This window comes from Periplaneta americana, chromosome 15, assembly GCF_040183065.1.
Source record: "Periplaneta americana isolate PAMFEO1 chromosome 15, P.americana_PAMFEO1_priV1, whole genome shotgun sequence".
NCBI lineage: Eukaryota > Metazoa > Arthropoda > Insecta > Blattodea > Blattidae > Periplaneta > Periplaneta americana.
In genome coordinates this window covers 61,694,006-61,796,913 of record NC_091131.1, presented here as the reverse complement: position 1 = coordinate 61,796,913, position 102,908 = coordinate 61,694,006, and the positions used below count along the sequence as shown (strand labels likewise).

The following is a 102,908-nucleotide window of genomic DNA, read 5'->3' as shown; positions in this document are numbered from 1 at the left end:
GCAAGGCAGAAGCGCAGTGGACTCAATCTGAAGCGCACTCGCAAGCAAGATAGAAGCGCAGTGGACTCAATCTGAAGCGCACTCGCAAACATGACAGAAGCGCAGTGGACTCAATCTGAAGCGCACTCGCAAACAAGACAGAAGCGCAGTGGACTCAATCTGAAGCGCATTCGCAAGCAAGATAGAAGCGCAGTGGACTCAATCTGAAGCGCACTCGCAAGCAAGGCAGAAGCGCAGTGGACTCAATCTGAAGCGCACTCGCAAGCAAGGCAGAAGCGCAGTGGACTCAATCTGAAGCGCACTCGCAAGCAAGGCAGAAGCGCAGTGGACTCAATCTGAAGCGCACTCGCAAGCAAGGCAGAAGCGCAGTGGACTCAATCTGAAGCGCACTCGCAAGCAAGGCAGAAGCGCAGTGGACTCAATCTGAAGCGCACTCGCAAGCAAGGCAGAAGCGCAGTGGACTCAATCTGAAGCGCACTCGCAAGCAAGACAGAAGCGCAGTGGACTCAATCTGAAGCGCACTCGCAAACATGACAGAAGCGCAGTGGACTCAATCTGAAGCGCACTCGCAAGCAAGGCAGAAGCGCAGTGGACTCAATCTGAAGCGCACTCGCAAGCAAGGCAGAAGCGCAGTGGACTCAATCTGAAGCGCACTCGCAAACATGACAGAAGCGCAGTGGACTCAATCTGAAGCGCACTCGCAAACAAGACAGAAGCGCAGTGGACTCAATCTGAAGCGCACTCGCAAGCAAGGCAGAAGCGCAGTGGACTCAATCTGAAGCGCACTCGCAAGCAAGGCAGAAGCGCAGTGGACTCAATCTGAAGCGCACTCGCAAGCAAGGCAGAAGCGCAGTGGACTCAATCTGAAGCGCACTCGCAAGCAAGGCAGAAGCGCAGTGGACTCAATCTGAAGCGCACTCGCAAGCAAGGCAGAAGCGCAGTGGACTCAATCTGAAGCGCACTCGCAAGCAAGGCAGAAGCGCAGTGGACTCAATCTGAAGCGCACTCGCCAGCAAGGCAGAAGCGCAGTGGACTCAATCTGAAGCGCACTCGCAAGCAAGACAGAAGCGCAGTGGACTCAATCTGAAGCGCACTCGCAAACATGACAGAAGCGCAGTGGACTCAATCTGAAGCGCACTCGCAAACATGACAGAAGCGCAGTGGACTCAATCTGAAGCGCACTCGCAAACAAGACAGAAGCGCAGTGGACTCAATCTGAAGCGCACTCGCCAGCAAGGCAGAAGCGCAGTGGACTCAATCTGAAGCGCACTCGCAAGCAAGACAGAAGCGCAGTGGACTCAATCTGAAGCGCACTCGCAAACATGACAGAAGCGCAGTGGACTCAATCTGAAGCGCACTCGCAAACATGACAGAAGCGCAGTGGACTCAATCTGAAGCGCACTCGCAAACAAGACAGAAGCGCAGTGGACTCAATCTGAAGCGCATTCGCAAGCAAGATAGAAGCGCAGTGGACTCAATCTGAAGCGCACTCGCAAACATGACAGAAGCGCAGTGGACTCAATCTGAAGCGCACTCGCAAACATGACAGAATCCCAGTGGACTCAATCTGAAGCGCACTCGCAAACATGACAGAATCCCAGTGGACTCAATCTGAAGCGCACTCGCAAACAAGGCAGAAGCGCAGTGGACTCAATCTGAAGCGCACTCGCAAACATGACAGAATCCCAGTGGACTCAATCTGAAGCGCACTCGCAAGCAAGATAGAAGCGCAGTGGACTCAATCTGAAGCGCACTCGCAAACATGACAGAAGCGCGGTGGACTCAATCTGAAGCGCACTCGCAAACAAGACAGAAGCGCGGTGGACTCAATCTGAAGCGCACTCGCAAACAAGACAGAATCCCAGTGGACTCAATCTGAAGCGCACTCGCAAACATGACAGAATCCCAGTGGACTCAATCTGAAGCGCACTCGCAAGCAAGGCAGAAGTGCAGTGGACTCAATCTGAAGCGCACTCGCAAACAAGGCAGAAGCGAAGTGGACTCAATCTGAAGCGCACTCGCAAACATGACAGAATCCCAGTGGACTCAATCTGAAGCGCACTCGCATGCAAGATAGAAGCGCAGTGGACTCAATCTGAAGCGCACTCGCAAACATGACAGAAGCGCGGTGGACTCAATCTGAAGCGCACTCGCAAACATGACAGAAGCGCGGTGGACTCAATCTGAAGCGCACTCGCAAACATGACAGAAGCGCGGTGGACTCAATCTGAAGCGCACTCGCAAACATTACAGAAGCGCGGTGGACTCAATCTGAAGCGCACTCGCAAACATGACAGAAGCGCGGTGGACTCAATCTGAAGCGCACTCGCAAACATGACAGAAGCGCGGTGGACTCAATCTGAAGCGCACTCGCAAACATGACAGAAGCGCGGTGGACTCAATCTGAAGCGCACTCGCAAACATGACAGAAGCGCGGTGGACTCAATCTGAAGCGCACTCGCAAACATGACAGAAGCGCGGTGGACTCAATCTGAAGCGCACTCGCAAACATGACAGAAGCGCGGTGGACTCAATCTGAAGCGCACTCGCAAACATGACAGAAGCGCGGTGGACTCAATCTGAAGCGCACTCGCAAACATGACAGAAGCGCGGTGGACTCAATCTGAAGCGCACTCGCAAACATGACAGAAGCGCGGTGGACTCAATCTGAAGCGCACTCGCAAACATGACAGAAGCGCAGTGGACTCAATCTGAAGCGCACTCGCAAACATGACAGAAGCGCGGTGGACTCAATCTGAAGCGCACTCGCAAACATGACAGAAGCGCGGTGGACTCAATCTGAAGCGCACTCGCAAACATGACAGAAGCGCGGTGGACTCAATCTGAAGCGCACTCGCAAACATGACAGAAGCGCGGTGGACTCAATCTGAAGCGCACTCGCAAACATGACAGAAGCGCGGTGGACTCAATCTGAAGCGCACTCGCAAACATGACAGAAGCGCGGTGGACTCAATCTGAAGCGCACTCGCAAACATTACAGAAGCGCAGTGGACTCAATCTGAAGCGCACTCAGGTTATTATTTTCATGGAATGACCCCCTACAGGAAATCGATCATTTTTTGTGTTTAAAGCTGTACATCTGTTATAAGACTTTAGTCTGTATCCACTTCATGTGTAATCATGTGCATCTGAAGTCTCATTAGTGTAGTATGTTACAGACAGTGATATTTGCAATGGAGGGGGAAAGGAATCGGCCACTCTACTCCGTTATCTCCTGACTTAATTGCTTAATGAGTGATGCCTTGCTGATGTATTATAAGGTTTAAACCTGTCTTCGGACGGTTCACTAAACAACGTAAACAATAATAATAATAATAATCTTCCCTATACATCCTGTGGTTTCTAAATTAGTAGGCCTACTACGGTGGAGGTAAAAGAACATAATAACCATAATGTATATAATCTATACTAATAATAAATCTGTAGCCGAAATGTTTCTGGTAATTTTCGATTTTCCAAAAATAATTGGCACTAACATATATAATTAACCACCCTGAAACCGGAAATCCCTCTTTTGTAATTTTGTTTGTCTGTCTGTCTGTATGTTTGTTACCTTTTCACGCGATAATGGATGAACGGATTTCGATGAAAATTGGAATATAAATTATGTTCGTTGTAACTTAGATTTTAGGCTATATGGCATTCAAAATACGTTATTTAAAAGGGGGGGGGGGTTATAAGGGGTCCTGAATTAAATAAATCGAAATATCTCGCTTATTATTGATATTTATGAAAAATATTACACAACAAAAGTTTCTTTAAACATAATTTTCGATAAGTTTTATTCCTTGAAAAATTTTGATAGGACCGATATTTAATGAGATAAATGAGTTTTAAAATTAAAATAACTGCCATCTAAGGCCGTATAACTTAATGAAATAAAAACAAATGGCTTCGTATATAAGGGTCCTTGGACAGCAACAATTGAAAGCTATGAAAGATAGCCTACAGAGAATGTTTCTGTGTTTGTATGAAGTAATATCGGAAGCTAAATTAACCGATTTGTATAATTAATTATTATTTCACCATTGGAAAGTGTAGTTTCTCTAGATGGACATAATACTATAATGTTATTACAGTAACTTCTGATATAATATAAAGTAATGTAATATAATATAATATAATATAATATAATATAATATAATATAATATAATATAATATAATATAATATAATATAATATAATATAATATAATATAATATAATATAATACAGTATAATATGTAATGTAATATTATATAATATAATTAAATTTATTTGAAGGGTTCAGAACCATAGTGGGCCAAACACCATTTACTGAATACGTAGAAAAGAAGGGTTAAAATTAAGTTATTACCATAATTCAATGGAAACATATAGCAAGTAAAATAAAGTATAGACATTAAATCTAAATGATGTCAATTTTCATTAAACTATGGTTGCATGTAATAACAATTAAGAAACATGTTAAAGGAATTATCATTGCACCAAATGAGTGCTCTCTGGACCGAAATGATTGCATTTTCATTATTTAAACACAATTTAAATTAAGTAACATATTAAACGATTTATCCTTCTATCAAACACGAATGTTCCCTGGACCAAATGTCCTATTTTAATTATGTAATTACTTTATATTTATTTCTAACGGGTGCAGCGGAGCGCACGGGTACGGCTAGTATTATAATATAATAGTGATAACACAATGCATGCATTTTATCTTACCCCATTTCCGGATGTAGACCGGACACGGCAGTGCATAGCGCATCTGCACACATGCGAGTGAGGAAAGATAAAATGTTGAATGTATACTATGTAGTAACATTTGAAATGGTCCACCATTGTGGAGTAACTGTTAGCATGTTTGAACGTGAAACGAGTGAGCCTGAGTTCAAATCCTGGTTGGGACAAGTTACCTGATTCAGGTTTCTTCCGAGGTTTTCCGCTCAACGAATCGAAGCAGATTTGCAGGATAACATTCGGCGTTGGCCGGATTCATTTCGTTATCATAATTACACTTTCCCTCTTCATCATCATCTCCATTTCTTTCCTAGGTTTCGGGCTTCCTCCGATGCGGACCGCGCCGATCATGGACGCTGTGGATATGTGGTTATTCGTTGCAGATGGTAGCGCTAAGCATAGTGGCCTCTCCATGGACGCTGAGCAATCTGATGGCATCACGGTGTTCCGAATTTCAACGATGACGTCACCGATGCTCCACCGGTGTCGCACCGGTTCCATCAGCTTGCAGAGGTTTTGGCAGTATCCATCAGCCTCCATCAGTGAATCTGATTGGTTCTTGTATAGGGCGGGAATTAGCAGACGAATCACATCGTGCACTGTTGTGTCATGGCGGTGTGTTCTGCTTTGGTTCTGCTGTATTGTTTGTAATGAACACAACGTAAAAACAATATGTTAATGGCTTATGAGAGAACATGTCAACGGACCAGTGTTATTACTACTGGTTCAAGAAATAAATTATTTATGCTCTCTTTTCTTTGAACGAGATGACAGTACGGAAATTTCGCAAAATCTTGCTAGCGTAGCACAGACAACAATTTGTACAGCCGCCATGATAGCCATCGAACCTTCCAGCAGTTTTGTTCTTATTTCGCTGCAGAGCACAGTCAAATATATTGTATTAGACCAGAGGTCTCCAAAAAGCGTATCGTCATTCGTGCTCTCGATACTGCCCGCCGAACACAGGGTGCTGTAAGACTAGAGAAGGGGGAGAGACTCGTACCTCAACAGATGGGAGCGATCAGTGGGGGATCGCGGCAACGGTCTGCTTATGTTTACAAATAATAACATCAAAAGAATAAGAAATAGCATACGTTTGTATATTATTTTGACATACTATGAAGCTGGAGCCCCGTCTGTTGCTATTGACACAAGCCATTGCAAATTCAACCTCTTCTGTTCTATGGTGCCTTTCAGTGCCTGGAAAAGATCTTCTCCATTTGTATTTTGTAATTACATCTTGAAGACATTCAGACACAGTAAAATGTTCATTAACTCCTCGGATGAAAATGGCTAGGTGAGCTTTGTCATTTCTATCTGTGCTTTCGTCCAATGCAAGTGAGTAAGCCACAAACTGGTTAATTGTGGTTTCAGCTTTAGATTCAATTGCATTTACAATCTTGAAATTCCTTCTCTGAACTGTAATTGGAAACAATTTAATTTTCTTAAACTTTGACTTTGTTCTCGACATGGTATTTTAGTAACGTCCTGTATGCACGATTTTATAAATGATGCTTCTGTGAAGGGCTTCATTGATTTTCCAATATTCCAAGCTAGAACATAGATAGCAAGAAGCTGTTTTTGTTTAATATTGAGGACACGTGTGTGATTTGTGTTTGTATTTTCTTGTTTTACATTTATCAAAGTATTTGTAGGCCTACGCATTTCACCTAAAATTAAACGAAAAACTATATGTTTGTCATGCGGAGCTGAGTGTAAATGTATTGTAATATACTGATTATTATGTATAACCAACAGTTATACAGATAGCCACAAAATAAATCATTTTCACATGTTCAACATGCCTGTAATTGTATGAAATTCTTCGTGAAGAGTCCAGTATTGTCGTCGCATGTTGATTTTCAACACACCCTTAAGAATTTTCGAACAAATTAAGCATTTGACATTCTCCCCACTAACACAAAAAAAAATCTCTTCCTATTCATCCTTGAATGTACTACGTCCATGATTAGAAGACATTGTGAAACGGTGGAACGCTCCGACCAACACAATGATAATGGCAGTCTGCCACTGCTTTTAGTTTGTGCATAAAGATTGAGTACAGTACAGGTGGGGATGGGTGAGGCGGAGCGCGCTCATTACGTACTGGCTTCAGTTCCGTTCAGGGGCTTACTCGCGAGTACGCTTTTGAAGACGTTTGTATTAAACTGTGCTGCAGCGTGACGTCATTGTTGTCCACCGGTCGGGTGAAATTCGGAATACGCTGATGTTAACTAATGGGACCGGGGTTGAGGGACCGCGAAAAAATAGGGGGATCATGTGGGTTAGTTCGGATGAGGCGCGCAGGAAGATCTAAAGCGCGGAGGGCCTAGGGCATGCATAGCATTCCAACCAGGGTAATACAATGGACCCACCCGAGCGCCTTCCGTGCGAAAACAGTGTCAGTCCGTGCCCTCCTTTGAAGAGGGACTAATAGAATAGAATAAAACACTTGAAATCGTCAGGGAAAGAACAAAAATTGTAGCATTATGGTGATACATTTTTTTCGCACGCAACTTTAGCAAACATGTTATTTTTCCGAGAAATTTTTCTAATTATTTTTCCTCACCATTACGTAAAGACTAAAAAACGTGTATATAAATACATACAAAGTTCCTCGTCGCAACATTGCATGTCTCCTCAACAATCATGTTCCAAGTAAAGGTACGTCTATATTGGTTTCGTTTGTATGACTATAGTATGTAAGCTTCTTGACAATATTGAGTTTTTGTTTCCATATGTATGAATGTACGTATGTATGTATGTATTCATTAAACACTACAATTGGGTATACACCCGGTGGCAATGATATATAATATACAATAATAACATTACAATAAATATTAATAAAATTTACAATAACTCCAGGAATAAAAAATAAAAAATAAAATAAACGTAAATCTAATTCTAACTATAATTGAATAGATGCAATAAACCTAGGACTATAAATAAAAACTATGCTATAATAAGCCTACAATAAGCAAAAGTAAACCTAACTCATAAGTATTTCTATTAAACTCAACTATTATCAACTTAAGTAATTACATATCACATTAATTAATTACATATCATCTTAATTAATTACATATCAACTTAATTAATTACATGACACAACTTAGATAATTACATTGCACCTACAATTACATTTTCAGTCTAACCTTTCCTTAAATGTATTGATTTTGAGAGGACCACCCTGAAAGACTGCCGCAAGTAAGCTGTTCCAGTCTACTATTGTGCGGATAACAAAGGAAAATTTTGCCACGTCCGTTTTTTTTTCTGCATTTAAACTTCCTAACATGTTCAAACCTGCCTAAGTATGATGGTGTCACTAATCTAGCACTGATGTCGGTCCATGCTTTGTGTCCAATTTGTGTCTTAAACAATGCGGTCAGTCTGGTTTTTCGTCGCCTTAATATGAGAAATTCCCACCCTAAGTCTTTTGCTATCTCTTCACCATGTCCCCTTCCCATTTTGACATAATTTGCAGCCCTGCGTTGAACCTTTTCTATTGAATCGGTTTGGTTTTGTCTGTACGGATCCTAACCTACTGCTCCATATTCCATAACTGGGCGAACAAGGGTTTTGTACGCTAATTCTTTTGATCTTCGGTTAGATTTCTTGAGAATATGCATAGAAAAATGTAGTACTTTCCAGGCGTTCCTTGTGGTATAAGCTTAATTTAAAAATTCTGCTTCAGGAATTAATTATAACTATAGATAGACCTGTTTTTGAAGAAATTGTATGACGAATCTGTGTAAGATCATTTCACTATGAAGAATGTATAAAGTCATATACAGAAAAATCATTATTCCGCACTGTTATTTCAACACAATTTAATTATCACATACTTGCTATAATAATTACTTTTAACACCGGTACCAAACAATGTCCATATTCAATTTGTTTAACGTTTCAGAGCTACGTATCTTTAGCTGTATTTATTTATAGACTAATAATTTCGAAGGAAAAATTGTTCCGGGGCCGGGTATCGAACCCGGGACCTTTGGTTAAACGTACCAACGCTCTACTACCACTGAGCTACCCGGGAACTCTACCAGACACCGATCCAATGTTTCCCTCTACAGCCACAGACCTCAAAGTGGGCTGACAACCGTCAAGCAACCAACATTGAGTGCACACTAACTCTGTGTGACTTAAATTGTGGTTTTCTGTTAACGAACAGTGACGTGTATTATGCAAATCGAGCTTTCAGGTATAACTCCCTGTAAAGTTGATTCGAATAATTTCGAGGGAAAAATTGTTCCGGGCCGGGTATCGAACCCGGGACCTTTGGTTAAACGTACCAACGCTCTCCCAACTGAGCTACCCGGGAACTCTACCAGACACCGATCCAATTTTTCCCTCTATATCCACAGACCTCAAAGTGGGCTGACAACCGTCAAGCAACCAACATTGAGTGCACACTAACTCTGTGTGACTTAAATTGTGGTTTTCTGTTAACGAACAGTGACGTGTATTATGCAAATCAAGCTTTCAGGTATAACTCCCTGTAAAGTTGATTCGAATAATTTCGAGGGAAAAATTGTTCCGGGGCCGGGTATCGAACCCGGGACCTTTGGTTAAACGTACGTACCGGGTTCGATACCTGGACGCGGAACAATTTTTCCCTCGAAATTATTCGAATCAACTTTACAGGGAGTTATACCTGAAAGCTTGATTTGCATTATTTATAGACGCTTTAATTCCGAGGTCATACCACGACAGTCTGTAGCTTTATTGTTGGGAATGCTTATTGCTTTTGTACTGTGGCTACTTTTTCTTTGTAATTGGGGTTTAATCCGGCATTTCTTTATATTTAAACGAAAAAAGTTTATGCTTATATCGAGGAAAACCAGAAAAAAATCCTCGACAGATTGTTTGACACTGAGGACTAAACCCGGGACCGACCTCGCGGATGCGAGTCCACTGAGACTTATTTTTCTTTTTATTCATTTTTATTCAGTTTCAAGTTTTACTGTCCCACGCGGTTCCGTCGTGGTCTCAGGCATCATGACAAGGGCTCGCGTTACGGCATGTCCACTGGTTAGAGTCCTCAAGAGGAAGGAATATACTCATGAATATGAAATTTCGGCCACTATATGATGAATTTGAGGAGCTAAGTTATGGAGCAAAATCCGGTTCCTCGAGGCAGCTGTAACGGCTGGAGAGTGGAGGGATCATCGTATTAAACCCAAGATACTGTACCTACCTCCGCTCTGACTAGATAATCGTTCACCTCTGCTGTGGTATGTGAACATGAGGCGAGCAGCCAGCAGATCTGACATGGTGTTTCAAGGGCTGTCGCCCCGCGGATTTATTTATTCCATTTTTAAGTTTCGCTATTGCTGTAAGACTACAGAAGAAACACGGAAAATATTAAATATTATAAAAATATTCAGTGACTCCAATTAAAAATAGTAATATGCGTTACAAGAGCGGTATGTTGAAGTTTTCATGTTCGAGGAAAAGTTTGAAAAAGCGAAACGTAGTTGAGCTTTTTTAATTTCCGAGAATTGAAAGAAAACATACCGCTCGTGTATCGTACATTATTTTGTGCGAAGATCGTTTATTACATACCTGAAAGAGAAATTTCTAATTAGTCGCAATGAAATCTCCATCTTGGTTTCTGTTCAATGACGGCAAATTTGCAAAACAAAAATATCTATCTTCAACATCGTTGCTTTAAAATGTTTTCTGTGTTTACTATACTCCATCAGGCCGTGATATATGTCTGTCTTCCCCCCCCCCCAGTATATGATGAGTCTGGAATCTTGTTGATTTTTTCACGCCTTCCTTAATGTTACTTGCATCACGAATGCAGTAACTTTAGTGGAGTTGTAGAGTTTACTTAATTTTTGTAAATATTTAAAAACAATAATTGACAGTGCAATTTAGGTGAAATTGCACTGGTAAGTTTCCAATTTATAATTATTACTATATTGAACGTCTCTAAAAATAATATGTTAAAAGCCTAAAGCAGTAAAATCAATATGTAACTTAAGCGGTAAGAAGAGGGAAATTGTTATGTGTGTTAGGTTGGGAATACTGAATGTGGAATTTTAGACTTTCCGCGGATTGATTTTGTGCGGAAACCAAGCAAATACGCACGATCTCGCACAAAAGCAATTCGTGATAATGTATTGTATTCTAAATTACAGTCTCGTAGGATGAAGTATTATGATAGATGACAAAAATTGGCAATAGGTGCACTACATGTAACTATATACAATTCTTCATTAATCTTTCTCTAACACGTTAGTTCCTTATACCAATTCATTTTCTATCACGATGTACTCCATATCGTATATCAAAGTCCAACAGTATGTGAATTTACCTTTCAACGCTATTCATTCTAAGCTAGGCAAGCACACAATGGTACAGTACCAGGAAAGTCAGAGTCACTACCTGCCAACGTAAATGAGGAGTTTGATTAATTTATTTATCTTTGTCAGTTATCGCATTAACAACGCCAAGAGCTTTAATAAGAGAAACTGAATCCCTTCCTCTTGAGAAACACCAGACATCACTTAGACGTCAGGATTTTTAACCCTACGGCTCAACTGGAAAGTTCTTTAAAATTCGTATATCTCATTTTTTTTTTTTTTTTCAGAAAATAAACTTTACTTTTAACCACTGAGATGGAACCATGCTTCGCCACTATAAAAATTAAAATGGGGTCAATTTGAAAGAACACTATTAGCATACTATTTGACCCCCTCACTTCTTGTTCAATGGCTGAACTGATTTATATGAGCATTATAATATCGGCAACAATATACCCTGGACTCACGTATGAAGTAAGGTGTAAGCAAGTACATATAACTCATCAAGTGGTCCCCTACCTCATGCATTATGATGGCACTGAGCTTTGTATAGGGACATCATTTTATTTTTATTTCAATTTTGTATTGTACCTGAATTTTTTAATGTATTTCACTCCTACCCCCTCTACTAGTAAACTTCCAACTGTCTTCCACACAGAACCAAGGCCGTGTATGCAGTGAAAGTCGCTTTACAGTCATAATAAACAGTACTGACTTAGTGAGTGTAGTACGTTCCAGAAATATGTTCGCGTTTTCCAGTGACGAAAGAGCTTTCAATATTGAATCATATTTTCGCACAGATACTGTCGTCCGTTTGCCTACGTCGCATCTCGGTTTTCTCCACCTGCTTCTGCTCGCCCGTCTGTAAAGGCTAGTGGCTAGGCTGTCTTAGCTCTTTTATGAAAACATTGATTTGTTAGGAATTGGACGTTTACGTAATATTATACAACTTTTTAAATAACTTAAATAAAAGGGTCTCGTTAAGTAATTAACTGTCACGTGATTTCCCCAGTTTCTAAGACCCTGCGACAAAACCATTTGGACGGACAGTAGATAGCATGTCTGAGTAATTTTATCTTTTCGGATCGGGCAGAAGTGAAGACTGAATTTACAGTACTAAGGTACTCTATTATAGAGTAGGTACAGAATTATGTCAACAAGAGTTACTAGTACGAAGGACGAAACTGGTAATTGGAATTAAATGCAATAGTCTATAGTGCGATAATATGCACATTAGAACTGAAGCCTGTGTTGAAATTGACGACCACCATTTAAAAAAAAAATGTGTTTAAATATCCATATTATGATTATTTTTCAATTTAACTTCATTCTCTATATTGTACGCTAATGTGCTGTAGACAGTACAATATACACTGCATAATGAATACGTCCTAATGAGTAACTAAGTTCGTGAGTAAAAACACCTATTGTTAATACAGTACTGTATTTTGATTAAAGAAAAACCTAATGAAAATTATCAAACTCAAAATCGCGATATTTCCTAGTTTATGTAATTGGATGAACTACTTTTTTTCCCTCCTATTCCTAGTAAAGTGATTTGTTTGTATTTTACGCCATCTAACTCCAGTCGTGGAAGGGGGGGGGGGGTAGCAAACTGTGTTTCCAGTTCTCAAACGTTAATCAAAAAGTATAGCCAGATTAATATTAAAAATGTTAGTAAAAATAAAATGATGTCCCTGTATGTTTGAACAGAAGGGAATACACTCATCAATTTAACATAAATCAATAACAGATGGTTGGTCTTCCTCAAAAAATACACTTGAATATTTTAGCGACAGAAAAAACAATTTGTATAAATATTACTAAGAAGCATCCCACTCCTTCCATAGGAAATCACACGTTACACGTTGAAAAATCTGGGTTAATGTTACGTTAATGAAATTTGCACTCGTGCTATGATTCCTGTTCTAGAAACAGCCTCATGGCAACCTGAGATGCCTGCGGATGCTGCTATTGGTCGTCGCGGTTTCAGGTACGTCAAACAGATCGAATGGCGTACACCGAAGAAGCTCTACTGAATTCGAAAATAACGTAAATTAATGTTAGAAGGAGATCCATATTTTGCGTGGTATTGTTTACATCTAAAGGAAATGGTTGGCTCAGGATTCATTTATTATATGTGGTATAAAACGTAATAAATATTTAGCTTTTACTCTGCGGCTTTAATATAAAAGTGGAATAAGACGACTTATATCAGTCCTCAATATCCAGTCAGAGGGCCAGTTTACAATTTTACAACGTTATATCCTAGTCAGTTAACGGAGCTGACTCCCAGGACAGTTTTATGGTATTATTTGGTCTGAAAATACAGTGCGACCAGTTATGTTTTCCCCCGCGGCGTAGTGTTATTCCTATGAGCGAGCCCCCACTCTTTGCCGGGCACTGGAGGGAGTAGGAAGCCTGCTTGCTTATTAATCAGCTCGTGAAGTTCGAAGACGGTTTCAATAAAGATTCTCGGATGTAGATGCTCCAGATCGTAAAACAGTCCATAATCTTTATCATAAATTTCAGGAAACTGGAAGTGTCCAGCCTAAGAAAACAAAAAAAGCAGCGTAGGGTCCTCACAGAAGAAAGATTACATGACATTCGTAATCGTTTAGAAAATTCTCCTTGAAAGTCTCTTCGTCGTCTTGCACAACAAGTGGGACTTTCATTATTGGTCTGTGCAAAAGGCTACTAAATTATTGCACTTCAAGTCGTATAAAATAACTGTGGCACATACTCTTCAGCCAGGTTACCTCGTAAGATGTCGCACATTTTTTAGTGGATTTTGGAAATCGTGTACAATGGACAAATAGACCCACATTTAATATTCATTTCGGACAAGGTTTGGTTCCCCCTCCATGGTTACGTGTGTACTCAAAACAATCGTTACTGGAGTACCTACTGATAAACCTGACTTCGTACATGAAGTGCCCGTGCATGATGACAAAATCGGTGTATGGTGCGTCATCAGTGATGAAAGAATCAATAGGAACTTTTTTTTTTTTTTTTTTAGAATACAGTTGCTTCTGTTACTTATGTGAATACCATTCTAACCACTTTTTTTCAGAGAATTAACTTATAAGGAGCGTGATCATGCATTTTTTCAAAGGACTCTGCCACTGCTCACACTGCGAATATTTCCATGGGAGGAATTCACAATGTGTTTCCACAAGAGAGAGTTATTAGTAGGGATTTGTGACCCTCTAGTTCCCCCGATCTAACATCCTGCGATTATCATCTCTAGGGTAAATAAAAAAAAAATACCGTGTACAAGACGAACCCGCATACCATACTCGAGCTTAACATGCTAGACACTGAGTCCAATTTAAAAAGCGAGATAAATTTTGATCCTGGCTCTCTCTGGAAGGGAAGTAAAGATGTGCGTCTCTTGTTGTAGGCGGAAGTACACAGTAGAGCACTATCCCTTAGAGAAAGTTCCGGGTAAAAATGTCACTTATTTCTTGCTCACATGAATTTCGACAATGAATAAATTCTGAAGATAATAGAGTATTTAAATGAAACGGTACAACTACAACAACTAAAATAACAATAACGACTACTACAACTCCCGTAGAACCTCTATTATCCTGGTAATGAAGAGGGTAGACTGAACGGTTAATCGAAAAAATCGGATAATCCGTACCATAAAATATTTTATGCTCGACCATGCCGAAATGTAGTAATTACACACCTGGTAGCAGTCCTTTAATGCATGTCATTAAAGTACACCTATTCATTAAAGTTCAGGTTTTCGATTATTCTCGGATATGCAATCGAAAGACGAGGGAAACGTCACGGAGGTTGGAAATCCAATACTGTCGCAGAAGGTTATGTTCTGTTACTATAATAATTAGCGTTAATTGTAAGTAATATTAAAATAAATTCAATTTGTCATCTCGTTTTTCAATTCTAATTCAATTTCCAGGTTATATATTCTCTGCATTACATCAAGGTCAATGACATTATTGTTCCTCGGAAAAAATCAATACTTTCGCGTCTGCGCACATCTCACAATTCAAGAGCTATGAACAAGGTCACTTCCGATCTTCTGTCAGATACAAATAAAATGTACACTTCTGAATAATTTAAAGTTAGAAATATGGTCGAGCATAAAAAGTCGTATTAAACTTGCCTATAATGGTAATTAAGATACTCGTATGAAAATCAAGAAACTCGCTTGCGCTCGTTTCATAAACAAACATACTTGCGTCTTAATTACTATCATTATAGGCTCGTTGCATAATGTACTATTCATAAATTAGGTGCATAATACTTTGGCCTACAATTTCGTAATTTCCTTCGTGGTCTTGTGTTTAACGAGCTATGTGAGTCCACAAGAGTCAACTTTCAACGAAAGTGGCACAACTCAACATTCAGTAAATAGAGTGTAATGTGTGAGCGGCAGAGAAGAGAATGACTGACGCACAGCCAGAGTTGCCAGGTCAGTAAAGTTAGAATATCGTACCAATATTGTATTGAGCTGAATTTTAATTTAGGGGAGGGGCACTACGACCCATCGCTGCGACCTTATTGAATCTATTGCGCTGTCACTCAAACTTGGCGCATACCCAACCCACATCGGTTGACCGCGGTAAGGTTCGCTGCGTAACCAGGTTTCGAGGAAGAAACACTTGTCCCTATGCCAGCCCCCTTCATGCGTCGCCAGCCAGCGTTCGGGGAATACTAAATACTACGGAATGATGGTGGAATGGAGAAATGTTGAAGAAATATAGATACATTACATGGGGAAACGGGAGAACCCAGAGAAAACCTCTATTGCAACCTTGTCCGCCACGAGTGTCGCTATGGACCAATGCTAAAAATATATAGTATTTCACATGTTATTTTACTAAAAATCCCCCCTCCATAGGGGGGAACCACTCGTTCGGATTATGTGAGTGTCCCGCGAGATTTTAAATTACAACTTTGGTGTGCCACATGCTGTAAAACAGGGCTTGCCAAAGTTTTCATAGCGAGGGCCACATTAACCATTCGAGAAAGAATCGCGGGCAAATCACGTAAGTTTAAATTAAGTCTAATAAACAAAGCTCATAAATAACATTAGTGTTCAAATTTTGTATTTTATTAACCTAAAATCTAAACTTTCAAACTGATTTATTTTTTCATTCAACTGGCAAATTACGTTTTTGGCAATATTTCCATCTACGAGCAACTGTATGTACTGAAAGACTAATATTCTTAAATAAATCTATTTTCTCCGGACAAATCTCCTTTGCCGCCATTACGATTTAATAAGTTCACCATCACTGAGATATTTTGCCCTTTTCGCCAGTTCATGCGAAACTAGCCACTGTTGCTGCTTCATTGTCTGATCTCTGTTTCTTGAAAGTATTCTGTTGAGGTGATAGTCCACTTTTCATTGCTTCAAATTTATCATCCCGTAACTTCCCCGTAAATTGTGAAAATTTTGAAAAATGTTTGATTTCATAATGCCTGCGAATATTATATTCTTTAAAGACAGCAACTGATTCGTTACAAATCAGGCATAGTTACTTTATTTCCAGTTTGAATCATTAAGGGCCGATTGTATAAACCATTTAATCTTAGATTAGAGGTTAAATTGATTCTCGTTCTAGCTGAACTTGGAATTTTGTGTTGTATAAAGTCTAATCTGAGATTTATTTGTCTTAAACTAAAGTCAACTTTGACTGAAGAAATTTCTCCGATTAAGTTAGATGATCCAAGTTCAGTTATTTCTTTTCTGTTTGAAGTATACGAGTGGCAGATTGTGCAAAAAAGAATAACCGTTATTATTAATATTAATAGATATGGTACGTACATTTATATTTATTTTGTCAATTTCTTGCCTTAATATACAAACATTCTTATATTTTATAAGGCTTTATCGTGTTCAGCAGTATCAAATAACATAACCTATAATTATCTTATGTTTATAACAATCATTAATTATTCATGGATATGATAGGTACATTCATAAATTTTCAATTAACTCTAGTACTAAACGAAAATTGTCGATTTATAAAGCTATATTATGTTTAGCAGTATCAAACACCATAACATAACAATTTGGAGAACGGTAAATCTTCTTATTGTCCGCCATTATTTACAACGAACAAAACAAACCAGTGTCTCCAACAGAATGTGCGGAAACTCTCCAAAAATAGCTGGAAAGTCGCTAGATTTCTTATTATCAACAAAGAAAGATTAAATTTTGTCACTATGAGGTGCTAAAAAGGTCGCTAAATCCCTATTTAAGCATTATAAAAGTTAAAGGAAATTGTCGTCGAAAAAGAGTTAAAGTCGCTAAATTGGCTACACTGAACAAACCTTTACAACATGGCTCGCGCATCACATACTTCACTTGTTTATTCGATGCTGCCAAGTCCTTTTCACGTGAACTTAGACTGCATTTCAACCTAGGTAATTTTTTTGCAGAAAAGTGTTATACAATAGAAGAAGTGTCTGAACTCGGTTCACTTTCCGATCTTCAATCAAAATTGATCTTTAGTCAGGGAGTTTTATACAATTGGGCCTAAATAGCCCAAACTCCATTGTTGTTTAAACAACACACAACATTCACCGTCCATTTTCTCTTTTTCTCTTTTCCTGCCATAATTGAAGTTAAGATACGCTGTAAGAACTACTAGTAAATGCTTGTGGGTTACTCAAAGTGCTAATACTATTATTAACTGGATAATATCTACCACTTCACATTTCCACTGCTCTATTATGTGCGAACGTGTACCGAAAGAAGTCGCTGTTGTCAGCTTACAGCGGTGCAATCTCTGGTTGCTCTGTTGCCACACTTCGCGCTTGGGCTGGACCTACCCACGGTCGTCTGGCGACTGAACGCTTGCGACCAGTAGCCTATATTGTAGCAACATCAATGTTACCACAGTATATGAGCAATTTGTTTAAGAATCTGAGCTTCTGATTTGATTTCATCGATCGAAATTCGTGAATAAATTAATCTTCTTTTATTGACTTTTATTTTTTTTTTCAAGTTAGTAAATGAGCCGAACAAAAGTAGCTCGCTGGCCGGATAGTTTGGCAAGCTCTGGTGTAAAAGGTTGAAAAACACTGCACTAGACCCTATGTGTAAATGAGGAGAGAAATAATGAAGTCGAGATAGTATTCTTTTTGCAATGTGAGAAGTGTTTTATACGTCACTTAATTGATCTTCACCATGTTCGCAGGTGCACATGTCGAAACATCAAACGGCAATAATGATAGTAGAATTGTGGGCGGTAGTGACACAAGGATAGAAGATCATCCTTACCAGGTATGCAGCTCTATAATATAATAAACAGCAGCTTGAAGAATTTGGTGTAATATAGGGAGGGACAGCAGCTAGAAGTGGCTAAAAGGGAGTAATTCATGAGTAACGTCAATAGCTTCAAGGGATTCAGAATATTATTCTGATAAAAACAGTTCATATATGAAGGGTTCAGAACCATAGTGGGCCAAGCGCCATTTACTAAAACCGTAGAAAACAAGGGTTAAAATGAAGTTATCACCATAATTCAATGGAAACATATAGGAAGTAATATGTAGTATACACATTCAAACTAAATGATATGTCAATCTTCATTAAACTATGGTATTCACTTAACTTTAACCCTTTCTTTCTCCGTTTCTAATGAATGGCGCTTAGACCACTATAACTCTGAACTCTTCATGGGTACAGTAGAGGAGGCAAGACCTGCCCTGTGACCTATCATGTGTCGTGGCTATATCACCAATGGGCATGGAGTGGGAAGATAGGTTTTAGTCTAAGATGAACTTGAGTGCAGTAGATAATATTAACTATCATGAAACAAACCCTCTTTCTGATTGCTCCTTCCTTCCTCTTTCGCACAGCTCACAGGCCAGATCTCGCCTCCTCAGTTATACAAGTTGTAATGGCATCATGATAATCGTTGATTGTATATTGATGAAACGGTACTTGCATCATTGAAATTTACACAAAATATACTACGAGTAGGCTTCGTATTTCAGCTACCAAAAGACAAGTTAAAGACTCATTGGGTATATAGTACGCCGAACACAGGTACTGCAAAGGATAAAGATATAAACAAACAGGTCGTCACTGTGTGTTCGTGGACTACAGTCAACTCCCGACATTCTGAAGCTATACTAGTAAACACATGCTTGAGCCGTGATGTTCATTTTCGTCGTGATCTTTACAGTGGATAATAACGTGCATTCGTAAGTTACGGAACTTGAACATATGCGGATGTCACTTGAAATTATTTTATATTGCAAGAAATTATTTCAATAGCACATGACGTTATTGGTGTATAATGTAGTACAAGATATTCCTATTTTCTGATATTTTTTCGTGTTTCATTAGGATACCTATTGCATATGTCGCTCATCACTGAAAACCCACAAATTTACTATGTACTTTTTTTAGAAATTCCCTAAAATATAGATTATCTAATTTATTAATTGAGGTGTTGGCACTGAACATCGTGTAGGTTACACAAATCCATGCTAAACATCGAGTTAATGCCTTCATCATTTTCATATTTTGATCATACTGTTTTTTTTTTCGGTTACGTTCAACACACTTTCTGGGCCCTTGGTATTGCAGTGCCCTTCAGTGCACTGTTTTTGTCACTTTTATGTTTATTTTACACAATTTATATGTAGCCTAATGTTGTCTAATATTAACAGTTGAAAATATAGGTTCAAATATCTCAACTATGCCCTGCAGTATTACACGCTCGATCGTCTTACCTAAGGCATTTTACCTCTGCAATGAACCTTCAATCAGCCACAAAGATGTAGTTATTTAAATAATACGACTAGTAAGAGCAGTGATCGATAATACTCACTATTACTGCGTCCCGGCTTTGATTTTCTAGAGGAAGAGGGCAGAAGATGCGTAACTATTTTGTATACGAATGTACCTGTACCTGCGCTATGACGTCACATATAGTACGAATCAGGCAACTTCATTCTACGATGAAAGAGTAATGGAACGGAGAAAAATTCTCTCCGGCGCCGGGATTTGAACCCGGGTTTTCAGCTCTACGTGCTGACGCTTTATCCACTAAGCCACACCGGATTCCACCCCGGCGTCGGAAGAATCGTCTCAGTTTTAAGTTCCAACTCTTGGGTTCCTCCTCGAGTGCACCTCAGCACATGTGTGGACTTCGGTCCTAGGTTCATAGATATCTATGACGTAGTGCAGAGGGCGGCCACTAGAGGAACCCAAGAGTTGGAACTTAAAACTGAGACGATTCTTCCGACGCCGGGGTGGAATCCGGTGTGGCTTAGTGGATAAAGCGTCAGCACGTAGAGCTGAAAACCCGGGTTCAAATCCCGGCGCCGGAGAGAATTTTTCTCCGTTACATTACTCTTTCATCGTATGATGACGCAGAATATCTGCATGGAAATATCATATGTACTTCGGTACATTGCAATAATAAACCTCATTCTAGTTTATAGGTAGCTTGAATACGAAGCTTAGGCTAACTATTAGATACAAAGACTGAATTAAATTTTGTAAAGAGTGAGATATCACAATCATTAGTTTGAACTCTAAGTTGTAGACCTATTAATAGGGGGTTTCAAATTTGCAACCAACAGCTAACTTAGAATTTTCACTCATGGTTGAACTGCACGCTAGCATTTATTATGAGTGCCTGATTCCTACGAGATACCAGCTGTCGTAACGTGTCATTAACATATGAGGGGTCCACGGAAAGAATATGCCAAGTTACTTTTCTTAAATTTTACAGGGGAGCATTTGTTAACTTCAATAGACTGATAAAACATAATTAGTTTACATCTCATTTACCTACGCAGTTTAAGTTACCATGTTACAGTTCAGGCTTTTTAATATTCTGATTAAAGATAGTTCACACATGCACTAGCAGTTAGGGCCAATAAGCAAAAATAAACAAAAAAAGACAGCCTGTTCTTTTCGTTGATCCTTCATATGCGAGTTAGTGGAGTGATAGATTACTTCGGCGGACGACCCATAGAGTGTGTTAATTGATATGGAGACAATATTCAATCTAGCAACTGAGTAGTTTGAGATACAAGAATAAAACTAAATTGTACAGTTTTTCTATAATGCAATCATTAACTATTACATTCCGCACAAACTCATACCGTATTTAATTCTATTTTTTGTTAATTTATTTTAAAAAATCATACCAGTGGCAAGTATGAATGAGCAGCTTACAGCAAATTTTCCAATCTCCCATTCTCGGCATGAAAAAAAGTATGACATCATTAATGAAAGTTAAAAAAATTTCACAAGATGTTTTCACCTTATATCACGGTGCTGGGAATCTCTATATAGCAATGTTGTATCTAGCTATTTGGGATGTAATTTCGTTGATTTTTTTTTTTGCAGTTGTCGTTTCAATACCAAAGAAGACACAATTGCGGCGCGTCCATCATCGGCAAAAACTGGGCAATCTCGGCAGCGCACTGCACCTATGGGTGAGTAAATACCACGCAACAACGCGGATATAAGACAATGGAAGCCAGTCGGCATGTTTGAAATATATATTATTTTAATGTACTAAGTACATATAATATTCCCATGCAGATATTCGCGTCATCATACGATGTAAGAGTAATGGAACGGAGAAAAATTCTCTCCGGCGCCGGGATTTGAACCCGGGTTTTCAGCTCTACGTGCTGATGATTTATCCACTAAGCCACACCGGATACCACCCCGGCTTCGGACAGAATCGTCTCAGTGGTATCCGATGTGGCTTAGTGGATAAAGCATCAGCACGAAGAGCTGAAAACCCGGGTTCAAATCCCGGCGCCGGAGAGAATTTTTCTCCGTTCAATTACTCTTACATCGCATGTTTGAAATAGTTTACATAATCTGAATGCAAGCAGTGAAGTCTAGAGTACGTTTCATTGACAATAGATAAGAAAGCATAACGCAATGCGATGAAAAGAATGACGGAAGTTTATTAATAATTTCAGGATATTAGTTTTTTTTAACAAATGCCACATTTACAATCTGTCTACAAGAGATAAAAATTAACTATTATAAAAGAATATGACATGAGTGGAGATGTTATCCCATGACAACACTCCAAAAGAAAAATAACAATGTTTCAAATAGCTGTATTTAAAATGAATGGAAGGTCAAGAGCATTGGTCCTTTTAAGACTTCTTATTGTTTGACTATTATCCAGCAAATTTAGTGCATGATGATTGGGATGTTGATTTAATCGGTGCAGGTATTTTTTACTGAATTTAGAGATTTCTTCTTTCACAGTTGAAATGTTGAGGTCGCGATGAATGTCATCATTACGGACATACCATGGTGCAGTGACAATGGAACGTAAAGTTTTAGACTGATACCTCTGCAGTATTTCAATGTTTGAGTTGCTAGCAGTTCCCCACAGTTGAATGCCGTATGTCCAGATTAGTTTTAGTATGACTTTATAAACAAGAAGATTATTTTCTAATGACAGTTTTGATTTAGATCCCAATAACCAACAGATTTTTTATGTTTTAAAATTTAATTCTTTACGTTTAGTTTCAATATGTTTACACCATGTTAATCGGCGATCTAAATGCATACCTAAATATTTAACATCGTCTGCTTCGGTAAGCTCTTCGTAGTAAAGTGTTACAGGAGGACAGTTTTCAATTCTGGTTCCGAAAGTAACATGAACAGATTTGTTTTCACTCGCTTGTCTCCATTTAGTTAGCCAGTCTTCTGTTTCTTTCAATACATTCTGCAGGCTTTCAGATGCTGTTGATGGATCTTCATGTGAAGCGAGAATAGCAGCGTCATCAGCGAAAGTAGCCACCAATGCTTTATTAGAAATTGGGAAATCAGCTGTATAAATTGTATATAGTATAGGGCCTAAGACTGAACCTTGAAGTACGCCTGAATTTATATCATAGAATGAGGAGAAATGTTCTCCGAACTGGATATTAGTTTCCTGAACTATTTCAAAAAGTGTGTTATTTACCAACTTTATTTATGGAGGTTCTGAAACGGCTCCCTTAGTTATTCACACATTTTTGCACTTCTTTATGAAATGTGCCATAACTCGCTGTCGATTAATGCTGTTAATTTCGTGACAAATATTGCGTTTCAGTTCTTCCAGGGTGAGTGGGGTACTTCGTCACAGAGGAGTACTTCATGAACGATATCTGGTTTTTCAGCACTCGAATAACGATCGTTTGTGAACACACATAACCAGGGAGGTGGAACCATGGCTCGTCTGAGAAAAATATTAAGTGTGCGTCTGTTAGTACGTTAGAATATTATTCAGCACCCACACAAAATACGCGCCTACGTGCAGGATCACCCGGTTGAAGAGCATGTGTCTTAGTTATTTTATACGGTTGCAACTTTAATAATTCAGTATTTTTTTGCACAGACTCATAACAAATTCGTACTTGTGAAAGGCGTCTAAGTGATTTTCTAGAATAGCTACTGTTCCAATCGATGACCAATGTCCTCTAATGTTTCTTCTGTGAGAACCCTGCGCTGACTGTTTTGTTTCTTAGACTGAAAACTTTCCGTTGCCTGAAATTTATTATAAAGATTATGGACTGCTGTACAGCTGTCAAAAGAAAAAAGTGACCGCACTCGTGAACAGCGAATATATTCTAAGTCCACTTCGGATTACGGTGATGTTACACGATGCACGCGTTTGTAGAATCGCACTTGAATCAGTTTCGGAACTATGGTGTTTAAGCAGGAGGCATTCGATATCTGCGTCTCGTAGGGCAGCCGTAGAGTGCTAGCTAAGTGATTCAAAGGTTATGAGTTCGAGCCTTGTTCAAATTATCATTTTATTTTGTTATCGTTCGTTAGCGATATAAATAATATTCAACTTATAATTTATATTCTATTATAGTTCTTTAGCGATATAAATAATATTAAAGTTATCATTTATAATCTATTATCTTCCTTTCGCGATATACTGTAAATAATTTTCAAGTTATCATTTATATTCTGTTATCGTTCTTTAGCGATAATATTCAAGTTCTCAATTTTTCTGTTATCGTTATTTAGTGCTTTATTACGCATGAGTGACCAATTAAATCAAGATTTAGGCGCTTAGTGTGAAGTGATATGCTACTCATATATTTTCACGTTTACATTGCTTTAAAAGCCAATTTTCGTAAATGAAAACTAATATTGGGAAACAATGCAATATGTGTGTGTGTTTTTTGGTAAACCACTAAAACATTGGATATTATTTAAGTGATACAATTTAAATGTGACGTCAAATGGTTGATTTTTTTGAGACTGTAAATAATGTGCTTTTTTGTGTTCACTTTAGATAAAATATAGTTCACTTTTTCATTTGCGTCGACAGTAAATGATTTCAAATACATTTACTAAATACTAATTCAAAAATAAATAAATTATAAATAGTAAATTCATTAGCTACACGATGTGAGAAATATATTATAACAAATTCATGTAACGAAGGAATGTTTTTCTCTTGCTTTAATTCTTTATCTTAATATTAGTAACTATCTCGACTGCCTTCCGTACAAACATACTTCAAAATTTGACTCGAAATATGCATAATGTTTTGCTTTTTCGAACTATGTATGATTTTGGTATGTTTTAATATCCCTTCAAACAATTGAAGGGGTGAGAATGATATAGTACTAAGTCACAGATACAAAACTTTACAGGATAGAGTACTGAAAGTTAGAGTCCAATGCTATTAGGTGCAGTATCATAATTTCTTCAGCGTATACTTACGTCATTTATTGAGTAATTTGTATAATATTTTACTCATATGTATGAGAAAAAATTCGAACAAAAAAAAAACATTTTTGTTAAAATGTTGCTTTGGACCATCTCATTCTCACCCCTTCAACTGTCTGCAGCGGTCACTTTGCTGCAGACCAGAAATATAGAAACGACTGACGCCGCGAGATGTGGACGAATATAATTATTGTTTATATATATATATATATATATATATATATATATATAATTCGCAGGAGTCCCAATAGTCATTAACCCATTTATACCCAAGAAATGGAAATTAATTATTGTGCTGCAGGCTCCATTGATTCTTCTAGTATACACAGCAATGAAATAAAAGTTAATTTTGTAATTTATTCCTTTGCATTTTTGCAGAAAAATAACTAATGCAGACTGTTGCGAAAATGCAACACTAGGCAGATATGGGTAAAGCTTTTGTTGACTTCGTGATGCAATAAGGAACACTGTATCATATATCCAGTAGCGCCAACTTTTGGAAAACATTTGGTGGGCTCAAGCACTTGAGTTACAAATTAAAATACAAAAAGCTCATTACTGGAGGGGGAAAGAAACTGGCCACCTTACCCCATTATCTCTTAGCCTAGTTGCCTCATAAGCGTTGACTTCTTGGTATCACTTGCGAGATTCAGACCTGTCTTCGGACAGTTGACTCAACAACAACAACAATAATAATAATAATAATAATAATAATAATAATAATAATAACAATAATAATAATAATAATAATAATAATAATAACACGACAACTTATTGCGTGAGTTTGGGCCCCATGGGCCCATTTAAGTTAAGATTTGCTCCAGTTACGTCTTGCAACGCAGAACGAACATTTTCAGGCTACATATATTATTTTTCTGAACATAGAAAAGTACTCAAAATGTAAATTATTATTAATTGTAACAAGACTAAATATAAAATATTACATATTTTGTTTATTATTATTGTTATCAATGTAGGCCTAAGGATAAAATATTTTATATTGTAAATTACGAAGAATATAATTGCCGATTATTGTTTTTTTTTACACAATGTTAATTGTTCACATTGTTTCACTTTCTTTCTGATTCTAAGGACACGGATCACTGTTACTATAATTGCTATTCCCTTAATGTTTACAGATTCCCAAAAGAAAATATTAAGCTGCTCCGTTGCTTTTTATTGTGCATGTCAGAATAAACCTGTCATTACACTTACGGCTGTAAGAATTATGAGGGACTTGCATTATATTATAATTTTGTTTAAAGTCGGATGAATGATTGTGCGGCAATAATTTTTGAAATTACAATAGCAGAAGAAAACTAAATACTTAAGACATAACCTATCCGGAGTCATTTCGTCATGTGATAAGGTTGTGTTTGTGTTTTCTGCAGAATACCTTTAGAAGATCTGTCACTGCGCGCGGGCTCGACCTACACCTCAAAGGGCGGTACTGTGCACCTGGTGAAAGATGTTATTTATGACCATTACAACGTAAAAAACTATCAAAATGACGTCGCCCTCATCAAGGTCAGTTACTTCTTTTAAGATCTTTTCTAAATATACCGGACGATTCACGAGGAGTTGAATCACTTACGCTGCATTTTCCTGAACTATTCAGAATATAGATTTCTTTTTTTTAATTTTTAACTGCAAAAGTATATTTTTCTTACACATTTATCACAACATTGTTACAAATCACGTCATTCTTGTAAACTCTTTAAGACTGTACATTAGGATTCAAAATTGAACTGTAAAGAATCAAGTTGCTACAAGTCGTGTGATATGTAACAATTGTTGTGACGAGTGTGTAAGAATGTAACTTTTATAGTCGCGACGCTGTTATTCCCGGCGTGACTACTCCTCTTTGCTTACGTCTAAGGAAGTCAGGCTCTATAAAGTCTAGGTAGGTAGTATCGTTCGCCATTTTTGTTCTTTCGTTGCCAAGCTACCAGACGAGGGATCTATTTGCCACAACGTTAAACATTATCATGTCGTAGCTCCTATGATAATAAATCAAACGAACTGTAATTCAGCAAATAATTGAGCGGTAAATAACGTCCTCGTGTGCTTTTTGCGAACGCCAACGACAGAGCCAAAATGGCGGGCGATTATATATAAGTATTTATCCAGCCTTTGGAAATGCTTAACATCTTGATCAACGAATCACAAGACGCATACGTTTAAATGTAGCCGGCCTGCAACGTGATTGGCTGCCGGAAATTAGGGACTATAGTTAAAATTGGAAATAAAAAAAAATCTGTACAAAGCAACAAAGGCGTAGCTCTATCGGCTAAGGCGGTTGCCTGCCGATCAGGAATTGCTCTCGAGAGCGGGTTCGATTCCCGCTTGGGTTGATTACCTCTTTGCGTTTTTTCTGAGTTTTCCCCAACCGTAAGACAAATGTCAGGTAAGTGTTCGCATAGGCTTCCGCGGCTGGTGTACATGGCGTGTGGATAAGCTTCAGGGCTTCTACCGCGTTGTCTTGGTGTTAGTGGCTGACGTTTCGACCGCTGTGTTGTGGTCATCTTCAGAGCAGTTGTAGTCATCGAGACTACTATATATATATATATATATATATATATATATATATATATATATACGAACTGGCAGACTATTTCCTTATCCAACAACTGCTCTGAAGATGACCACAACACAGCGGTCGAAACGTCAGCCACTAACACCAAGACAACGCGGTAGAAGCCCTGAAGCTTATCCACACACCAGATGTCAGGTAATCTATATCGAATCATGGGCCTCATTTCGCGAAATACCATCTCGCTATTACCAATTCCGTCGATGCTAAATAACCTAGTAATTGATACAGCATCGTTAATTATCCAAGTTAAAAAATATTTTCTACCAAAAAAAGTCTGTCTTCTTTTTTCACAGAAAAACATATAATCATAATCACATCGGTCGTTTTAATTATGCCTTTTTTAAGTATTTTTGAAACACGATTTTATAAGGAAAAGGCAATTTCGTTAAAACTGGCTAAAAAGGCAAAATAAGAAACTCATGAAATGCTGAGAACGACATGAAAATAGTTTTTCCTTTAATAACAAAAGCTCAGTACCTGCAACTGATAAAAAAAAAACATTTTGCCAAACTTCGAGCTTCTGGTTATGACATTCAAGGTCTGTCGTCCACATCTTCCCCCGCATTAAAATACAAAAATGATGTGAGTATTTTACTTGCAGGTGGACCCGCCCTTCCGTTACAGCAAGAGCGTGCAACCGATACCTATGCAGAGCTCACCAGTAGCGGAAGGGACTATGGGAGTTGCTACTGGATGGGGTAGGATTGAGGTCTGTACACGAAACAAATAATAACTGCAAATGAGACGTTCTCTGGAATAATAATTTAACGTCCGTTATGTCGATTTCCCGTGTCCAGCATATATTGAATCCTTAATAACACATTTCCGTCCTGGCAAAATATTATTTCCCTACAACAAATACAGCATCCTCTACAAGCATTTTGAATGTCGTTCTGTGCAATGCTGTTACGAGATCTAAAATGTTTGGAGCTCTGTATCTGAAATTCAACATTTTGTAGTTAAGTTCTTGCTCCATAGAATGCTTCAATTATTATTGGATATCCAATTTTAAAATTCAGGTTTTATTAGGCCTATGCCTAATGAATGCATCTTTAACAATGTGTGGAAGTCGGAGACATTTGTTCAAGTCACGCTTCTGGCATGTATGTGTAGACATTATCGTTGTGATCGTATGTTGTTTTAAGTGAAAGCCCGGCCACAATGCATAAAATATGTGGAAAGGCCAACGTTTCTCCTTGTAGCTGGTTTGTAGTTAAGCATTCTGTATGAAATACGTTGATATGACATTCGGTTTACATGTTCATAACATTTTTATTTATAGTTTTTTGTATGGTTACGAATGTCCGTGATTCAGATCCACACGGTAATGTTGGAATGACAAATTTTTATAAAGATTTAAAGTTGTGTCTGGTCTGACCTTTCTCATTACATTTCGTCTCGTCGTTCCAATAAGCTTATGGAGATTTTGTAATTTTTTTTTCTACATTGGTGGATTTGTAAGTAAGATAGATTGCAACCTAGGTAATTAAAAGAAGTCACATGCTCTACGGATTCATTCTCTGTTTGTACAAAACAGAAATTTTATACACGGGTTCAAATTCACAGGTTATATTTTCTATTAATATTACTGCAGTAATTAAAAACAATTTACACTATACACATGATTTTAAAATCAAATTTATTTGTCCAACGCTGTAGAGTAACGGTTATCATGTCTGATCGTGAAACGAGCGGACCTGGGTTCAAATCCTGGTTGAGACAAGTTACCTGGTTGAGGTTTCTTCCTGAATTTTCCCCTCAACACATTAAGAGCAAATGCTGGGTAACTTTCGGTGCCGGATACATGACTTATTTCGCTGGCATTATCACTTTGATCTCATTCAGACACTAGATTACTACAGATCAAAGCGTCGTAAAATAAACCAATTAAAAAAAAACAAATAATTTGCCTACATTTCATTCTTGTCTATCTGTCTTTCGGGATGGATTTCAACTTCTTTTTCAACTAGACATATGATACTTCTCCGATTACATTCCTAGACATTTTTAGGTATGCGCTTCACGCTCGTAATTTTCTTCTCTATTTCTTCATTTTTTGGATGTATGTAACACAGTATTTCATCATCTTAAACAATTTTCCGAGCAAATTTTATCTTAACAGTAAGATTTCTTAACTAATGATTACTTGTGTACCTTTATTGTGCTCTTTGTTCAATTCGTTTCAAACCTATATTTTCCTGTGTTTATTAAAATCTGGTACAAAGTGACATCAAAAGTTATATTTCTCGTATTAACCCTTACATACAAGACCAAATATTCCTCGCGTCTACTGAAAGTTTTAAAGTCGGTTTCACCAACGTTTGTGGAATTTTCTCAACAAAAAAAAGAAAATAAACAAATTAATAACTAATGTATTCCCTGTGTTTTCAACATATAATTAACTACTGGTATCACTCAAGCAAATCCTTAATACATATAGGTACACAGTATTGCATGTCGTTAAATATTTCTCGTTATTACAAAGCGGGACATTATTTCTTAATTAACTGGTTAGCAAAGCCTTGCAGTATTTAAAATTTTGGAAGCATTATAATGATTTCAAATTCAGACAAATTATAATGTTGTCAATAATTATTTTGGTATTTAACAAAGCAAACGACTAATGAGCAATGACAACTGAAAATAAGAGCTAAGCTCTTGTAACAGTACCTTTATCAAACTTTGCATATTGCTTACTTTTACTGCACAATATCTACCTCTCTTTGTAAACTTGTGTGATGTAGGTGAATTGATGTAGACCAGCCGTGGCAAGAACGTGACTCGCGAGACACTGTGGCTCGCAGTGATAGCTGTGCATTTCGCTTGCTTCTAACCTCCGCCAAACCCCACCCTCTCACTCACTGGAGTCAACTCCGTTCCATTTGTATTTGTCTCTGACCTGCGAGTGGCATATGTCTCTCTCGAAACCATGTACGAAAGTTCCAAGTAGGATGGGAGGGAGAGGACGCATTTTTTTGCTGTCAATATGATGAGAATATTAAATGTATGATTTGTTCACAAGTAATATCACAGTCTAGTATATACAGTCGCGAAGCTCAATACATAGTAAATATGCAAACATTAGGATCGCTAATATCGCCTCATTACAAGCAATGCAAAATAGTACCGTCACAGTCTATTGTTTCTAGCACCCTCAAAACTCAAGCTTCGTGACTGTATGTAGTAGACTGTGGTAATATTACGAGGAAAACGGTTGTATAACATAAAACGGCATTATACTACATGTTACTGACGAAACATTAAAAGGTTAAGTGTTACTGTTATCATCATCATCATCATAATCATCATCATCATCTCTGTACGTCGACCCTTTTTCAGCAGATGTACGAATAATGCGGTTAGCTCTTCAATTTGAACTCACTGATTTACTATGTGGTGTCAAATGAAAGCTAGATGTAAGGACTTGACAAATGTTGAACTTTCAAATCTTTGCCAAAAAATAAATATCCGAAGCTTCGTTCTTTCGCTTGCTCTGTTGAAGCCATGTTCGCTACAACTTACGTTTGTGAAAAATTATTTTCAACAATTAAAATAGTAAAAACCAAATTTAGATCACAACTGACAGACAAATACCTTCATGATCAACTACGACCGCCAGTAAGTGACATAATTCCTGATTTTTAAACTTTGTCGCAGAGACATTCTGAAGACAGTTAATTTTAGGTTGTGATATTTATAATTTATAGTTCATTTCTTTCTTCGTTACACGTACTAAACATTAGTTTGTAGCCTTGTACTGTATAAAATTATATTTAAGTGCTTGACGTAAGGAAAATGAAAATCCGTTAATAAGTCAGAGAGTTGCTTCACTTCCCCTTCGGGTGTCCGCCTCCCTCCATAGGTGCTATGCACGTTGCAGGTTACACAGTGGCTCGGCGCACGATTACATTTTCGCCACCGCTGATGTAGACTGAGTGTAACTGATATTTCTATCATGGCTACGAAAGAATACAAGTACTACATCGCCATGTGTTCTTGCAACGGAAGTGACTCTGTTTTAGGAAATACACGACCTAACAATACCAATATCAGCAGCACTCCAATCTGCTTTGCTGCTTGTCGAGTCACCAAGGATCTGTTAAAGGCAACAGAACAATGGCTCGCCGGCTTGGTTTTTCTCTCAAACTCAATCCTCTACGACCTATTCCATCCTGATTACTATAGTTACTTTACATACAGGAAGTTAAATAGAACACGGAAAACTTCAGGGTTGGTTTCCATATATGTAGACGATTAAAAAATGTTACGTAAACATGGTACGAAAATTGATAATTATTGAGATATCATATACTAAAATAATAATAGTGCTGCAAATTAATGACATAAGATTAATTTAGTACAGTATAATATGTAGCTTTGTCGTGGCGCTGATCGGAATCTGTTAGTACTCGTAGATGGAATATTGTAGTAGTTTAAACACTAAATAGGTAGGCATGGGCTCACCGTTATTGTACTATGGACAAGGTTCTGTTAGATGCCACATGCTGTCGCAAGATGGATGAGTAAATGTTTTAAAATGATTCTGCACATCTACATATTGTTTCTGAACTGCTGCTGAAGTTTTATTTTGACCGCTGATTCTCCTGTATGTAAACAAAATATTTTGCTATCTGACATCTCAATAATTATCAATTTCCGGACCCATTTTTATATAATATTTTTTCGATCCTCTACGTGTGTGGAATCGAACCTTGAAAATTTGCCGTGTATGTTTTAAACATTCTCTATGCTCGACAATGCCGAAATGTAGTAATTATACACCTGGTAGCAGTCCTTTAATGAATGTCATTAAAGTACACCTACTCTTTAAAGTACAGGTGTTTTCAGCCAATGACAACTCAGCTTACAAGTGTTCAGCCAATAACAAGTCAGCTTTGTACCGTTATAAAACCGCAAGTATCGATTATTCTCGGATATGGAATCGAAAGAGAATTAGCGAAAAGTCACGGAGGCTGGAAATCCAATACTGTCGCAGAAGGTTATGTTCTGTTACTATAATAATTAGCGTTAATTGTAAATAATATTCAAATAAATTCAATTTGTCATCTCGTTTTTCAATGTTGAATTCAATAATCAAGGTTATACCAAGTTTAACGGGATTACACAAGGTCAATGACATTATTGTTCCTCGGAAAAAATCAATACTTTCGCGTCTGCGCACATCTCACAATTCACGACCTAGAACAAGGTCACTTCCGATCTTGTCAGATACAAATAAAATGTATACATCTGAATAATTTCAAGTTAGAAATATGGTCGAGCATAAAAAGTCGTATGAAACTCGCCTATAATGGTAATTAAGAAGCTCGTATGAAAATTATGAAACTCGCTTGCGCTCATTTCATAAATATCCATACTCGCTTCTTAATTACTATCATTATAGGCTCGTTGCATAATGTACTATTATAATATAGTAGGTGTGGGGTAATAATAACAATGTTCTCTATGGTATGTTCATAGGAAGGTGGGAAATTACCGGAAGTGTTGCAGCAGGTTTCGCTGTCGATTCTGAGCACCGATAAGTGCAAGAAGATTTACCAAAATAAGGGTCACCAAGTTTACAGTCACGATGGCCAAATGTGCACTATGGATGATGGGAAAGACACCTGTCAGGTAATAGCCAAGTCATCACCTCTACAACACTGTCAGTGAACAGCGCTGTATCCTAATTGAATGGGTTATTTATGAAAGGGCCTAAATCTTGAATACTAAATTGTTAGCAATTTAAGAAAAACTTCTTACAGGCCGAAATTTTAAAATTAAGGCTGAAATAAAAATTGTATCAAAAATTCTACTAAGCATTAGAATGTTAAACTTAGTCCTGTTCATATCTAAATCGATGTATCTACACCCAAAGAGCAACATTACATTAAAAACTCGTTTTCGCAAGATTAGCGACTTAGGCCCTTTCATAAATAACCCATTGAATTAGCCTATATGTGGAACTTTACTCTTCCGTAATTTACATTAAAGGGAACTGCTGGGATAAAGCGGAAAATATACTGAGATATTTTCAAGGAAATAAACGGTGAATTCAATTTTTTTAGAATTCAGACAACGACCAGGTTTCTTTCGTCCAAAGTCTGTTTCAATTTACGTTCAAGTAATACTTCTGAAACACTACAGGTCTCAATCCTTCGGGAAGTATCACGCTTTTAAACTGTGAAGCAGTGATTTTCAGCGTTTCCAATGTATGACGGTGACAAGAGATATCCACTGAAAAATCTAAAATCACATTATATAAAGTTATGATTAAGCCAGTAATAACATATAGCAGTGAAACTGGAATCTGAATAAACGAGCCGCCAATATAATCAAAATTTTCGAAACAAAAATCTTAAAGAGAATTTATGGCCCATTTCAAGATAATGGAATTTGGAGAATACGATATAATAATGGATTATATAGCCTATATAAAAGGACTTACCCACTACCATCCGACTACAAAGACTACAATGGGCAGGACACATAATTAGGATGGGAGACAATCGAATACTCAAGAAAACACTATTCAGTAAAATCGAAGGCAGAAGGCCCATTGGAAGACCCAGGGATCGCTGGATTGATGCAGTGGCAAAGAATGCCAACACGTTCCTTAAAACCAGACGGTGGATATCAGCCGCAAAGGATAGGGTTATATGGAGGATGATGATTAAGGAGGGTAAGGTTCGATCCCGAACTGTGAAAGGTGCAGAACCTCGCTGGTGATTGCACTGAAGGGATGCAATGGCATTTTGCGTACAAGTTCAATAAAATGTCTGTTCTACCTATCTTGAAATAGTTTTTTTTACAACCCCAGTATTTTTATGTGATAAGGCTAAGAGTATACTGATAATCAGGTAAAAAATACGAAACAGTGCAAACTAGTGTGGTTTTACACATTAAGGCTAAGCGAACATTCTTAGAAAAAAGTTTCTTTGCACAGATAGTTTGTAAGTCCCAGAAAAGAGGTAATGCGCATGATCAGAGGACGAGCGACTGGTTCACAAGAGAAGGACTAGTTGAGGTAATAAAATTACTTTTGTTTCGTTGTATGTCTGATCATGCGCACTGCCTCCTTTCTAGGACTTACAAAGTACCTGTACGACAAACGTTTTTCTAAGACTGTACTCCATTAATCAAGGTACATAGGCGAAGCAGTACAAAGCAGTACAGTATAGAGATATCTTATGCGAAGTTTTACCGTTAGATGGCAGGAGCGTTCCATGCGGCACAGGGCTATATTATGTCATATGCTACAGTTCATTACGTTCTCCCGCTTGTTGGTTTTATGTGCGTGTCAAAATTATATTTATATTATTTTGTGTAACCTAGTAGCTATAATTTAATATAATTAAGTATTTTCTTACCTCATAATACAATAAATAATAGCGTAAACTTCTATAATACTAAGCTATTCCCCTTAAGAGATGGATGGGAAATCTTCAGTATGCAGAATATAGACACTAGTAAATTGAATGTTCATGAACCTAAACGAGAACTTTGAGAACGAGATGCACGAATAAAAAAAAGGAAGGATCTTTGTCGAAGGTGGATATTGCCTCTTTAACCATAAGTATTGTAACTAGGTACCGTACGCAGGATATGCAGCCACCAATGTCTTTTTTTTAATAGGGAAATGACTATCGGGCTTCAATTCTCTTACTTTTTTCTCTAATTGCAGGAAGATCAAATGCAATTTTTAATAGAATGTTATAATATGATCGCAGTAGTATCATGATTATTCGTGCGTTTTGTAGGTTAAGGACATACAGTTTAGAATACTATGTATGATGATTTTGAAAATTTGAAGTTAAAACATGGTTCCAATAGTTAGGGGCTACATAGACTCTATTATTTATAGGCTTATATATTTTTTTTCACTGCGGATCGTCCGAGATAATAAACATTCCAGTTCATCGAGAGTTTACTGCAGGCCAAATATCGTTTCATTGTAAAATGCATTCGTAAACTTCGGGAACTCCTACAAGTACTGCATACAATCTAAGGCAACATAGCTTGGTGTCGAGGTTGTATATGTTTTTATTAACTTTTCTTCTTTGCACTCTTCCAAAATGAAACTGTTTGAAGTACCGTAGTTCTTTTTGTTTAATAGGTGCAATTTAATTAGTTATATATTTTTTTTAAGATTGAAAGCATATATTTAGAATCTTTCGGGACCTGATTGAAGGCAAAAAGCTTTCCCTGGTTTTTACACATAGTAACACAACAAAAATGTTGACATTTCGAGTTGCTTTTAAGAATATTTAATATACTACGTAAATCCTCAATGTTTATATATTGGAAAACAAATGCACACGCAAAGCGCATCCCTTAAATTACACGCGCGCTTTCTGTTGGTGCTAGTTCAGGATATCCCTATTCTGCAAGTTCTATGTTTCTATATACCATACGGCTCCTGACACAAATAACAATCCTGGATGCATACGTTTCTCCTGATCTGTGAGCAAATCGAGTAGGCTACAGTTTCTACTGTATGTGGCAATCGGATGTGTTCACAGAATTTTTTAAGTTATACCGTAATGCTTTATTATTGAATTTGGCAAATTATTAAACTATTACTCAAACTGTCTTTAAATTAACAGCAGAGCTAGCTTTTCTTCAGTTGCAATAGGCTTTCGACAAATAAAAATTTGTTTGCAAAATTCTTATTAATCAACTTATCAAATTACTCATACTGTTGTCCATTAAACTGAAGTAATTAATCGACTAAATTACGAATATCACTCAACACAAACTTCAAGCTAGACCTATGTTTTTTCATAAACTTTCTCCCAATGAAGTTCTCCCCTCCCCCGCTTTTGCAAGACTATATTTTAATAGTACAGATTCAAAATAATAATCGCATTCTAAATGAGGATACATTTCATACAAAATCAGCCAACTGGCTGGAAGAGCGTAAAATGGCCGTAAGTGTCGAATGCCTTTTGTTTCAGTTATTTCTCCGTCTATAGCTGCTGTAATGCGTAGCATCACATGTAAACCTTGTTCTCTGTTATGGTCAGCTCCTCCGTATCTCATCTGTTATAATCTGTGTCTCACAGCACAAGATTTTCCTGCTGTAGCCTGTTATATCCCATTAATGTCTCCTAGAATGTGCTTATCTAACAGTAAGAATTCTAAAATATTACAACAAATAAAAATAAATAAATAACAAAAAAATAATAGATCAAGTGCAAACTGACTCGCATGTTTCTGTTTCAGGGAGACTCTGGAGGACCCCTCGCAGTGAACGGGAAACTCGTGGGCATCGTGTCCTTGGGAGTGGGATGTGCACGTCGAGGGGAACCCGGTGTTTATTCTGATGTATCGTATTTCCGCGGATGGGTGAAAGGTGTCACAGGTATTTGAAGTGCTGACAGAGAATAAATAAGACCTAGGCATACACTTTATTGTTTTATTCCCCATGAAATTGGGAGCTTACTCCACCCTCAATCTCCTTACCCTCTACCCACGAAAACATTGATTATATAAAACAAAGATCCTTAACACAGTTTATTGGGGTCAGTTCTTACAATTATTCCTTATGGCTTAGTGCACTGTTCCCGCTCCCTTGTCCAGTTCCTTGTTTATTCCTGCATTACCGTATAAATCATCGTTAGTATTAGCAAAAAAATCGCAGTTCGAATGACACTTTCGTTGAAATGTTGCCACTTACAAGTACGCTATCCGGAAAAGATTTCAACTCTTCTATATTCCCCCTTTGATGTTCCCTTCTAGTCCTTATTCGCTTTTCCAATTCATCAATGATGGTTACTAAATTTACTACCAGTAAAATTATTGTTAACTACCGTATTTATTTTTTAACCTTAAGAAATTCTTGTTCCCTGTTTGAGGGCAAAAATTTTAGTATGCAGCAACATCGTTTTCGATAATAAACGCAATATATTTGAGCCTATTTTCATTCCGAAAAATCTCTAAGTTGCCAGCGTTCAACTTTCTTCGCTCTGTTTCTTAATTCCTCATTAATTATTTAAACTAACAACTAGCCATTGTCAGACCGATGTCACAGATCGAACAGGGAATGTTTGAGGTGGAAGTACATTGAAAATAAAAATACCAGTGCTTCGGCCTTCTCTCCCATAGGCCCCCATTCGACCAACAAAAAAAATATATATTATTTATTTATTTATTTATTCATTCATTCATTTATTCGTTCGATCATTCATTTATTTATTTATTTATTTATTTATTTATTTATTTATTTATTTATTTATTTATTTATTTAATTTCCTCACAGTCGCATACTCCTTCGTTCTGGCTATTTTAGATTTTGTATAAGAAAAGAATATGTAAAATAGCGTATGTTTTGCCTCTTGAGGTTTTTTCCTAGACGCATGTAATCTGAAAAAAAAATGAAAACTATAAACGCTTGATGTGTCATACCAAGCAGTGCATGTTAGGACAGTTATGCACGCAGAATCTACACCGAACAGCCTATTCGCTGCACGACACTTGTTTATGCTTCCTCGTGTTTAGCGCCGTACAATGTATATAGTGTACGGTATGCAGGAAAATGGTTATCTTTCACTTCCTACCTCCTTTTGAATTTTGTATGGTGTGTTTGTGTGCCGGTGTTCGTCTTAAAATACAGTAGGCTATACAGAAGAAAATATTATAATGGACAGCAATCCAATTACCGGACCATCTATACACGGGACAAGATGTTAAGGCTGGTTCACAATAAACCGGGAACGAGAACCAGGATGAAAACGAGAAGCAGAGGACGTGAATATGACAATTTTTGATTCACAATAAACCGAGAACGTAGACGACTATGCATCAGTGGCGTAGCATGAAATTTTGAGCAGGGGAAGCCAACTCAAGTTGTCTTTCATGTACATATGAGAAAACGTATTACAAAAATATAGTCTTAAAATAAATAGTAGTCAATGTCAAGTCAGCAGTCCGAAGATTGGTTGGAACCTCGTAAGTAACACCAATAAGGCATGACCTCAAATGGTACGTAGTAAATATGATTTCATGGTTTATACATATCTCTAACAAATAGACACGGTCATTTGTTTTTTAAATCGCACTTCTGTTCGTAAGTCAGTCTTGATAACAGAATTGTCCTAAAAATCCAAGTAAATTGGTGTCAGGAACTGTTATTTCGCTCATTATTTATTATATCAGCCGCAATGCACACTAACACTTCAACTGAACACAACTCACGAAAGGGATAATTCGGAAACTTTCAATGTAAAAGCTAGCTTCTTCCGTGCCTTGCGACCAGGGTAGTTTAGTTAGAAAGGGATGGAAAATCTGCGGGGTGGGTTACACAGAAGAATGAGTGAAAGAAACCAGTCTGCTTGGAAGCTGGTGTGTGCAGGCTTCTTGTTTACTGCTGCATCACAAATCATCCTGAGCTGCCGCAACACAATATTTAACGCATAAATATAAACTCTATTAAAATTAATAAATAATTTTGTTCATAAACTGCAGGTTTATTATGAAATTATTATTAACTGGGGAAGCTGAGCTTATTAGCTTACATAGACGCTACGCCACTGCTATGCATATCGATATGCATGTCAATAACGATATGTAAAGTCGATATTACGCATTCTGATGTTATTTGTGTATAATTGACCAATGACGTTCTCTCATGAGTACAAGGCAGCCAACATAAACACAGCTTAACCAACTTCGAAATTTCAACTGAAACATTTCATTAGGTACGGTACTATAAATATGCCCATGCATCTTTATTATCACAGCCTATTTTAAATCTACCATAACGTAAAATAATTAGAGAAGAAACTTTTGTAATAGAACAAAAATGAACACAACAGTAGTTACTGAACTGAAGCATGAATATGTAGTGTGTAATACAACCAATACAGTAATAAAATATGATTCACTTACGATCGGTGTTCAAAGATGCAGCTATTGAAAACCACGTATTCTTCATTTTCTCATCTTTATACGAGGCGCGCCGCTTACGGTAAACGTGAGGACTTTCCTCAACACTCAATATTAGAATCTCATCAAATAAAACTTGCTCCCTGAGGCACAGCACAGAACAAAATAATGTATAGGTTATGTCACGGTCTTCTTGCTACAAAATATACGACGACAAAATATCTTTTAGATGGCAATAGAATGAAACTAGTGGGCTGTGATCGGAAACGTGAACGCCAAAGTTAAAACTTGGCCAACTCTCCGTTCCAGATCCCGGGCTCCGGCAAGCTTTTCGTTAATTGTGAATGCTCACATTTAAATGTACACATTTTAACAATTTTACCGTTTTCGTTTTCGTTCCGATTCTAGTTTCCGGTTTATTGTGAACCAGCCTTTAGCTGACAGCGCAAACTTCAGAGTCAGTCTGTCTGATCAAGAAAGAAAAGATGCAACAGGAGCAGTCCGATATTTTCAAGGTAAACGTACGTTAATTCTATTTTGTAATATTGTAAAATAAGTACATGACGCTACAAATAAAATAACAACTCATTCCTTATAATAATAATAATAATAATAATAATAATAATAATAATAATGTTTTATTTTCGCTGGCAGAGTTAAGGCCATAAGGCCTTCTCTTCCACTCAACCAGCCTTATTTATTTATATTCAATGAATAAAATAAATGAAACCCCTATCGTTCTAGTACGAGTATATTAAAATACTATTAATAATTATGCACTCTGCTTATAATATTTCAACCTCTATTTTTAGATCGACTCTTAAGCATGGGGATTATTGAGACTCCAACTAATGCAGAAATAACTATTCGCTCACAAATGATCGAAGAGGTAGTTATTAAAATGTTTATGGAAACTCTCGACTTCAGGTGTAATGAAACTGAAGAACTGTTCCACGAAAGTGAAGTTCACTCCTTCGCAGAACCTTCGACGAGTGAATTAGAGGAATAATACGTCATGTCTGATGAAATTTCCACTCTTTCAGGGGAAAGCAACCTCTCCGACTCCCAGTCTAGCCCGGGTAAACAACCAAAATATGAACATCTTTCCCTTGATGTGAAAATGAAATTGGTGAATATGACCAAAGAACATCCTAATTGGATATATATTATTTTAATGTACCGAAGTACATATGATATTTCCCGAGAGATGGACAATGACGATACCTGACGTCTACTTTGAGTACGAAACAGCTGACCAGAATAAACCAAGGAGGAAAACATAACGTGAGGCAGATATAAAACACTGCGGACGAAGGATTAGGGAAACAACTGGTAGTGTCTGAGGTCAGGAGCATAGACAAGACTAATGGAGGAAATGCAAGAGAAGACATGAGAAGAACGAGTGTAGGAATGAAGCGACTACCAGATATTAGTGATTGTGAGGACTGAATAGATAGGGCGTTGTAGAGGTTATAGCGAAGAAGAAGAGTGCTAAAAAGTGAGTGCTGAAAAGTTAGGGGTGGCAAAAGTGTAAGAAAAGGAACAGAGAAGAAAGTGTTAGTGTAAGAAGATAGGGTAAGAGTGTAATAAGATAAATTATCAAACAATGAATACAATGATATCTGAACAAATGTGAAGTGGAATGAGAGAGAAATTGGAAGTGTAATTTAAGTGAATTAGATATTTGATGTTTTTCAATGTTTTGGATTGGGAGTAGTAGCAGGGGTACTATAACTGTAGGAGTATTATCGAAATAAATATATGGATAGGGGTAATAAAATAGGAAATTTAGGAATGGAAGGGAAACAGTCTAGGTAGGAGGGAGAGAATAGAAGAGGATAGAGGGGGAAGGACATATAGCAATTCAGTCATAATAGAACATTAGAAAGCAATCTAGAAATTCTCGGCAAAGAATACCTTAATAGAAAAGAGTTATATGTATTAAAGGGATGGTGGATCGAAAAACAGAAATGTGAAGGTCCACCATAACTGTGAATTGTAAAGTTGAATGACAAATAAATATCAATATCAATATCAATATCAATATGATATTTCCATGCAGATATTCTGCGTAATCATGCGATGAAAGAGTAATGGAACGGAGAAAAATTCTCTCCGGCGCCGGGATTTGAACCCGGGTTTTCAGCTCTACGTGCTGATGCTTTATCCACTAAGCCACACCGGATCCACCCCGGCGTCGAACAGAATCGTCTCACATTAAGCTCCAACTCTTGGGTTCCCTCTAGTGGCCGCCCTCTGTACTACGTCATAGATGTCTATGAACGAAGGACCGAAGTCCACACATGTGCTGAGGTGCACTCGTTATGAGTGACTAGTTGGCCGGGATCCGACGGAATAAGCGCCGGAGAGAATTTTTTTCTCCGTTCCATTACTCTTTCATCGTATGATGATGCAATATATCTGCATGGAAATATCATATGTACTTCGGTACATTAAAATAATATATATGATATGCGCAAATCGTGATTTAAGACGGCGCTTATTCCGTCGGATCCCGGCCAACTAGTCACTCATAACGAGTGCACCTCAGCACATGTGTGGACTTCGGTCCTACGTTCATAGACATCTATGACGTAGTACAGAGGGCGGCCACTAGAGGGAACCCAAGACTTGGAGCTTAATGTGAGACGATTCTGTTCGACGCCGGGGTGGTATCCGGTGTGGCTTAGTGGATAAAGCATCAGCACGTAGAGCTGAAAACCCGGGTTCAAATCCCGGCGCCGGAGAGAATTTTTCTCCGTTCCATTACTCTTTCATCGTATCCTAATTGGAGCCTGACCACACTGCAGCATCAGGGGTTTGCAGCATTAAAGCAGAAAGGGCTTTTAAGCATATGGGAGCAGGAAATACAGAGACATCATTTTATTTTTACTTCAATTTTTATTGTACCTGAGTTTTTTAATGTACTTCACTCCCACCCCTTCTACTAATGAAGTTCAACCGTCCTCCAAAGATCCAAGACCGCATATAGTAGCCTTAAGGTCATAGTAAACAGTACGTTCCAAAAATATGTTCGCGTTTTCCAGTGACGAAAGAGCTTTCAATATTGAATCATTTTCGCACAGGTACTGTCGTCCATTTGCATACGTCGTATACCGGTTTCCCCCACGAGTTTTATTCGCCAGCTAGTGGCTGGGCTGTCTTAGCTCTCTTCTGAAAACATTAATTTCGGTTAGGAATTGGACGTCTACGTAATATCACACAACTGTTTAAAATAACTTAAATAAAAGGGCCTCGTTAAATAATTAACTGTCACGTAATTACCTCCATTTCTACGACCCTACGACATAACCACTTGGACGGACAGTAGATAGTATGTCTCAGTAATTTTATCTTTTCGGATCGGGCAGAAGTGAAGATTGAATTTACAGTGCGTAAGGTACTCTTTTATAGAGTAGGTACAGAATTATTTCAACATGAGTTACTAGCACGAAGAACGAAACTGGTAATTGGGATTAGGTACAATAGTCTATAGTGCGATAATATGCACATTAGAACTGAAGCCTGTATCGAAATGAACGGCCACCATTTTAAAAAATGTGTTTAAATATCCATATTATGATTATTTTTAAATTTAACTTCATTCTCTAAATTGTACGCTAATGTGCTGTAGGCAGTATAATATATACTGCATAATGAATACGTCCACATAGACAGCTCAGTTTGTGAGTAAAAACACTCATTGTTAATACTGTACTGTACTTTGATTAAACAAAAACCTAATGAAAATTATCAAACTCAAAAGCGCAATATATCCTAGTTTACGTAAATGGATGAACTACTTTTCTTCCCTCCTATACCTAGTAAAGTGATTTGTTTGTATATTACGTCAGTAGCATCGAACTCCAGTCGAGGAAGGAGTAGCAAACGGCGTTGAGTCAGAGGTATAGGCAAGCTAATATTAAAAATGTTAGTAAAAATAAAATGATGTCCCTGTACAAACAGGAGGGACTCGATGCGACAAAATAAACATGATGAACAGTTGACTGTATGATTGATTTGTAGAAATGAAGAGGTAACAAGTAGGACATTGCAAGAATGGGGACTAGCTGCTGCAAATCAACATGTGTCATTTAATTTCGAATTTACTGCCAGTAGTTGGGCCATTATGTTTAAAAACATCACTATATCCGACAACGCAAAGTGACTCGTTTCCTCCAAGGAATTCTAATCTATGGAAGAAATACGCAAATCTACGGATCAGTTCCAGAAGTAAACAACCGCTTTGATTCCCAATTTTGATAAAAATGTTATCAATACGGACCAGACCGGTTGCTCATATAGAAGTGACATAAAAAGAACATTAACGAACACGGGAGAAAAAATGTGCTAGTTGCAATTGGAGAAGTAACTGAAGTTATTCATATACAGAACAGTATTCCATTACTGCAGCTGGTAATTTACTGCATAAAGTATTTATGTGTCTGCAAAAACCTGGAGGTAAATTCAGTCCGAAAGTTAACGTTGCTGTTAATGCTCTTGGGACAAAATGCAAAAATATGGCAGTCGTGTGCTCTACATCTGGCAAACTGACCTCTAGTTTGTTCGAGCAGTATCTTGATACCGTTTTCAAACCTTGTGTAGGGACAAACAAATGTCTCCTCTGATTGATTCCTGGGGAGAGCAAACTAATGGAGCAATGTATGATCAACGGTTTGTGAATGAGGATAATATGCCAACTCGCACTCTGAAAGTTATTCCACCTAAATATACTCCAGTGTGTCAGCCTTTCGATGTTTATTTTTACAGGCAAATTAAACATTTCATTTTTCGTCTCCAGAACTGCACTTCTTGCAACAAAAACGGCAAATGACATCGAGGGAAGATGTCATTACAATTCATTCTCTAATTCATGACCAGCTGTCTGCCCCTGTGTTCAATCATGTGCTTCAATATGCGTGGTATGCCTCAAAACTTACACAGGAAAGAAATTATGTGTTTACGAATGTGCGAGAAGTGCGTTTTCCTCCAGGCATTCTAAAGAAAAAGTGCGAATGCAATAATTACAGCTTCCTAAAGTGCCCTGGGTGTAGAAAATGTTTGTGTTTTGCATGTTTTTATGATAATGTTCATCCAGGACCCTGCAATAGTACAGTAGCCAGTATTTCAGGCAGTCGTTAAACAATAAGTACAGGTTAATGACATTTTTAGTGTATTATATATTTTATGCTCGATCATGCCGAAATGTAGTAATTATGCACCTGGTAGCAGTCCTTTAATGCATGTCATTAAAGTACACCTACTCTTTAAAGTACAGGTGTTTTCAGCCAATGACAACTCAGCTTACAGGTGTTCAGCCAATGACAAGTCAGCTTTGTACCGTTATAAAATCGCAAGTATCGATTATTCTCGGATATGCAATCGAAAGAAAATTAGCGAAAAGTCACGGAGGCTGGAAATCCAATACTGTCGCAGAAGGTTATGTTCTGTTACTATAATAATTAGCGTTAATTGTAAATAATATTCAAATAAATTCAATTTGTCATCTCGTTTTTCAATGTCGAATTCAATAATCAAGGTTATACCAAGTTTAACGGGATTACATCAAGGTCAATGACATTATTGTTCCTCGGAAAAAATCAATACTTTCGCGTCTGCGCACATCTCACAATTCACGACCTAGAACAAGGTCACTTCCGATCTTGTCAGATACAAATAAAATGTATACATCTGAATAATTTCAAGTTAGAAATATGGTCGAGCATAAAAAGTCGTATGAAACTCGCCTATAATGGTAATTAAGAAGCTCATATGAAAATTATGAAACTCGCTTGCGCTCGTTTCATAAACATCCATACTCGCTTCTTAATTACTATCATTATAGGCTCGTTGCATAATGTACTACTGTGCTTGTTTTATACCTCATATTAATGAACATGTACACATTATATAATAACATAACGTAGAATTCAAACACATTAATTTACATAACATTAATTATTATATTAATTAATACACATTTTTTACGCTTCACGAACAGTATTTATTGCCAATTGTTACGACAGTCCCACATGTCGCGAAGTGTAGCATAACCACAGTCTATTATATACAGTCACGAAGCTTGAGTTGTGAGGATGCTAGGAACAATAGACTGTGCAGGTACTGTTTCGCATTGTCTGTAATGAGGCGATATTAGCGATCCTAGTAGTTAGCAACTATCTCTGGATGCATATTTACTATGTATTGTGCTTCGTGATTGTATATACTAGACTGTGGTATAACGATTCAATAACTTGAAAAGTATTCTTCCTCTCCCTCTCACACTCGCTCTGTCTACGCAGCGCATGCGCAGGAAATGGTATGAGTGGATTACAGGCGCGTAACGTGAAAGCCTTCGAAAGGCAGCACTGATTATTTATGCAACTTCAAGACTTGGGTTCGATGCTTGTTGCCGTCATACCGGGGTTCAATGGAAGAAGGACTTACATGCACCGTAAAAATAATCCAATTTCAATATTTTTTTTCAGGCCAAACGGGGGCCTGTGGGAGAGAAAGCTGAAGCACGGGTATTTTTATTTTCAATGTACTTTCACCTCAAAAATTCCCTTTTCGATTTGTGATATTGGTCTGACATTGGGTCCTTGTAAGAGTATCATTTCAGGATAATAGTGTGAGTTTGAATGTAATGAAACACTATCATTGGGCTACGATAAAGATGATAGGACTAATAATAATAATAATAATAATAATAATAATAATAATAATAGTATGCCTAATAATAATAATAATAATAATAATAACTGTCATTACATACTTACAAATGGCTTTAGAGAACTCGGAGCTTCATTACCAACCTCACATAATCCCGCCATCGGTCCCTAGCCTCAGCAAGATTAATCCAATTCCTAGCATCATATCACTTCCCTCAAATCCATTTTAATATTATCCTCCCATCTACGTCTCGGCCTCCCCAAAGGTCTTTTTCCCTCCAGTCTCCCAACTAATACTCTATATGCATTTCTGGATTCACCCAAGCGTACTACATGTACTGCCCATCTCAAACCTCTGTATTTAATTATGTCAGGTAAAGAATACAATGCGTGCAGTTCTGCGTTATACTGGGTGTTCAGTTCAAAGTGTGTCATGGCTCGCTGTATGTCGTCATGTGGCTAGCCGATGAGCCTAGAGAATTCAATCTTCCTACACTTCCGCAGAGGTGTATAACCTATGAGGTAGAGAAGTTGCCTACCAAGTACGGCGTTCATTCTGAAGAGTACGTACCGATACGTACGGTAACGCCGATAGTGGCAGGAATGTGAACTGTTTGGAAATACGTACTGTCGGGATATGGGGAGAGGGTTAAGACGATTACTTACGTATTTGTTGACATTAACTTCGACGGTCAACATGGACACGGAGCATTTGATTTGTGTTGTGGAATGTTACCGTACGCAACCGATGATAACAAATACCTTGCGTACGACTTGCCGGCGCAAACACAGTTCGAAAGAGGTTATGGTAGCACACAGACCGCCATCTGTTACTACGACGTTCAAGTTAAACCGTACACATTCTCAAGTTCAGATTGAAGAACGCCTTAAATAATAGGCAACTTCTCTAACATATAAGCTGAAACTCGCTTCAAATCTGTGACCCAACAACAGTGACGTCATGACACACTTTGAAATGAACACCCAGTAAGCTGTCACCATTCTCCTGTAACTTCATCCCTCTTAAATATTTTCCTAAGCACCTTATGCTCACCGTTAGTTAAGTTTCATTAAGCTGGTTGAGGATATTTGAGTCCACCGCTGTGGAGGAACGGTTACCATGTCTGATCGTGGAATGAGTGGGCTCGAGTTAAAATCCCGGTTGGGACAAGTTACGTGGTTGAGCTATTCTCCAGAGTTTTCCCTCAACCCATTAAGAGAAAATGCTTTTAACTTTCGGCACTGAACCCTGAACTCATTTCGCTGGGATTATCACCTTCATTTCACTCAGACGCTAGATAACTATTCTAGTTAACAAAGCGCCGTAAACTAAGTCAATTGAACATTATAAAGTACATTCAACACTGTAATTCCAGTTTTTGATACCCGAGAATGGCTCCCACAGGAGTAACATCAATGTCATATCCATACCTTGCGTAATGGAAAAAGGAGATACAATTTCAACAGACCGAAATAAAGGACTTTGGAATGGACGGCGTTATTGCACGAAAAATCGTTTCAAAACATTAACTTTATGGCACAAGTAATGCCGTCACAATAGGCGTCATGGCGTTTTAGTTGGCATGGTAATATTTTACGACTATGGTACATTAATGTGGCATATTATGCACGATTTTCACTAACGATATAGACTACTTATAATGCTGGAGCAGAACAAAGATAATTTTATTAACGGTCTGAATGAAAAGGAACAAAAAATAGAAAGCAATGAATGATCAAAATAGAAGATTCCACTATTAGTCGCTCTTATTAATTTATTAAGATATTATATAGGCTATACATAGCTACATGCACAAATTATGTTCTTCAACAGATGTATTAATTCCAAAACTATGTTTTAGTTTGCGTGCTTTACAATCGGATTACGTAAGACAACCAGACAACGTATCAAATTCTACATACTAAAATCTTATCAACCGAGAGTGCACAACACGCAACAGGATTGTCAAAGTACAGAAACAATCCATAAAGTAGATAATAGGTATCCCACATGAAATCCATAACAAAGATAGTATGTCTAGCACTCCTGATAATTTCAATTGTTGTGAAGTGTTACTGCACATTGGCATAGCTAATACAAATTGTGCACAGAAAAACGATAACAATTACTGAAAAAAATACGAGGACATTCCTGTAGGTAAAATTAGGGGAGAGTCGGGTAATATCGGACAATGATGTTTCTTTCATCCACCACCAGATGGTAGTACCTAAGTGACATGGTTACGTTTCTGTTTGCGACATCTGAACACTGCTACTATTGTAGGGCCGCGGTAAGTAGAGACTTCTGAGAGCGGGGAAGTGGGGAAAAGAGATGACAACCTCGTCACCTCTGTGTGCATTCTGCGGACCTCAGATAACACTGAGTATCACCAGTACGAAAACATTACCTCCTCACAGTTTGTATTTAGCAATGGAGCAACTAAGATCAACTCGACGGCGTGGCCAAGTAATACACAGTAGAAAGAGGAAGATTATAAAGAATATAATAGAATGTTGCGACGAAGAGGCTCGAAACAAGAGGCTAATCGCTCCCCTAAGGCAGGCCACGTCCAGAGCTGCTAAATACGCCGGCGTTAGTAATGCAAATGTCATGAGAATCCGGAAAATGGCTAGCGAGCGACCAGATGACATTGAAACAACTCCTGGTAAAAAGAGCTAAGACTTTATTTCTACTGTCATTACAGGTCATTGCTGTTTCATCAATAATTCGCATTATTTAAAAATAAATTTTAAGTCGATTATTTATTTTTTCCTCTAAGGAAATTTTACACTGATAGTACGCCTAATTACTTGTAATTCAGAAATTTCAAAGTTGATTTACAAGCTATTTTTCATTGAAATAATTTGGTAAATTAGCTATATACTGAACACTGTAGATGGTTTTAAAAACAAATAACACCTGTCAAATTATCTGGAAAAGTGAACCATCCAACTGTAGATTTATATTTGAAGACTTCGAATAAATAATGAACTAAGTTATCATCATCATCATCATCATCATCATCAACAACAACAACGTCGCCCTCGGTAGCGCAGTTGGTATAGCGCTGGCCTTCTATGCTCGAGATTGCGAGTTCGATCCCGGCCGAGGTCGATGGCATTTAAGTGTGTTTAAATGCGACAGGCTCATGTCAGTACATTTACTGGCATGTAAAAGAACTCCTGCTGGACAAAAGTCCGGCACACCGGCGACGCTGATATAGCCTCTGCAGTTGCAAGCGTCGTTAAATAAACTATAAATTAAATCAACAACAACATATAGCGCTGGCCTTCTATGCTCGAGGTTGCGGGTTAGATCGCGGCCGAGGTCGATGGCATTTAAGTGTGTTTAAATGTGATAGGCTCATGTCAGTAGATTTACTGGCATGTAAAAGAACTCCTGCTGGACAAAATTCCGGCACAACGGCGACGCTGATATAGCCTCTGCAGTTGCGAGCGTCGTTAAATAAAACATAAATTAAATCAACAACAACAACTACAACAACAACAACTTATAGCGCTGGCCTTCTATGCTCGAGGTTACGGGTTCAATTCCGGCCGAGTCGATGGCATTTAAGTGTGTTTAAATGCGACAGGCTCATGTCAGTAGATTTACTGGCATGTAAAAGAACTCCTGCGGGACAAAATTCCGGCACTCCGGCGACACTGATATAACCTCTACGGTTGAGAGCGTCGTTAAATAAACCATAATTATATCAACAACATTGGTACCACAGCCTATTGCAGACCTTGACCGCCCTTACAGTGCTCCAACATTTGTTTCTATCTTTTGCATTCCTTTTCCAGCCATGTACTTTCAGTAAGAAAGTGCCATTTTAAAATATTCAAGGTGGCCAGTCTATGTATATATTTGTATTTTACTTACTTATTATCCTTCGAAGAGTTGGAAAAATTCAAATATCTTGGAGCAACAGTAACAAATATAAATGATACTCGGGAGGAAATTAAACGCAGAATAAATATGGGAAATGCCTGTTATTATTCGGTTGAGAAGCTTTTGTCATCTAGTCTGCTATCAAAAAATCTGAAAGTTAGAATTTATAAAACAGTTATATTACCGGTTGTTCTATATGGTTGTGAAGCTTGGACTCTCACTTTGAGAGAGGAACAGAGATTAAGGATGTTTGAGAATAAGGTTCTTAGGAAAATATTTGGGGCTAAGAGGGATGAAGTTACAGGAGAATGGAGAAAGTTACACAACGCAGAGCTGCACGCATTGTATTCTTCACCTGACATAATTATGAACATTAAATCCAGACGCTTGAGATGGGCAGGGTATGTAGCACGTATGTATGGGCGAATCCATAAATGCATATAGAGTGTTAGTTGGGATGCCGGCGGAAAAAATACCTTTGGGGAGGTCGAGACGTAGATGGGAAGATATTAAAATGGATTTGAGGGAGGTGGGATATGATGGTAGAGACTGGATTAATCTTGCTCAGGATAGGGATCAATGGCGGGCTTATGTGAGGGCGACAATGAACCTCCGGGTTCCTTAAAAGCCAATAAGTAAGTATTGCTTAATGTTTAATAACGTCATAAGGAATTTGTGCAGTACACACTAGTTTCAGTAATGAGCTTATGAGCATAAATAAAAGTTTGCCAATATAGCCATAGAGAGTTGTCTTGTTATCATTTGCGGAAATTCACTTCATCTGTAGAGCGAATGTTTTTTGTACGGTAGTACTATTGTAGAACGCTGTCAAGGCGTCTCTGTTCTCGCGATTATGTCATACATATGTGATCAGGGGTCATTCTCAGACTAGGGAGCTCAGCTCGCTACTTACCGCGGCCCTACAATACCATCTGGTGGTAGATGAAACATCACTGTACTACCATCTGGTGGTAGATGAAAGAAACATCACTGTCCAATATTACCCGATGTCCGATACTACCCGACTCTTCCCTAACCCTAATATTTTAATAGAAAAATCATAATCAATACTCATTTTATTTGTTGCATAGAATTTCAAGTTTCATTTTATATTTGAGCAATTCCACGTGTAACTGACTGACATTTACAGTACACTTTGACAGCAAAATGTCTGCCTAAATTGTATAATGGGTTGAAATTAGACTGTGTCACCGCAGGATTTTATAGAGGGAAGTGTACACTTAAGATACATATAAAAATAAACGTCTTTAATAGGAAAAGTATACTATTTATTTACGTCCAAAGTGTTTGTAACAGACTGACATAAATGTCTACTCTCTCTTCGGGTGAACATGGTTCTCCACAGATTTCTCTGAATTGTCATTCCTGATACAATTTTGCAAAATATAGTTCGGAAAGGAAATTGTAATCTTCAGTTTAAGTTGAAAACGACCTCCAAACCACAATTAGTAACGGAGTTATGGCCGAAAAAGTGATGTGTAACTGACTCACCTCATTCTGTAACTGACTGACATCTCTGAATTTTAAAATGAAGTTGCACTTACAGAACCGTAAATAGTACAAAATAATATGAAACTTGATAAGTAGTAAATTAACATAACGATTAATTTAAATGAATAATATGTTTTCAAGAATACAAAAATTAGTTTGCTTAACCATGCATCTTAAATGACACATATTAATGCACATACAAGTACCGTGGAACCGTCTAGAGTCGACCTGGGGGTCTAGATTCGACCACTGTGTACACTTTCTAATTTCACGTGTTTATTCCAATAGAATTGCCTACTAGCAGCCACTGCTTGCTTCTAGCTGACTGGTAACACTTCAATCTCGCAAGGTAGTGCCAAACGTATTTTGCGTCCTTGATTATGTAAAATTCATTGTTACCAAAAGCAAAAATAGTAACAAAAAAATACTCTGTCTAACTTTAAACAATTTAGCCTTGTTTAACTATAATGCAATACAAAATAACTTTATTTCTGTAATCAGAATTTTAAGCTTAACAACATATCACAACAAAAAATATTTTCCCATATTATTGAGAGATGTCAGAAGTTGAAGTTGTATTCCAGTACAGAGTCTACCATGCAGGCCTGTGGAATTTATCCATTCGAGCCACAAAGAGTCCTTAATAAACTACCACAATCTGGTTTGACAGAGTCTCCAGAATCTCAGTCCACACCGGCACTGGTGGGAGAAGCGGTCTCAAAGTGCTCCAGGGTATGAAATATGAAAGCTGCCAAGAAAAGGAAAAGGAAAATTGAAATTGAACCAGGAAAAAATATTGTATCAGTAGGCCTACTGAAGGCGGAACATCTCAGTCAAATGAAGAAATCTCTCATCCTGTCTCAACTGAGGAGACCACAAAAAGAGAAGCCAAGAAAACCACCAAGAAAAGAAAACAGAGAGGATACCAGGAGTCCAGTGATAGTGATGAAGACGGACGATATTCCACTGAAGATTCGTCAGATGAGTGGGTTGAAGAGGAAGATAACAATGATAATGACAATTTCGATGACCCTAAATCAGGGGATCAGCTTTTAGTGAAGTTCCCAACTAAAAATACAATTGAATTTTATGTTGGTTGCATTGAGGAACTGGTTCCAGGAAAAGGACTTGAACTTCGTTTTGTTAGAAATTGTGATGGATTCCAGTTCATATATCCTGAGGTGGAGGATGTGAGTCTTATTGACTATGCTCAGGTAGAAAAAAACTAAGTGCTTCTGTTCCTTTGGAGGAAAAGGAATTCGTAAAATTTGATGTTGATTTTCAGGGTTATGATATTAATTAGGAGATGAAAACTGTACTTTCTATTTTTCAGGGCTATTTTATTAATTAGTATATTAATAATGTGATAACGTTGTGTGTAGTTTGATGTAATTTTATGTCTGCTAATTAATTAAATATTTCCTATTAAATTTATGAGCCTTAACCTATTTAATGTATGCACATTAAAATAACTGTATTAAAGTTCGCTTTTTCCTAACCCAAATAACTTAAAAATAAAAAATAATAAAGTGAATAACAATAAAAGCATCCAAAAGGAGGTCGATATCGACCGGAATGAGAGTAAATGTTCATTTACATGTATTTTTAATATGGTGGTCGACTTAACACCATGTACAGGGTTGAGTCGACCGGCGTTTAAAATTTGTTTTCCTCAGTGACCGTGGAAGTTCATAAAATGAAAATAACAGAAAACAATCCCTGAGTTGTGCGCTATAACATAACATTTTGAGTGAAATAGTAGATCGCATTGTCTGTGAAATAGCGTTAAAAATACGGAAAAAAGCGGTCGATTCTAGACGGTTTGACGGTTGTAGCCTACATAGGCCTACTTAATAATATATATAGTTCTTTGTCTGTGATTAAATACTGTATATATAAACCATATGCATTGGTGTTTAATTTTAGGACTGTAAGAGTGTCACAGCAACCTTCACAGCGCTTATCACTCTATATGGCATCAACTCCCCAGCGTAAGACAGTATGTTACGTTATTCAAGCGCGTTCCTAATCATCTGGCAATGACCTCCTTATCGATTAAGATAAGGTGACGCAGATCACAGTTTATATTTCCCATGCCTATGGCTGTTATATATTATGTTCATAATAATAGATTAGAATGTTGAGTTCTACTTTTAGATTGAATTTGAACCATTAGAATTAAACACGTAGAAGCACTCCACGGCACTCGTTGACTCACTTATTTAGTCTAACAAGTATGTACTGCTGGAACACTGTCAATATGTCACTTGTTACCTGAACAAACTTTAGTTTCTTTTCACACACGGAACCTGTGGACCTTTCGCACTGATTGTTCACAAGACAGTTGTACATATTCTATAACATAGGGATCTAACACTTTCACGTAATGAACTCCATGAAATGCCGGAATAGGTGCAAGATGTTCAAATCGTTTTTCGAGATACTTTTTTCCTTAGTCTATCTCAATCTGTGCTACCTCCTTAACAATAATTTGGATGTTTTTATTGCTCACAATGTTACAAAATTCTGTAGCGCTTTGTATCTTCTTCCCCGATTTCGCAGCCATCCATCCCATCCTTTTTACTTGGCCTCCAATCACATCCACGGCCCCTTTGCCATGATGTGACTGAAAGAAGTTCCATTCTATGTTAAATCCAAATATGCGAGCAAGCAATGTCACATTGCTTAATGTATACTTCTGTTTAAAATGACTCGGTGCTCCATCTGAAAATATTTTTACCACCTCAATGTTCGGAAGAATCGCCAAAATTTCCGAAAATATTTTTCGTAGACAAACATCCACTGCATAAGTGTCATGCGCTACATAATCTGACACTAATGCAGACGATTTCTTCTGAACTTCCCTGTCACCTTCCTGTTTAAACCAGTCAACAGCAGTAAATATTGAGACCTGCTTATTGCTCCAATGAGCTACATGAGTCTCATTTTGCTCTTTGCAGGTGTAATTACTGCACACTTAACACCAGTTCACGTATAACTTCACCAAGGCCTTCCAAGCAACTGAGTACGCTGTGAGAATGAACAGCGTAACAGCTGAGAGCGCGACATGTGAGTCACTCACAATGCCGCTGCGGAAAACGAAATCACTTTAGAAGAAAATGTTCTAATACTTTTTTATTGGTCATGTAGTAATAACGCAGAATACCAAAGGAAATTTTAATCTGTCAATTATTGTGCTGTGTGGAAGAGTTTTTGTATGTTTCTTGTGACGGACTGACCGTAACTTACAGTACAAATAATTATAATGATTTTAAGTTATTTAGGATCTTAGGATACTTCAACTAATTACATATTTACTTCAAGGAAAGACCAAAATATAGTATACAAAAAAGACGGCTCGAAATAAAACAAATTTACGTGTCCAAATTGTGACACGAAACATAAGTATCTATACGTGTTTTTTTAAGCGTTTGGAATATGACAAGATCTGCAGCAAGTTATAGACTAAAGGAAAGAGTATTTTAAACATTATCTTACGAAATAAGGCGATTTGAAGTATAAAGAAACATATTTCTTCAACTAAAATAGTCCTACATCAATTTCAAGAAATTCACCTCAGTATGACATTTTCGTGGAATTGCTCATTTATAGATTATAAGAAGATATAAATACTCAAAGAGAATCTGTCACTGGCCGGTAATTTCGTCAATTTCTTCGTCACTAATAAGTTCAGTGGGGGGCGAAGGCTAATTGGGATTTCCGGGTCTCTGATCGGTTCAAAAACCCTGATAATAATTAACCCTCGCGGTGAATTTCGATGAAGTCCGGAGGGCCTATTTAGTCAAATCCACTCTCTTCACCCCACTCTGGGGTCCCCTGGGATCTTTTAAGATGCGAAAGAGAGAGTAGTGTGCGGAAATCAACGGAAGCTATCGCATTTACCTTCCCAAGAAAAACTGCAAACAATCGTTATATGAATCAACGAGTCAAAGTCAGGATAGGAGAAGAAGTGACAGAAGAAGGCAAAATAGGGAGAGAAGTTCGTCAAGAATGCCCTATATCACCAACATCTACTTGGAGGATTTAGTGAAGACCTGGGAGGAGTGATAGTAGGAGGAATAAAATGCATAAGATTTACTGATGAAATGGCATTGTTAGCAGATGAGGAGATGATATTAAGGGATATGTTACTGAAGCTAAATGATAGCTGTGAGCAGTATGGAATTAAGATAAATGCAAACAAGATAAAGACCATGGTCATAGGAAGAAAAGTAAAGAAGTTAAACTTGCGAATTCTAAATGAGGCAGTAGAGCAAGTGGACAGCTTCAAATACTGGGGTGTACTATATGCAGTAACATGAGCTGCTGCCAAGAAGTCAAAGGGAGGATAACAATAGTAAAGGAAGGTTTTAATAGAAAAAGGAGCATCATATGCAGACCTCTGGAAAAAGAACTAAGAAAGAGTCTTGTGAAGTGCTTTATGTGGAGTGTAGTATTGTATGGGGAAGAAGCATAGACGTTGCGACAAAGTGAAGAGAAACGATTGGAAGCATTTGAAGTGTGAATATGGAGAAGAATGGAGCGTGTGAAATGGACAAAATAATAAATTAAACTGTGCTAAACATAGTGGGTGAAGAAAAAAAATGCTGAAACTGATCAGGAAGAGGAAGAGAAAAAAGAATTGGCTGAGTCACTGGCTGAGAAGAAACTGCCTACTGAATGATGCATTGCACTGGAAGGAATGGTGAACGGGAGGAGAGTTCGGGGCAGGAAAATATATCAAATAATACAGCATTAAGATATTTATTTATTTACTTATTTATTTATTTATTATTTATTTATTTATTTATTTATTTATTTATTTATTTATTTATTTATTTATTTATTTATTTATTTATTTATTTATTTATTTATTTATTTATTTATTTATTTATTTATTTATTTATTTATTTATTTATTTTAAATCCACCACCAACAGAAGCAGGCTTCCAATTACAGGTGGCTTACACAGATATATACACAAAATACACAATAAGAAAAAAAACAACAAAACAAACAACACAAACGAAAGAAAGAGAATACATACTGGTAATAGATGCTAGAATATAATATTACACTTAATATAGTGCCAAATGTCAATATAATGATGCAAAATTATTTAAAAACTAGAGTAAAAACAATATAATACACTTCTTCATAATTGAAATATCTAAGGAAATACAATGCTTTTTAATATTGTATGAAATTTTTCAATTGTTAAACTGAAATCCAATTGAGAATCACAGTTTAAAGACAGAGAGTTGTAATGTATTACACATAACAAACAATGGAGAGTTCTTGAAGAAAACAGTTCTAGGAATAGTAATAATAAAAGGTTGCCTATGACGTAATTCTGTTCATTTTACATTGAACTGAAGGAATTTAAGAAAATCACAGTTATTCAATATACCGTTAACAGTCTTATAGAGTAAAATTTGGCTATTTATTAATCGTCGAGATTTTAAAGTTTTATAATTAAATTCAAAAAGTAACTGATTATATGAAATTTGCTTGTCATAAGACGACACGTGATGTTTTTTAAAATATAAATAACGTAAAAATCTTTTCTGTATCCTTTCTATGTGCATCTGATGGGACTGGAACTGAGGTGACCATATTACAGACCCATACTCTAGCTTACTTCTAACCATAGTTTTATATAGAGTATCAATAGTATTTATATGGATCATATGCGGATACTGAGATAAAAACAGAAAATATGTTAGACTAGAGAATGCAGGGTTTGCACGTTTCAGTGAAAGACCTGCCCTTGGACAGAACATTATGAATGAAAACAAGTTCAGTTACGAAGTCTGCAAACAGGAAAGCATAAAGTGGTTCGGTAATGGCAGTAGAGATAGAATATAATTCCTTCATGCTGGAACTGTTTCATCTGCTCTCGCTCATCTGGAATACCAAACTTCGATCAATAGTTCGCAAGTAACAGCTTCGAAAATGAACTGTAAGCTAACTGCTACCTGGGACGTCGTAGGAATGGAATGTAGCAACTAGAGTTACTTGGAATGGTCTGCTATAAAATTTTTAAATTAAATTATGACTTTAGCAGATAATGAAAATGTATTTCTGTTATAATAACAAGAAAAAAGTGCAGTACATGTAATTAAAATTGTTAAACCTGTATTTCTCTTTTCTCAGTATATTTACATTACTGAATAACATCTAATTTCTTTATTCCAGTAATCAATATTCATCTCTTTCAACTTCACAATGTCTGAATAGGTTAAGTATTCATAAATTACAATTATTAACATTTTGTGAGCGAATTTTCGGGATATTATTTACATTTTCATTTCATTCACGAAATAGTCCTAATAAATGTCACTCAAGGTCTGAGTTTTATCGGGAAATCTCAGACCTCTTGTGACCTTACTACTATAGCTAACTTTTTAGCACGCAACTTCGGGAACATGTTGTTTGTAATTGATTAACTAGCGGACTTACTCGTGTTAATTATGTAAGTCTGTGCGGCTTACATCTGTTTCGATGCTTCATCACACCATCCTCAGAGCCTACTAGATCTCGGCGTCATCTCGAACTTCTCTGCCTGTTGTGTGGGTGCGTTTGATTGTTGAAAAGTGTTGAAAAGTGGAGTCAAATAGTGTGTGTGTACTGAAATTGATCTGTGTGTTGAGAATTTGATCGGGGTGTGTTTTAGTGTGTTTGTATATTTCGTATTGTTCTAGTGTGTTGAGTTTTTGGTTCTTGGGTTGTATGTGTAGGATTTCCATGTCCGCATTTATGTTATTGTATGTATGGTTAGCATAGGATTACATAAGACAACCAGACAACGTATCAAATTCTACATACTGAATTCTTATCAACCGAGGGCGCATAACACGCAACAGGCTGGTCAAAGTACAGAAACAATCCATAAAGTAGGTAATAGGTATCCCACATGAAATCTCTAACAAAGATAGTATGTCCAGCACTCCTGATAATTTCAATTGTTGTGAAGTTATTTATCTGACAAGCCTCTCTAATTATCTTTCCTCACCATTACGTAAAGACTAAGAAACGCGTATATAATTATACACAAAGTTCCTCGAGAAGTTACTCATCGCAACATTGCCTGTCTGCTCAGCAATAATGGTAGGTCTGTATTGGTTTTGTCTGTATAACTACAGTATGTCAGCTCCTTGACAATATTGGGTTTTTTGTATTTGTACAGGGAAATCATTTTATTTTTACTAACATTTTCAATATTAACTTGCCTATACCTCTGGATCAACGCCGTTTGCTACCCCCTTCCACGACTGGAGTTCGATGATACTGGCGTAATATACAAACAAAACACTTTACTAGGTATAGGAGGGAAGAAAAGTAGTTCATCCATTTACGTAAATCATTTTCATTAGGTTTTTGTTTAATCAAAATACAGTTCAGTATTAACAATAAGTGTTTTTACTCACGAACTGAGCTGTCCATGTGGACGTATTCATTATGCAGTGTATATTATACTGCCTACAGCACATTAGCGTATAATATAGAGAATGAAGTTAGATTGAAAAATAATCATAATATGGATATTTAAAAACATTTTTTTAAATGGTGGCCGTTCATTTCGATACAGGTTTCAGTTCTAATGTGAATATTATCGCATTATAGATTATTGTACTTAATTCCAATTACCAGTTTCGTTTCTCGTACTAGTAACTCATGTTAAAATAATTCTGTACCTACTCTATAAAAGAGTACCTTACGTACTGTAAATTCAATCTTCACTTCTGCCCGATCCGAAAAGATAAAATTACTCAGACATACTATCCACTGTCCGTCCAAGTGGTTATGTCGTATGGTCGTAGAAAGGAGGGAAATCACGTGACAGTTAATTACTTAACGAAACCCTTTTATTTAACTTATTTTAAACAGTTGTATAATATTACGTAGACGTCCAATTCCTAACAGAAATTAATGTTCTCAGAAAAGAGCTAAGACAGCCCAGCCACTAGCTGGCGAATAAAATCCGGTGGGGGAAACCGGGATATGACGTAGGCAAATGGACGACAGTACCTGTGCGAAAATGATTCAATATTGAAAACTCTTTCGTCACTGGAAAACGCGAACATATTTTTGGAACGTACTGTGGCTACTATGACTGTATATGCGGTCTTGGTTCTGTGTGGAGGACGGTTGAACTTCGTTAGTAGAAGGGGTGGGAGTGAAGTACATTAAAAAACTCAGGTACAATAAAAATTGAAGTAAAAATAAAATTATGTCCCTGTATAAGCCTAATTTAAAAAATACTGATTCAGGAATTAATTATATCATACTGTGTTTTATACTAAGATAGAACTATGACAATCATAATATAGTTTGCAACGCCTAAGACCTAATCCTACATAGAAGCCTGCTTAGCATTTTACATCTCGTTCATCGAATGTAGCAGTAAAACACTTAGTATAAGTAGATATATTTCTGAAAAGGAACGTATGAAGAATTTCTGTAAGATCATTTCTCTATGACGAATGTATAAAGTCATATACAGAAAAATTATTATTCGACACTGTTATTGCAACACGTTGTAATTATCATATACGTACTAGAATAATTACTTTTACAGAGGGTTGTTTCCGATCTCTGGAAACGAATTGTGAATGACGTCATGTGCGTCAGGTGTCACATGACAGATAAAGCGTGGTGAGAGGTGACAGATCAGTAATGAGTGATTTCATAGTCAGATTGCACGGTGTATCACAACAGCAATGGCCAAGAAAATCGAGCCTTTTTGGGAGGGGTACATTGCGATCCTTTCCAAAGCCAACTACAGTTAAGTGAAAATAAAAGAAGCCTGCAGAAAAAAGTAGTTTCGTTATTTCCAAGAAAGACATCTTCTGTGTACATAATGAGACTGGTAAAGCTCGGATGGGATTAATTTGTATCATTTCGGATGGTGCAGCTTGTGGTGGGGGTGAATTTTCTTGCTTCTTTCCCTCTGGAATTAATTTCATTCGAGCTTTGTCAGTCCTATTACGTACATAGAACAAGTTTTTCTTGGAAATTACGAAACCACGTTTTTTGCAGGTTCCTGTGATTTTTCACGTAACTGCAGTTGACATCCGAAAGGGTCGTAGTCAATTCGCACACATCTCAGTCTGGATATACGTAGATATCTTAATGCAACATTCCCTGGTCGATGGATAGGGCGAGGTGGAACAACTGCTTGGCCTTCACGCTCACCAGATCTCAGCGCATTGGACTTCTACTTATAGGGGCACTTAAAGTCGCTTGTGTATTCGACTCCTGTGAACGATGGGGAAACTCTACGCCTGCGAATTGAACAACGCTGTCTGACAATACGTGCTATGCTAGAAATTTGGGAGCAGGTCCAGACGTCAATGCGACGAACTGTGGCCTGTATTCAGACAGGAGGTGGACATTTTGAACAGTTCCTGTAAACAAATGTACACAGACTGAAACATTAATCAACTAATGCCTAAGTTTTGTAGTGCACAATGATCCTCCTTGTAATCCCTACAGCGCGGCCACCAGGCATTTCCGGATCGATGTTCATATAACCAATCTTTTTTTCTTCTCTACATTTGAAGAATCCATACCTGAAGTTTTGCCCACTATTTTCGTTACACTCTGTATATATTAATTTTAACTGATGTAAATATGAATGTGTATAATATTGGGATTTTCCATAAAAGACTACAAGTGTATATAGAGTAGGTATGTACTAGAATAAGTAAGTAAATATGTGGAAATTAAATTGTAACATATTCCATTCAGTTGTATTTCCACTGTAGAAAGGAAAAACAAGTTGAAAGAACACCATTAGTATACTATTTGAACCCCTCACTTTCTGGTCAATAGCTGAACTGATTTACATGAACATCATGATATTGGCAACAATATATCCTGGATTCATGTATGAAGAAGTAAGGAGTAAGCAAGTACAGTACATTCCGTCAAGTGATCGCCTATCTCACGCACTATGATGAAACTATCCCTTGTATCTCTCAACAGAAGAGAATACACTCAACAAGTTGACATAAATCCCTAACAGATGGGTGGTCTTCCTGAATAAATATACAGTATTTGAATATTCTAGCCACAGAGAAAACAATTGTACAAAATTACCACAGTCTAGTAGGCCCTATATACAGTCACGAAGCTTGAGTTTATGAGGGTACTAGGAACAATAGACTGTGCCGATACTATTTCGCATTGTATCTAATGAGGAGATAGTAGCGATCCTAGTGGTTAGCAACTACCTATAGATGGATATTTACTACGTATTTAGCTTCGTGACTGTATATACTAGTCTGTGATATTACTAAGATACACCCCGCACCTTCCATAGGGAAGGGCACGTTACATGGGCTAATGTCACATTAACGAAATTTGCACTCATGCTATGATTCCTGTTCTAGAAACAAACTGCTGACAACCTGAGATGCCTGCGGACGCTGCTATTGGTCATCGCGGTTTCAGGTACGTCAAACAAATCGAATGGCGTACACCGAACAATCTCTACTGAATTCGAAGACAACGTAAATTAATGTTAGAATGAGATCCATATTCTGCGTGGTATTGTATACATCTAAAGTAAATGGTTGGATCAGGATTAATTTATTCTATGTGGCATAAAACGTAACAAAATATTTAGCTTTTATGCTGCGGCTTTAACATAGAAGTGAAACTAAAATAGGACGACATACGTCAGTCTGCAATATCCAGTCAGACAGCACAGTCTATTTTTTACACCGTTACGTTTTAGTCAGTTACGGAAGCTGACCCTCAAGACAGTTTTATGGCATTATTTGATCTGAAAAGATGACATACCATCAGGTCCGGATGAAATGATTTCTTAACTCTAGGTTAGGAAATCGAAAGAGACCAGTTCTTTCTTGCTCAAATAATAATAATAATAATAATAATAATAATAATAATAATAATAATAATAACAATAATAATAATAATCATCATAATAATAATTGCAAAACTTGGAAAAGTAAAAGTGAAAAGATTAGTAAAACAGTGAGAACACAAGTGTCAATTTTCAACGAAAGTGGCACAAGTCAACATTCAGTAAATACAGTGTAATGTGCGAGCGGCAGAGAATGACACGCACAGTCAGAGTTGCCAGGTCAGTAAAGTTAGAATATCGTACCAATATTGTATTGAACCCTAGATCAAATATACCCCAGATAGGTCGGCCTTATAGGCTTTGACGTTAACAACTTTTGTCAGGTTTACTATGGTGCCATCTAGTTGTTACATAAGGAGTCACGTCATAATTCCCATTTGAATTGCATTAGCGACTGTACTGCCATCTCGTGTTCTTTTACGGCGGACGGGTGGCGATCCTGGCGGTTGTTCTCTTCAAAGTGCTGCCGATTTTAAACCAACGAGCACAGAATACATAGAGTAGACACTAGCATCTTAATACCATTGGACGGAGTGAAGCCGGTTTGATGGACCTGACGCCATCTTGTTGCTACCAAAACATTGCAAAATAGCTATTACGTTACAGAAGATCTTATGATAATAGGAATTCCATATGTCCCTAATTTCCTGGAGGACTCACACTTTCTTGTTTGTTTCGTAATACAGAATCGCTACGCACGTATTTTTAGCAAAAATTGCAAAACTGTCATCGATAAATCACATATATACATATTTAAATTGACAGCTCTTCAAATTGCAGTATGATATTTAATAGGTACTCTGGAAGGTTAAACAAACAATAATGATAAAAAAGGAAGATAACAGTTTGACCTTATTTTGCTACTAGTCGAACAAAAATGCTAACCTATAATAATTAGTTTTATAGGTTGATCCATTTGCTTCGATTTAATAATGCAACTTGCTTCTTAACGCAAATTATCATTCTCTTCCTTTTACCATTTTTTCGTATAGATGTCCCGATTTTGTTTAGAGAAAAAGTGGAATGCTCTTAATCATATAATATTTGATACGCTCTTCGTTTATAGTATATAATTAGATTATAACGGCGAACAAAAGTCAAGTTTTATTGCCAAGTGGGTCAAGTTAGATCACGACCGAGTTAATGAAGCTACTAAGTCTGCAAAGTATAAGTCTGATTTCGTGATTATAAAAGTTAATTACAATAATATTAATACACTATTTCTTTTTCTTCATCAAACGAATACGTGCATTCGGTTGAAGAGAAACCTCGGTACACCCATTTTCTATAGCATGCGACACAAACTTCCAACATGGGTTGTTAGGTTAGCTTCGCTCCTAAATGCAAGTCTACAAAGCGTAAGTCTGATTTAGTGATTATAAAAATTAATCACAATAATATCAATACACTAATCCTTTCTCTTAAACAAATACGTGAACAATACGAATCTAACCGACTAACCTAGACTAAATCATCCATTATCTACCGGTAGTAAGTACATTTTACACATGCATATTTACCTGTGAAAAGTTATTCCAGGAATTTTTTTTGAAAACCTGTTTGTGCAGCCATACGTAGCACATGTAGGCATATTGAAATTAGTTCATTTACTAATTAAAACAACGATGCAACATCACAATCAACTGCCCATGTGCTAACCGGGAGCCCAATGTTTTGGTAGCATCATAATGGCGACTGTCCACAAAAGCGGCTTCACCTCCAAGCTGTTCATGTGTACTCTATGCATTCTGTGCTCGTTGATTTCAACATAGCGATAACCTGTTACTTATGAAGAGTCCACTGCAAGAATGATGGATGTCATTTGGAATACATTTTGCAGGAGAAGGATTGAAAGTCTGAAATGCTTACCGCTAAAGCTTAACTGTGATTTTCCGATCATTACTGGACAATGACTATCAGTGTTAATGCCATGTAACTCTCTATGTACATTCTATATGTCTTAAGCTATGCATTGACAGTCTTGGTTCATTTTCGACAAGAAAGTGACATCCATCATTCTTGCAGTGGACTCTTCATATATGATCTAGGATTGAACTGAATTTAAATTTAAGGGAGGGGACACTACGACCCATCGCTGCGACTTTATTAGGTATATTGCGCTGACCCTTAAACTAGGCGCATACCCAACCCACATCGGTTGACTGCGGTAAGGTTCGCTGCCTAACCAGGTTTCGAGGAAGAAACACTCGTCCCTATGCCAGCCCCCTTCATGCGTCGCCAGCCAGCGTTCGGGGAATACTAAATACTACGGAATGATGATGGAATGGAGAAATGTTCAAGTAATGCAGAGACATTACATGGGGAAACGGGAGAACCTCGAGAAAAATATCTATTGCAATCTTGTCCCCCACAAAAGTCACTATGGACCAACGTTAAACATAACTCTATTTTGTGCTAGATCGTGCGTATTTGCTTGGTTTCCGCACAAAACCAATCCGCGGAAAGTCTAAAATTCCACATTCAGTATTCCCAACCTAACACACACAACAATTTCCCTCTTCTTACCGCTTAAGTGACATATTGATTTTACTGCTTTAGGCTTTTAACATATTATTTTTAGAGACGTTCAATATAGTAATAATTATAAATTGGAAACTTACCACTGCAATTTCACCTAAATTGCACTGTTAATTATTGTTTTTAAATATTTGCAAAAATTAAGTAAACTCTACAACTCCAATAAAGTTACTCCATTTGTGATGCAAGTAACATTAAGGAAGCCGTGAAAAAATCAACAAGATTCCAGACTCATCATAGACTGAGGGAAAAAAACAGACGTATATCACGGCCTGCTGGAGTATAGTAAACACAGAATAGTACATTATGCAACGAGCCTATAATGATAATAATTAAGATGCATTTTTGATTGTTTATGAAACGAGCGCAAGCGAAAGTATTATTTTTTTCCGAGGAACAATAATGTCATTGACCTTGATCTAATGCAGAGAGTGTATAACCTGGAAATTGATTTAGAATTGAAAAACGAGATGACAAATTGAATTTATTTGAATATTATTTACAATTAACGCTAATTATTATAGTAACAGAACATAACCTTCTGCGACAGTATTGGATTTCCAGCCTCCGTTACGTTTCCCTCGTCTTTCGATTGCATATCCGAGAATAATCGAAAACCTGAACTTTAATGAATACGTGTACTTTAATGGCATGCATTAAAGGACTGCTACGAGGTGTATAATTACTACATTTCGGCATGGTCGAGCATAAAACATTTTAAAGCAACCATGTTGAAGATAGATATTTTTGTTTTACAAATTCGCCGTCATTGGACAGCAACCAAGATGGAGATTTCATTACAACTAATTAAAAATGCCTCTTTCAGGTATGCAATAAACGATCTTCGCACAAAACAATGTACGATACACGAGCGGTATGTTTTCTTTAAATTCTTGGAAATGAAAAAAGCTCAACTACGTTTCGCTTTTTCAAACTTTTCCTCGAACATGAAAACTTCAACATACCGCTCTTGTAACGCATATTACTATTACATGTTTTTTATTAAACCCTCCCCCAATTATGCAACCACTCGTTCGTATTATATGAGAGTGCCGCGAGAGTCGAGATAATACTCTTTTTGCAATATGAGAAGAGTTTATACGTCACTCAATTGATCTTCACCATGTTCACAGGTGCACATGTCGAAACTTCAAACGACAGTAATGATGGTAGAATTGTGGGCGGTAGCTACGCAAGGATAGAAGATCATCCTTACCAGGTATGCAGCTCTATAATATATTAAACAGCAGCTTGAATTTGGTGCAATATAGGGAGGGACAGCAGCTAGAAGTGGCTAAAAGAGAGTAATTCATGAGCAACGTCAATAGCTTCAAGCAATTCATAACATTATTCTGGTAAAAACAATTCATTTACAGGGTGTATCAAAAGGTCAGGTCAAACCTTAAGGAGGTGATTAAGGACCTTATTTGCAACAAAAATCCTAATACACTTTTTCAATATTCATCCCCGTCGAGTTACATTAATATCACGTACCATATGTATCCCCCTTTTGATTCCACACCTAATGAACCTGTCTGCTTGAGAAAAGGTAGACTATATTGCCAGTTGTCTAGACCAGATGCTCAAAATGTCCCCCTCTTGCACGAACACACGCTTCAGCACGGCGTCTGACCTCTCGCTGCATATTATCCAATCCGTGCTGGTGTATCTCCATTGCAGCCGTGTTAATCTTTGCAACGAGTTCTTCCCTGCTTGCTATCTCCGTTTGGTACACTTTCTCCTCCATGAAGCCCCAGAGAAAGAAGTCCAATGGTGTTAGGTCTGGAAACCGGGCTGGCCAGGCAATGGGACCACCCCTTCCAATCTATCTACCTCGAAAATGGTGATCTAACCATTGGCGTACTGGAAGTCTGAAATGTGCTGGAGCACCATCTAGTTGATACCATAGTTGCCTTGCCAGCCCGGTCCCCAGACCTAACACCATTGGACTTCTTTCTCTGGGGAGAAAGTGTACCAAACGGAGATAGCAAGCAGGGAAGAGATCGTTGCAAAGATTAACACGGCTGCAATGGAGATACACCAGCACGGATTGGATAATGTGCAGCGAGAGGTCAGATGGCATACTGAAGCGTGTGTTCGTGCAAGAGGGGGACATTTTGAGTATCTGCTCTAGACAACTGACAATTAGCCTACCTTCTCTCAAGCAGACAGGTCCATTAGGTGTGGAGTCAAATGGGGATAGATACGGTACGTGATATTCGTGTAACTCGGAAACGGGGATCAATATTGGAAAAGTGTGTTAGGATTTTTGTTGCAAATAAGGTCCTGAATCACCTCCTTCACGCTTGACCTTACTCTGATAAACCCTGTATAGGCCTTCATGGGTACAGTAGAGGAGGCAAGACCTGTCATAATTTCAAGTCCAAAGAGCAAGTTAACATTAATTTTTCATGGAAATATGAATTCAAAAATTAGTGGAAAGAAAATAATTAAAACTTTCTCATGTTTAAGCGCAATTTTATTAATGTCAGACCTATCGTTACTCGGGCAACATTAGGCTTTTTCTTTTGGCGACAGTTTGTTGGCTTTTGGTTTAATTCCTGCGTCGTTCTCAGGTGAGTTTCCACATCCTCAAGTAATACTGGTATTTTATTTGTATTGAACAGGTCTTATAACTGAACTGCGTCCGAGCACGAGCTTTTGTTCGTTCGGGTGTTGTAATTATATACAGGGACATCATTTTATTTTTACTTCAATTTTTATTGTACCTGAGTTTTTGAATGTACTTCACTCCCACCCCTTCTACTAATGAAGTTCAACCGTCCTCACACAGATCCAAAACCGCATATACAGTCATAGTAGCCTTACGGCCATAGTAAACAGTACGTTCCAAAAATATGTTCGCGTTTTCCGTGACGAAAGAGCTTTCAATATTGAATCATTTTTGCACAGGTGCTGTCGTCCATTTGCCTACGTCGCATCCCGGTTTCCTCCACCTGCTTCTATTCGCCTCTCGGTAAAGGCTAGTGGCTGGGCTGCCTTAGCTCTTTTCTGAGAACATTAATTTCTGTTAGGAATTGGACGTCTGCGTTGTATTACACAACTGTTTAACATAACTTAAATAAAAGGGCCTCGTTAAGTAATTAACTGTCACGTGATTTCCCCCCTTTCTACGACCCTGCGACATAAGCACTTGGACGGACAGTAGATAGCATGTCTGAGTAATTTTATCTTTTCGGATCGGGCAAGTGAAGATTGAATTTACAGTACGTAAGATACTCTTTTATAGAGTAGGTACGCCAACAGAATTATTTTAACACGAGTTACTAGTACGAAGGACGAAACTGGTAATTGGAATTAGGTACAATAATCTATAATGCGATAATATGCACATTATAACTGAAGCCTGTATCGAAATGAACGGTCAACATTTTCAAAAATGTGTTTAAATATCCATATTATGATTATTTTTCAATTTAACTTCATACTCTATATTGTACGCAAATGTTCTGTAGACAGTATAATATACACTACATAATGAATACGTCCGCATGGACACCTCAGTTTGTGAGTAAAACACTCATTGTTAATACTGTACTGCATTTTGATTAAACATAAACCTAATGAAAATTATCAAACTCAAAAGCGTGATATTTCCTAGTTTACGTAAATGGATGAACTACTTTTCTTCCCTCCTATAGGCCTACCTAGTAAAGTGATTTGTTTGTATATTACACCAGTATCATCGAACTCCAGTCGTGGAAGGGGGTAACAAACGGTGTTTCCTGTTCTCCTGTTGATCCTAAGGTATAGCCAGATTAATATTAGAAATGTTACTAAAAATAAAATGATGTTCCTGTACATGTTTACAGTCAGAAGGAAGAAAAATAATGTAACTGGGAAATTATAACGAGGCAATAATATTATGTTGCAAGAATACCACAAAACAGGGAAGTGAAGTGGAGAAGTGAAGTGACTCAACTTTGAGTAAGGCCCACAGGGACTAGCTCACCCCGTGAGCAAAAGTAGAGCTGCCCTACCGATGGTAGGAGGCCCTTGCCTGCTAAGGATGTAATGGGCTTTTCTAATTCTAATTCTAATTCTGACACTATATTACTTGGAAAATTCATAGAACATTTTTGTCAAAGATAATCACATTGTCCGAACATCTTTTTTTTTTTTTAGAACAATAGATAACATCTGAAATTCAACTTCCATAGACAAACGAATACTAATCGTTGTAGAAACAGTTAAAGAGATGAATATGATGATAATGATAATGATAATGATAATAATAATAATAATAATAATAATAATAATAATTTTCATTATAGCGGCAGCAACAATTTTTATATAATTTACACGGACATCCTTCAGCGACATTAACTTTCGTTTTGTATGCAGTCATCCATATCACGGTGCTGAAAATCTCTATACAGCAATGTCGTATCTATAGCTATTTGACTTATAAGTTGGTCATTTTTTTTTTGCAGTTGTCGTTTGAATTCCAAGGACATCAAATTTGCGGCGCGTCCATCATCGGCAAAAACTGGGCAATCTCGGCAGCGCACTGCACCTACGGGTGAGTAAATACCACGCAACAACGCGGATACAAAGAATGGAAGCCAGTCGGGATGTTTGAAATAGTTTACATAATCTGAATGCAAGTAGTGAAATCAAGAGTATGTTCCATTGACGAGAGGTAATGAGGCATAACGCAATGAGATAAAAAGAATGACAGAAGTTTGTTTGATAATTTTATGAAGGATGGGTGGAGCGGAGAAAAATACTCTTCGGCACCGGAACTCGCATGTGTTCGTAAACGTGTTTGAAATGATCTGCCTGTCTGTCCTATGTAGAAGTTGTTGCAGGTGTTACATCACAGCCATAACAAAATTACAAAACACTTCCACATATGCAGAACACATCACAAATGCTAACCACACCTACAGAGATATCAACACAGATATGAAAATTCTACACATCCAACCAAAAAGCCAGAAACTAAACACACTAGAACAGCGTTTCTCAAACTATGGTCCGCAGACCACCTGTGGTCCTCGAGTTCTACCCTTGTGGTCCTTAAAAAAAGATAGAAGTAAAAATAAAATTCAAACGAATTGCGTATCACACTATAGCTGAAAATCTCAGAGTTTGAAAATTACACATGGCAATCGCCTTTCACTTTTTCTCCCTACCCGTCTACCCACTTCCCACTCTACTCTCAGCAACAACAGAGGGATTTAAAGCACTATGAACGTGGCGTTTCTCGCCATCTTCTCCTGCATATCTGGCGCCGCGCCTGTAACCCAGCCAGGGATCACCCGAATTAATAACAGAGGAGCAAAGTAACAGAGGAATCTTTTCATATATTGATGACTTTCTTAATAGTTTTACATCGTACACGAATAATAGAACGTGCCAAATTGCATCTTTACTTGTAGAAAATCGGGCATTTTCTGCATTAATTTTTTTTTTTTTTTTTTTTTTTTTTTTTTTTTTTTTCAGATGACGATATAAGAAATTTTAGACTCCGCCTATTTTAAAATCCGACAGGTTTACTTTTACACTTGCGTGTTTCATCTCTAAGTACCGTTTCAATTTTGCAGGTTTCATACACTCGTTTAAAGCACTTCGTAACAAACAACGCACAGAGGTTATGGTTTACTCTCATTGTCACACCAAGTAAATCCAAGTTCCAAATAACTCTTGTGATATTTACGAAAGTATTTTTATTTGAATAGCTACAACTAGGATTAGATATTTCTTTAATGACACTATAATTAATATATTTCTTCACACAGCTTCTGATATTAGCACTGCCTAAATGAAACGTACCTTCATGTTTCTTTCTTTTCAAAGATCCGGATCGAAGCCAGTTTTCCATTATTTATAAAGGGCACTATTTAACAGAGACTTGGACAACTACTAGCGCAAGAAGGATTTCAAATAACTAAACAGGCAAGCGATGGATCAACAATGTACAGAATTTGTTATAAGTTACTTGTGATTGGCTACAAAAAATATAATTAGGAAAGTATTATAATTAATTAATTATATTTTAAAATATAAGTATACTGGTATTTTGCTACAAAAATAATAAATTGTTCTTTCGAAGGGAACAAGAGTAAGGTGGTCCGCGGAATTGTTCTGACCTACAAAAGTGGTTCCCACTTCAAAAAAAAAGTTCGAGAAACTCTGCACTAGAACAATACGAAATATACACACACAAAAAACACATCCAAATTAAATTCTCAACACAACTCAATTTCAGAACACACACACTCTTTGACTCCACATTACACAACACAAACACGCCCCCGACAGGAAACAAAACAAAAGGCGCCAAGACCAGCAACAACCAGTTGTGAAGATGGTCAATAGCAGGCCGAAACATGTTAATCAGGTAGGGTAAAATTTAACACGAGAAAGACATATAATACATATTCCGAAGTGATATAGTGTTAAAAGTTGTCTAATCAAGATGTATAAGGAAAATAAATTATCACACTTTCACGGAAACAGACGTCTTCAGCGTTCCTGACGCCCAAAAAGTCTGGTCTTGGACATGATTTATGTCTGCTAGTTTTTTTTCTCCTGAACAACTTCCAGAACTTTGTTCACATATAGTTTCTGTTACTCAATTGATCCGGAAATAATTCATCATACATAACATAATAAATTTAATAACAGATAATGGTTCTTCATTTGAATTATAAGTGGAATGACGACAAAATACAAATTAATCATATTTTATTCGTCAGGTTGTTAGTATTACGTAGAACGGATTGGTAGATGAAACGGTGAAGTTGGAAGACGGAAAACGTTGCTCTAAAGAAGTTATTACATTTAAGAAATTTATTTTTTTCGTGCAATTTTAGTGACCCGACTGACCAGAAGAAGAAAGATTACCGGTCACTACTTGCAAACATCTTTCTTACGCATGAGTGAGCCACTAAATCAAGATTTAGGCGCTTAGAGTGAAATTATATACTACTAATATATTTTCACATTTACATTACTTTAAATGTCCATTTTCGTAAGTGGAAATTAACACGGGAAAAGAATGCAATACATAATATGTACTTTTTTCTTTTATAAATCAGTAAAACATTGGATAACTTATTACTTAAGTGGTACAATTTAAATGTGACGTAAAATGCAGGTTTTAGACTATAAATAATGTCCTGATTTGTGTTTACTTCAGAAAAAGTAAAGTTCACCTTTTTATTTGCGTGGGCAGTAAATGGTTTCAAAAACTAATAGGCCTACTAAATACTAATTCAAATAAATAAATTATAAATAGTAATGTCACTATCTACACGATGGAGGAACTATATTATAGCAAATTTATGTAACGAAAAAATGTTTTTTTCTTTACTACAGACCTAATACCTGTAGGCCTATTTGGACTGCATTTGATACAAAGAAATCACAAAACGGTTAGAATGTCGTTATGAACTACTTTTAGTATTGACATCTATTTTAAATAACCATTTTCGTAAATATGGCACAGTATGTCATATTAGAATGGATTGCAATATACGAACTGAATTAAGTTAGATCATGTAGGCTATTTACAATGGAAAACACATTTCTTGTACTGTGTTTTTATGTGTCGAAGCCCGGCTTCTGCAACGGTTGCAATCTACCTCCATTTATTCAAAGTTATCTCTCTTTTTTTTTTTTTTAGTAAATATCCCGCCTCCTGCTTGATAGTTGATAGGGATGAAAACATTCACATTTTTGATACTGTGAAAGTATGACTGAAATTTTTATATAAAATTCTGTTTTTATATCGTACTGATTATGCTACATGATTAGAGATAATGTGTAAGCAATATATCGTTTACATAGACTTCAAAAATCGAATTAGAGTATTGTTAGACCAAAGATCATTTAACTGCGGATTGGAACATATTACAATTAACAGTATTAATTTTCCATTGTTCATTGATAAGCAATAGAGCGCTTCGTTTCTTTACGCTCATAGAACACGTAACGCTTAATCTCTTCTAGACTCTTGTACTACATTGCGAATCAGTACGTATTTTTGTGCTTTCTTTAATCTTGGAATTAATTTCACCCTCTAGCTCTGATGAAAATGGCGTTAAAAGAAACAAAATGACTGAATTAATATAATTAATCATGAATGAAGTAGGAAGTGTGTGGGAAATTCTTACGAGGATGGTAAGTCTCCAACTTCATTAATGTAATGTAATATGTACCATAATAAAGGCAAACGAACAATGATGGTAATGGATATTAATGTCACTCTAATTGCTATTTCCTTAATGTTTTCAGAATCCCAGAAGAAAATATTATGCTACTCCGTTGTTTTTTATTATGCATGTCAGAATAAACCTCTCATTACACTTACGGCCGTAAGTTTTATGAGGAACTTCCAATATACAATTTTGTTTAAAGTTGGATGAATGGTCGGTTAAGAGAGAAGTTTTATATAATATTCTTATTGAATTTGGTATTCCCAAGAAACTAGTTCGATTAATTAAAATGTGTCTTAGTGAAACTTACAGCAGAGTCCGTATAGGCCAGTTTCTATCTGATGCTTTTCCAATTCACTGCGGGCTAAAGCAGGGAGATGCACCATCACCTTTACTTTTTATCTTCGCTTTAGAATATGTCATTAGGAAAGTTCAGGATAATACAGAGGGTTTGGAATTGAACGGGTTACATCAGCTTCTTGTCTATGCGGATGACGTGAATATGTTAGGAAAAAATCCACAAACAATTAGGGAAAACGCGGAAATGCTACTTGAAGCAAGTAAAGAGATAGGGTTGGAAGTAAATCCCGAAAAGACTAAGTAGGCCTATATGATTATGTCTCTTGATCAGAATATTGTACGAAATGAAACTATAAAATTTGGAGATTTATACTTCGAAGAGGTGGAAAAATTCAAATATCTTGGAGCAGCAGTAACAAATATAAATGACACTCGGGAGGAAATAAAAACGCGGAATAAATATGGGAACTGCCTGTTATTATTCGATTGAGAAGCTTTTGTCATCTAGTCTGCTGTCAAAAAATCTGAAAGTTAGAATTTATAAAACAATTATATTACCGGTTGTTCTGTATGGTTGAGAGAGGAGCAGAGATTGAGGGTTTTGAGAATAAGGTTCTTAGGAAAATATTTGGGGCTAAGACGGATGAAGTTACAGGAGAATGGAGAAAGTTACACAACGAAGTACTGCACGCATTGTATTCTTCACCTGACATAATTAGGAAACATTAAATCCAGACGTTTGAGATGGGCAGGGCATGTAGCACGTATGGGCGAATCCAAAAATGCATATAGAGTGTTAGTTGGGAGGCCAGAGGGGAAAAGACCTTTGGGGAAGCCGAGACGTAGATGGGAAGATAATATTAAAATGGATTTGAGGGAGGTGGGATATGATGATAGAGACTGGATTAATCTTGCTCAGGATAGGGACCAATGGCGGGCTTATGTGAGGGCGGCAATGAATCTCCGGGTTCCTTAAAAGCCAGTAAGTAAGTAAGTAAGTAAGTAAGTAAGTAAGTAAGTAAGTAAGTAAGTACAGTAAGTTGGATGAATGGTTGTGAGGCAATAATTTTGGAATTTAAATAGCAGAAGGAAACAAAATACTCAAGACCATTTATCCGGAGTCATTTCGTTACGTGATAAGTCTATGTATGTTTTTTTTTTTTTCTGCAGATTATCTTTACATTATCTGTCTCTGCGCGCGGGTTCGCCTTTCCACTCACAGGGTGGCACTGTGCACAAGGTGAAAGATATTTTTTATGACCATTACGTGCATGCAACTGTACAAAATGACATCGCCCTCCTCAAGGTCAGTTGCTTCTTTTTAAGTTCTTGTCTAAATAGATAATTAATCTTAATTGCAGTAGCAGTAATTATTTCATTATTATTATTATTAATAAAGGAATATATAATAAACCTAAAAAATTATAAATATAAAATATACCAATCAATAAAGGTAATGATGCCAATAAAGTATAAAATAATAAATAAATACTAGCCTGGTTTCAGGTTTTAATGTTGAATATAGAAGAGGTGGTTTTGCATTAACTTTTTGGCAGTAGTAGTAGTAATAGTAGTAGTAAGAGTAGCAGTAGTAGTAATAGTAGTAGTAGCAGTAGTAGTAATAGTAGTAGTAGCAGTAGTAGTAATAGTAGCAGTAGTAGTAGTAGTAGTAGCAGTAGTAGTAATAGTAGTAGCAGCAGTAGTAGTAACAGTAGTAGTAGTAGCAGTAGTAGTAGTAGTAATAATAGCAGTAGCAGTAGTAGTAGTAGTAGTAGTAGTAGTAGTAGTAGTAGTAGTAGTAGTAGTAGTAGTAGTAGTGTTTAGTGTTGGCTGCTTCTAACTTGCATTTCTGATTTAAATAATTTTTATGAACTGTAGAAACATATTGCATAGAAATTAATAAATATTACAATATTTTAAAATTGTAATATAGAATTACTAAATATAATGAATTGTGTGCTTTTAATTTTGTAGCATTTTATAAATAAAACTACAATATATACTTTAAATGCTTAAAACCATTCAACATGGGACGATACATTTATGACCTACAGACCGATTATTTAGTTCTGACAGATCAGCGACGCGAAAGAGGGGATGTAACAGGAGTAGTGGGGAGGGCTCCGGAGTAGAGATAAGGGCGGACGGTCGGTAAGGGAATGCAGTACAGCTTAATTGTACTGGAAACGTACCGCTCTATCGCATGCGTAACATCCGATCGCTCCGGAGGCAATCGATTGACTAACCCAAACACCCCTTGGCGTAACTAAATGAACTCGCCTGACCCAGGCACACATCTCCGGCGACTGTCAGGACTAAATAATCGTACTGTACCTTAGGGTATAAAGATAGTTTTAACTCGTCAACTTTTCTCTTGCGATCTTCGTCAACAAAATCATCATAGCCTATATAACGTTATGTATGGCGTCGTAGTGGTGCATTATATTATGTTTTCGTCTTTTTTAAATAATTTTCTGACAGATAAGGCACTGAGAATGTTCTCCAGCTGCTACAAAAAATAACAGCTTTCCCATAACATATGAAAAGAACATGGTTCATGATCACATTTCTTTCATTTCCCTACGTCCATTATGCACTACAGGTGATTACAACTCAAGAGACAAGAGAATATTGAACAATTCTGAACAGTTAACTAGAGCACTCCACTCGCTCTCCACCGCAAAGATACCACCCCTACTCTGAGCTCGCAAGTTATATCTTCTATTCTCCTCCTTCAGCTGTGACCTCCCTTCAATGAGCACCGTTTGGACAGGTTTGATCTAAGCTGACCACTTTTGTGGGACTATAATCATTTCGCTGTAAGAAAAATCCTAATATAAACAATAGCACGTGACTGAAGTGAGACTTCATTGGCCGCTGTTTGGCGCCATAGATTCTCAGTACATGTTCCCGCCTACTGTTGTACATTCTGTTTCATGTTAAACATTTCCCATTACCCGTTAAGTAGGCCTAACCTCACTACTATGCATTCGTTTGCTTAGGAAACATTTATTTTATAATTACTGTAGTTATATTTTTTTAAAGTCTTATCTCTTCACAATGGACAGTTGAGGATGCAGAAGCCATACTTCAGTACCACGTGCTTACGTGAACAACTACGAGCTCAAGTGACGCCATGTTGTTACAAGAACAGACTACCTCGGTATTACTGTTGGTATTCATCCGCGTTCATAGTACATAACAAAATATAAAAGTAGCTTTTCTTTTACATAGCGTTTGACATATGAGTGACGTTAAATGTTTCATCGTATTTAACAACTAGAATTCAATTTTTTATTCTCAAATAATACAAGATTGTTGTTTCCAAATACGAACTATATTTTCCTGCGTCGTGTGAGTGTTTCGACTGGGAGCCAATCACGGGTATGACAGCAACGTGCTTATGTTTACATTAGGATTTTTCTTACAGCGAAAACAGTATAAATGTAACACGTGTGGTAGTTGAGTGAACAGTAAGCATATCTAATTCCAATACTGTGAACTAAAATCACAACAATTACATAGGCCTAAGTTAATAGAGTAATATTTTCTACCAGCCTCCGGCGTAGCTCTGTTGGCTAAGCAGCTTGCCTGCCGATCAAGAGTTGCGCACGGGCGCGGGTTCGATTCCTGCTTTGACTTATTACCTGGTTGGGGTCTTTCCGAGGTTTTCCCCAACAGATAATATGTCGAATCCTCGGCCTCATCTCGTCAAATACCATCTCGCTATCACAAATTCCATCGACGCTAAATAATCCAGTAATTGATACAGCGTCGTTAAATAACCAAGTAAAAGAGCTATTTTTCTACCAAAAAATTTGTCTCCTTTCTTCACAAAAAATATATAATCATAATTACATCGGACGTTTTAATTACGCCTTACTGAGGTATTTTAAAAAATACGATTTTATATAAAAAAAGACAATTTCGTTACAATTCGCCAAAAAGACAAAATAAGAAATTTATTAAATACTGAGAACGACATGAAAATAGTTTTTCCTTTAATATCGAAAGCTCGGTATCTGCAATCAATACAAAAAAGACATTTTGCCAAACTTCCAAGCTCTAGTTATGAAATTCAAGGTCTGTCGTCCGTATCGTCCCCTGTATTAAAATATAAATAATGACGTATTTTATTTGCAGGTGGATCCGCCCTTCGATTATAGCAAGACCGTGCAACCGATATCTATGCAGAGCTCGCCAGTAGCGGAAGGGACTATGGGAGTTGCTACTGGATGGGGCGTTCTTAGGGTCTGTACTTGCAACAAAGAAAAACTGCAACTGAGGCGTTTCCTGGAATAATAATTTAACGCACGTTACATCGATTTTTCTTGTCTAGCATATATTGAATGATTGAATCCTTAATAACACATCAACATCCTGATAAAATATTATTTCCCTACAACAAACACAACACTCTCTAGAAACATTTTGAATGTCGTTCTGTGCAATGCTGTTACGAGATCTAAAATGTTTGATGAGGTAACTCAAATTAAACATTTTGTAGTTAAGTTCTTGTTCCACAGATCGCCTCAATTATTACTTACTTATTGGCTTTTAAGGAACCCGGAGGTTCATTGCCGCCCTCACATAAGCCCACCACTGGTCCCTATCCTGAGCAAGATTAATCCATTCTCTATCATCATATCCCACCTCCCTCAAATCCATTTTAATATTATCTTCCCATCTATGTCTCGGCCTCCCTAAAGGTCTTTTTCCCTCCGGCCTCCCAACTAACACTCTATATGCATTTCTGGATTCACTCATATGTGCTACATGCCCTGTCCATCTCAAATGTCTGGATTTAATGTTCCTAATTTTGTCAGGTGAAGAATACAAGGCGTGCATTTCTGTGTTGTGTAACTTTCTCCATTCTCCTGTAACTTCATCCCTCTTAGCCCCAAATATTTTCCTAAGCACCTTATTCTCAAACACCCTTAACCTATGTTCCTCTCTCAAAGTGAGAGTCCAAGTTTCACAACCATAAAGAACAACCGGTAATACAACTGTTTTATAAATTCTAATTTTCAGATTTTTTGACAGTAAACTGGATGATAAAAGCTTCTCAACCGAATAATAACACGCATTTCCCATATTTATTCTGCGTTTAATTTCTTCCCGAGTATCATTTATATTTGTTACTGTTGCTCCAAGATATTTGAACTTCTCCACCTCTTCAAAAGATAAATTTCCAATTTTTATATTTCCATTTCGTACAATATTCTCGTCACGAGACATAATCATATACTTTGTCTTTTCGGGATTTACTTCCAAACCTATCTCTTTACTTGCTTCCAGTAAAATTCCCGTGTTTTCCCTAATCGTTTGTGGATTTTCTCCTAATATATTCACGTCATCCGCATAGAGAAGCAGCTGATGTAACCCGTTCAATTCCAAACCCTCTCTGTTATCCTGGACTTTCCTAATGGCATACTCTAGAGCAAAGTTATATAGTAAAGGTGATAGTGCATGCCCTTGCTTTAGCCCACCCTCAATTATTACTGGATACTCAATTTTTAAATTTAGGTTATAATAGGCCTAAGCCTAACGAGTGCATCTTTGACAAATTGTGGAAGACAGGGTCATTTGTTGAAGTCACGCTTGTGGATATTGTATGTGTGGACATTGTCGTAATCATATGTTGTTTTTGCTGGAAGCTCGGCCTCAATGCATACAATATGTGGAAAAGCCAAAATGGAGCGTGTTATCTCTTACATGACCTTCCAACATTTCTCCTTGTAGCTGGTTTGTAGTTAGGCATTCTGTATTAAATACGTTGATCGGACATTCGTTTTACATGCTCATAACATTTTTATTCATAGTTTTTGTATGGTTACGAATGTCCGTGATTGAGATCCACACAGTAAGGTGGGGTGACGAATGTTTTATAAAGATTTAAAGTTGTATTTAGTCTAAACTTTTTCATTACAGTTCGTCTCGTCGTTTCTGTAAGCTTATGGAGCTTTTGTAATTAGTTCTCTACATTGGTGAATTCGTAACATAGATTGCAACTTAGGTAATTAAAAGAACTCACTCTAAAGCTTCATTCTCTGTTTCTACGAAACCGAAAACTTTATTTTAGTGTTCAAATGTGCAGGTTATATTTGCTATTAACATTACTATGGTAATGAAAAACAATTATAGTATACACATGATTTTAAAATCAGATTTCTTAGTCCACAGCTATGGAATAACTGTTAGCATGTCTGATCAGGAAACGAGCGGGCTCGGTTTGAAGTCCTGGTTGAGACAAGTTACCTGGTTGAGGTTTCTCCTGGGTTTTCCCATCAAGACATTAAGAGCAAATGCTGGGTACTTTCGGCGCCGCCGCGTAGCCGTTGAATATTTCTGATTGTTATTAGAAAATGGGACATTATTTCTTAATTAAATGGTTAGCAAAGACGCAGTATTTCAAATTTTCCAAGCATAATACTAATTTCAAACTCAGACAATTGGCATTTTATTTTCGTATTTAACAAAACAAACGACTGGTGAGCAATATCAACTGAGAATAAGAGATAAACTGTTATAACAGTACCTTTACCAAACTCTGCTACATATTGCTTACATTTACTGCATAAAATCTACCACACATCATAAAATTATGTGATGTACAGTACATAGTTGTGGGCCTACCTGACAGATGAACTGATGTAGACCGAGTGTTCTTGCAAGGGAAGTGACTTTGATTTAGGAAAAATATAACCTAACAATACCAATATCAGCAGCGCTCCAATCTGCAGCTTCGGCAAGTTCTTAGATGGCTTTGCTGCCTGTCGAGTCACGAGGATCAGTTAAAAGCAACAGAACAATGGTTCGACGAAGTGCGCTTGGTTTTCTCTCAAACTCAATCCTCTACGACCTATTCAAATCCTAATTATTATTAATTACTGTAGTTACTATACATACAAGATGTTTAAAAAATACATGACAAATTTTTAGGTTGGATTCCACACATGTAGACGATAAAAGAATGTTATATAAACATAGATCCAGAAACTGATAGTTACTGAGATATCAGACATTGAAGTATGACAGTTCTGCAAATTAATTGTACAAAATTGTGTTCGATTCTCGTGAACAATACATATAGGTAGTTGTAGCTGGTAAAGATCAGTGCTGAACGGAATCTGTTAGCACTCGTAGATTGATTGTAGTACCGGTAGTAGTTTAAACACTAAATAGGTAGGCATGGGCTCGCCGTTATTGTACTGTGGACAAGGTTCTGTAGATGCTACATGCTGTCGTAAGGTGGGGGAGTAAATCTTTTAAAATGATTCTGCACATCTAGGCCCTACATATTGCAGGCATGTCAAAACCCTGCACATAGTGCAACTGTTTCTGTGCGATGTGCACTCTCTATTCCCCTACCTGGAGGGAGTGAATCGCCTTAGAGGGGAACGCGACAGAGCTATACAATACCTCCAGCAGATTTGTTTCAGTACCACAGTTTCAGTACGAGTGCCGATTTGGCTGTGTCTGTGAGTGTGTTATGATAAATAAAGTGAGGAGTTCACAGATAACGGAGAAGAGAAATTACGAATCATATAACATAATTATTATAATGTTTTCCTCAGCCAACAATAATAGTTATTTTAAAATGAAAAGCTTTCATCAGCCTATGTCGAGGTAATAGTGTTGTGAGGTGACAATTTAGATCAGATTAGTAAAGTTCTCAAAATATGATATTGCCAGCGCTTAGTTCTTAATCAGTACTCTCACGGCAAAACGTACTTGACAATGGCGTTGTTTTGGAGTCTGTACTAACACAGCCATCAAAGGTTAGACGACTTACGACTTTCATTTCATAAACTGGTATGTGATGAGAATATAGTGAGGAATACTTGTGAGGTTCTTGAGGTTGTAAGGAGAGAAGAAAACAACTATTTGCAAGGCGGAAAAATTTTCTGGAAAAATATATAATGGTAAATTTTCCATCTCACGTCACAAAATTAATTCAATATACTTATATTAACAAATCTTTAAATTTGACATAAAGAAAATATCGTCGCTTCACAGCTTGTGAACTACACTTTTAATTTCTTTGAGTAACGCTCCCAACTTTTCGATACTTGCTCTCAACGTTTTCAATTAAACTATATGCGAATTTAAATTCTAAGCTTAATTTATATTTATTAATATTAATATTAATTTTATTGGCATACAGCAAAGAAATAATTTCAGTGTAAAAACTTCACAATATCCTACTGCATGTAATTAATTGGGAGTACAATATTTTCTTCAACACTTGTGCACCAATGGTCACAGTAAATAATAATGCTTGACGAACAATGAAAGAGTAGGGTCTATTACTTTAAAATAATTAGTACCTACTACGTAAAATGAAATACTTGTTCGTTTCTTGTTGTTTCGAAATTACTGCGACTTTTTTCTTCAAATACTGTATAAAAATCATATTAATAAATTATGCTTTACAAACCACTACTTTGTGAAGTATAACTGAGTAAACCTAAAGTTTCTTGTATTACAATTGTCAAATATAGACACTGATAATAACTGTGTTTTTTTCGTTATGCTAACTATGTTTATAATGTCCAAATGTCTATTTAATCCAACCCTAGAAGCGCAGAATAGATTATTGTACACACCTCCAGCTAAGAACGGGTAAGAGCAACGCTTGATTGATGCAACCTGCACAGACCGGCGATCCGCGCACATAACTGCACATTTAGATTCTGATTTCTGACATGCCTGACGTATTGTTTCTGAGCTGCTGCTGAAGTTTTACTTTGACTGCTGATGTGAACATAAAATACTTGATTATCTGATATCTCAATACTTATCAATTTCCGGACCCATGTTTATATAACATTTTTATCCTCTACGTGTGTGGAATCCAACCTTGAAATTTTGCCGTGTATTTATGAAACAACCTTTATAGTACTGTCTTCCTCCGACGAGTTTAGTGCTGGGACCTGAGGTATTCTTGCCATCGGTGCGGGGGGGGGGGAGGTTGAAGGGAGATTCTTTTGTTGCTACAGCCAAGCCGAGTCGAGCGGAGTGGGAAGTATTAATCGTCCAAAAATATGCAGTCTTCAGTTTGTAGTAGTGTGTGAATATTTCATATACATATTATTTACCTAGGCCTGTGTGATTTTGTTATAAATATATTAAATATATTGTAATTTTTGCTCAAACATCTCCCTGATGTTAGCTATGTTAATATTATATGAATGACTCATATTAAATATTTCACCGTTACAAGTCATTTTTAAGGAAACATGCTGTGGAAAATGGGTCAACGAGACGAGCAGATATTTTAGCGTACAATGCTGACACTAAACAGGGCATCATTGTGGATCCCACGATACGTTTTGAAGTAGAATGTCATCAGTCAGCCGAGGTCCACCTTGAGAAGAAGTCGATCTATGAGCCTACAGTCAACTATTTCAAGCTGAAATATGCCTTAATTCACGTTGAGGTATTGCTCATAGGTGCTCGAGGGACTATACCAGCTTTTTTCGAAGAATTTCGACGGCAGTTTGCTCTGCCAACATCTCTGAGGGATGACATTGTGATAATTGTGTTAAAAAAATCCTGCCAAATCCTAATTAATCACATGGTACCACATTAATAGCAATTGTAATTTTTCACGCCCTTTTCTTTGTTTCCCTTTTTTAAAACTTACTATCTATGTTTACATATGTATGTATAATATTTTTTTTAGGATATACTGTGTCCGTAAGGGCTACCCTCAATGGGGGGGGGGGCAGTTTAATATTATTATTATTATTATTTTTAAATTGATTACTTTACAAATTTAATTCAATTCTACTAATCACTAAATTTTATAGCATGATTCTTCTTTTCATTTATATTCTTGTAGTTTTATTATGATTTTTATGTTTATTTATGTTATTGTATTTGTATTTCTGATGGTGTGATGACCTTAACTTCACCAGAATAAATAAATAATAGACTAAATAAATAAATAAAATATTCTACAATACTTTCCTTCTCTGAACACGTAAGTACGAATGGTTGTATCTCTATATCGCCAAAAATACGTTAGAAAACTATAGGCATACTGCTCTCGTAAATTGGGCGAATGTTTTCAGTATGATTGTACTTCCTTCCAGACTGGCGATGTCACTGTTCCCTCCCACTCCAGTACCGCGCTAGACTAGTCGGAACCGCATTCTTCTCAGCCCTAAACTCCTCAGAGGATGACAGTACCGGTATAGTATGTGTGGCGTAATAATAACAATCATCTCTGTGGTATGTTCATAGGAGAGAGGGAGCAAGCCGCACGTGTTGCAGCAGGTTTCACTGTCGATTCTGAACACCGATAAGTGCAAGAAGATTTACCAAGATAAGGGTTACCAAAATTTAACTCACGACGGCCAAATGTGCACTCTGGAAGATTGGAAAGACGCCTGTCAGGTAATAGCCAAGTCATCACCTCTACAACACTGTATCCTAATTTTTACCTTTCCGTAATTTACATTAAAGAGAATTGTTGGGATAGTGCGGAAAATACACTTAGAGACACACATCAAGGTCTTTTTTTTTTTATCTAGATAATCACAAAGTTTCTTTCCTCCAAAGTCTTTTCTATTTATGTTCATGTAATATTTCTGAAACACTACAGATCTCAATCCTTCGCAAAACTATGACTCTTTTAAACTGTGAAGCATTGATTTTCAACTTAAACAATGTAAGTAATTAATTAACTAGCGGACTTACTCGTGTTAATTATGTAAGCCGCACAGACTTACATAATTAACACGAGTAAGTCCGCTAGTTAATCAATTACTTATATTCAAGTGTTAAAAGTAGTGTACGCAAGATTCAAAATGGATTATCAAGACAACTCTACAAGTCAACTAGTACACAAATACAGGTCAGCGCGCATCAAGACTATCAAAGCCTCACACAACATCAGATTCAATCACATATGTTTAAACCAGCAGATCACACCAAAATATGCACAAATACACATAAAAACACATCACACATAGCTCAAAAAACTAAAACCCAAGCACAGAATCTACACATACAGAACAACATCAAACACCTACATCACATGAAAAACAAACATAACACAAACGCCTACAAAACATATCTACATCTAGCACACATCACTCACCATACAGAACTTGAAGAAATCATAACACACACTAACGAAATAATATCGAACATCAGCCACAAAATAAAGAAACGACACAATACCAAGATAGCAAAACTAAAAACACAACAAACAAAAACACACAAATCAGAACACAAATTCCATCCAAAAATACACAACACAACAAACATAACCTTCAACCGCAACGAAATCATTCTACTGGAAAAAGGATTAAAACATAACATACCACAGCTGAGGATGGTGAGATGAAGCACCGAAACAGCTGTAAGCCGCACAGACTTACATAATTAACACGACTAAGTCCGCTAGTTAATCAATTACTTATATTCAAGTGTTAAAAGTAGTGTACGCAAGATTCAAAATGGATTAAACAATGTATGACGATGCAGCGTAATTTCTCTACGAGAAGTGGTGTGGACCATTGGTCAAAGCGCAGAAGGACATGTAGCCTAGTGCTATGTCTCAAACAACAAAATATCAGGCAATAATTAATATTTTATTCGAAGGAATTTATTGATACCCTAATTCAAAGGGAAATATTGAAATGTAGTTTTTATTACACACATTACAACGATTTGTTATTTGTTCTGGAGACCTGGCTCGAGACCTCGCAGAGTGAGGGTGAGTGTGAAGTATTAATGGAATTATGAAGACAATGGTGAAGGAAACAGGACGATTCCAAGATGTTTCTCGCGCCCGCTTTGTCTACCACAAATTTCTCCATAATCAGGACTGGGATCGAACACGGTTCTCCATGATGGAAAACAGACAGGCTAATAACTCGACCATGAACGAATAAAAGGGAAATACTTAAATACCCTTTTATTATTGGGGTAAAATTTATAGCTCATATGTTCCCTAATTACGAGGGCTATTCATAAAGTAACTTCCGTTTTCATATAGTGTGCTTAACAACAGAGACAGTGGCGCCGCTCTTGCGATGGAGTGTATCTTGAAGAAGTACGCATCGAGCAGCGGTAGAGTCAAGGTCGTGTCTTTGTTCCTCTCTGAGCCACGTGCTGTCAAAATGTGTGCTGCAATCGCAAGTCCCGCCAGGTGTGAGGTACTGTCTGTAATAAGATTTCTTGTGGCCAAAAACTGTAAAGCTAGTGAAATCCATCGCCAACTTTGTGAAGTTTACGGGCCAGACGTAATGAGTGAAGGTGGTGTAAGACAATGGTGCTGTATGTTCAAAAATGGGTGAACCAATGTCCATGATGAAGAGAGAAGTTGTCGACCGAGTATCGTGAATGCAGATCTGATTCATATGGTTGACAAAAGGGTTAGAGTAAACCGCAGGTTCATCATGGAGACGTGGCTTGGCTCGAAGCGCTTTGACGATGACGAAAAATTGAAAATCAGCGTCGTAGGTTGGCTTCAGTCGCAGGCGGCCGAATTCTACGACTGCGGAATTTCAAAGCTCGTCAAACGCTACGACAATTCTCTCAATGTGACTGGAAACTATATGGAAAAATAAACTAGAGTGTATACTTTCAAACGTATTGTAACCAAATTCTGTAACGTCATTCACAGGTTTGTAAAAAATAAACGGAAGTTACTTTATGAATAGCCCTCATATAAGTAGGGTATATGTAGGCTATTTGCCTGAAAAAATGTGTGAAATATTAGTATTACCCCCAATATAAGTGGTTAATGTAATTAATAGGCTTCAAATCGCCAGTTACGGGATTAAAAAATTTGTGGTAAAGACAGTGTACAGCGGTGCACTCATTTCGGGTAACTAAGTGGCCGGGATCCGACGGGATTAGCGCCATCTTGAGTCACTAAATGATTACTTACGCATATCATATCATAATAATATAACATAGTGCGTTGAACATTGTGCCACTGTCACATATTTTGTGACACAGTACATGAGAGTAGGTCACCAAAGAGAAAACTGAGAGATAGAACTTAAACTGAGGGAATTCGATCCAGCATCGGAGCTGGAATTCGGTGTGGCTTAGTTGATAAAGCGTCAGCACGTAGTCCGCGACACTGGTGTTGGGAACCCCTGAACTAGGCTACGTAGGTGAAACAGTGCAAAGCAATACAGAATCTTGCAAGTTCTGTTTTTGTATATACCGTATGGCTCCTGACACAAACTGGATACGTACGTTTCTACTGATCTGTGAGCAAGTCGAGTACACTTTTTATGTGACACTCGGATTTGTTCACAGGATTTTTTTAAGTTATACCTTATTTCTTTATTACTGAATTTTACGAATTATTAAACTATTTCTCAAACTATCTTTAAATTGAAAGCAGAGCTAGCTTTTCTTCAGTTCCAATATGCTTTTGACAATTAAAACTTGGTTTGTAAAATTCTTCTTAACTAACTTATCAAATTCCTAATACTGTTTTCATTAACCTGAAGCATTGTATTGTATTGTATTGTATTGTATTGTATTGTATTTATTAACATTCCAGGGTATTCATACATTGCTTACAGCTAGAATACGGAACAAGTCAAAAAACTTAATACTATTATAAAATTTTAATTTATAGTCACAGTCTAGATTAAATATATACAGACGAGATTTACAATATAGTCTACTAGTACAACACAAAGTTTTAGTAGACTATCAATTTCATGAAGTGTTATTGAATGTCATGAATTCACCTACAGAATAGAAGGCGTGAGAAATTAGGTACTTCTTTAATTTGGCCCTAAATAATTTTATGTTTTGAGTTGCATTTTTTATATCGATAGGGAGGCTATTAAAAATTTTTACTGCCATATAACGCACTCCTTTTTGATAGCACGATAGACTTGCCGATGGAGTATGAAAGTCATTTTTTGACGTGTATTTATGCTATGAACTGTTGAATTAGTTACAAAGTTTTCACGATTACATACGAGGAAGATTATTAATGAAAAGATATACTGACAAGCCATGGGCATTATTTGTAGTTTTTTTTAATAGTCCTACTCGACTCCCTAGATTTGGCACCTACTATTATTCTAATTACTCTTTTTATAATAGAAATATACTGTTACTATCTGTGGAATTTCCCCAGAATATTATTCCAAAACTCATTACCGAGTGGAAGTATGCAAAATACATTGTTTTTAAGCTATTGATATTTACTATATTTTGCATAGATCTAATAGCAAAACAAGCTGAATTTAGTTTGGGGGTAATTTCTTTAATATGATTTTTTTTTCAATTTAACACATTATCGATTTTTAAGCCAAGAAATTTGGTTGTTGTTGTTTCTAATAGGGATCTATTGTTAATTATTGCGCTAGAAATTTGCGACGTTGAATTTGGACAGAATTTAAATTGAATTATGTTAGTTTTGTTACAATTTAATACCAATTTATTGACTGAGAACCAATCACATATTTTGAAGAGAATTTCCTCTGTTGAAGATTGAAATGTAATTAATCAACTACACCAAGAATCTCATTCAACATTAACTTCGAGCAAAACCTGCGTTTCTTCATAAACTGTTTCAGCCAATGAAGTTCCCCCCTCCTTTTGCAAGACTATATTTTAATAGTACAGATTCAAAATTATAATCGCATTCTAAATCAGGATACATTTCATACAATAAAAGCTGGAAGAACGTAAAATGGCCATAAGTATTGAATGTCTTTTGTTTCAGTTATTTCTCCGTCTATAGCTACTGTAAAGGCCCATTCACAATGAAAATGAAACATAACCGTAACATAAACACAGAAGTTTACGCCCAGGCTACCAAATGGAATCATTCACAATGATTCACATAAGCACTGACATAAACATTACCGTAAGACGTTTACAAGAGCGCTGAAGTATACGAGAGAATATGAGGAAATGGCGTCGTTGTTATGTTTCCATGGTTACCAAGTATGTTTGCGGTTATGTTTATGTTCCCATAGTGAATGATGATATGACTTCTTGATTTTACCGTAACGTTTATATTCTTAAGTTAACGCTTACGTTATGATTTTCATTGTGAATGAGCCTTAATGCGTAGCATCACATGTAAACCTTGTTCTCTGTTATGGCAGCTCCTCCGTATCTCATCTGTTATAATCTCTCTCTCACAGCACAGGATTTTCCTGCTGTACCCTGTTATATCCCATTAATGTCTCCTAGAATGTGCTTATCTAACAGTAAGAATTCTAAAATATTACAAATAAAAATAAATAAATAACAAAAAAAATTAATAGATCAAATGCAAACTGACTCGCATGTTTCTGTTTCAGGGCGACTCTGGAGGACCCCTCGCCGTGGACGGGAAACTCGTGGGCATCACATCCTGGGGAGTGGGATGTGCACGTCGAGAGAATCCCGGTGTATTTACTGATGTATCATATTACCGTGGATGGGTGAAAAATGTCACTGGTATTTGAAGAGAATAAATAAGACATAGGCACATAATTCATTGTTTTATCCCCCATGAGATTGGGAGTTCACTCCACTCTCAATCTCATTAGCCAACACCCACGAAGACAGATTGTATTAAGGGTTCAGAGCCATAGTGATCAAGCACCATTTGAGCCGTTCGGAGCAAAAGTGGTGTAAGTCAAAATTGGATAAAGAGGTTTAAAGTAAAAATTCTGTAAAATACAGCGCAAAGTAGTAATTAATATTCACTTTATTTAAACTATTAGCAGTCAGTGGATAGCAAGAACGACGTATTAATTGCTACTTTTCGATGTATTTTACAGAATTTTTACTTTAAACCTCTTTATCCAATTTTGACTTACACCACTTTTGCTCTGAACGGCTCATTTATTAAAACAGGAGAAAGCGAGGTTTAAATTTAAATGAAGACAATAGTTTAACGAAGATTGACATATCACTTAGTTTAATGTGCACACTTTATATTACTTACTATATGTTTCATTACGTTATGGGAATCACTTAATTTTAATCCTTCTTTTCTACATTTTTAATATATGGCGCTTGGCCTACTATGGCTCCGAACTCTTCATATAAAACATAGATCCTTAACACAGTTTACGGGGGTCACTTCTAAAAATTATTTCTTATTGACTTAGTGAACTGTTCCCGCTCCCTCGTCCAGTTCTTTCTTCATTCCTGCACTATCATATAATTATCGTCACTATTAGCGAAAAAATCGCATGACACTTTCGTTGAAATGATGTCACAAATACGCTATCCGGGAAAGACTTCGATTTTTCTATATTTCCCCTTTACTGTTTCATTCTATTCCTTATCCACTTCTCTAATTCATCAATGATGGTTGCTAAGCTTACTATCACTCAAATTGTTAACTAAAATACTTTTCTTAAAACCTCTTCAAAATCTTGTTCTCTATTTGAGAGCGAAACTTTTAGTCTGCAACAATGCTTCAATAATGTATTTGAGCCTGTATTCATTCCGAAAAGTCTTTGGTCAAGTTAGCAGCGTCATTATTTAAACCAGGAGTATCATTTCAGGATAGTACTGAGAGTTTCAATGTGATTAAACACCATCATTGGGGCTATGATGAAACTGATAGGAATAACAATAAAATAATAATTGTCATTACTTACAAATGGCTTTTAGAGAACTCGGAAGTTGATTGCCATCCTCACACAAGCCCGCCATTGGTCCCTATCCTGAGCAAGATTGATCCAGTCCCTACCTAATATCCTACCTCCCACAAATTCATTTTAATAGTATCCTCCCATCTACGTCTCGGCCTCTCTAAAAGACCTTTTCCCTCCGGCCTTCCAACTAAAACTCTATATGCATTTCTGGATTCACCTGTACGTGCTACACGCACTGCCCATCTCAAACGTCTGGATTTAATGTTTCTAATTATGTAAGGTGAAGAATACAATATGTGGAGTTCTGCGTTGTGTAACTTTCTCCGTTTTCTTTCGACCCTCATTTTGCTGCAGCAAAGGCATGAAGTGCTTTACTGAAGCACTTTAAAAAAGGGGGCATGAAGCGCTTTACTGAAGCGCTTAAATAAACGCACGGATAGTGTTGGTGTATTACTGGGACCACGTATGAAAGATAAAGTGATTTCAGTGAGTTATGTAGACGACCGGGTGAGACTACTAGGGAAGAAAATGGACTTAGTGCTAGTGCAAGTTTATATGCCACATAGTGGATTAGCAGACGAGGAAGTGGAAGAAAGCTATGACAAAATAGAAGAGAAGAACTGAGAATGCGTAATTCTAATGGGCGACTGGAACCAGTGTTGCCAAATGGACGGAAATTCCGTCAAAACTGACGGAATTTCAACGTAGTGGACGGAAAAAGAATGGTTTTGACGGGTGACGGATTTTCTGGCCGAAATTACAATTTACATCGTCCTTTGACTTTTTTTTTTAGCTGCTTTCATTTTATTTGTTTAATTTTTTGGGAATTTTACTTTTTCATTGAAGTGTGCTGTACCATGTTAAAGAATCCTCTGTTTCAGATTTCCTCATAATAATCAAGTCAGAGGTTGAGGGATTAATATTTTAATCGAGACTGGTAATTAAGTTTAGGTAAAAATTTGCTTTTTATTTTATATAGATGTAATGAGTGGGTCTTATTATTATTTTTTTTTATTATTTTGACGGTTTCTGACGGATTTCCAGGTGTTAGACTGACGGGATACAATTTATATGTTGGGAACACTGACTGAAACGCATTAGTAGGAGATGGACAAGAGGGAAGAACAGTTCGAAAATGACAGAGGAGACTCTTTGGTGAATTGCAATGAAATGCAATGATTGTTGGAAATACATTATTCCACCAACATAAACGAAGAAGATACACATGAACATGTTCATGGGATGAAAGCAGACACCAGACAGACTATGTGCTCCAACCACGAGAAAGTCTCTGCCGGATGAGACGAAGCGGGGTAATACTGTGAATTAATCTTGATGTCATAAGATGTCATAAGGTCACACACGTGGGTACTCATACCTCTATTGGCTCGCTTTGACAGCACAATGAATAACATTGATACACACATGTTTATACTACCCTAGTTACAAAATTAGATCACTGTTAATCTCCTTGTCTTTTAATCTCTCCATACAGGAAATAACAAATGCAGGAGAGCGCATGGTTTTTAAACAGACGATATAACGATAATATTATCTATCCACTTCGCTCCAATAGATGACGCAATAGTAAGCACATTCCTTTCACGGTTGATCTCCTGGTTGGAGAACAGTACATACTGATACAGGCAAGATTCTGAAATTGCTTAGAGTTAGTATCGTCTTCAATGTCATTATCGACAGGTTGATTGCAGAACTGCAGAGGCGTAGCTCTGCTTACGAGAAGTTAATAGTTAGGAAGCTACATAGTTAGGAATCTCAAGCATCTGTGACGACGCACGGAGCCTCGAATCCTTCTATCCGGGGGGATTTGGACGGTACTTCATAAAACGAGTGTATGCACCTGCGAGCTCATATGTTGTCCGTTGAGGCTACAGAAGAAAAGGGGTTATTATCACTGGAGCTATATACAGAATGTTTCAAAAATACGGGGCATCATTTCAGGTATGTATTTCCCACTTACAGACAATCAAAACAGTTCATTACAACATGTGTCCGGAAATGCTTCATTTCCGAGTTATGGCCTTCACAACATTGAAATGCACCGGAACGTTTTTCTTTCCGCAGGTCGTTGTCATTACAGAAGATGTTCAAAATGTTCACCTCCTGCTTGAATACAGACCTCACATCGATGTCTCATTGACCTGCGAACACGATCCCAAACTCCAGGAGATTTGCGTATGTCCTCAGAACATGCCACAATTTGATTCCGAAGGGATTCCAAATCAGGCACCGGAGACGAATAAACCAATGATTTTAAATGGCCCCACAAGTAGAAATCGAGAGGGTTCAGATCAGGTGAGGCCAAGCAATTGGGCCACCTCTACCTATCCATCGATCAGGAAACCTTCGATCCAAGTACCGGCGAGCCGTACGACTGAAGTGTGCAGGAGCGCCATCATGCAAGAAGTGGAGTGTCTTCTAAAACATGAGGTATGGTGTTTTTCAGGAAGTTTGTGTACGCCTGCCCCGTAAGTCTGTTTACAAGTACATGGGGTCCAACTAATCGATCACCAATGATACCGGCCCACATGTTGAGGGAGAACCGCACCTGGTGATGAGATGGAACAGTTGCACGTGGGTTTTCATACGCCCATACATGCCGATTGTGGAAATTTGTTATGCCATCTCGTGTGAACTGTGCTACATCTGTAAATAATACTAAGGCAGGAAGGTTCGGATTTACACCACACTGCTGCAAGAACCACTGACAGAACCTAACTCGTGCAGGGTAATCTGCTGGTGACAGGGCCTGTACACGTTGCAAATGATAAGGATACTGTACAATTGAGACTCTTTCAACAGTCTCCAGACAGTCGTATGAGGAACATTGACTTGCAACGCTACGCTTCGTGTGCTGATAGAAGGAGTCATGTTCACAGCCTCCAGAATCTCCTCCTGTACTTCTGGAGTTGTAGATCTTGGTCGTCCCCTTCCCAAACCAGGAGAGTTAAATTTTCCATACTCGCACAGACGTAATGGAGACGTACAAATGTCTTCTGATCTGGACATTGTCGCTGTGGGTACCTCTCCTGGTACAAACGACGAGCCAGCGCAGCATTGCCGTCCGCCTTACCGTAGGCCTACATGAAGTGTATCTCTGCCAGCTCTTGATTTGAATACACGTCGCACAGTCTAACGCCTACACAACACTGAATGTAACCTTCGCCTCGGAATGAACTGTCAGAGTGCCCTCTTAATGTCTCCTTTGACGGCAACGACCTGCGGAAAGAAAAAAGTTCCGGTAAATTTCAATGTTGTGAAGGCCGTAACTCGGAAATAAAGCATTTCCGGACACATGTTGTAATGAACTATTTTGATTGTCTACATGTGGGAAATACATACCTGAAATTATGCCCCGTATTTTTGAAACACCCTGTATACAAGTACATCCTGGGAAAAAATATTTTTGGACATTTATCCAAACGTGAGAAAAACGCTCCGGATGCTGTTGTTAATCTGTTCGGCAGAACGGTCGTTTTCAGCACTAAAGAGAATAAATAATTTTTTAAGATCTAGAACAGCACAGGCTTAATTAATTCACTCTCTGTGCTTTACAGAGAGTCAGAAATAGTGTAGCCTGTGGACTATAGCGAGGTCATCCGTTCCTTTCCAGAGAAGTTCTTCGCGTGAAAATGTGAGCTTGTAATTACAAATGTAAAAATTATATGTAAAAGAATATAGTTGGTAGGTACTTGTCTATTTCATTTCTAAATCTGGTTTTCTACTTTCTGAAGTCAAAGTACGTTAAATAAATAACAAATAAAAGTAAAGTATGGGTTAAACTAGCGCTGAGTTTCCTTCGTACTCCACTTATACACCTTGTATATACGAATCTGTGACGGGTTAGGTTTGGTTAGTTTAGGCTTTTGTTATGCATTTTCACGTACGATCAAGTAAAATCTCTACAAAGAATCCCTTATGAATTCCCATAGAGAATCCCTTACGAATTCAACGATTTTAATTCCAAAAATCACCGGAACTACCTCAACGCTACTTTCAAAGTTTGTTTTTTGCTACATTACAAAAAAAGGGGCTCGATTCTGTTAACTGCCTAGCGACTTTGGATCTATTCGGGCCTGCATAAGATAATAAAACATAATGTAAAAGAAAATCCAGTGTACACTAACGTGAAATTTTCGTAACGTCACTCTAGGTTATGTTGGGAAGACTGAAGAAACAGTTGAAAACAGTTCAAGGTGTATTACGAAGGGAAGTACCTATTCGCTAGTTTAGCCCAAAATAGCCTATTTACATTTTCTAGCAAAATTTGAGGTTTTCTGTACCACGCGACACTGATGGTTTTTTGACGGAAAAAGTGGAAAAAAGGTATAATTTTCAGAGGGAAGGTAGTTTGGAATGTGAAGAATTCGTATAGGAGGGGCGTATATTGTGTATGTTCAAGGTGTGCGCTGGACACCCTGTAAATTCGGTAATCTCATTTTTTATTTTAAATTGTTTTATATAATGCAACAATAATTTTAATTTATCACAATTTAAATGCGTGGTAATCTCATTGGAAGTTAACGTATATAGTTCAAGACTAATTTTAATTCATTACCATTTAAATATTTTAAATGCCTGCTGGTTGAATGTGCACACCATCCTCAGAACGGCTTTCATTTTATAACGTACACTCTGCCTGACGAAGTGGGATGAGTTCTGGTCTGGTTGTCCTGTCCGTACAAAAGAACATCCCCTGCTGAGAGTTACTGCTATAATTCTCTGCGCGCGCAAGGTGGGGATACTCGCTTCTCTCAAGCTCGCAGGTCGTCCTGTATACAGGCAGCTCAACTTGTCAATAGCGGTACAAAATATTGTGTTTGACGTGTGTGTTTACTGTCTGTGTGAGTGAATTTACTGTGTTTAGGTTTTACTAGGGTTCATAGTTGTGTGCCAGCGCAGGTGAACAATTTAAATTACTTATTTAATAATAATAGCACTTGGAAATGTACACTGTAAAAGATCTTTCACAAAAGCCATTCTCTTCTCGCCCACTAGGAGAGAGAAATTACATATAGTGAATAAGGGTAGACCTTCCCCCGCCACTTCCGAATTTAGTGCGACAATATAAAACAAAAACCAAACAATATACTAGACATTTTTCTATTTCACAATATGAAATTTTAAAATAGTTAGCGGGTTGTGGAACTTCAAACAGGTTATTTTGCTAGCCATGGTTATTGTTTGATGATAAATAATGCAATTTTGAATAACGTTATTTGTAGTTGCCTCCTTTCTCCGGCATTTGCAGGGCAGTCATTGAAACAAGGTGATTAATTTTTAAGAATTTGTGGTGCGAGTACTTTGAATAATATTTAAATGTCATTTTCTTTTAATTTTATGTCATTTTTCCTTTAGTTTAAGGGCATTTTAATGATCATTTTAAGTAGATTTTTAGGTCATCAACATCCGCCCCACAGTTATTATTTATAAATAATACTAAATTATATATTAAAAATGGCAGTTAATGTTGACTCGATATTTCACTTAGGCCTATAATAATTGTGCGAGATAGACCAACTATATATTTTAACAGAACACCCAAACTCCAGGTTCAGCATACGCCATGTCTTATAATAGGACGTCAGTCAACTGAAAACATATCACAAAATAGGTAAAAATTGGAAAGAATTGATCGGCGTAGATAACGTAAAAGTGAATTAATACGTGAAATGAAGAGGTAGAACATTTCACAATATAACACGAAACGCACATTTCACTTCACTTGGTATATGCAAGACATTTGGAAAATTATGGTTTATTTAACGACGCTCGCAACTGCCGAGGTTATAGCCTATCAGCGTCGCCGGTGTGCCGGAATTTTGTCCCGCAGGAGTTCTTTTACACGCCAGTAAATCTACTGACATTAGCCTGTAGCATTTAAGCACAATTAAATGCCATCGACTTGGGCCTGGATCGAACCTGCAACCTCGAGTACAGAAGGCCAGTGCTATACCGACTGCGCTACCCAGGCCGACTATGCATGGCATAAAAAAGCCTAAACTAATCTACCAGTAACCTAACCTGTCACAGATTCGTATATGCAAGGCATACCGTACCAAAAACCTAAACTAACCTAACCTGCTACAGATTCGTATATACAAGGCATACGAAAAGCCTAATATAACTTGTCACAGATTCTCGCACCGGATAACTTTGAAAAATTGAAGTTGGAAGTTTCAGTGTCGCGTGCTACAGAAAAACCAAAATTTGTAAATTCATTAATATTTAGTGATATTTATAAATTCATTTAGCAATTAAGTAATCATAATCTACAATAATTAAGACAATATACGAAAAAAAAACTTCATAACATACACCAATCTGAATTAACAGAATGCAAAATAAAATGTAAATGGGCCAGACGTGGATAGAATGGAAACTTTACAGAGTACGATCACAGTCTAACTGTGACGGTAGAGAAAACTCACGGCCTGCTAGATCTCACGCCCTTATCCTGTATACAATCAACATGGCCTGTGAGATTTAGGTCAAAACAACTCGTTTCGCGATGTGGCAATTTTTGTGGACTACAAAATAATGTTCTCGTTTTACGTTATTTACATTATCAAGCTACATAAACTACCCATTCTGATAGTACGAGTGTTCATTTTATGATACGACCATTATGTGTTATCTGTTGAATTACAGCTTAATTTATCGGATTTGGTTATGTTGTCCACGTTATTACCTTGTTTCGACAAACGGACGATGAGTTATAAAATTGGCTTGGTTGTCTCATATTCTTTAAAATTATTAAAAATAATAAATCTCCCTTCAGGAGATAATTGTAACATTTAGGCTCCTTGTTTCCCCAGTTCAGTGCCTTGCTAGTACACATCAGAATTTCGTCTTAATGTTATCGTGTAAACTAATACACTCTAATGTGTGATACTATAGTTACATACTTGTCAATATGACACGACTGTCCGTCTGCATTTTAAATGATCAATTATCTGGAACTACGCTTTTGTAGCAAGTAGCACTGTAACATGGATGTTATTAAATTAGAAAGAGACGTGAACATTGAAACCATATATTCATCACATCTTGTAGAAGTGAAACATGAGGAAAAAGTCATAGCTGAACCATTCCCAGTCATAAAGTACGAACGCGAGGTGAGCTCTTGAATTTATACTTCAATTTATATTATTACTAGTGGCTTGTGCAGCAAATGCTGCAAACTAAGTTCATTAGATGTTCAAATAAATTTTTTTTCAGATTTATTTTCAATGAAGAATACTAATCATTTTGAAAGTTATTTGCTTCATAATAATAAAACATACACCCTCTTAATGTTTTTTATGCCAAGTACTTTTTCTTTAACCTATCCACTTTCAGTTTTTGAATTTCAACGCGAAAACCCGAGTAAGTTAACAATGTCAGGACGATCAGCGAGTTTTTCATGTGGGAGTAAAGCTATAGCTATTTCAGGTCATTGTGGATTGTAGGCGAAAGAAAAAAAATGTCAGGTTTGCTATGCTTTCTAACAATAGACATAGCATCTTGGTATAGCTGCTGCATGTTTTTAATAACAAACTGAATTCGAGCTCTAAATGTGTCAGTAATCCTGCAGGTCATGGCCTTCGTGTAATAGCGTATTGTTTATTGTAATGTGTGTTTTGTTCTATTCAGAAATGCAATTAGTTCTCAAAACTGACGAAAGACGGATTTTGTAAAATATAAAAACTAACGGTTCACTGAAAGTTACTATTATTCTGAAGATTCTTGGATGCCAAGCTTCAAAATGACGGGTCATTCATTAAAATCCGGTTCTGGACCCTGGACTCATTTCACCGGCATTATCAACATCTCATTAAGACGCTAAATAACCTAAGATGTTGATAAAGCGTCGTAAAATAACCTACTAAAAAAACGTTTTATCAGGTTTACATAGGCCCTACCATTGCGGGTAGAGGAGACAGCTTCATTGGATCCCCTTTTACAATATTCTCTCATTTTCTGTGCTTTCAGGTATTGTGCGTACATTCGGTAGTGTGTTCGGATTATCGAGGTTCTACTGTATTGCTCTCCTTCAAATTGTTGTTACATATAAGGTTTGTTCCAGCAAACAAATCAGAACGCTTTCCGAACTAATACCGAACTTCTTTCTACGCATGCGCCAGTTGTGTACGGTGTCAGAACTAGTTCGGGATTTTACGTTGTTGGAACGTTTCTTGAACTCTTCTTTCACTGCCTTCGGAGTTTCTTCTCATATTAAATTTACATTCATTTTCCGAACTTAATTATTCGTAAAATATATCACGATTTTATATTATATTATTAAGGCTCTGAGTTTATTGTCCATCTCGTTTCTTCATTATTTACTCTATCAATCTCAACAGTTTCATCTCAGCCGTCTGTATTAATCAGTATTCATAACTCTTTCTTGGTGTTCATATCTCGCTTCCTAATGAAGGAACTCTTAATGCGATTATTTTATATAATTTTAAATTAATAATATTAGTTTGTCTTTTAATCCATTCCCAACGATATGGTCATGTAATTTTGTCTTGTGTTGTTTACATCAAGAGTAGCATATGCAGGATGGAAGTGAAATAACCTTGCAGATTGAAAGGGACGATAGGGTACACTGAAATTAATAGAAAACCTATATTACGTTTTGTGATTAAATGCACGGTAAATTAGAAAATAAGTTTGAAGTTTCAGCAGTCCGATAACATCGCCGCAAACAACACGCTCCTCGTGATACAGATGTAAGAGGTCAACGACCTTGGTAACTCGGTGTGTCTCGCTAGATGAGCTGGCGATGTGTTGCAACCAACTCGCAGCGTGCAATTGCTTGAATTTAGAGGTTTTTTAATTAAATTTACACGAAAACCGTCCACAATATTGAAATACGCCAGATGGATAAATTATTATTTATTAGTTTTCCTATTGATATGGATAAAAATCACGATCTACTCGCAGTAGTTACCGAATAAGAGGTAGTTAAACGTTTGAGAAAAAAAATCTGAAAAAATTATTAACTTTCCACGAATATGATATTACAGTTTTCTGTTACATACAACATGAGCTAGTCACGCTGAAAATCTGCAAGGCTATTTCACTTCCACCTTTACAGTATAATAACCAAGAAAAGTACATCTTATTTTACTATTTTCTCACTTTAATTGCATCTAAACGGTAATTTCGTCTTACGCTTCTGATCAACAGCTAGTGAAATGTCTGTTCCAGGTTGACTTACAGTTGGACGTAGAAGAAAGGTTTCCCTCTTTGAGAGACAACCCTGTCAGCCAGATCAAGCCAGAGGAAATTGTCGTGCCAGTAACACTGCCTGATACCGAGGTCAGTTTCAACATCATGGGTCATGTACTAGATGTAGCAACTATAAAATTGCCATATGACGCAAAAAAACGGGTTTCTCTTACTTTTGAAGTGTCCCACCCGAAATGGAAATAGTAGTCAAAATTTCTATTTTCAGCAACTGAATAAAAATTTAGATAGAAAAATACATTTTCCCTTCCTTCTTTCCTTCGCGAAATATCAGTGCAATACGATGAATTATTTCTTCTGTGCTTTGTTTATTAGGCTACACTGTATTTAGAGCAGACTACATACTTGATTTAATTATTGGTAACTTTAAAAATATATCCTGCACTGAATACAGTAGAGCGTCTCGTTAGGCACAGTGGAAACGTAAACAAAATGCAGGTAACGTGTGGGGGGAGGAAGAGCCGTACGATAAACACGAGGGATGCACAAGGTTTTAGTTGCAACATTTATGGCGGAGCATTAATTGAACTTATATTTTCCAAAAACACACAAAACAAAAGAACACAAATTGCATGACGTTACCATAGACGCATTTTAACAAACAAGCAATTGTAGCATTGAAATAATTCAATATAACATATCAAATTTTCTTACAATTGCTCGTTTGTTAAAATGTGTGTCTGATAACGTTATGCAATTTCTGTTCTTTTGTTTTGTGTGTTTTTGGAAAATATAATTTCAATTAATGCTTCGCCATAAATATTGTAACTAAAACCTTGTGCATCCCTCGTGCTTATCGCACGGCTCGTCCTCCCCCCACACGTTACTTGCATTTCGTTTACGTTTTCATTGTGTCTAAACGAGATGCTCTATCGTATTGCAATTCTACTTTGAGATACGAAAATATATTAAGTTTTATTATTGCAGCGCAAAATTCTGTACGCTATAACTTAAAATGTCTAATGTGACTATAAACTGCTATCGTAACTTCTCTATATTGCAAATATAATCTACAGGTTTTTTTAAATATCCGATTAAATAAGTTGTCAATCAGAAAATATGTATTCGGTTGATGCATAAGTTCTTAGCGTTTTTCTTCGTCATCACAATACTCCGTTGTTAGGAAATTGTTTATCGTTTGTCATTTGTTATTTGGAGTGTGGTGCTTGGAAATAGCGGATTTCAAGAAAGTTTGTGCTATTTGCGGACCAAAGAACATGAAATGTCAAGTGGAAAGAAACGAACACTTTAGACATATTCTTCTATTTGAGTTTCATAGAGGAGCAAAGGCACCGCAGGTGGCTCGAAATATTTGTGCCGTATACGAGGAGAATGCCATCGGAGAAAGCACTGCAAGAAAATGGTTCTGTCGTTTCAACAAACGATACCCCGTACAAAAGTTATGTGTCTATCCACAAAAGAAGTTATGCGTCTGGTGGGATAAAGAAGGTGTCGTGTACTACGAATTGCTTCCAGGAATGTAACCATAACTGCTAACATTTAGGCCTATTTTCAACAACTCAGACACCTTGCGGCCGCAACTGAAAAAAATGATCGGGAAGACTGTATCAAATGCTGCTATAACACAATAATGCACTTCCACACTCCGCTGACATGACGAAAGTAGTTATCCAGGAACTTGGTTGGGAGGTGATTCCATATCTCCATATTCTCCCGATCGTGTTACAGATTGCCACATTTGTCTATTCATTATCCAACAATCTTCAAGGGAACCCCTTTGATAACTAAGATGCTTTACAAACTTGGTTTGACAACTTCTTTTAACTACAAACCAGCAGATTTCTTCAGACTCGGGATCGAAAAATTGTGACGGTGTTGGCAGAGAGTCATAGGTAATGTAGGAGAATATATTACGGATTCATTTCTATCTTCTGTTCATCTCACAGAGAAAAATTCTACGAACTTTTGCAGCAACCCAATATAAAATGCTGCTTCCATATTTCATGTGACCATTTCTGCGTGTATAATACAGCGCATGCATTATTTCCAGACACTCCCCCACTCTTCCTACAGAGCTGCGCACGAGATCCAATGAGTCTACTTACGAATTACAGAGGAATGGGTTAGTCTTTGCCTTGAACTCGGTAGACACACGCCCGTCCTTCCCTTCTATTCCTACCCCCTCCATAGAAACGTTGTTCCCGTAGTGCACATCGCAAGTGTCTTGACAAAATGCATGAGCTGTACATTTAAACATCTATCTATGGTATTCCTAACTGTAAACAGAATTTTGTATGCAACCTAAAATTTTCAACGTCGAAGGGGAAATGAATAATAATAATAATAATAATAATAATAATAATAATAGTAGTAATAATAATAATCATAATAATAATAATAATAATAAATGAAGTTGAGTATATTTTCTAAATATGTATAATCCAGTTAATAGCAAATAATAGCCGATTTTTCCTTATCACATTTATTCATTACCTCTGTTCCTATTCGTTCTTGGAACATATTTTTCAGTTTTTCAACCATGGCAAGATAAGTAAAGTCATAATTACAGACTGCAATTCATAAAGACAGAAATAAATTAACTAATCATAGAAATCACATTTTTTACATAAACTTCTGAAAGTTGCAACATAAACCGACAAGACTTATTTAGGCTTGCCAACTTTCGTAAGTAAAAATTAGGGACACAAACGTTACTGTCAATTTTATTGCACTAATTATTTCCACCTATCAATCCACATGTTCAACAGTAGTACTCTTATAACAGTATATGTATATTTTAAGAGAACCACGTCATTGGCAAAATGAATACAAAACAAGTTGAAAAACAGTATAGCCTAAATCTCTTATAAAAGAAATGTTAACGCTTTGGAAACTAGGAACCATCTTATTGATGTAATTACTAACCTAATATGACCTAACCTGAACTAACCTAACCTACGTAACAAAATATTTCAGCCACTCTTCTCGGAAAACACAGAGACGTTTACGTGATTTATCACTAGAACTATCAGATCGTATCACACGTGAGGGGCTGTGGTATTTTACAAGTCTTTGTTGTTGTCCTCGTTTATATCTAGAGTCTATATCTATCGTAGAAGTGATCATATAAATCTGTCTTTGCCCCCCCCCCACTTTTCCGCCGAAAACAATGAATGACGCATCAAGTGGAACAAAGTGGACATAATACTGAATGGCGCCAAACTAAAGTCAAAGTGCATAAGATAACCACAGAGGATAGATGATTCAGTAAGTATCCTGTGATCAAACCTGCCCTAACTTGTGTATTATGATCATTGCACCCGTTACTCTGTTGACACATCAACGAGAATTAACTTTCTGCCTTGATCATGCGTACTAGAATCATTTCTCCATTTCGTAAGCATGTCTGTATGAAACTGTGCGGAATTATCTTCCAATCCAGAGTAAATCCAACAATCTGATAGGAACGAAAATCAGCTGTAAATGCCTAATATACCATGACATCGGGATATTTTGATACATGTGCAAATTATTTCGGGACGCGGGATGCAATGGTCGAAATCGGGATTGTCCCGGAAAAAACGGGACGGTTGGCAAGCCTACTTATTGATAACTAATATGGCGCTTGACCGAATTTTCTACTAAATCGTCAAGACGGTACTTAATTTTTTGCATCACATATGCTACCGTATGAATTTAAGATACACAAAAAGAAAGAAAGAGCATCGAAAAATATTTTCCTTCTCAAACTTTCTTGAATGAAAAAGAAAAGAAAAAGTTAGAGAAGCAACAAGCAGATCGAAGAATCCGGACATAAAAGATCAAGAG

At 37.1% G+C, this 102,908-nt stretch overlaps 3 protein-coding genes and 1 non-coding gene across 5 annotated transcripts in view; all 4 read left to right on the top strand.

The window, feature by feature from the left end:
- The first annotated feature begins 7,381 nt into the window (after positions 1-7,381).
- On the top strand, positions 7,382-36,786 carry LOC138715005 (trypsin delta-like). Of its 2 annotated transcripts, XM_069847379.1 has the most exons (8): positions 7,382-7,403; positions 12,995-13,055; positions 18,247-18,332; positions 21,423-21,511; positions 26,174-26,309; positions 27,980-28,087; positions 32,860-33,012; positions 36,604-36,786. In XM_069847379.1, exons 1-8 carry the CDS (start codon positions 7,389-7,391, stop codon positions 36,748-36,750), a joined length of 795 nt encoding a protein of 264 aa, XP_069703480.1. In that variant the 5' UTR covers positions 7,382-7,388; the 3' UTR covers positions 36,751-36,786. The 2 variants fall into 2 exon arrangements, with proteins under 2 accessions (XP_069703480.1, XP_069703481.1); XM_069847380.1 differs by lacking the exon at positions 27,980-28,087.
- TRNAF-GAA (transfer RNA phenylalanine (anticodon GAA)) lies at positions 21,780-21,851 on the top strand. The gene has a single exon. It is a non-coding gene; the product is annotated as a tRNA-Phe (tRNA).
- A 15,153-nt stretch (positions 36,787-51,939) lies between the features above and the next one.
- On the top strand, positions 51,940-88,766 carry LOC138715716 (trypsin delta-like). The gene is made up of 9 exons (XM_069848771.1): positions 51,940-52,074; positions 52,215-52,556; positions 61,740-61,800; positions 65,908-65,993; positions 69,229-69,317; positions 74,431-74,566; positions 77,404-77,511; positions 83,512-83,664; positions 88,569-88,766. The coding sequence occupies exons 1-9, from the start codon at positions 51,940-51,942 to the stop codon at positions 88,713-88,715; spliced, it is 1,257 nt and encodes a 418-aa protein (XP_069704872.1). The 3' UTR covers positions 88,716-88,766.
- Positions 88,767-96,362: 7,596 nt separating this feature from the next.
- The window catches only part of LOC138715004 (gastrula zinc finger protein XlCGF7.1-like), an 11,922-nt gene continuing 5,376 nt past the window's right edge, over positions 96,363-102,908 (top strand). The window contains exons 1-2 of the mRNA XM_069847378.1: positions 96,363-97,000; positions 99,081-99,191. Coding sequence (XP_069703479.1) covers positions 96,875-97,000; positions 99,081-99,191 — 237 coding nt within the window. The 5' untranslated portion in view covers positions 96,363-96,874. The remainder of the gene's footprint in view (positions 97,001-99,080; positions 99,192-102,908) is intronic.

Bases quoted from the DNA above. Each gene is read 5' to 3' on its own strand.
- LOC138715005 (XM_069847379.1), top strand. The intron at 26,310-27,979 runs GTCAGTTACTTC...TTTTACTTGCAG, and splicing joins ATGACGTCGCCCTCATCAAG to GTGGACCCGCCCTTCCGTTA. The intron at 33,013-36,603 runs GTAATAGCCAAG...TTTCTGTTTCAG, and splicing joins ATGGGAAAGACACCTGTCAG to GGAGACTCTGGAGGACCCCT.
- LOC138715716 (XM_069848771.1), top strand. From the start codon at position 51,940: ATGCAGGCCTGTGGAATTTATCCATTCGAGCCACAAAGAGTCCTTAAT. The intron at 65,994-69,228 runs GTATGCAGCTCT...TTTTTTTTGCAG, and splicing joins TAGAAGATCATCCTTACCAG to TTGTCGTTTGAATTCCAAGG. The intron at 83,665-88,568 runs GTAATAGCCAAG...TTTCTGTTTCAG, and splicing joins ATTGGAAAGACGCCTGTCAG to GGCGACTCTGGAGGACCCCT.